Genomic DNA, 106,986 nt, shown 5'->3' on the forward strand with positions numbered 1-106,986 from the left:
ATAATTTCCTTTCCTCAACAGTGTTTTAAATCTATATTATTTATTATATTAATTACACTCTCAATAGAATTACCATATTCCTAGGAAAATAATTTACAATGTTCTATAAGAAAATTCTTATAGTGTTATAAGAAGAATTTGTTCTTATGACATGGCCCTACTCAATACTTGGCTTCAGTGAGGTGTCATTGAAGATAGGTGTGCTACAGCAAAGTGTGTTGAAGAAAGCAGATGGTGCTCGGCTATCAGGAGGAGTGACATCTGTGCTCTTAAAATCTTGTCTTAAACTAGTAGCCATCTACGTGACATATCAACTAAGTCCACATGGAAGAAACACACCAGCGTGTGTGATCAAATGATTTTGAATAATAAAATCCAGAGCTAAAGGAAGAAATCATATCAGAGCTTAAATTGTGAAAACGTGGGTTACAGGAGCTATGGATGATAGTGAACGTCCAAACCCCTTTGCAGAATCCCCTCATGGAGAAGACTTCCGGCGGATCCCCTCTAACTACAGTGGGGGGATGTGACTAGCCTTCCTATTCAAGAGCATTGTAAAGGTGATATGGCACCTGTAATTCATTTAACATGTAATAGCTTATCATTGACTCTCTCTTTGACCCATTTCAAAGTTGTTTGGGTTTGTAATGTGTTCTGCTTTATAGTTGATTGAGGTTTTTCTATTTTGTTTGGTCATTTGTATTGTTTTGCTTTCAGTTTTTGTGGGGGTTTTTTTTGCTTCCTGATTTTGTTTTGTATTATGTTTTGCATATTAAAAAGACAGTAGCTGTGTTACAAATTACTAGGGGGCAGGCGGGGGGGGTAACAGGTAGTGAGATGCTGACAACAATGAGCAAAGAAGAAAATGTTCTCACCTTGATTGTAGCGATGATTGCACAACTCTTCTGAATGATTGAATGACTAAACCATATGATATGGGAAGTATTTGCCAGTGAAACATTTTGAGGAAAAAAACTTGAGCAAAGGACATGAACAGACAGTTCACCAAAGCTGACATCTAATAACCAACAAACATATGAGCAATGCCCAAAATCATTAGCCATCTGGGAGATGCAGATAAAAACAATGATACTACCTTATGCTGATAATGATATCCAAATTAAAAAGAGAAAACAGCAAATGCTGGTGAGGTTGTGGAGAGATTGGAAGGCTTACACACTGCTGATGGGACAGTACACATTGTATAAAGTGATATGACACTACCTCAAATAAGTAGGGATAGAAATTCCATACAACTCAGCAACAAGAGCCATAACAGACACATCCAAACCTACATTCATCAAAGCACTGTGCACAACATTAAAAAAGAAATTATCTAAATGGCCATCATTTAAAGAATGGATAAAGGAACTGGTACATACCCATAATGGAATACAATATCTACCTAAAAACAATGATGAAATCATGAGGGGCCCTTATGTCATGGATGGTCCTAGAGCTTATTATGCTGAGTGGAATTAGTTAATAACACAAGACAAATATTGCATTGTTATAAGTGGGGAGGGGGTGGTGGTGGAACCAAGATACAGACTTTCAGTCCAAAGGGAACAGACTTCAGAGAAAGGAGAGAAGATAAAATGATAGACTAGAGGGTTGACAGATATGGTAGTTAGATAATCTGGTGTCAATTTGGGACTTGAGAAGATTAAAAGTGAAAGGGTGGATTCTAGTCTGTCAACCAGGTCATGGCCAATGAGGCTTCTGGGTGGGCATGGCCTCCTGAGGATTCTGGGAACTGTATTTTCCTCCTTGGAGGGGGGAGACACTCTCTACTCACTACCTGAGAGACTCTCTACTGACAAGACACATGAAGACAGGCTGATGGCAGACAGAGCCTTAAAACTGAAGGAACCATGTGGAGATCCTTGCCAGCACTGAGATGCCTCTACCGCCACTGGATCCACAAGACTTCCCAACCACTGGCCTATGATTTTCTTTCATTAGGCGTCATTGCATGTGTTTTGAGAGTCTGAAGAGGACTTTATAAATGGGTATTATACAAATGGGTTAATATAGGACTTATGGACTTGATTTGGACTGAGCTGAACTGTTCTCTTAATATACAATTGGCCTTGTATATAAAGCTCTTTCTTATATACATGTGTGTCCATGAATTTGTTTCTCCAGTCTACCCAGACTAACACAACAAGTAATAACTTGGATAAAGGGGCTTGTAACCCACAGGAGAAAGAAAAAAAGTCAAAGGATGGTGAGTAGGGTGAGTTACTTGGCTTGGGGGAAGGTTGACAAGTAACTTAAAATGTTGAATACAAAATTGATGGTCAGAAATGTAAAATCCCTACCTAATTAATTATTTTTAAATTATTTTTTAATTATTTTTTAATTCTAGTAAATGAATATTATTTTTTACTTATAAATTTACAGCAAAAAAATGAAACAAACTATTTTTCAGACAGCTGCTAGAGGTTGGAGTGAGAATACATCAATTTTATATGAGATTGGTCGTGTTCAAGGCAGTATGGTGGTAGATAATAAGTTGAAGTCAAAGGGGAAATGTGAGCTTGTCTCAGATTGATTCCCATCAAGTTCAGAGCCAAATGGCAACCCAAAATGTTTCTACAACTCTTACAGGAAAAGAAAAAAACATGACCCCAAAATAATATACTCATCCAAAATGTCATTCAAGAATAAAACCTTAGGCAGCTTCTTAAATACTCAGATGCACAAACTCAAGGAATACAGCTATTCTTGACAATATGATTTCCCTTTAAAATCCAGAGAGCCAAAGTGCCAGCCAATGATGAGAAGCAGAAAAAGCAAAATGTCTACCTCCTTCACCCATGGTAACAGTAGATCAAGTTTGGTTTCTTTTTTTTTTTTTAAGTACGTACTTTTCTTGATAAAATATTCCCATATCATACACTTCCTTAGTTACATCACTTTAAAAAAGCATTGTATATATATCATCACAATAAAAGTTTCTTTAATTTTATTTTATCATCTAATAAATCTAAGTGAATGTTTTATTTAAATATAGCATATATTATATTACATTGTGTCTGTAATTTTTTTCTTTATACCCAATCCATTCTTTATTATATGCATATATCAATTCTTGAAATGATATTCACCTAATATAAACAACAATAATGTATATGTAGTGAAATATGTGATTTTTCCCTTTTACTTTGTTAAATAGTTTAAATTCTTTAGCAATTAAAATTCTGCTTTCATTTAGCATTTGAAAACAGTAATTCTATGCCTGTTAACTACTGTCAATTGACTGCCAGTTGTGCTGACTTTATGTACAAAAGAACAACATGTTGCCACCCTCTATGATCCTCATCAGTTCTGCTTATCCTTGTGGCTGCTGTGCCAGCCCATCTCACCAACCATCCTCCTCATTGTCGCTGACCTTCCACTTTAACAAATAGGAGACTCTGCTAGCAGCTAATCCCCGCTTTTTTTAACATGATATTCAACTTTACTTATTGTTAATCTATCTTCCACATAGTCTTTTCCCTTTATTTCCTGCCTTCTTTCTTTTTTTAACAGTTTTATTGGCACTTTACATATCCCACAATTCAGTAGTTCAACCTTACCAAGAAGAGTTGTATAAGCTCTCCCATAATCAATGTTAGAATGTGTTCTGTTTCACTGTACTCATTAGGTTAATCCCTTCTGTACTCTGGGTTAATTCCTTTGGATGATGCATGGAAAGCAAGTTAGTAGGATAATGTTCTTCTAAAATTTAAAATGCTTTCATTGGCTAGCTTTCTGAAATATGCCACCAGGCTTTTATTCCTAATATGACCAACTGTGGAAGTTCTGCTGAAACCCGTCTGCCATGTGTGACTCTCCTGGTATTTGAAATACCAATAATCATAGCTTCTAGCATCAAAACAAACACCAGACATTTGTTATAATTAAGCCTTTGGTGTCAACATGCCAGGATCAGGATTATCGGTACTTTGGTAGTTGTAACCTAGTAACCTTGCATTGACCGAAAGCACTGTAACCACAGCCAATCAGTTGTAAGCCTCAATAATGGGTAAGATTAAGGTGAAGTACAATTCTTTATTCAGGACATAGTCCTGATGCAATTGATTACCTTGCGGGAATGGGATGCTCCCTCTATAACTTGTCACTGTGGAACATTTGCTTGCCTTTAACTGTGACTGGATCCTACATCTGGTTCACTGACCTCCAGTTAAGTCCAGTTCTTTGGATGTAAGCCAACTGCCTGCCATGTTGCTGTCAACCTAAGTGTGCCTTATTAACTTTAAACACTTTTCCCTCGTCAGCCACAGTCTGAACTACCAATCTTGGATTAATTTGGCACTGCAGCCCTAGAATGGTGACCCAACAGAATGCTCCAGCAGAATGTACATATATCAAGGGACAGGCCAAGGAAATGCTGCATGATTTAAAATCAGGAAAAGCATGCATCCGGTTGTATCCTCTCACGATACTTATTCAATCTCTATGCTGAGCAAGTAACCAGAGAAGCTGGCTTATGTGAAGAAGAATGCAGCGTCAGAATTGGAGGAAGGCTTGTTAACACCTTGTCATGTTGCAGATGACACAACCTTGCCAGTCGAAAGTGAGGAGGACTTGAAACACTTGCTGAAGACGATCAAGGATTGGAACCTCCAGTATGGATGACAACTCAATGGAAAGAAGACCAAAATCTTGACAACTGAATCAATGAGTACATTATGATAAATGGAGGAAAGGTTGAAGGTGTCAAGGATTTTGTCTTGCATGGATCCACAACCAACACTCATGGAAGCAGCAGCCAAACGATCAAAAGAAGTCTTGCATTAGGTAAATCTGCTGCATGAGATTTTTTTAAGAGCATTGAAAAACAAAGAGGTTACTTTGAGAGTATTTTCCATTGTCTCATCTATGTGTGAAAATTGAAAGTACCATGGACTAGTAAAGAAAAAGAAGTCTCTCCAGAGTGACCCTAAGAGGCAACGATGGCAGGCAAGCTTTGATCTTATATACTTTAGGCATCATTATCGTTGGTAAAGTAGAGGGACAGTGAAAAAGAGAAAGACCCCTCAAGATGATGGATTTACAGCGTGGCTGCAACAATGGGCTTAAGCAGAAACAATTGTGATGCAGGCCTGGCAGTGTTTCATTCTGTTGTGCATAAGGTTGCTGTGGGTCAGAACCAACTTGATGGGACCTAACAAAAACAAGCAACCACCAGTCTGTAGTCTTCCTCTATACTTTGGGTTAATCAACCTCTATATTCACGTAAGTCAGGAGAAGCCTCCAGCCTGATATCTGTTTTGGAACTTGCCTAAATTGGACTTACCACTTCTACCACTGTGTTATCTATTTTCTTTTGGTAAAACAGTTTTATTGGCATATAATTCACAAATCGTAAAATTCAATAGCTCAAGCATGCTAAAAACCATTTTCCAATCATCATCACAATTTTAGAAGCTATCTTTCATTCCTGTACTCATCGTTATTATCACCTTTCCCCACCAATGTTCCTCCCAAGACACCATTAATCCAGTTACTGTCTCTAGAGACTACCTCCTGGATTTCTTTTTAATAGATCATTTTATTGGGGACTCTTATAGCTCTTATCACAATTCTTCCATCCTTTGAATGTTGACTTATGATTCATGGTATGTTCTCATGTATTTCATTCATGCCATTTTAACAATGATGTAATGTGGTTGGAAGATACATATCACAGTCCAGAATCTGAAGGGGCCAAGATTAAGTAATGGTCCAAAAAGCTACTGACTCATCTCATCAGGATTCTAATCCAGTTCATTTAAGTTGGTGCCCTTGACTTCAGTTCGTAAAGTTAGTAATGAAACCCTAACGTACAACATAAATCATCTTACTATGAACATCTTTGTATGGGAAATGAATCAGCTTTAGAAATAGATGATTCAGCCAGAGGACATAAATAGGCATCCAAAACATGGTCTTTTATGCTGAATCAAGTGAATACACAAAATCAAATGTATTTATCACTGAATCCCAGTCTTGTCTTGTCATTATGGATCTTGTTTTGTAGAAGACTTTGAAAATGTTTCACTTGAAGTTATGTTTATTATCTTCAGATATTTATCAGTAGAGAATCAAAGAAGATAACTGGAATAAAAACCAAGCATTTCTTAATTATCTCAAGTTAGTACAACCACATTAGAGAAGATACCTATTGCTCAAATTAAATTTGGATAAGGATAGGAAATTGCATCTGATAAATCACAGATAAGATTGATTTCCCTTCACAAAGGCATATAACAATAGCTTTTGATCGTTTAGGTTATCATTTATATTATGTCTAATGAGCTCTAATCCTGGTATTTTTTATAACTGGCAAATGACACAATACTGGAGAAAATTTAAGTTCAGAAAACATTCACTGTTTTTATGTACTGAGAAAGGATTACATTTTCTTCAGTAGATAAACTTTATTTTGTTGCTATGTAACTGACACAGTATAGTCCATTAAACAGTAAATAAATGATAGCTTCCTACAATGAGGAGTATGATTGTCTTTTCTCCCTATTTGTGAACAAGCCACAACTTCCTTTCATCCTTTACTAATGCCGCACAGCCTTCTAAAGCTATTGCACAAACACTGATGTTTTGGAAAAAGATAAACAAGCGAGTGAATGACACAGTGATGACACAGATGCAGTCTGCAAACTGCATGCCAAGAAGCATCAATATTGTTGTCGATTGGATGATGGGCTCCCAAAATGTGTGTCAACCTGTTGAGGCCATGGTTCCCAGTATTGTGTTGTTGTTCTTCATTTTTGTGTTATCTGGAATAATTACTCTCCTTTTTATGCGCTATAAATCCTAACCTCTATAAATTAATGAATCAGGTGTAATGTGATGTATATAAAGAGCTTCAAAAATCATGGAAAATAAAATGGAAAGAAACTGGAATTTGCCATGAGCTTTTGGAAGCTCATTCTTTTTTTTTTTTTTAACAATTTATTGGGGCTGATACAATTCTTTTCACAGTTCATACATATATCAATTGTATAAAGCACATCTGTACAGTCTTTGCCCTAATCATTTTTTTCTCTTTTCCTCTTTTACATTTTATTAGGGACTCAAACAACTCTTACCACAGTCCATACATATACATACATCAATTGTATAAAGCACATCCATACATTCCCTGCCCCAATCATTCTCAAGGGATTTGCTCTCCACTTAAGCCCCTTGCATCAGGTCCTCTTTTTTTTCCCCCCCTCCCTCCACACCCCCCCTCCCTCATATGCCCTTGGTAATTTATACATCGTTATTTTGTCATATCTTGCCCTATCCGGAGTCTCCCTTCCCCCCTTCTCTGCTGTCCCTCTCCCAGGGAAGAGGTCACATGTGGATCCTTGTAAGCAGTTCCCCCTTTCCAACCCACTCACCCTCCACTCTCCCAGCATCGTCCCTCACACCCTTGGTCCTGAAGGTATCATCCACCCTGGATTCCCTGTACCTCCAACCCTCATATGTACCAGTGTACAGCCTCTGTCCTATCCAGGCCTGCAAGGTAGAATTTGGATCATGGTAGTTGGGGGGAGGAAGCATCCAGGATCTGGGGGAAAGCTGTGTTCTTCATCGATACTACCTCACACCCTAATTAACCCCTCTCCTCTCCTAAACCCCTCTATGAGGGGATCTCCATTGGCCGACACTTGGGCCTTGGGTCTCCACTCTGCACTTCCCCCTTCATTTAATATGATATATATATACATATATACACATACATATATATATACACATATATACACATACATACACACACTTATATCTTTTTTTTTGCATGATACCTTATACCTGGTCCCTTGGGCACCTCGTGATCGCACTGGCCAGTGTGCTTATTCCATGTGGGCTTATTTGCTTCTGAGCTAGATGGCCGCTTGTTCACCTTCAAGCCTTTAAGACCCCAGACACTATCTCTTTTGATAGCCGGGCACCATCAGCTTTCTTCACCACATTTGCTTAGGCACCCATTTGTCTTCAGCGATCCTATCATGGAGGTGTGCAGTCAATGATATGATTTTTTGTTCTTTGATGCCTGGTAACTGATCCCTTCGGGACCACTCGATCACACAGGCTGGTGTGTTCTTCCATGTGGACTTTGTTGCTTCTGAGCTAGATGGCCGCTTGTTTATCTTCAAGCCTTTAAGACCCCAGTCACTATCTCTTTTGATAGCCGGGCACCATCAGCTTTCTTCACCACTTTTACTTGTTCACCCACTTTGGCTTCAGCCGTTGTGTCGGGAGAGTGAGCATCATAGAGTTCCAATTTAATAAAAGAAGGTATTCATGCATTGAGGGAGTGTTTGAGTAGAGGCCCAAGGTCCTTCCGCCACCTTAATACTTGACCTATAAATATAGACACATAGATCTATTTCCCCATCCTCCTATATATATTTGCATGTACATGTCTTTGTCTAGACCTCCATGAATGCCCTTTGACTCCTAGCTCTTTCCTCCATCTCCCTTGACCTTCCTCCTGTCCTACTACCATGCTTCATCGCCACCTGGGCTAGAGTATACCTCTTCTCTAAGCAACCTTACCCTTGATCATTTCCCACCAGGCCTGCCACTCCCCCTTCTCTACCATTTGGGGTCCCATGTTTTTCCCTTGTCCCTGGGTTTGTTAACACCACTTCCTTCCCCCCCCCTACCCCCCCACCCCAAGTCCCCCCGGAACTGTCGGTCCCGTTGTTTTTCCTCCAGATAGTTCATCCAGCCTGTCCTATTCAGACAGACCTGTGGAGTCACTAACATGCACGAAAACTAGACAGAGGAAAACAAAGCAACAGTATACAACCAGACAACAAAACAACAAAAACAAACCACTGAAAAAGAACAGAACAAAACAGTTCACAAGAGAAAAGCTTGTAGTTAGTTCAGGGATCGTTTGCTGGCCCTTAGGAGCGTTTTCCAGTCCAGTCTGTTGGGGCACCACGCCCTGGCCCCAAAGTCCACTTTCAGCATTCCCTGGGGACCTTGCCACTCCATTCCCTTGCTGTTCCACTGCACTCCCCCAGTGATTTGCCTCGGTGTGGTGGGATCAGGTCAGGTGCAATTCCCACACTGTGTCTCCGGTGCTGTCCCCTGTATCGCCCTTAGTCACTGAGGGGCATCATGTCTCATAGTAGGGCCAGCCATGTTGTTCTCTCTGTGGACTGGCTGCTCTACTGAGGAACATCATCATCACGGCCTGGTGGGCCAGACTGTGCTCCACTCTCTCCTCCTGCCCCGGAAGCTCATTCTTATCTTGAATCATAGCCTTGCAAGAGGACATGACTCAAGGCACAGCCTCACGTGATATATTCCTTTATCTTACAAAAAAGTTAGAAAGAAAGAGGGGAGAGACTGACGTACTAGCACAAAAAAAGACCCAGGGGCTAGGAGCATGTCCTCCAGGCCAGGTCCTTAAACTGAGCATCTCTTGACGTAAGGGAATATGGATGCCAAGACACAGGGAATCTCCACAGAAAGGATATGAAGAGGAGCGACGGTCTTCCCCTAGAGCTGACACTCCGAATTTTAATTTCTAGCTTCCTTAATTATAAGAAAATTAATTTGCCAAAGTTCTCTACTTATAGCATATCTATTTTAGCAGCACCAGATGACTAAGACAAGCAACCTTCGATTCATTGCTGAGACCATGAGTTCCCAAAGAAGTATTGATATAAGAAAGTTTATTTCACACCCATATTCTTCCAGGTAGCAAAATATAAGCAAAAATATAAACAAACTTAAACAAAAGATATTCTGGCAAATTCTGTTGGTAAACACCCACCATTGCTAAATACCTCAGGTGTGCTTCTGGGTTGGGACATAAGAATCTTAGTGACAAGGGAAAAACCTGGGAAGGACAAGAAACTTAAAGGGTTGAAAAACGTGTGACCCATGAGCCAGCTATGAGCAAAAACCAGGTTGAATGTGATCATCTCAGTGTTAAAAACATAAAATACTTTCATGGATGAAATTGTGTCTCTCAGAAATATGTATTGACATTTCTAATGACTATATTGTTGTTGCTGCTGCCAATTCCAGGTCATGGAGACCTCATGTGAGGCAGGTAACACTGATCTTTTGGGTTCCACACCTTAACCTGTCAGGGGCAGATGGATCACTGGGTGTGATCCAACTGCCAACCTCGAAGCCACTACTGTTGTTTATGTAAACAACATGCAGAGTTTATACTTTCATGCCGACCACACCCTCCTCCTAGAAGATACTTTCTTAAGCCTCAGTGATGGCAATATTTCCTACATGTTCTTGTTTAAAAAAAAATAGTTGGATTGTGATAAGAGTTGTATGAGTCCCTAATAAAACGATGTAAAAAAAAGTATAGCACATTTGCAAGGAGAGGGAGCCATTGACAAGCAAATGTAGATGATGTGTGTTCTCTGCATAAATATAGAGCAACTGAATCTCACTCCTGTATCTGTGGTATCCCCCCTTTGGGATAAATTGGTTTCCTTTCTATGTTAATTAGACCATACTTGAGTAGGATGAATTATAAATCTAATGAAAGGGGGAACTGATCACAATGATCAATGCATACGCTCCACCCCAGGGGGACAAACAATAGAAACGTGGGTAGAGAGAGAAAGCATTCAGTTTTGTTATTGGCTTGTTGTTGTTTTGTTTTGTTACTTGGTTTTGCTATGTCTTGTTTTAGTGCATGTTATTATCTCCAAAGGTCTGTCTAAATTAGATAGGCTGGATGAACAATCTGGAGGAGAAAACAATGGGACCAACAGTTCTGGAGGAGAGCAGGAGGTGTGGGGAAAGGTAGTGGTGTTAACAAACCCAGGGACAAGGGAACAAAAAAGGATCCAAATTGGTGGTTAAGAGGGTGTAGGGGGCCTGGTAGGGCATGACGAAGGATAATGTCACAGAGTGGAATTACTGAAACCCTAATGAAGGCTGAACATGATAGCGGGACAAAAGGAAAGTAAAAGGAAATAGAGGAAAGAGCTAGGAGGTAAAGGGCATTTATAGAGGTCTAAATACAGGCATGTACATATGTAAATATATTTATATATGAGGACATGGAAATAGATTTATGAGTATATATGTATAGATTTAGTATTAAGGTAGCAGATGGACATTGGGCCTCCACTCAAGTACTCCCTCAATGCAAGGATACTTTGTTCTATTAAAATGGCATTCCATGATGTTCACCTTCCCAACACAATCACTGAAGATAAAATGGGTGCATAAGCAAATGTGCTGAAGAAAGCTGATGGGGCCTAGCTATCAAAAGATATAGCATCTGGGGTCTTAAAGGCTTGAACATAAACAAGTGGCCAGCTAGCTCAGAAGCAACAAAGCCAGCATGGAGGAAGCACACCAGCCTGTGCCATCACGAGGTGTCAAAGGGATGAGGTATCAGGCATCATCAGAACAAAAAAATCATATCATTTTGAATGAGGGGAAATGCAGAGTAGAGACCCAAAGCCCATCTGTAGGCAAGAGAACATCCCCTTACGGAAGGGTCACGAGGAGGAGACAAGCCAGTCAGGATGCAGTGTACCAACAATGAAACATATAACTTTCCTCTAGTTCCTAAATGCTTCCCCACCACCACCACCACCATCAGAATCCCAATTCTACCTTACAAATACGGCTAAACCAGAGGATGTACACTGGTACAGATAGGAACTGGAACCACAGGGTATCCAGGGTGGATGATCCCTTAAGGACCAGTGGTGAGAGTGGCGATATACCAGGAGGGTAGGGTGGAAAGGGGGACCAATTACAAGGATCTACATACAACCTCCTCCCTGGGGGATGGACTACAGAAAATTGGGTGAAAGGAGATGTTGAACATTGCAAGATATGACAAAATAATAATTTATAAATTATCAAGGGTTCATGAGGGAAAGTGGAGTGGGGAGGGATGGAAAAATATGAGGAGCTGATGCCAGGGGCTTAAGTAGAGAGCAAAGGTTAGAGAATGATGAGGACAATGAATGTGCAAATGTGTTTTACACAATTGATGTATATATGGATTGTGATGAGTTGTATGAGCCCCTAATAAAATAATTTTTAAATGTGAAAATAATAATTCATAATTTGTCAAGGTATCACGTAGGGTGGGAGGGGTAGGAAGGGAAAAAAGAGAAACTGATACTAAGTTCTCCAATAGAAAGTCAGTGTTTAGAAAATGATGACAACATATGTACAAATATGCTTGAAACAATTGATGTGTGGAAAGTTATGAGCTGTAAAAGCCCCTAATAGAATGTTTTAAAGTAAAATAAAGAGCAGGTTAGACCCAGAGACGCACATATCCAGAGGGAATGTACATAAGAGTTGATGAGTCTTAACAAACCAAGGAATCTCTAAAAGTTCCTCTGTGGAAGATGTGTCCCCAGCCCAAACCTTGATTTACACTTTTGCCTCCAGAATTGTGAGGGGAAAGTATTTTAAATCATCCTCTTGGGGGATTGTGTTAAAGCAGCACTTTGTTGTTGTTGTTGTTGTTGTTGTTGTTAGGGGCCATCAGTGTGGTTCTTACCCACAGCGACCCCGTGCACAACAGATGCAGCAGCTCCTGGTGCTGTGCGAGCTTCACATCGTAACTGGAAAGCAAACATCCAGAATCCTAAAATAAGATAAAAATATAGATTTTTAGCTTCTCTCAGAAAGGAAAAAAGTTACAGTGAACTTGCCTTTTCAAAAAAAACCAGTTGGTGGCACAGATAGGAACTGGAAACGCAGAGAATCCAGGACAGATGAACCCCTCAGGACCAGTGATGAGGGTGGCGATATGGGGAGGGTGGAGGGAAGGCGAGGGAGAAAGGGGGAACAGATGACAATGTCTACTTATAACCTCCTCCCTGGGTGACGGACTGCGGAGAAGTGGGTGCGGGAAATGTTGGATGGTGTAAGATATGATAAAAATAATAATTTATAAATTTTCAAGGGGGAGTGAGGGGAAAAATAAGGAGCTGATACCAAGGGCTCAAGTAGAAAGCAGGTGCTTTGAGAATGATGATGGCAACATATGTACGAATGTGCTTGACACAAATGATGTATGTATGGATTGTGAAAAGAATTGTATGAGCCCCTAATAAAATGATTTTTAAAATAAATTTAAAAGATCAGTTGGAACTGGGTCCCAGAAGAAAAGCAGAAAATCGCAAAACCATCTAATAAGAGAATGTATATATATAACATGTGGCATATTTCCATAACAAATACTAACTAAAATATAAGCACAACAAATTACTGATACGCTCAATAGTATGAATGAATTTCACATATTTTGAGCAAACAAACCCATGCATCAAAGCACATTCTGTGTGTTCCCATTAATATGAAGATAGAAATCAGATAAACAAATTGATGGTGAGAGTAGGTTTATTTCTCATAGAATACTTTTGGAAAAGATGGAAATGTTCTACACCTTGATTTGGACCATGGTCACATGGGCATATATGTAAAATCAATCTAACTAGACATTTAAGATATTAGCATCATATATATCTTTTTGTACAGTTGTCATGCTGTAACAAATAACAAATTCAACAACAGTCCATTGATGCTGCGATGGGTCAGGATTACGTGAACTAAACATTTTTGCCAGGGGAGGGGCGGAGCTCTGCCTATCAATTGCATCAAAGCCTGATGATGACCCCTCCTTGGCTGTCATATGCCTTTTGGTTTAAGAGAGTGCGTCTGAGCAAGGTCAAATTCCCTTTGACCCTTTGCCTTCTGCCAGAGCTGCATCTTGCTTGTGCTTCTTCAATCACGGGTTGAATCTCCTGCTGATCCCAGGAGTCATTATTGGACTACAGATGGTGGATGCATTAGGCTAACTTCTGACTCCTGCTCATGCCAGCCTGTGCCCCTTGCTGTCTGTGTTTATAAGCCTGCTTCCTGTTTCTCAGCTTCCATGAGTCAGAGGAAGCCTGACTAGCTAGAATATATATATATGGTTTATTCAAAAAGCTCATACCAAATTCAAGTAACAAAATATCCAGAGAGATTGTACAATACATACACCTCATCCCTGTTTTAACCATCAAATATTTGGGGTTTTAGTATTATTACAGTTGGACGAGAGAAACTCTTAAAATAAATGAAATAAATTACTCTGGTTGTTTCTGATTATGAAAACACTATACATAATAAATCCCTCAGATATATTTCAACTTGGAAGGCATAAATGGAAATCTACTCTCAAGGAAGTATCATAAGTCATTTTTGTTGTTAATTGCCCTCCAGTCACAGCGCAAACTCGCAGCAACAAGTGATCGTTTATATAACAGAGCAAAACATTGCCCGGTATTGAGCCATCTTCAGGGTCACTAGTAGGCTTGAGACTATTTTTTTGGCTCTTGTGCCAATACATTTAAACAGAATTATGCGTCGGGGATAGAAGATATAGAAATTCACCAATTAAGGCTAATCAACCTCTACCTTTGATGACACTTATATAGAGCATCGTAGTGGGTGTCCATTAGCTGGGAGGTTAACTAGCTCCAAGGCACCACATGCTGTTGGGAGGCTAAGCTGAGAAGTGTTTCAATGAGGGCCCCATTTCATACACCCATGGATTCACTCCTAATCACATGGACTGGGACATCTGTGGTCAGCAAGTGGTAGCAGATAAGTTCTCCCTGTAATGCATTGGTCTCAAGGTTGTTAGCATGCCTTCCAAAAAAATCAAAGCGTGATGAGGGACTTTCAAGGCAGAGAAGTTAGCCTGGAAAGTTTTTATGACTTTTTATGGGTTTTCAATCAGGTAACCTTAATAGATTTTTCTTCTCTCAAAGGATGGTCACAGGCACTTATTATGAAGAAATTTTCAGAAAAGTAAAAGCTACATTGGTGAGGAATCAGCCAGGAAGTTGCATGAAGAATTTCACACACACACACACACACACACACACACATCATAACAAATCACCTAATGGTTATTTTGAAAATAGAAAGGCCTGTCCTGAGAATTTTGCTAGGAAACCTCACCCCATCCACCCTACACCCCCATCATGGCCCCTTCAGGTTTATTTTTGTTTCCCAGACTGAAAGAACATGTCAAAGGAATGTTACTTGAGTTCCCTGAGGAGGCTGGCACTGCCCTGTTGGCATGGTGTAAACAGAAGGGCACAGGGTTCTTCAGAGGAGGGTTAGGGAGATGAAAACAGTCCCCCAAGATGGAGGGTGTGTGGAGAAACAATGGTTTCACATTGTGATGTTATTGTGTCCTAATGGTTGCTATGATTTTAGAGTAATGAATTTTACTTGCCCTCATTTACTATGTTAGAGCCACAGTGCCAATATCAGAGGCATTTCTGAATCTCTTGGGGATTATGGAAACAGTCATTATAATTAGTTAATATTGATTGAAAGGGAAAAAATTACCTGATATGACATCAGATTTTCTTATTGCATTACAAGAAAAATATATGGGATATCTATGCCTTTTTATCAGACTGATTCTTCTTTATCCGAGTTAGATATAATTTTAGAAAGAAAGATGTATGTCAGTAATATAGAATACCCTAGCATTTAAAAACTAGACAAGTAAAATACCATATCTCAAGAAAGTGCTTATCTGAATTGTTTTATTCAAGGGTAAAAAAAAACCCTGCAAAAATTAATTGGTCTACCAAGTTCATTTCCATCCTAGCCAAATGGCTAATTGGGACAGCTTCCTGACCATGGAACCAGTTCAGGCTCTTTGGGGTTCCATGTTCAGAATGGGGCCCTCTACTTAGACTTGCTTCACAGCATGGTCACTGTCTTGGCTTATTAATTTTATCTTTAAAATGTTTCCTAGGTTGAATGGGAAGAGAAATGGAAGACAGCGTGGAGCCTCAACTCACAGTATCTTTTTTCCAACACCTCCCTCCCTCCCCCAAATGGGCTCTCTGCTACTCACCCCCCCTCCCGCTCCCCCCACTGATGTCCAGAGACCTATACCAACTTCCATCTCCCTCTGAGAACTGGGCTTGGGTTCAAGGAAGGTTGGGACCAAGTGACAAATTCTCAGTTGCCTGTGAATGTTTTCTCTCCTCGTGTGAGCATTCTTTTGCCTAAGGGAGCATGACATGGAATTGAAAATTAAAAACACTGAAAGAAAGACAGATCGTATGAAAAGAAGAAAAGGAACGAGGTAGTTTGCATTTCCATATTGTACTAGACCCACAAATCATTCAGCAGGCCCTCTCTGCATGCGACTCTAAATGGTAAATAAGCAAAAAAGTAACCCAAGGGAGCCAAGAAGAATAAGAGAACTAGCTGGAGTTCACAATGGGGGCAGGGAGATAAGACAATGGAGGGATTTGAATGGTTGAATTTCATATTGCTGCACATGGACCAGAGAGTTTGTTATTTTTAATTATTTATTTCTCTATGATTAAAAAAGCAATATAGATCATCAAATCATCAGATATATGTAGGTACTGAAGATGGAAATCTGTGGATAGAGATACTTTGGATGGAAATCTACATCCAAACGAGTAGCAGAGTTTAAAAAGAGCCTAGAACATCACAAATTATGACCCTCCTTCGAAATCTATTGAGTAATATCGAATTATAACCACTCCTCCCAAATCACTTAAGGGATATCATCTCAATAATCTGAATTCCACTCACTAGGGATTTCTCTCCAGGATTTTCTAACAGTTTGATCCCAAGCTTGCCATGTAAAATTTGTTTCAGACCATCGGAAAACAATGCAGGTCAATAAACAGTGGGGCGATTATCTTGGCACCATGGAGTCAGCTCCCTTCGGTTGTGCCCAAGGATACTTTTTGATTTTTAGCACTTCAGCTTGCCAGCAGATGACGTTGTCTAAACACATTTTCAATGTTTTCTTTTTAACAGTTAATATATTTCCAGGATGCAGGTCCATTGCTTTCCTAAAGGTTCCTCGGACACCCATTGCAAAGTCGAAAGCAATGGACTAAAAAGGATTGCTATTTTGGTGGAGAAGAACGACGCCCCTTGTATGGAAGCGAGGACTTGCAGACTGTGGTCGCCCTCTGCACAGTGTCTCTTTGTCAAGTCCAACATGCCCCCCAAAATCCTAACAATGGTGCAGATGGGGAATATTGTGCACTGTCAGATCCTGGAAACAGCCATGGGATTTGTCCTCACCAATGTCCTGTCGATGGCTTTCACATTCTGGCACCCTGAAAGAAAAGAAAAAAAAAAGACTGCATACATTTAATACGAAATGAATGCAGTAATAATCAGGCAGGTAATCGCTTTCCCAAGGAATGTAAAGCTTGACAAATGTAAGGTTTATGATTCAAGGTAGGCTTGCCAAATCTTATGTGGCATGAGACCATTTTTATTACCCAAACAGTCCTTAACACAAGATGACTGGCACATAGTTTTATTAACACAAAGAGTATATTCTTTCTGCCACATTGAATAGCGATTCGGGGGCTGAAAGCCCTCTTTTAGGACATGTCTGCAGCAAATTAAAATGTGGAGTGAGGATTCAGAGAATGCTATTCTTCTCACTGGGGCCCTGCAAAAGGAAAGTACATTATTTATCTTGGGAATTCTACCTATGCGGACAATTTGGATCATATGGATCACCAAAAAAGGAACCCCTTATTACTCTCAACATGCAGTCGTTACTCATTCATGCAAAGCCATTCATTACATCCACTGGTCCATTCTGAGTCCGTTTTGAAACCATCCGTAGTGATAACCCCACTTTATGTATTCACTCCGACAGCAAATATTTATTAAGTGTTGTTCTGTCCCAGACACTGCTCTAGATACTGTGGAGACCCCAGGAAAGGTTTTTTTTTAATCCCTGACTCATCATTCTTTTTTTTTTTTTCACGACTGGCAGCCCCCTAGGCCCGCTCTCAGGCTGAAAAGCTTCTGACTCATCATTCTTATACACCAATTTTATATTAAATCACACAAGCAGTGATCTGTAGAAGGTGATAAGTGCTATATGAAAAATGAATAAGAACAGAGAAAGAAAACTGGAGGTGTGCGTGGGCAGGTGGAGGAGAGTTTGCAGTTTTAAGCAAGGCAGTCAGTAAGCTTCACAGAAGACTTGAAAGACATGTGGGAGTTAGCCATGTAGGTATCCTGAGAAAAAGCATTGGAGGCGGAGGGATTGGCCAGTGGAAAAAAAGAGGCATCAACTCTGACAGTCAAGGACCAGCAAAGAAGCAGGTATGACTGAGACAAAGTAGGAATTGAAGTCACAGAGCTAAGAGGAGTCAGACCCTATTACAGTCTCCTTGACCACTTTAAGGTCTTTGGCATTAACTTTGAAATAAAAGGGGGGGGGGATTGGAGGGTTCTTATCAAAGGAGTGACAAGATATGAATGATTGCTTCGAAGAACCATTCTGATCGCTTTGTTGAATAAAGATTGGGGGCAAGGGGATACACAGAGAGTTTCCTTAGGCACAAAAGCAGTATCCAAAATGAGAGCTGATGGTGCTTCAGCCAAGAGGGTGATGGTTGACAGAAATGTGAGATTCTGGTTATATTTGATGAGAGAGAGAGAGAGTCCCATTATGTGGGAGCATGAGAGAAAACAAGAGTCAAAGAAGACTCAAGATTTTTGGCTCATGCAACTGAAAAAATGGTATCACAAAGAATGACAATGAATGTGATTGGACTGCTGAGAGAGCGGGTTCGGCGGAGTTTAGTTCTGGACAAGGAGAGATGAAAGTGTCGCTTAGGTCCAAGTGGAAGTGCAGAGTTGCCCGTTAGAGGTATGTATCCAGAGTTCAGAGAGTTCTCTACTCCAGTAGCACAGACAGGTGTCAACTTCAAATCTGCTATGGCCTCAAATGACTCCTTCCTCTTCTTCAAATTCACTTCTCTCCAGAGCTGCCACGCTCAATGAAAAATACAGTCTTTCTCTCGGTTATCCAATCAGTCCGCTCTTAGTTCCTCTTCTCCCTTAGTTCCCTGGTCTCCAGCTACTCGCTCCAGCTCTTCTGGCCCCCACATCTTCCAGTACCCATCAATGTCTTTCCATTTCCATCTACACTGTGCTGCAGCTGCTGTCGTCAAGCTGGTTCCAACTCAAAGCAACTCTGCAGGACAGAGGAGAACTGCTCCGCAGTTTCTCCAAGAGTGGAAATCTCTATGGGAGCAGATAGTCTCTAATTTTTCTATGGAGCAGCTAGTGGGTTTGAACTAACAACTGTATGGTGATCGGCAACATGCTTAACCCCACTGCATCACCAGAGCTCCTTTTAACTCTCTCCACAGGTCAGTCACTATCTCTTACTGAAATGGGTCTTTCTAACTTCTATCCTGCATGTTTTTACTACCCAGCAATGTACTAAACCTCAAGTAGACTGATCTAGCTGCAAAGAAAATATTGTTTCTCTCATTTAACTAATATCTGTCTGTAAGGTAGTTATACATGCCCTTCATGTTTTTTAAAGTAGAATTAGAATTACCATATGGTAAATGCTTTCTCCCTATTACCTGAAACGTTGATTAAACATAACTTGCATACCTACGGCCCTTCCCTTATCTTGCAATAACATACAACATTTTCTGGACTTCAAATGAATTCTGTTCTCTTCTTAAATTATTTGAACTTCACACAGATTTAAACATACATCTCCAGGCTCAGTTTCTCCATGAGAGCCTGCTGTTTGTTTAAATTTGATTCAATTTTTCTAGATTTTTATTAACATATATTTCCTTTATTGTATCATTCAAGAGCTCAATCACATCATGAGTGGTTTGTACAAGTATCACCACAATTCATTTTAGAGTAGTTGTCCCATTCTAGCACTCTTTATTATTACCTCCTCATTTCCCCCCAACTCCCCCTACCATACCCACAAGGAAGCATTAATCTAATTATTGTCTCTATAGATTTACCTATCCTGGATTACACATACAGACAAACAAAACAACACAACTAACAAGGCAGTAAAACAGATTTTTAAAAACTCAATTGAAAATAAAATGAAATATAAAATACTAGAATGAATTTAAATGGATCCTAAGTGAGTTCAAATGACAGGGTGCTACGTTGTAACGTAGTTGCATCAGCAGCGACCCACTTCCCAATGATTTGGCAAGACAGCAAAGTGGTTCGCATCCCTGGTCCATAGTCAGAGGGATTCACAAGGGGCTTAATCTGTGTACCGTTCACGTTTTCTTTTGAAACTGAAACACTCTGAAATGTGTCAAATGGGAGATCAAACAATAAGATATTACGTTTTTATTTAACCGTGTTGCCGTAAGTAACTTTGTGAACTTCTCTGTCTGATGACAGCGCCAGTCACATTCCTCAACTGTGGCCAGAGGAAACTCCACAGAGACTTGATCCATGTGTGGACTCTGCAGACGGACTGGGGGGACTTTGCTTCAGTTTTATGACAGCCGCCTAGTCTCTGCGTTTGACCGCCTTATTGGGAATACACTGGTGAGTCTGAGCACCTTACAGAAGACACCAAGTCATGTTTTTCCCCATTTCACTTGCCCGGCAAAGAGTCTCATACTGAATAGAAGAACATGTGCTGAATAGTCATTGTAATCCTTATCTATGTGAGGGTTTAGTGGTTCAGCCACATTATAGTGTTTTTGAGGGAGAAGATCTATATCTATCATCTATCTATCTATCTACCTGTCTACCCTCTCTATAGTGCTATTTAAGTATATCAGTGACTTTCATTTAGTTTATTCTATTATTAATATTTTAATCATGGTTATTTGTGAAACAAAATCATACATATCGTCAAAATAATTAAAATACACAAAAACAAAATTGAACGGACTTCACACGGCTAAGACACCAAAGGCATATCTAGGCACAATATCCACCAGCCCTTTTCCCATATTCTCGGTGGCCGCAGGGAATGTGACAGAGGCTCAAAGGAGCACTATCAGCACAAGAGGCTAGGTGTCGAGCTCCAAACTGAAAGGTGGGTGGTTCAAACCCACTAGCCCCTCTCTGGGAGAGATGAGGCAGGCAGTTTCTGGAAAGACTTGCAGCTTCACAAGCCTATGGAGCAGCTCTGCCCGATCCCACAGGCTTGCTGCGCAGCAGAATCAACTGAATGGCTGTGGATTGGATTAGTTTTGACACATGCTCCAGGCTCTACCCAGTTGCCATCAGTCAACTTCCACACGTGGTGACACTGTGTATGTCAGAGGAGAACTGTGTTCCATAGAGTTTTCCATGACCAATTCCCCAGAAGTAGATCACCTGGTCTTTCCTTTGAGGCACCTCTGAATGGATTTTAACCTACAACCTTTTGGGTAGAACTGAACCCAGTAAGTGTTTGCACTATGCATGGAATCCCTAAACTTCTTGGAGTCGGCTTAAAGACAACTGGAAGAAAAGGAAATAGATGCGAATGGCGAGTCTCACCACACAAGGCCATTGCCAAACGGAATTCTTCTTTCAGTATCTCGAGGACATTTTGGACACCTTTCTCCCCCTAGGCAAATAAAAGATACAAACATAAATCTGGAATTCCGTGTATTGGTTTCCCTCTTAAATCATCCTTCCTTGTAGATTTGTTTATGGGTTCCATTACCTCGGAAGCCAAGCCCCATATGACCGGTCTTCCTACAAACACAGCCGCGGCCCCAAGAGCCAGGGCTTTGAGAACATCTGTGCCTTTCCGCACACCCCCGTCCAGGAAAACTTCCACCTTCCCTTCCACAGCTTCCACGATTTCTGGCAGGACATCGATCTGTGGAGGCAAGCAGGGAAATGATATGGCACTGCTGACTTGGAATTGTCACACCATTCAGTCTACAAAGGTCACTGGCCCATGTGACCGGGCCTGCGAATGAGAAAGCTACTTAGTCTCAGACTCAACAGTAAAATTACTTCTTTCTGAAAAAAGGCGAGAAGAAAAGACTAGCAACGACAAAGAAAATTAAATTAAATGAATATTTGAGTGGATTTTTCCCCTTCGAGGTCCATGAGATTTTGTTTTCTTCTTTTTTCCTGATTCTTGCTATTCCCAATATTCAAATTCAGAAAGCATAATCACAACAATATATAAATACAATTTTAAAGTAGCCCTTTTAATAGTATGCTTTATAAAGTGCATAAAAGTAAATAAAGTATCTTGTTCATATGAATTATTCTCTTTTATTGCTTACTCATCGAAAACCACTTGTACTAAGATGTTGTACAAGCAATGTAAAAATGCAAACAAGGCTGGCGGTGAAAAAATCAGTCTCTGCCATTCCCACCTAGCAGACTTTATTATTGTTATGCATTATATAGAACTACTGAAAATAGTTTTAATGCTTTCAAAAGAGTACAGTTAGATGCATCTCGATGAGTCTTCAACTGGCAGTTAAAGATGGCCAAAGGATAGCATAACAGAACACAGAATCTTATGAAGTCTATCTGGTGTATTACTTTATTGTTCTTGATCTTTCAATCTCCTCTAAACCCACGCTCCTTCCCAGGTAACTTTACAATTTCTCCCACTAAATGGTCCGGAGTGTATTTGCCAAGAACTTGACTTTGGCCTTGGCCTCCGTGACCTACTTTGACCAATAGCTTATGAGCAGGGGTGGCAAAGTGCCATCTCTGAATCTAGGTCTTATGCAGCCTCATGTATCTCTATTTGCTCTTTCCCACTTCTGTTTCCCCTTCAGCTTGGACCCAGGATAAATATTCATAAAGTCTCACTCTCCCAGCCAAGCCCAGCTGGACTTGATCCTTAGAGCACACTCATGGAACTGGTAGCAAGCCTAGATTGTAGACCCACAGTTGACTCAAAGTTTCCAGAGAGTAAATTACTCGTAATTTAAGTTGAGTTTGAGATCTTTCATTGTATAGCATCAAGAGGCAGTGACTAACTGATACAGTTGGTTTCTTTTATGTGAATCTTTGATTGGAGAATGGAAATAATTCCCAACATGATCTACAGATCAGACTCTCAGAACATGTTACCTATATTCATATACAAATTTAATATTAAACTTAATATTTAATATTAAGGCCAATTCACATTGAAAATGCACACTGAAAAAGGAACCACACACTCAAGTGTTCCCAAAAATGATTGTGCTGGATTTACTCAGTCTTTCCCACTTCTTCCCCAAAACTTTAGAGGCTCAACTTAAAGAGGGGTTTGTGTAAAGGCTGAAAACCAAATGCAGCTACAAATCTGGAGGAAGTGGAGGCAGGCGTTGGCACGCGGCCCCTAAATGGTTGGCAGGTAATGTGATTTTCCCCTTCCCTTTTGACTTTCCTGACTTGCCAAACATGCTTTGGATCCATTTACATATGTCCCTTTACCTGTACATAGTCCTCTTTTTACATTCAGCAAATTACATCAACATATAAATGCTACAATTTCCACGTAATGATGCAAGCTATAATTAAGTGTATTTCCCCATATGAAACCAGAACCAAAGAAAAATATTAGCTAGCTTAGGTTCAGTACACATTTTCAAAGTCATGCGAATCAAATCTCTCCAGGTTGTTTCCAAGGCCTGACCTGCCGTCTAACGGAGAACAAAGAATAAGACCTTAAATGTGAAGCCTGTACCGGTGCTGTGAGTGTCCCCTGGAAGCAAATGTTCTGCCTGATGCTTAGCGTGGCTAGACCGCCCCTTTTCGGGCTTGACACTGACGGTTTACCAGGCACATAATTCTAATCAGAGCAGATTAAATAGATAAATGGAGTAGTAGAAACTCACTATTCTATGGTCCTGTTATGCTTCCTTCATTCCAGCTTTGAACACATCTCAGAGACCACTCCTATCAGTTCTTCTTCCCCCAGCCCCTCTTTAGATATCAAATTACAAATTTAAGTCCAGTGGAGCTGGCCATCAGTAAACTATGGTGAGACCCCAATGGGGTCTTGCTCATGCATCCATCCACTCATTGCGTTATCGAACCATTTGCTGGTCAGGTTCAGTGTCCAGCAGACCCAAAGGAGACTCCTTGTTCTCATCTCTGCTCTACTTACACTCTTCCAGAAGGTTCCCTTCCCCCAAAACTTTGACTCACACAGAGATCTCACTCTCCTGTTTCCCTAGCATCTGCCGTTACACTCTTGACTTTGAATGCTTTATCCATGGAACTCTTGGCTCAAGCCAAGCCAGCTGAACCTAAAGAAACGCAGATGAACTACAACTCCTGTAGATAATGGCGAGAAAGCAGAATCCAGGCCACTGCCTATAATTCCTCCTCTGACTTCTCTGCCGCCTTCGGGCTGCACATTTCATCAAGCAGCCTTTAGGAGCCTCCATTTTAAGCACACTTAAAAATTCTAGGGCAAATACGTTTGGCTGCTTGAAGGAGAAACAAATGAAATGATTTCCCTCCCTCTCTCCATTTTTCACAATGTGACCTTTCAACTCTTCCTATCCCCCCAAGGATGAGGGACCTGAGGAATTCTAGCCTCCTGTACTTTGAATTGGAGTTGGTCTTGGGAGTTTATTTCATCAATACAGGGTGAGAAAGTGCCCAGGCGCCAGTTCTGACTCTAGATCTAAAAGACCATGCCTGCTTCTACTTATTCTCTAGAAAACCTGCCGTCTAATGACAAGCAAACACGTCTTACTTGCCCTCATTGTGAAATAATGTCAAGGAGTCATCCCTGCTGAGGTCTCCGAGTAGGCCGGTTCTTGACCACTGACACATATGAACGAGTCTCGTCAAGGTCAGAAAAAGTCCCAGTAGGTGCCAACCTACATTGGCAATCTACCTTGTGAAAAGGTCATTGTTTTGTGGTTCTTAAAAATATCCACAGGGAAACACCCTGTGCTCAACGATGTATCGTGTATAATATAGTGGCACTGGTTACATTCCCCAACATGCACGGTCCTTCTTTTCAATTGTTTCTCCCTAGTGACATAAACCTATCTGCCCCTAAGTTTCCTAGTCGTTTAAATTGCTGTAAACAATCTCATCATGTGGAGGAAAGAGCTAGGAGTCAAAGGGCATTTATGGATGTCTAGACAAAGACATGTACATGCAAATATATATAGGAGGATGGGGAAATAGATCTATGTGTCTATATTTATAGGTTAAGTATTAAGGTGGCGGAAGGACCTTGGGTCTCTACTCAAACACTCCCTCAATGCATGAATACTTTCTTTTATTAAATTGGAACTCTATGATGCTCACTCTCCCGACACAACGGCTGGAGCCAAAGTGGGTGAACAAGTAAATGTGGTGAAGAAAGCTGATGGTGCCCAGCTATCAAACGAGATAGTGACTGGGGTCTTAAAGGCTTGAAGATAAACAAGTGGCCATCTAGCTCAGAAGCAACAAAGTCCACATGGAAGAACACACCAGCCTGTGTGATCAAGTGGTCCCAAAGGGATCAGTTACCAGGCATCAAAGAACAAAACATCATATCATTGACTGCACACCTCCATGATAGGATAGCTGAAGACAAATGGGTGCATAAGCAAATGTGGTGAAGAAAGCTGATGGTGCCCAGCTATCGAAAGAGATAGTATCTGGGGTCTTAAAGGCTTGAAGGTGAACAAGCGGCCATCTAGCTCAGAAGCAATAAAGCCCACATGGAAGAAGCACACCAGCCGGTGCGATCACGAGGAGCCAAAGGGACCAGGTATAAGGCATCATGCAAAAAAAAAAAAAGATATATGTGTGTATATGTATATATGTGTGTGTATGTGTATATATATATATATGTATGTGTATATATATCTATACCATATTGAATGAAGGGGGAAGTGCAGAGTGGAGACCCAAGGCCCAAGTGTCGGCCAATGGAGATCCCCTCATAGAGGGGTTTAGGAGAGGAGATGGGTTAATTAGGGTGCGAGGTAGTACCGATGAGGAACACAGCTTTCCCCCAGATCCTGGATGCTTCCTCCCCCCAACTACCATGATCCGAATTCTACCTTGCAGGGCTCGATAGGGCAGAGATTGTACACTGGTCCATAAGAGGGCTGGAGGCACAGGGAATCCAGGGTGGATGATAACTTCAGGACCAGGGGTGTGAGGGGCGATGCTGGGAGAGTGGAGGGTGAGTGGGTTGGAAAGGGGGAACTGATTACAAGGATCCACATGTGACCTCCTCCCTGGGAGAGGGACAGCAGAGAAGGGGGGGAAGGGAGACTCCGGATAGGGCAAGATATGACAAAATAACGAGGTATAAATTACCAAGGGCACATGAGGGAGGGGGGAGCAGGAAGGGAGGGGGGGAAAAAGGACCTGATGCAAAGGGCTTAAGTGGAGAGCAAATGCTTTGAGAATGATTGGGGCAGGGAATGTAAGGATGTGCTTTATACAATTGATGTATGTATATGTATGGATTGTGATAAGAGTTGTATGAGTCCCTAATAAAATGTAAAAAAAGAAAAGAGGAGGAAAAAAATAAAATGATGAGGGCAAAGAATGTACAGATGTGCTTTATACAATTGATGTATGTATATGTATGGACCGTGATAAGAGTTGTATGAGCCCCTAATAAATTGTTTTTTAAAAAAAGAGAAAAAAAACAATCTCATGTAGAACAAGCTTCTTAAAAGAGTATAAACCTCACAAACGAACATTCTTCACTAGTTACACTAGACATTTTTTTTTAAGCTGAAGAAGCTTCGGGATAGTTGTGGTGTATGGTTTTCAGGTCGTAGATGACCACACGCTACAGTGTCAGGGGTTGCTGCAATGGCTACAGACCGGCATAGCCCCTCCTTTGATCAGGAGTGTGCTGTTGAAACACTGATAGAAATGCGCGGTCTCTTCCAGGGTGGTTAGCCCCTCCTTTGATCAGGAGTGTGCTGTTGAAACAGTGATAGAAATGTGCGGTGTCTTCCAGGGTGGTTAGCCCCTCCTTTGATCAGGAGTGTGCTGTTGAAACACTGATAGAACTGCGTGGTCTCGTCCAGGGTGGTTTTGTTACACAGACAGCGCGGATAGACACATCCAGTGTTGCCTCAAGTGTTTCTCAGAGCTGGTCGTGCACTTTTTTTTTTTTCAGTTCCCAAAGAAAGGAACCAAAGACCTTGTTTGAAAAACACTGACTTAACTACTCAAAGGCCTGTTCTATGAAAGTGATTTACAGTTGAAAATTTCCACCAAAAAAATAATTTCGCATGGATAAGCTTGAAGTATTTGGGGTCCAGTGAGCATCAAAAAGAAAATACAAAATTGAAATCTAAACGGCCTTTAACGTTCACAGACTCCAAAGGGTCTGTCCTCGGACCTCAATTTCAGAAGCTCCAACACTTCACTTTAGAAATCTATTAGCATCTTTCTTATAATGTCCTCCCAGTACTTCAGGGTCAATCACGGCCACATTATTACCTGTGGGTAGACGTTTGCAAACCTTACTTTGTTACTTCTTTAGATAAACAGGAGGATGGTGCTGTAATGGTTTGCACATTGGGTGCTAACTGCAAGGTCAATGGTTTGAAACTACCAGCCACTCCATTGGAGAAAGACCCATAATTTTTTTAACTCCCTGGGGCAGTTCTAGCCTATCCTACTATGGTTGCTTTGAGTTGGAATAGATCTGATGACAGTGAGGTTGGTTTTCTGGTGTTTGTTTGTTTGTTTAGGGTATAAACGAGGTCTGACTGCAGTGCTCAGGGTCCATGTGGGTAGGTCACATGGAGTTAGTTCCCACTCAAAGTTCCCCCTGAGACAGCAGAAGGAAGCACGGCCAGCTCCTGTACCATCTCCCAGGGGTTCTCATGGTTGAGCCCGTGTTGCAGTTCAAACAGTAGCAACATGCAAAATGACATAAGAAAAACCTTGAAAATATTATGCAGGGTGAAGAAAGTCAGGCACAAGAAGACAAATACCGTATGATTCCACTCACCTGAAATATCTAGAAAAGGCAAATGCACGGAGACCAAGCCTTATTCGTGGTTACCAGAAACTAGGACCACAATGAACTGGGGCGTTATTGCTTGCAAGGAATTGAGCTTCTTTGGAGTGACAGAAATCCTTCAGAAATTGATGGTGATGATGGTTGCACAAGATGATGAAAGTCATTTATGCCATTGGATTTTATTCTTAAAATGGCAATTGTTTTATATATTTATCACAATGTAAAAATTTGAAAGATGAAATGAAGCTGAACTTATGTGAATAGGTTGTATCGTGACAAGAGTCTTTCCATGCATATGTCCTGCGGGAAAAGATCTTTAATGATTTGTAGAAATGGAGACATCGTGTGGTCCATCATTTTCTCTCAGCCACCAGTTCACCTCCACAAGGAGGCTCCGACTAAAAAGTCTGAGGGATTTGCTCACACAGCTCTTACCACGTGTACAAGCTTGAGGTGTGGAGGGTTCCGTTAGCATCAACACGAAAAGACAAAATTGAAAAGTTCAAAGAAAGGCAAGACAAGGACTCGAACTCAAGACTGCAAACATCTGTGTCAGTGCTCTTCCCATGACATCATTCTGGTTTGGGACTCATAGTAGAACAGTATCTGTAGGACAGTATGTCCTTTCATGCCTCTACTGACATGTTTTACACCACAGCCTGCCCTAGCCCCTTTCCCTCACCTCAAAACCCACACACACACTGAAGGAAAACACCCTGCACCATAAACCTAATTATTCCTCACATTTCTCTCCTCATCATGAAACTTAAGTGTGCACCAGAGCATGAGGTAAAACTTGAGAAACCATCTACTACTCTCGTGCACGGGGCATGAAAGGGAGAGGCTTATTGTTTCTTAAAGCAGTCTCCGCGACCACAACTCAAAACGCCCATTTAGATAAGTTTCCATCTCCCCACAGCCGGAGGGAAATAAACCACAGCATTTACACTCTGTTTTCCCCCTTTTAAAATCCAGTTAGATTTGATTTCAGTAGATTTAAGTTTATTTTTAGAAAACAAACTTCATCTGACCCACACACTAAGTCTGTGTCTTCATACACAAGTGAGGCATAAATCTGAGCCATAACCAGCTACTCTCTGCCCAAGGAGGGCTTCGCTTTCTGGTTCTACTTTCCTGCAAGCAACATTTAACATCAACCTCAAAAAGAAGTCCCTAAAAGACAAGAGAAGCCAATTTGGACTGAGGTGAAATCTTCCAGCTATATGCTTTTGAATTCTTAAATGTATACTCCTACATAGTTCAATGGCTTGGTTCATTAGTATTATTCATGCTTTAGGAAAAGCTGAGAATACATATATTTATACCCAATGATCCTGTACCATTGTTTAGTCTAACAAACACCACAGAAACATAAAACAACTGTTTTATGTCATTAGCTTCCTCCTCACACAATGGATTGAAATTTTCCCAGTCCTGTTTCATTCCCAGAATGGGTTGTGGATCCGACCACTGTAATCCATACGGTTCTCACTAAAGGATTCTCTGAAGTAGACCCCCAGGCCTTCTCTCCTAGTCCAGTTTAGTCTGGAAGCGTACCTAGATTCTGTTTAGCATTATAGCAAAACAGCGCCTCTACTGGCAGATCAGTAGTAGTGGCTGCATATGAGGCTCGTTGCCTAGGAATTGAACCAGGGCCTCCTGCACGAATTGTGGACTTGACTAAATAAATCTGTTAGTTCAATGAAGCAGTAATCCACTATTAGTGCTTCCAGTTGTTTGAATGAATTCCACTGGCTATCCCGAGAAAGCTATTCATCTTATCGTTACGACTGAACAGTTCTGATCAGAAAAGTACATGTGATTATCTAATTCAGAATGTAGTTGTGGTGAGGAGAGTACACTCAAATCAATAAGTAAATGGATTCTTAAAGCAAGTTTTGATATGTGATGGCTTACTAGGGCAATGATAAACTATGAAAGATTAAAGGTTAACAGGCTTCTAAAACATCATCTAATTGATGCTTGAACTTTAAACGTTGAGGAAACTAAGATCTGGGGCAGAAAACCTCTGTGGAGTTGGGTTCTACTCTGGAACGTTTGGCTCAACATGAGTCTGCACCAACTCAACAGCAACAAAGACCTGTAAAAACAAACCTACTCCAGGCCCACAAATGCCACGTACCCGAACCAAACCACTGCCATCAAGTTAATTCTGACCCCTGGTGACCCTAGAAGGCAGAGTAAAATTCTGAAACTGTTATTTAGAGTCTCTGAAACTCTGAATCTTTACAGGAACGGACAGCCTCACCCATTGGAGAGGCTGGTTTTAACCACTAACCTTGTGCTTAGCAGTTTCACATGTATTCCCATGCACCACACTATTTAGCATAGAACTCCAAGGCCATATATAGGTACTGTAGATACACTTGTGTATAAGCCGAGTTTTTCAGAACATTTTTAATGCAGTTTTTGTGGTAAAATTGGGTACCTCAGCTGATATTCAGATCGGCTTATACTCGAGTATATGCAGTATATAATTCACAGATATTTTGCCTTGAATGGGTCACACAGAAAGTAGTAAATGTAGAGATAGTCCAAACTCCGATGGAAATAAAAGGTTCAAAGAGACATCCTAACATTTGCTGAAACTCACAGTGGCTGGTACCCCGTCGAGCTGTCGTGCCCCATGATTTGACACCAAGATTCCATCCACACCATATTTCACTGCTTCCCTGGCATCATCACCTGAAAGAGAAAGATAGGCCGTACAGACACTGCAAGTCAAATCACACTCAGGTTTGCAGGTCTCAGCATCCCACAACACATGCTTACCTATACTTTCCTGAGCGGCTTTCAGACAAAATGCACCCTCCGGGAGATGTACAAGATTAAAGGTAGTCTTCTTAGTTGAAAAATATGAGTGCTTTAAACGATTATGAAATAAAATGATCAATAAGTATATGTTGGTATGTAGCCACACCCATTGACCTTCATGAGGACTCTTGCTTTGGTTTTCTTTATATATACATAGGAGATCACTGAACCTTAACATTTAGCACAATCCCTCTATAATTTGGATAACATAAAAGAGCATTTAGGCAACAGGCATTTTTAGTTTACCAACCAATGAACAAGTCTATCTCAAAACTATTCTTTAATATTAAAACATCAGTTCAGTGATTTTTAAAGTTATATTGTTTTATAATTAAATGCATTGTAGGGTTTGGAATATGTAAAATGCAAGAGAGGCATAACGCAGAGATATATTGTAGTTTTCATCACAGGCCACCAAAATAATGTAAGTCCAGTGGTGGTTTCTAATCTCACAATGTATATAAAAGTTATATTGTAGCCTGTTAGGAGTCCTGGTGGCACTGTGGATGATGTGTTGGACTGCTAACTGTAAGGTCAGTTGTTCAAACCCACCCGCTGCTCTTTGTCCAAAAGGTGAGACTGTCTTTCCTTGTAAGCATTCCTAGTCTCAGAAACCCCGTGGAGGGGTTCTCCTCTGTCCTCCTGTGGGTTGCTGTGATTGGAAATTGACTGATGGCAGCGAGTTTGGTTTTTTGGTTGTTTGTTTAACAAGATAGGGTAGAAACCCCAGTCGTTGTTAAGCTGTAGATCATGACGGAAGCAGACCGGGCCTCTTTCTCCCACAGAGTCTCTGGTGGGTTTGAACTGCTGACCTATTGATTAGCAAGCCAGCACCTTTTTTTGTGTGCCACTTCTATGTTTAAAGGAGAACATTTATTAAGTCTTAAACAGGGCAAAGACAAGACCCAGACAAAGGTCATTAGCATGAGTCATAACGGCATCCAATGGTGTATAGAGAAGTGGTGGCTTAAGCAGGACATGGGAGATCAAAGGAAGCTGTCACAGCAACAGGACCATTGCAGGCGGGAGAACAGAAATGGCTCGGGGACTGTGGTTGGGACTCATACATTGTGTTAAACACAAGTGTTGGTCCAGGGTTTTCATAACTCTTCTTTGTATAGTATTCTGAAACTTCATTAAAAATGTAATTCATTGTCATTTATGTTTCAATCTGATAGTTCTTTTCCACTTTTAGGGATTTGACTTTAATAAATGTCCTCTCTGAAACAATTCAGCCAGAGGATAAATGGACAGTGTGCACCCCAGCCTCCACGACCCTGAGGCCAGAGGAACTGGAAAGTGCACAGTTACCATGGTTGAAGCTGATCACCCTGAAACAAATCACAATAGGTCTTGGATTGAGTGGGAGAGAAATATGATATAAAACTCAAAAATATGAAAAAAGAAAACCAAGATTACGTTCTGATAGATTGATGAAATCTCTGAAGCACGAGCCCTTAGCTGACCCTTCAGATACCCTCCAGGCCTGAAAGTGAGCTCATCCCCATGGTTCAGCGTTTGTCCACCTGAGAGACGGGCCAACCTGAAGAGCAGGAAGCACAGAGAAGTGCACACGCTTCAGAGCAAGCCACCATGCGAGAGCAGAGGGGCAGGACTGCAGCATCTGAGTGAAGCTCCGACGTCAGGAGGGAGGCAGAGGTAAAGAGGAACAGAAGAGTTGTAAATAAAAAAGTGAATTGGGAAGAGTATTGCTGCGTTCTGGGGGTTGCAAACAATGTCGCATAAGAATGTGTGAACTGTGGAATGGAAAAGAATTTGCTCTGTAAACTTTAGCTCAAATCATGAATAAAGAGTAAAAAAATAATAGTAATTTCCTTCCTCATTTTTCTTTCTGAAACTCTTATTTTTGAAAAGGTTAAAGTGATTTTCATGCGTGTCATTAATTTTTTTTCTATTTGTAATGTGGATTTACATTTGGGGAACGTCATTAACTCTATTTTTCAATCATTTAATAAATTCAGCATTACTTTTGAAATTGTGTTTTTAATCTTTGGTAAACCTACTTGGACTTTAATTTTCTTTCCATGGCATAATCTCACTTAAGTATAACATATTTTCAACTGTCCTGAGAATCTTTTGGAATGTTTTAAAGTTTTCCTTCTCAGTTTAGGTTGGCCAGCTGTTAGGTACATGTACCCTGATCATTTATGTTTTGATATTTCTGATATGCTTAGGAAGCTAAATGTTCCAACTGTGTGTAAGGACGAAAGGTTTAGGGAGCTGCTGTAGACTTCTTGGGAGTGTTCTGTGCATCATTTCATATTCAAGTGGAAATTCGGTCTTAGAGCATCAAGTGAGACAAGTGGTTATGGTGGTGTCAGGTGCCCTAAACACAGGGAAGCAGATGGCCGCCTCTCTCTCTGACAGCAGCTGTTGCTAGGTGACATCCAGTCAGTTCTGCTTTATAGGGACTCTTCCTGTACGCAACAGAGAGAAACATGGCCGTACCTTGCACCATCACTGCAACTGCGGCTATGTTTGGGTCCATTGTGGTTCAGTTGGGTCCATTGTCGCGACCCCTGCGGCAGTCCATCTCCTTGAGGGTCTTCTTCTTCTTCAGTGTCCTCCTACTTGACCAGGCATTGGGTCCTTTTCCAGGGCATGGACTCTCTTGGTAACACGCCCAAATGCACAGGACAAGTTCTCACCCTCGTCACTTCTGAGAAGCGTTCTGGCTGCACTGCTTCCAAGACAGGCTGCTTTGTTCTTCTGGACGCTCATCGTTCTTTCTGTTCTTCCCCAACACAGTGACTTAAAGGCATCAATTCTTGGTCTTCCTTATTCGTTGTTGATGTTTCACATCACTATAAGGCCATTGAAAAGATCATAGCTTGGGTCAGGTGCGCCTTAGTTTTCAAAGTGATACATCCTTGTTCTTTAACACTTGAAAGAGATCATGCGCAGCAGATTTTCCTAATGTAACATGTTATTTGATTTCTTGACTGTTGCTTCCGTGAACATTGATTGTGGATACAAGCAAAATTAAATCTCTGACAATGTCAAACTGTTCTCCGCTTATCATGATGTTCTCGCTCATGAGGATTTTTTCCCCAATGGTCTACAATCCAGTTTGAAGCCTGCAGTCCTTAATTTCATCAGCAAGTGCTTCAAGTCCTCCTGACTGACAGTAAGCAAGGCTGTGTTATCTGCATATCACAGATTGTTACTAAGTCTTCCTCCCATGTCTCTGATTACTTGCTCACCTTATAGATTGAATGAGTGTGGTGAAAAGACACAATCTTGATACACACCTTCCCTAATATTAGATCACTCAATATCCCCTTGCTCTGTGCAAACAAATGGCTCTTGTTCCATGTACAGGTTCCATATGAACACAGTGAAGTATTCTGTAATTCTCTTTCTTCTTGGTATTATTTATCATTTGCTATGATGCATACAAATGCCTCTGCATAATCAATAAAACACAAATAAACATATTTCTGTTATTCTCTGTTATCCCTCATGCACAGCTTCTTCTGAAGCTGATTTGAATTTCCATCAGCTCCCTGTTGATGAACTGCTGCAAGCATTATTGAACAGTCTTCAGCAAAATGTCACTTGCATGTGGTATTTATGATATTGTCTAATAATTTCAGCACTCTGTTGGGTCATCTTTCTTTGGAAAGGGCATAAATATGGATCTCTTCTGGTTGGTTGGCCAAGGAGCTGACTTCTAAATTCCTTTCCATAGACAAGCAGGTGCTTCATGAGCTTGTTGAAACATTTCTACTGCTTTCTGTTCATTTCTGAAGCCTTGTTGCTCACTGATACCTTCAGTGCAGTCTAGACTTCTTCCTTCGGTACCAGTTATTCTTGAGACAAGGTAGGGAATGTCGACTGAAAGGCTATTAGAATACGAACTCCCTCAACGCCAGAGTGAGGACAGCATTCTATCAGATTAGAAAGGCCAATTGGCACCCATAGGTTTACCAGCCATCCTTGTGTTTCTGTAAAGTGGGTCAGTCCTGAGGGAGAGGTAACTATGAGTTGGTACCCCAAAAAAACCCAGAGTGTTTTATTTCAAAGCTATTTATTATTTATTTACAAAACAACCTTACCACATTCAAAGTACACTCCATTAAACTTAATACATTTGTCAAATCTATGATTCCATTCTTAGAAGCATTCTTCAAACTCATCTGTTTGGATGGCTCACAGCACCTCCTCACCTCTTCTACTTCCTCAAATCACTGTTCTTTCATGTCCCTCTGCATTCACGGAAAGAAAAAGAAGTCACAGGGAGCCAGGTCAGGATAGTCAGGTGCATTAGGGTGAGTGCATGCTGTTTTTTGCCCAAAACTGGGACACTGCGATGGCTGTGTGAGCAGGTGCATTATTGTAGTGGCAAAACCAGGCCCCTGTCTGCCACAGATCAGGCTTTTTGTTTCTATTAGATCCACTAAATAGAAAGCTTGATTAGCAGTCTGACCTGGTGGAATGAACTCCAAATGCACAATGAGTCAATATTTTCATCCGTTTGAGAAGCTGACGGATGTCCAGAACAAGTTTGTCATTGATCAGCATTTCACCTCTTTTGAAATGAGAACACCATTCATACACTTGAGTTGTTCCCATAGCGCTGTCCTTTAAGCTGTGTTCAATATCACAACAGTTTCTGCGGCATTTTTCCCAAGCAGTAAATAATTTCACAGTCACATACTGTTCTCTTAAATTGACCATCACAAAAAAATGAGGTTCAAATGAGACTTCTTTTATGAAAAAATTCACTGTGACCAAAGAGAACCTTCCGAGGCAACTGCCACTGGGTGCACTAACTCAGAGCGAGTTGCTTCTTGTTTGCCTAGTGGGAAAACTGCAAACTACAAAAGCTCCACTCTGCCTAGGGAAATTCCAGCTTTAATTTTTTGGTGGGGGGTACCCCCTCATGTAAGCCTCTCTGTCCTTCTGTACAATTTGAGGGAGGAGAGCAGGACTGCTGGTCAATATAACAGCTTCAAGAGTAAATCTGCAATCAATTTCCTTGTTTTCAGTCTTCTCATTCCACTCCTTGTCATGCTTGCAGATAGTGATTAATTAGCTACTTGAACTCAGGAGTCAGCTGCCTAAATTTGAACCCCTTATGTGCCACCTGTTTGCTTCCTATGGAAGTGGCAAGTCTCTCCTCTGTGCTTGTGTCCTAGACTGTGAACTGGGTTCATTGTCCCCATAAGATTATTCTGTGAGTTAAATAAGTCTTTAGAAAGCAAGTCTTAACTAAAATTGTTATTTCCATCTGATGGTGTGGGCAATATAAACTAAACTGATGAATAAGTGAAAGAAGACCATGGGATTAATTTTCCGGATACTTTTATCAAATCTGCTTGAATTCTGCTTATAACAATAAACCTTCACTCGAGTCAAGATTATGATATCAAGGACCCAATATTTGAAGCAAGTCCTCCTTCAATAAAAATGTGTTATATTCCATACTCTCAAGCAGTTTTCTATGTACGTTCACAATGTCCTGGAAATGTAGAGAGAAATGACAGGTGGCTTCCACAGCGCATAGGCCTAGAATATCTATCCAACCAAAGACAAAAAGAACATTGTGATCACATCCAAGTCCATCCTATTGGTTATGACATCTTTTATACCATGTTCCATTTTACTTAATCTCAGGAGAAAATTGATTTTGTCTTAATGAGATGTTCTGACCCAGCAAAATGTTCATGAATTATAAGATATTTTTATGAATCTTTAATCTTGACAGGTAGTGGTGTTCTAGTTGATTCCACCTACTGGCGGCCTTAACATATAGCAACAGTATGTCACATTACCTGATCCTGTGCTATCCTGACAGTGTGATTTCTGTGGTAGTCAATACATTCTATTTTCAGCCAACATATTGGCAGATTCACAAATTCAATAGTATGTAGGTGATCCATTCTTTGCTATATTGTTAAGACATTATTTCCATATTCAATTGTAAAATATCAAAATGAAATGTGAGTGTTCATGATGTACTCTTAAACCTTTGGTGCTTTTGACCCAAGATTCTGTGCTCAGTTAATAACTAAATGACAGATCTCAAAACCTCACTCCCATCGAGTCTGTGCTGACTCATTGTGATGCCCTTTGGGCTTCTGAGACGGTAACTATTCATGGACGTAGAAAATCTACTCTTTCTCCTGTGGAGCTGCCAGTGGTTTTGAACCTCCAACCATACGAATTGCAGGACAGCTCATCATCACTGTTGTTCAAGGATCCATAATGGCAGTCAGTTGGAGCACAATCCACGGCGCTTGAGTAAAGCTTCTCAAACTGTCTTGAATAAACTTATCTAGAGAAAGGGCCAATTAGAAGACACTGCTTCACAACTAGAACCACCTAGAAATTAGGTCGTGTAGTTCAAGGGGAGAATCCATTTAAAAGTATCATGCCTTTGCTCATAAGGCTGTCTATTTGTTAGCATAAATTCTCATGAAGACCAAATCCTATTTCAGGTTTGTTTTGTAGTGAGAGAGTTGAACTACCACATTACAAGTTGCACTAATAAAAAGACAATTCTTGAAAAAGATTGGGATATTCCATTTAGATTTTTCCAATTACCCATGATGTCACCTTTCTGCACATTTCTGGTAAGAGGGAAGAAGAAAGAGCATCTGGGACTGTCAGTCACTCCAGTGACTTTGGATGACGATCTACAAAGTGTTGAGCACTGAATTTGCCAGGACATTCCCCGCAGACCAGGCCCATGTCCACACTGAGCATTGTGTTATTCGTTATTCCATTGTCATAGAGATGAAACTTCATTAAATAAGTGAAATCAGTTACAGAAAAAGCTAGGCCATATAAACTATGCACAAAGAAGTTATTTCCTTTCCAGCAGCAAATGCCCACTTCACTTTCTCTTGCTATTGAGGCCTGTATCATTTGATCTTTGACTCTGTACATGAAATCCAGGATAACTCAATCTATAGAAACTGTAACTAGTTTAATAGCTACCTTGGGGCCTGGCAGGGGAGGTCGAGAGGAAATGAAGAGCAGGCATAAGCATAAAAAATAATTTTTAAAGTTCTGAAATTGATTGTAGTGATGATTATACAACTCTTCTTAATATTTTTGAACTATTAAATTGTATGGTATGTAAATAATAAAATGAAAATCTCATTTTTAAAGAATTTCAGTTATCAACTCTGTGCAGATATATAAAGACAAGTCAGAGGGGTTACTTGAATGAGAAAAATGAGATAGCGGTAAGCCTCCATAAGATGATGACAGCATTTCATTCTAGAGGCCAGAGTATTTTTCAGTATAAGCCAAACCCAAGCTCACTACCATTGAGCACATTCCGACTCAAAACATCTCTAGAGGACAGAGTAGAAATCCTCACAAGGGTTTAAGAGACGATAAATCACTCCAGGAGCAGACAGCCTCCTTTTTCTCCTATGGGGTGGTTCCTGGGTTTGATTTGCTGACTTTGCAGTTTGCAATGCAAGGCTTCCCCACTGAGCCACAAGGACTCATAAAATGTGACAGTAGAGTCTTACTCAATGGACCTTTATCATATTTTGTAGGACAAAGCTTATATAAAATGATATATATATTAGAAATCAGAAAACAAATAAAGAAATGATATCATGGTTTTATGTATGCCCCTTTTAAAATTTTTTATTTGTGAACCTATAGGATAGGGTAGAACTGCCTCCTGTGGGTTTCTGAGACTAACTTGTTATGAGAGTAAATGTGTTGGACAGGGTTCTCTGGAGAGACAAACCAGATTGCTAGTAATTATATATAAATATAGTTATAAAGATAGATATATAATATAAGAAATGAACCGTTAAATTATATACAGATAGATAATACAAGAAATTAACAGTTAAATTATAAAGCAGTGAGACACTAGCAGTCCTTTAAGGCTTGATAGCTGCCAGTTGCCAGTCCCCTTCTGTAGAGAGAGCTGGGCTATATATATCCAGGCAGCAAACAGCAGGGCAAGTCCCCAACTGTCATCAACTGTCAATCCCCAGCTCCAGAGATGAACATTCCAATCGTGTGGGATTAAAGTGACCTCAATTTACAGCGACAGTCCACAGGCTAGGCATCCCACAGGTAGTGTACCCCTTTAAACTGAGGCACAGAACAACCAAGATGAGGCTCACTGAGCCATTTATCCCTCCACCCTTCAGTTAATCCTACTTGTGTTTATAGACCAGGCTGGCACAATAAACTATCACAGTAGACTTTAGGCTGAATTGTTATTCGTCATTAGTATTTGCAAGTCAGATAGCTTGGGTCACATCTGTGTTCAGTGTGAATTAGATACTAGAAACTGCAGCCATTTTCTAATAATTCTATTACTCCTCATTATCATTACTCTAGGTCAGCTCTAAATAATTTCTTGCTGACTCACAGTAGCAGTATATGAAATATCTGCTCCAACCACCATTGTGCCACCTTCACCTGCTGAATCCATTTTAGAAAGCTTTTATTTTTCCCCAAATGCTAATGTAGTCTTTTTTTTCAATCATTTTATTGGGGGCTCTTACAACTCTTATAACTCAATTGCATGTATCCAGTTTATCAAGCATGTATGTACTTATGGTGCCATCATCATTTTATAGCATTTTCTACTTGAGCCTTTGGTATCAGCTCTTTTTTCCCTTCCCAACACCCTCCTTGCCTCATGAATCCTAGATCAATTATATATTGTTGTTGTTGTTATTATTATTTCATATCTTACAATGTCCGTTGTCTTCCTTCACTCACATTTCTGTTACTCGTGGGGGCTATATATCCCATCTTCCCCATCCCCCAGCCCCCACCCTCATGATATCACTACTCCCACTACTATTCCTGAGGAGTTTATCTGTGTTGAATTCCTTGTGTCGAGAGCTCTTCTCTGTACTGTGTGTTCTCTGGTCTAGCCCGATTTGTAAGGTAGAACTGGGTCCTGGTAGTGGGGAGGTGGGGGAAGAAGGGGGACAGGAAGTATTCAGGAATTAGAGGAATGATTCCATAGTGCTATACTACACCTTGTTTAAGTGCTAATCTTTTGAGGTTGCTTCCCTGATTAACATCCTTGCAGATGTTCAACCACCTTTTGTTAAAGTCTAGATTCTTCAAAAGAACTTATGCATTTCATAAATTGTTACCCTTGGATGTTTTCTTTTGTTGGCATTTCAGTCTGAAATGGGTTCTCTTGGCCTAACATCAAGACAAAACTCAAGCATTATCAGTCATTCTGAAGGGAAATTTTTCCCAACTCCCTAATAGAAACAATCCACTCTATTTGAGCCCCTACCATACTCCTGTCTCAGCTGCCTTAACATTTATTGAACCCCAAACACTTGTGGATATGTAGTGGGGGGTCTACTATAAGACTCTCCTCAGTCAGAGATCAAATTTATGTATTCATTCCTCTTCATTTAGCACACAGGGAGTATTATATATGTTTATAGAATGAATGGGGTGAATAAGTGAGCGAATGAATGAAAGAGTAGATGAATAAATGAGGCATTACCTCAGGTTAATATGAGTATGACTATAGGAAGTAACATTAACACTTATTGATAACAACATGGATGCAAATTGAGTGAGTGAAACTACTATTTAAAGGTGCCTTCAGTACCAGGTTAATGTTACTGAAGCACAGAACAATGCACAGAAAGTTTGAATGACAATAATAATCAACAGACAACAGCATAATGATACGTCTTCAACACACGCCCACAGCTTGAAAAACACTTGTCACCCATATCATTCCGTCCATTAGTTAGCTTTCATGAGTTTCATTTCTGTATCCATGAAGATTATATTGTTAAAGTTAGTGGCATGCAGTATTTTATAAAGAGCATTTATAGCATTCAGATTCCAATACATACTAGGAACATATTGATTCTCAATCCTAGCCCAGAGATAAATTAGTAGACGCTCTCATTGCAGCACCACCCACTCCAACATTTCAGTTAAAATAAATAAATGTGTGTGTGAGAGAGAGAGAGAGAGAGCTCATATACTCACACGTATGTGTGTTGTTTGGCAGTTATATAGCTGCACTTAAAAAATTTTTTAAAGGCAAGAAAACATTTTGGTGGATCAACACATTTACACTCCAAAATTATTAAGTCAATGGTTCCTCCCTGTGGGACTTAACTATGTATATACACAGATGCTGGAGAAGCTGTGAAGGTGCTTGATAACCAAGGCTTGATATCTGGCAATGATTCTGTCCTAACCAACTATTCTCTACAGAGAAGTCACGGGACATTCACAACACTTAATGTTTGTCCTAGCCATGTTTTCAAAGAAAGAGCAATCTGGTGGAGTTAAGTAAAAAAGCCAGAGAGCACTTCAGACATGCTTGGATGTTATACCATCATACTCATATCTAGGACGTTGCTTTAGTCTGAGAGCAAAGTTTTTGGCCACAGCAATGAATCCACAATATTTTATCAAGTTCCCTAATTAAATGAAACTTTGACATCAGACAATGGCATTCTTTATAAAAGCGGCTTTGACAAAATTAACTTCCTATTTCATGGCATCGAGCTTAAGCACTAAAACAGAACCCATTGCCAATGAGTCTATTTCAAACTGTCTCATTACTTTAGACATAAAAATTCACTGCCATCGAGTTGATGCTGACTGATGGCGACCCTGTAGGACAGAGTCGATCTGCCCCTATGTGTTTCCAAGACTCTAACTCTTTATAGTAGTAGACAGCCCTGGCTTTCTCCCTGAGAGAAGCTGGTGGTTTCGAGCTACCATCCTTGAGAGTCACAGCCCAACAAGTAACCATGACAGCACCAAGGAAGGGGAAATACATACTCACTAAAACCACAAGAAAGAACTGAGAGACTACTCTCTCTCTCTCTCTCTCTCTCTCTCTCTCTCTCTCTCTCTCTCTCTCTCTCTCTCTCTCTCTCTCTCTCTCAAGCCTCCATTCATTTAGAAGACAACAGAAGCTTGGGACAATACAGCCTAATTGTGTCATTGGACACCTGAGGAAGTTGAAGACCAAAGAGCTGAAGGATGTCCCAAGAGTACACATTCCACACGCTAAAGAATGAGTGCGTTACTTGCAATATGCCAAAAGATTTGAATATTTCTCTTACCTTCCATGTTAATTTTATTCTGATTAATTAATATCCCTTAAATATAACATAACCACATAGGATGATAAAATCAACACAGATACGAGGAAAGAAAAAAATAAATAAACAAACCTCTCAGAATGCCTTTTGCAACAATTGGTAGCGATGTCAGTCCTCTCAACCATTTCACATCCTCCCAACTGATAGACGGGTCTATTGCTTTAGCCACGTAGGCAGCAAGTCCACTGTTGTCTCCGAAGTTTTCCTTGGGACTAAACGCTAAATCGTTGCTCTCAAAATTTTTCATCCTGCAATAAATACATAGATCAAAAAATACTTTAGGGGAAAGTTAGATTTCTCTTAACATGTCTTTTCAATGTAAAAATTAGAAAGAAAAGTTGTCCCTTTCAAATCAATTGGCTATTTATTCCTCAGTCACCTATAAGTTGGTTGCCTGTATATTTCCCATGCATTGGTGTGGAAATCCAGGTTAAACGTGACAATCTATTTGTCTGTATTGGTCACCTAATGTTTATGGAACATCTTATTATTGTCGTCGCTCGGCGCCATCTAGTCAGTTCTGTTGCATCTTAGGCTCTGATTATGTGAACAAATAAGCTTAAATGAAATATATATGGCTAAGCTCACACAGCATTTCCATTTTAAGCCAGTTTATAGAAGTAGACAGTTGAATTGATGCTATTGTAAGGCAGCTTTGCAGATTAATCATAAGGGTCAAAGTTTGTGTGGTGATGTATGATATACAAAGGGGTTTGTATACCAAAAGGAGGCTGCACAATGGTCGTTCAAACCCATCAACTGCTTCAGAGTGAAAAACTATGTGGCACTTTGCTTCTGTCCATAAAGATGTAAGATGTGCAGCCAAAGAAGCTTGGCGGGACAGCTCCACTCTGTCCTGTAAGGTCATTAGCGGTCACAAGCAATGCTCCAGTAATGGGCCCTGGGTCGTTTACCAATATTATCACACTGGATTTTTTTTTACTTTGGGGAAGTAAGATAGCTACATCATAATTCCAATTTTCCATTGGACATTTTACTTTAAGACGCACAGCAAACAGAAGCAGAAGGAGACAGTCCCAGCAACAGAAAAGGCATACGGTGACACGCAGGCACTAGCCAAGGTCCTGAGTCCTCAGCTCATGGGTGTAGCTTAGAGCCCAATTGCATTCTGGAGATTGAAGCTGAGTTCAGGAAGACTTAAATGTCTCTGTGGAAATTGTGAGAGGCGCTAAGAACCGCAGTGACGTGTGCTCACAGCTTCGGTCTGGTGCCTTCAAGATGATGTTGCCTGGCCCACTGCTGTGGTGCTGATGGTCTTGGTGGGCATGTGGGAAAGCAGAAAGGTCTTTCTAGGAGAGTTGATCTCTTGTTTTTCCCGCCTCCACTTAGTTGTTACTGCTGAGGCCTCCAATGGCTGCTTCAAGCTTCGGGACAGTCCTAATCAGTGCATGTGTTTTCCAACTGCCAACGCCTTCATTTATCTGCTGTGGCTTTTTCATACTCTTGGAGCTTAATTCATTAACCACAGACCTGACTGGAAGGATTAGGGATGTTAGTGTGTAAATACTCCAGCTTCCTGACCTCCTGGGTAGATGTGGCATGAGCTCCCAGAATTTCCCAGAAGGATTAAGCTCCAATGGTGCTTAGTTTTAGCTGTCGCCATAGTATAGCCTTTGTTTGCTGTCTTCTACTTCCAAATCTCCCACACGTATTCTCCGCCTTACCCCAAATGAATTGTTTACACTTAAATCACTGCTTCAAGAGGAACTCAAATGAAGACACACCCCACTGAGTTGCTGACCTGCTCAATATAGAATTGTGTTAACCCATCGGTGGTAGATGTATAATCTTTTGTCAGTTTGAGACGATTAAGAAGAAAGGGGTAGAGTCTAGCCTCTCAATCAGGTCTTAGCCAGTGAGACCTCTGTGTGGGCACAGTCTTTGCCTGAGGATTTTGAGAACTCAGGCATTCCTCCTTGGAGACAAGAGACACATTCTCTCTCCTCACTCCCTGGGAGACAATGCAACTGACAAGGCACATGGAATTACACTAATGCCCTGAGCCGGAGGAGTCACGTGGAGACCCTGCCAGTGCTGAGATGCTTCCACTGCCACTGGATCCACAAGGTTTCCCACCCACTGGCCTGTGATCCTCCCACATTTGGTGTCATTGCATGTATTTTGGGAGTCTGAAGAGGACTTTATAGATTTGTGTCGGACATATGGGCTAATATCAAACTTATGGACTTGATCTGGACTGGGCTGGGATGTTTTCTTAATGTTTAATTACTCTTTATATAAAGCATTTTCTTACGCCCATATGTGTCTCTTGGGATTTGTTTCCCTAGTCAACCCAGGCTAACACACCATCTTAGACCTGAAGTCGCTCATCTTGTGCATGACATTTTTCTCTTGCTATTATATCTTGATATCCTGATTAATTCTTGGTTGTTCTCCAAAATAGGACCTACATTTATTCTGCCTATACATCTGACCTTGGTACTTAGTGGAAGTTGCTCTGGATACACACCAGCACACCAGTACTACCAATGTGCTAGAATCGCCGCTCACAGCCCCCGGGCCTGTTATACCCTCCTTTCTCTAAAGGATTGCATTTCAATCATGACTATGCCCTAGAGTCACCTCATCCTTCTAAATATTATAAATTACTTTCCTAGTCACTCTGCTCCTCATGCAACTGATGTATCACTGATGTATCACTGATGTATCACTGATGTATCACTGATGTATCACTGATGTATCACTGATGTATCACGACTGATGTATCACTGGTCTTTGTCTTAGTTGTAATGCCCCCACATCCACCAGCTGTCACTAAACATGGAAAAGACGCGACTTTGACTAACACATTTTCATATCAACCTAAGTGTATTGGCGCATCATGATGAGATGGCTTTTAAAATAAAACAATGTTTGGTTTTCTTGTTTACATTGTAGGGACTTTAAGTCAAACTCACTGTGTATATCGTGTTTTTGTTTTATTTTAAATTTTAATCATTTTATTGGGAGCTTTTACAGATATCATAATATTCCATACTGTCACAATTACATATGTATTCCTAGTCGACGTAACTGTACTCAAGCCGTTGGCAACGTTTTCTCAATAGGCATTGAACAAGTTCATGGACTCGGATGGCCATTAAAGATGGTGGAATCATCAGGTTCGGGTAGTGATGTGAGCTGAAATGCTTGGACATGTCTTTTTCTCACACCATTCACGGCTATACCCTTTATCGCAGCCCTTGCTCTTCTGTGCTCACCCTTACTTGAATTGAATTCGGCTAACATCCGAGTCAATAAACCCAGCTCTATTTCAGAGCCTTCATCTCTTACTTCAAAATGATACTAAGTGACCAGTACATTCCAAACGTTTAAATAATATTGTTAGTAAGAAAATAGGCCCAGTCTGTCTGATCCATGCCAAAACCAGGGGGGAAGAAAAATCTCTGTATGTGGATATACTCTGCACAGCACCTCCTCCCCCGTCCCCAACAAGCTACAGTGTTTCAGCAGGGGCAGGGTGAAAGGGTGAAATGGATAGGAAAAAACAGAAACATGGATAAAATTATATAAATAACTGTTGTTATTCTTGGATGGTGAAAAGCAGATCAACACTTGAATGAATGTTGCCTTACAGAAATTTCAGGGCACAATGAAGCCTTGTTGTTACTCTAAAACTTTGTTCAAAGCCAGAAGCCAAGAAAAAGTCTTCAGAAATCTTGACAGAGACCCACGATGAAGTGTTCTACAGTGACTCCGAAAGAAACCCTCGTGAATGCCATTTTTATTCAGTTATGACACATGCATAAAAAACGCACACACTAAAACCCGCTTCTGATAACCGGAGTATTCCCGGCCGTAAAGAAGGAGAGGGGACACCAAAATAGTAACACAATTACATGGGACCTGATTCTCAGAACCTGATTTCCTCAATAACCTAAAGGCAGAGGAAGAATTCCGTCTTTGTAAAGTATTCATAGTACAGTGAATGGCTGTTAAATGTACTTTTAATCTAATATACAAATTGTTTCTCTACTAAGTTCTAAAAACTAAACCAAACCCACTGCCCTAAGATTAGAAATCTGTATAGGAGCAGCCAGTCGTCACATTCTCCCAACATGATGGGTGTGGGTTTGAGCAGCTGATCTCAGCCGTTAGCAAACCAACACCTAGCCCACAGTGTCACCGAGGCTCCTTAGTAGCTTCAAGCCAAACTCGCTGCCACCAAGTCAATACTGACTCACAGTGACCCTAGAGGATGAGATAAAACTGCCTCTGTGGGTTCCCCAAACTAACTCTTTACTGGTTTAGAAAGCCTCGTCTTTCTCTCTCGGGGCTGCTGGTGGTTTCAAACTATTGACCTTGCAGTACTGCTGAGCCCCATGATGGTTCCTTATTTGGTAATCAACTTTCTTTGGTAGTTGCCACAGTTTTATGATGCTAGATTATCTTAGTAACTACCAAGAAAGTTACACATCATAAAATGTCTTAGAGTAATATTAGGAAGAAAGAGCCCTTAATGTTACTTTTAAAAGGGGAGGAAGGGGGAGAGGAAGAAAGAAAAAGTGCATACATGGAGGGTTTAGTAGTATATTGTTATTGACTTCCTTTCTTTAGATGAGCTGTGTAATTACATATAGTATGTTTCCTTAAACAAAACAAAAATATCTCTCCAGATTTCATATCCCTCATGCCTAACTAGTGTTTTTAGTGGCTTAAAAAATAAAGAAAGTAAAATTGAAATGGACTTGCAGTCTTTAGTGACAAAGAAGCTCATCTCAAACAAACAAACCAAGAATGGGGATCCCTGGCGACACAGAGGGTGGATTGGACTGGCTCATCGCAAGGTTGATGGTAGTTCAAAGCCAGCAGGCACCAGGTTGAGAGAAAGGTGAGCCGATCTGCATCTGTACAGATTTACAGCCTTGGAAGTGCTCTGAAGCCCTTCTATCTCTTTAATAGAGTCACTATGAGTCAGAATTGACTCAAAGACATCGGTTGGTTTCTTTTAGTTTAACATTACTAATGACGTGTACTATTGGGAATGTATTATTGATTATAAGTAGAGATAATATGACTTCAAAGATAAAATACTTTGAGCATGATGAGGGCAATGAAGGTACAAATGTGCTTTACACAATGGATGGATGTATGGATTGTGATAAGACTTGTATGAGCCACCAATAAAATGATTTTAAAAATGATTTTAAAAAGAAGAAATACATCTCTATATGCTGCAAAAAAATTGTAGATCTCAGAATCTCGTGGCAGGAAGAGCTTGAGAGAAGAGGGGAGATATTCATGCACTCTCTTGCAATCAGCATGTGAGCTAACCAGTTACCATCAAGTCAATTCTGACTTAGGATACGCCCAGCGTTTCAGAATGTTTTCGATGACTACCTTCTTGAAGGTCAAAACCCTTTTCTTCCAACAGAATGCTGAACCCTTCTGCTGAATCCAGGGACTCTGCAACATGAACGACCAGCTTTGTGTGAAAGAATTAGCTGTGGGGGGAGCTAGCTCAGGCTCTGTTTCCATGCTTAGATATGGCCATCAGCATGCGCCTCATTGAGAAGCTACGGTGAGGAAATTACCAGATCAGTGCCATCATGTCTCCTACTGCTGTTAGAAAATAAAATGTCCACAAATCTAGTAGCTTAAAACACCACAAACATATTCTCGGATAGGCTCTGGAGACCAGACTTCTTAACGTGGGTCTCTCTGGATAAAATTCAAGATTTGGGCATCTAACCACAAGGTCAGCAGTTCAAAGTCCCCATCTATTCCACAGGTAAAAGATGATGCTTTCTACTCCTGTAAAGAGTGACAATCTCAGAAACTCACAGTCCTGTAGGATCACTGTGAGTTGGCATCGACTCGGTGCCAGTGAGTTTGGTTTGAAAGATTCCTCTAGGGGCCAATCTGCTCCTTGCCTTTTCCAGCTTCTAAAGGTCACCTGTAGTCCTTCACTGATGACACCTCATCACATAGGGACGCTATGACTATAGTAAATCCACCCAGAGAATCCAGGATAATCCCCCAATTTCAAGACCTCTAATTTAAATAAGCCTGCACAGTTATTTCTCTTGTGTAAGGCAACATACTCACAAATTACAGGAATTTGAACTTGAACATCTTTGAGAGGACATTATTCTGTCTGGCATGGTTTTCCTAACCAAAATAACAACAACAAAAATGCAGAGGCTAGTAGGTCCTATTCAGATTCCTCCTTCACAAACCTCTCTCTCTCCCTCTTTCTCCCTGCTCCTTCTCCCATTCTTTCACTCTCTCTATCTCCCTTCCCTTTCTACTTTCCTTTACTCTCCTACTGTGTACGTATCTTTAATTATAGTTTGGTTTTCTGATATAGAGACATGTAGCTTCATCGCTAATGTCAAGACTTGGAGCAAGACTTTATAGGTAGAAGGAATAACCACTGGGAAGGCCCCAAGACTTTCTAAGACTTGAGCATTCCTGGTACCTGGGAGGAGCATCTGAGAGACCGGTGTGACTGGGGAAGGGTGAGGGAGAGGGTTCTGGGCGAAATGCTGCAGGAAGTCCTGGTCCTGTTCAGGAAGCCTGGATAGTCACTTCCATCGTGAGGCTGTCTGGGAAGCTAGTGGCAGCCTGGAGTGGAAAACAATCTTGATTTGACTGCATAATCTCATCTATTCCGTCTGCTGGGGTTAACAAATCAGTTCAGGGTTTAAGAAATGCCATTGGGAAAACTGCAGAGAGAGTAGGTGTCATGATTTATAGTCAATGATAAAAAGTGACATTTCTTCCCCGCCACTGTGCTCATGAGCCCAAACTCAATCCAGCGTAAATGAGTCACCCCCATGGGACACAGGGGAAGACAAACCACAGGAACCAGTCTGTTGGCCGGTGATAGTAAAGAGAAATTCCCTTTACTGTCCCTCGTGTCTCAGGAATCTCCAGGCCAGTTCCAATGCACACAGGTACATGTAGCTTGTGTACAGGTCAGCACGGAAGAGCCAACCCTGGACTCTGGCTGTCCTTAGATGCCAAGAATGGAGACCCTTCCCCCACCCAGGCAGGGAGGCAGCAAGGACTGGAAGGAGCCGCTGCTTTACAGACTCATTCTCCTCTGGATTTCCTGCCTCTTGCGCCTGCCAAACCTCGCTTTTGAAAAGCCAGGCTGCACCTTCTCGGCGTCAGGTCAGTTGCAGAAAGAGACCTGATCTCATATCGGACAGTAAAGATTCATTTGGGAGGTGGATGTTACCTCGAGCGGAAGCCTGGGCCTCCCATTAGGGTGTGCTGCCTGCCTTCCAGAGCTGGATGTGGGCTACTGAGGAGTGACCAGAAGGTGCTGGCCCGCCCTGAAGTCCAGCAGGACAAACAAGGCAGTGTACGCTCTGGGTAGCCGGGGGTGACCCAGGCTATGGGGCATTTCCTGTGTTCCCCATCACCTGGATGTGTTGCTCATTATTTGATCATGGGAGAGGTGACAAGCCCGGGAGCCACAGCTCCTTCTGTGTGCCACGGGTGGCTGAAAGGGGTCTTTGTCCATGCTCCTTCACGTCAGCCGGGCAAAAGCCCAAGAGCCAAGTAAAAGAGGAAAAGCAAATCAACCTTCCGGCTCCTCCTGGAGTAGCCCCACCACCGAAGGAGCAAGAGTCCCCAGCCGGAGCTAGCGACTATGTCATTCCGATCATCGAGGTAGATAAACCTACGCAACATGCTTGGTTAATCGGAACAAGAAAAAAAGTTTAAACTTCAAAAAAAAGTGTATTATTTAGGAGCAGGAGGGAAAGGAGAAGGAAAAGTAATAGGAAATTCCTTTTCAAAGGTCCAAGGGGGGCTAGAGAGCAGGAAATTCGTTATTTGGGAGGGGGAAATCATAATCAAAATAAGGACTGAGGTAACTACAGATTTCATATTGGGGTCTTTTGAAGTCATCTGCTCCCTAAGGAATTTGGCAAAATGTAGAAATATGTCAGGGGTTTTTGTTTTTCTTTTGTTTTCTCATAGAAAGACAGGGTGCTAGCGAACCCAGTGCATGCAAGAATCTGTCGAGTAGGTTTGTTGATGGGTCTGGCAGGGAGAACCCAGTTGTTTTCTGTCATTGGGCTTACGAGTACCATAGAGGTGACTCAACCCAGCTAATTTACGTCTGATTCAACAGCAAGAGTTCATTCAAAAGAATTCTATGCTTGTGTGGACATAGACAGTAGAGCTACGTGTCAGATATGTGAGGTTTACACAAGGTTGTATATGGACATATGTGTCGGTTGAGAGACGCCTTACTCATTTATATGAAATGTATAACATCTGAAAATCTTCCTGTCCTTACATGGAGCACAAATTTGGTCTAAAGTGATTTATATTTTGACTATTTTTACAGGGTGGGTCCTTTGGAGAGGATAAGCATTGGTCTATATGAAATGAAGTCTAGGGTCCAAGTAAGCCACCCTTCATGTTCTCATGTCCTCTGACAGAGTCTTCGGAATCTCAGCATTAAAATGTCATCCATGTCAACTAATCATTTTTTATCCCTGCTCACTATCTGAAGGCCATGAGGCACCTATTAGTCACATATTGGTAAGAACAATTTTGGTGGCACCTGAAAAAGGGGGAAAATAACAGTGAAAAAATGAGTTTTGTAGCTAAGAACATTGGGGACTATTCCACTGAGTGTTTGACTTTTCCTATAGATGATTCTAAGGCAAAATGCTACAGGAAAACTGAGAATAATTCTGACCCAATAAATGGACTAGGTGCTTTGACAGCCGCTGTAACAAGTTTGGATGATTTGATACATTATTTTCAATAGGATGAGAGAATAGATAAATGGATAGATTAATCTTGATCTGTGAATTAACCACAATAAAAGAACAATGTTGATGGGAAAATAAGTAGGACATGAAATAGGGATCAAAACTGTTGTTTCCTTTATCTCCATTTTTTTAATCCTACCCTGCTCCAATTATACCAAACACAATGAAAAATTCAATTAAAAGATGACTCTTGGGCCTTGCAGCGGCGCAGCGTGAGAGGAGGACTTACAGCGGCCACCCCAGCGTCATGGCAGGACAGGCATTTCGAAAGTTTCTTCCCCTCTTTGACCGAGTATTGGTGGAAAGGAGTGCCGCTGAAACTGTAACCAAAGGAGGCATTATGCTTCCAGAAAAATCGCAAGGAAAAGTCCTGCAAGCAACAGTCGTAGTTGTTGGATCCGGCTCGAAAGGAAAGAGTGGAGAGATTGAACCAGTGAGTGTGAAAGTTGGAGATAAAGTTCTTCTGCCTGAATATGGAGGCACCAAAGTAGTTCTAGATGATAAGGATTATTTCTTATTTCGAGATGGTGACATTCTTGAGAAGTATGTGGATTAGAGGAAGCCACTGTTGAAATGGCATCATGTGAAGCTGCCCATTCCACTGAAGTTCTGAAATCTGTCATCATGTAAATAATCTCCATGTCTCTCTTTTATAATAAACTCATGATATGCGGTGTCGCTAAAATTTTGTTTCTTTGTTTTAAAACATTTCCAAATAAAAATATGCAGACCAGTGGAAAGAAAAAAAAAAGATGACTCTTGGTTTCAACAGACAAATAAATAGTATACAAGATCACAACCAAAAAAAACAAAAAACCTACTAAAATTGAGTATCTTCAATTTGTATTGCAATCCATACTTTCTTGGATTTTGAAAGTTTATAGGTAATTTCTGTCCATGTTTCACAACTGAGGCAACTAATATCCATAAAGAGGTAATTGGATACCAAGTGATTTTTTATCCTATCATTCCTAGACAATAGTTCATCCAGCCATTCTCTGCCACCAACACTTTTATGAAAATCTAATTCCCCAGGCCTCTCCAATGGAAACTAGAGAATGCATTTGGAGTTGGCACATGAAAAGATCAAAAAGAAAGAAAGCCACTCAGAGATCCCAGGGACCAAAAATGTACAGCTACCTGAGTTGTGGAGGCAGCTTGAATCGGTTACGCACATCATCAAAGCGGTTGCCTAGGTAAGGTGTATCCACCGTCACAAATATGGCTTTATAGCCCATCCGCTCAGCCCGCTGCACTAGTTGTTTGGTGACGTCACGGTCCTTGTAGATGTAGAGTTGCAACCATCGAAGAGCATTGGGACCAGCCTCTGCCACTTCTTCAATTGAGGAGGTGGCCCAGGAGCTCAGCATCATGCCAGTTCCAAGTGATTGGCAGGCTGAGGGAGAAAACAAGATCATGCTAGGCCTGGTGTCTTTTCTCTCCAGACCTTCAAATTGCAGTTCAAGGGACAGAGACATCAACAGGAGGCAGCTGGCGATATAAAGTTGAATCTTTAAAGAGTTAGAAATATTCATTACTTTCCGAAATTTTAAGTAAGTCAAATACTGTGCTATATGTAGGAATGAGAAAGTTTGGAAATCTGAATATCAAGAATAAAGGAATTGGTTAAATAGCAGCTCACAAATAAAATAAAAGCTATATACACAATACAGAGAATATAATACAATTATATATTTATACAGAGAGATGTTCAGTTATAGGAAGTAAAGAAGAAGTCTACGAAAAGATTTATGTAGCACAATTTCCCATTTGGAAAAATGTAATTGTATACAAAATAAACTATAAATGCTAATAAGGGGCAGGGGAGTTGTGGGTAGCTTTACTTTTTCTTGTGCTTTAGTTGTTCTTAATTTTATTTTAAAGCCTTAGTAATGATACAAATTGCACTATTTACGGTGTCTTCTAAAATTTTGCAAATGTATATTCCAGAGGTCCCAAGTCTATCGTAGCGACTTGAAGTCCTTTTGGGCACAGTAATAAGAAACAAAGACATGAAGGAAGGACTGATTCATCTACCAATTTTCCTAGAAGACTTGAAAGAACATGGCTTATAGGATTTCCACCAAAAACAGTAACATTGGAGTCACACTCACTGCTATCCGGTTGATTCAGACTCATAGTGGCCCTAGATAGGGCTTTGTAGGCTGTGAATCTTTATGGGACGCAGACAGTCTTACCTGTCTATGCTGGAGCAATTAGCAGCCCAACTCTTATTCCCTAGCACCACCATGCATTTGTACCAACAGATGAATGCAACATATGAAACTGACAGCTCCATATCATTCAACTTCTCTGAATGTCCACATGGATGGTTCAAAGTCATTGTCCTAGTGGTACCCAGAGGGGTATGATGAACAGCAAGTGTTTAAGGCATCAAAGTTTAAGGCATCAAAGGTTAAAAGTGTTTGAGGCATCAAAGGCTCCCATGCTTCCAAAACCTCCAGAAAGGGCAGAATCCCAGAGGGCTTCTTAACAGCACAGATGGTGGAACCTCATCTCTAGAGTCCTGGAAAAGTCAAAGAATTTGCATTTCTAACCAGCTCCTAGATAATGTGAATGCAGCCATTCCTGAGAACCCACGTTGATGTTTAAATACTTAGACCCAACCGCATCACAACTGGCTTCCTTTCTATTTTCATTTGATAGGAAAATGCTCAATTTAAATTGTATTAAGATGAGTCATGTTTCTGACAAGTGATACTCTTCCTAGCCTGGAATTTGTCTTCATCAGGAGCTCTGGTGGCATGTCTGGGTAAGGGTTGGGCTCCAACTATAAGCTTGGCGATTCAAATTCACAGCAGGAAGATGAGGTTGTCTGTTACCAGAAGGACTGACAGCCTTGGAAACCCTACTTTCAGTTAAAAGGACCCAATGGCAGGAGGTGTGGTCTTTTCTAAACTGTTTTTAATTCATGTATCCAAGGTCAGAGGTCAGATAAAGATTTTCTTGGAGGTCATCTTGTCCACAAGCCACTAATCTGTTCCCTCCAAGGGTTCCTGAGAGGTTCTTTCCTAGAGATTGCTTTATGAAGCATTGTCATTAACTATCCTGGATTAAGAAGTAACACATATTAGAGCATCTGCCCTAGGCAGTTCTCCTAGGAGAGAGGAGAAGGTTAGCATCTTTGTTGACATTTTATCAGTTGAAGAAAGAGATATTACTCCCAGATGAAAAGTCTAAGAGAAAAACTAAGAAAGCTTCATGCTTCCTGGAACATATATTTTCATCACTGTGATTATTTATTATAAAGGAAAATATTGATGAATTATAATAATGGTTCTCAGCATGGTTTCATGTTATAATAAGCTAAAGGAGCCAGAGGTTATAAAAGGAAGGAACAGAGATATTGTAACAGCTCCCTCCTGTTCCTCCTAGCACAGACTTGAGATCCTAGTGGTATGTACCAGTTATAAACATTTTCCTTAGAGCATCAAAATATTTTCATTCAAATTGAAATAGTACCACTGCTCTGAAATATACAGCACTAGAGCCCCTTTGATGCCGTGATGTACCTCAAAGAATACCACCTCTGTCCTTTTTCAGGAATTTTTGGGTCTACCCACAATGAGGGATGGAAAGATTAGACACCGGCAGTGCAGGCAGCATCCAGAATCCTCTTACAGCACTGGAGTTCAGTATCACTTGGTAATGGTTCACGGCCTATAATATACTGAATAGTTTAAATAATATCACCATTCTGTATGATAGGTGATGGATAGATAGGTAGGTCGGTAGGAAAGTAGGTAGGTAGGTAGATAGGTAGGTAGGTAGGTAGGTAAACAGATTGATAACCCTGATGGATTTGTCAGGTAAACACTGCAAACTATATGCCTAGTGGTTCAAACCTCAAGCCAATTTGAGGGAGAAAGAGAAGATATCTGTTCCTATAATGATTTACAACCTTGGAAACCCTACGTAGAGCCACTATGAGTTGAAATTGCAAACTACCTGGCCTGTGGTTGGGCTTTACACACACATATATACATACCTCTCCATCTCCCATTCTCCCATTACTCCTTTAGGGGCAAAAGTAATTTTTTTACTTTAAAAATTATGCAGTGATATTGATTGATGTATGCCAGTGAATACATGTTATAGACCTCAAACTTCATGCCTATGGTCATAAAACGTACCAGTCAGTTTGTCAGACTGTAGTAGGTTGCGTGTTGCCATGATATTGGAAACTATGTCACCAAAGGATTTCCAATACAATCAGGACCACCCCTGGTGAAAATGTTCCAGCAGAGTTTCCAAATTAAGCATAGACAATAAGAAGGAATAGGCTTTTCACTTCTAGGAGTCAGCCCGTGAGCCCCTTTGGAATAGCAGTGGATCACTGTCAGATACAGGGCAAAGACTGTCCACTTTTGAGGGAAGGCACTGGACATGTAAATGAGGCAGAGCTGCTTTCTCAAAGTAGATTTGACCAAGATGACGTGGATGAAGAGAAGTTTTTAACACCTACATTGGCAGATGGAGTGCAATTCAAAAGGAGAAAAAAATAACAGCTGTAAATGACCATTGATAATAGGAACATGGAAAGTATGAAAAATGAGTCTAGGAAATAAGGCAGTTCAATTCATTATTCAAATTTATGCACTAAACACTAAAGCTAGTGTTGCAGACACTGAAGAATTCTACTAACTTCTTCAGTCTGAAATTGATCAAACCATGCCATCAAAATGCATTGATAATTATTGGTGATTGAAATGCAAAAGTTGGAACAAAGAGAAAGGATAAGTAGTTGGAAAATATGGTTGTGATGATAGAAATGAAGCTTGATATCACAGGATAGAATTTTGCAAGACAAATAACCTCTTTAGTTTCAATATCTTTATTCAACAATGAAAACAGCAGCTATACACATGGATCTCACCAGGTGGAATACAAAGGAATCAAATTGAGTACATCTGCGGGAAGAGACAATAAGGAAGCTGAATATCATCAGCCAAAGAAGGCCAGCGGTTGACTGTGGAACAGACCATCTATTGCTCACCTGTAAGTTCAAGTTGACATTGAAAAAAATCAAGACAACTCCTACCTTATGTGGATCCTACCTAAATTTAAAGCACATCTCAAGACCAGTCTTGATGCATTCCATGCTAATGAGAGAAGACGTGAAAAAGCTGTAGATGATGTCAAGAACATGAAGAAAGCAAAAAGTCTTCAACAAAAGAAAGAAAAGATCAAAGTGATGCCAGAAGAGACTCCGGAAACTGCAAAAAATAATGAAGTAAAAGAACAGAACAAAAAACATTCAAAGGCTTCTTGAGAAACAAAGTAAAATATTAAAATGAAATGTGCAATGACCTTGAATTAGAAAAAATACAAAAAGGGAGAACTGGCTCAGCACATACCAGACTGAAAAAAAGTGAAGAGAAACATTCAAGCCTTGCGTTGCAATACTGAAGAATTCTGTGAGTAAAATATAGAATGATGCAGGAAGCATGAGAATAAGATGGAAGAATTACACAGTGTCACTGTATCAGAAGCACTAGTCAGACTTCAACCATTTCAAGAGGTAGTATTTGATCAAGAACCAATGGTACTGAAGGAAAAATTTCATGCTGATTGAAAGCACTAGTCTAAAACAAGGTCCAAGATGGATGGAATACTACCTGAAATGTTTCAGTGAACTGATGAAGCACTAGAAACACTCATTTGTCTATGCCAAGACATTTGAAAGACTATCTGTGCCCATTCCAAAGAAATGTGGCCTAATATAATGTGGAAATTAATAAATAATATTATTAATAAGATTGTTTTGAGCTGATATCATATGGCTCTTGAATAAAATCAGAGGGTTCCAGGGCTGTTTTCTTTTGGTTTATTGATCATGCAAAGGTATTTGACTGTGGGGATGATAACAAATTATAGATAACATTGGAAGAATAGAAATTCCAGAACAGTTCACTGTGATTATTGAGAACCTGTACATGAATATTTCAGGAGGCAGTTGATTGAACAAAACAAGATAGTACTGAGTTGCTTAAAATCAGGAAAGACATGCACCAGAGTTTTACCCATTCACATGTATACACAATCTGTATGCTCAGCAAGTCATCCCAGAAGCTGGACTATATGAAGAACTTGATGTCAGCATTGGAGGAAGGCTTATTAGCAACCTTCAATATGCAAATGTGATACAATTTTGCTTGCTGAAAGTCAGATGTCCTTGAAACCTTTGTCGATGAAGATAAAAACTGCCACTCTCTGTATGAATTATAACGCAATGTAAAGAAAACCAATACTTCACAATTAGACCGATAGACAGCCTTATGATACATGGAGAGGAGATTAAAGTTGTCAAGGACTTTATCTTATTTGTATCCACAATCAATGCTCATGGAAGCAAGTCAAGGAATCAAACAATGGACTGTAATGGGTCTATCTGTACACAAGACCTCTTTAAAGTGTTGAAGAGCAAAGTGTTGAGGATTAAGTTACCCCTGACCCAAGCCAAAGTATTTTCAGATTCCTCATGTGAAACTTGATTTCATGTAAGTTGGGCCTGTTGTCAGAAGAGACTAGGCCTTGGAAAAAGGATATCATGCTTGCTCTGCTCGAAGGTCAGAGGAAACGAGGAAGACTCTCATCATGGATTTGCACAGTGGCCACATAATGGGCTCAAATATAAGAACAATTGTTAATAATGGTGCAAGATTGGGCAGTTTTGTTCTGATGAACATTGAATCTTTATGAGCCCAAACGACTAGACAGCACCTAATCCCATTTGGGAATTGATTCTCTTAATCTAATGAGGTAGTATTAGTTTAGTATTATATTATACTACTAAATATTTTATTTTAAGCAAATCTCTTTTGAATTATAAAAAGAAATTAAAGAAGAGATGTGAGGGAAGAGAAATTCCAAGCCATATGAATGTTACATAAACACAGAAGCTCAGAAGAAACAAGAACTGTCCTCCAGAGCCAACACAGAGAGAACGTCTTCCCTTAATGCTCACACCAAAACACCCCACTCATTACCACACTCAGCATATCTGAAAGAACTAAGGAAGAAAGTCAAGCCTCAAGTTGTAATATGGAAAGATTCTATGGGCAAAATATTGAATGATACACAAAACATCAAGAGAAGATGGAAAGAACACACAGAGTCACTGTACCAAAAAGAACTTGTCTGCATGCTACCATTTCAGGAGGTATTTGATAAACTTGTCTGCATGCTACCATTTCAGGAGGTATTTGATAAACTTGTCTGCATGCTACCATTTCAGGAGGTATTTGATAAACTTGTCTGCATGCTACCATTTCAGGAGGTAGCTTATGAACAAGAACCAATGGCACTTCTGGAAGAACATCAAGCTGCACTGAAAGCATTGGCCAAGAACAAGTTTCCAGAAATGTGTAGAATCCCCATTGAACTGTTTCAACAAGCTGATGAAACACTGGAAACACTCGCTCATCTATGCTAGGAAATGTCAAAGGCAGTTTCTTGGTCCCCTGACTGGAAGAGGTCCAGATTTGTGCCCAAAGAAAGGTGACCCAACAGAATGCCCTAACGATAGAATGATATCGTTAATATTGCATACAGGTAAAAATTTGCTGAAGATCATCCAACAATGGTTGCAGAGATACATTAATAAGGAACTGGCAGAGGTTCAGGCCAGATTCAGAAGGGGACGTGGTGTGAGGAATAATATCATTGCGGATGTCAGATGGATCTAGGTTGAAAACAGATACTATCAGGAGGTTATTTACTTGTGTTTTATTGACGATGACAACCTATTTGATTGTGCGGATCATAATAAGTTATGGATAACCTTGAGAAGAATGGGAATTCCAGAGCACTAGATTGTGCTCATGAGGAATTGGCACATGGATCAAGAGGCAGTGGTGAGAATGGAACTAGGAACTACTGCCTGGTTTAAAATCAGGAAAGGTGTGTGTCAGGGTTATATCTTCTCGCTATACTTATTCAACCTGTATGCTGAACAAATCATCAGAGATTCTGGCACACATGAAGAAGAATGTGGCATGAGGATTCGTGGAAAGCTTATTAACAACCTGTGATATGCAGGTGACACACCTTGCTTGCTGATAGTGAGAACTGGAAATACTTGCTGATGAAGATCAAAGACTGCAGCCTTGAGCATGAATTGTGACTCAATGTAAGAAAGACCAAAATCCTCACATCTGAACTAAGAGATACTGTCACGATAAATGGAGAAAAGGTTGAAGTTGTCAAGGATTTTGTCTTGCTTAGATCCACAATCAATGCTCACGGAAGCAGCAGTCAAGAGACAAAAGACATGTTGCATTATCTAAATCTGCCACACCAGACTTTTAGAAGCAAGGATGGCATTTAAAAGCAAGGATGTTACTGTGAGGATTAAATTGAGCCTGACCCAAGCCATGGTATTGTTGCCTTATCAGCATGCAAACATTGGGCACTGAATAAAGAAGACAGAAGAATTGATAGATTTGAATTGTGGTGCTGGAGAAGAATATTGAAAATACCCGAGATTGCTGAAAGGCCCAATCATTCTGTTTTGGGAAAAAATACAACCAGAGTGCTCTTTAGAGGGAAGAATGGCAAGACTTCATCTTATATACTTTGACATAATGTCCAACGAGACCAGTCCCTGGGGACGGGTACATGCTCCTTCAAGTGAGGGGACAGTGAACAAGAGGAAGGCCGTCAATGAGATGCACTGGCACCAAGGCTGCAACAATGGGCTCGGGCATGGGAACAATTGTGAGGGTGGCACAGGAGTAGTGAGGTTGTGCATAGAGTCACTATGAGTCAGGCCAGACTCAAGGACACCCAACATCATCACTTACCCACTTCCTCCCGCATTTCCTGTTTCCATTCCTCCTCCTTCTCTGACCCTTAGGAATTTTCTCCTTGGGGAAATGTTGCCCTTTTGATCTCGAATAGTTGATTTTCATAAGATGCTCATATCTTATTAGTATGATGGTCCCTCTTATAAGTCTGCAAAACATTGGCTGAATGTATGTTTTCTTTTTTATTTGTCTGCCTTACCGTTTTCGACCTGAGTGCAAATACAATAAGATGGAAGTAAATGATTTTAATATTATTGTTTACTTTCCCTCTTACATTCAAAAAAGAGTTAAGGGCTAATGGAAAATATTAGTACATGTACAGAATAAGCGTTATCATCGAGTCTACCTACAAAGAATCTTTTTAGTACAGCGGAATCACATGCCCTAGAGCAGAGAAACATTACACAAGCCCTCCATAATCTAGCACAAATCAGTGTGATTCTGTCTCCCCAAACTGTCATTAAATATAACGTTTATTCAATTTCCACCCTATAGAAATTATAGTCGACTAAGGTTTAAACCAAGTCATCTGAGGTGTACATGCAGACACCTCTGGAATTGATACAAATCCCAGACTCCAATGTAGTCCAGTGATTTGAATGGACTAGAACAGGTAAATAGCTTTTCAAAGCAGAGTGAACTGGCAGACTCTTCCCTATGACTAGGAAGTACAATTGGGCTCCAAGAATTTGGCAGGATTTCTCTTTACATGGAACCTTAATGAAACATTTATTTCTGATCCAGGCCATTGAGATTTGGAGGAGGGGAAAGCAAACTCCTATTGTGGGGTTAAGTTGAAGGGATACTAAGCCTGAGTTTTCCCTGAGCTCTCTGATTGAACGATGTTTGGTACAATATCTTTCATTTGTCTATAGCCCACTCTTTGTATGTATAGCGTGCTCTCTCTAAAAGCAAAATCAAACTCCCTGCCATCAAGTGAAGGTTGACTCAAAATGACCCGGTGGGTCTCTGAGACTGTCACTGTTTTTTTATTTGTTTGTTTGGTTGGTTGGTTTGGTTTGGTTTTTAATCATTTTATTAGGGATTCATACAACTTTTATCACAATCCATATATACATCAATTGTGTAAAGCACATCTATACATTCATTGCCCTCCTCATTTTCAAAACATTTGCTCTCCACTTAAGCCCCTGGGAGAAGAAAGCCCAGTCTTTCTCCCATGTCCTCCTTAAATCAGTGGACCCTCGTAAGAGAGTAGAGGGTCTTACGAAGGGAAGGAGATTGTGATTCATCGAACACTGTGTTTACTTTTTGTGCGGCTGAAACTAGAGAATTTAAATTTTACCATTGGCTAAGACCCACCAGGAGTACTCCTACCAGGGTCTGTATGATATTTCTGAAACTTTGAGGTATGCATGTTTATGTAGGGGTTTTGATAAAATTCAAATCCCAACACCATCTGGGTTGGGATGTAAGATTCGGAAATTCTAACAAATCCCTCAGTGCAGTGATGCTGATGCTTTTCCCATTAGGTAGCACTTTGAGTACATGGAGATAGACATTTTCTTTCACAAACAACCAAGTTCATTAGCTAGGTCTCATGGACCAAGCAATAGAAATGAGTGGGTGAAGCTGTTTGTGATTGCGTGGATAGTGTCTGGCACATAGTTTGACTGTGAATCGCCAACAAAGGCTGCTGATGAATTTACTTCTATTCTCTATGAGTGACCCACTGGAGAGGGTCACAGGTACGTTTGGCATAATTTGCTCATATATTCATCTCTTTCAGGTTTTAGGGCAAGGAATTGAACTCCATTAAAGTCATGCCTTTTCCATCCCCCTCCAGATATGTTTTATAAACTTGCTTATCTAGGATCTTCTAATTTAATTAGCATCAAAAAAAAAGAGTAGTAAGAAATAAGTTTCTTGAATCTAGGAAGATATGATTTACCAACCATGGAATAACTTCCAAACATTTAATGTCAGGTCAGTGTTATACACATAACGTGCTGAATGATCAAGTAACGTGCTGAATGATCAAGCAAATGTGAAGTTAATGATGTGAACTGACTAAGAAAGGAATTATAATATGTGAGAATTATATTCAACCAAAGCCACAGCAACAACAAAGGAAAACATAAAATGCTAGTTATCAATGTGAATATCGGTTGTTAAGTCGATTCGGACTCGCTGCAAATAGTAATTCTAGTTATCAATGGGGATACCAGTTGTTGAGTTCATTTAAACTCATTGCAACCCATGTGTATCAGAGTAGAACTGGCATCTAAAAGGTATTCAGTAAAGAAAGGCATTCAAGACTCTCTTGTGCAAAACCCAAGTCACCAAAACAGCTAGGCCCTACGTATTGTTGTTGAGAAAATGCATTTTATCATCTGCACAGCAAGTCATGGAGAAAAGGAGGAATAACAAAGTTCCAAAGAGGTGTGTGGTTCTAAACTCAGGTCTAAGCATACCTGCTGATTTGCTTCATGTCCCTTGAGCAGCTCAATTATTTTATTCAGAGTGGACCAAAGCATTCATGGTGCTGAAATGTTCACTGGCTATTATTATTCTAGAATTTGACTGAAGATCAAATGTAGACCACGCAACCATGAGCTGCATTGTAGGCCCATCAAGTTTGCACGTAACACCTTCACTCAGCTTCCCACAGGTGAACAACCTTTATTTACATAACAACCGCACCACCCTGTGGTACTTTGTCCTTACTCATTTTCTCCATTACTTTCTGTGCAGATGATAAAATTGCATTTTCTCAAGAGAAAAGACTTAGGGTCGAGCTGTTTGGGTGACTGCCCAGATCCACTTCAGTGTCATTCAATGCCGTGATAAGGCAGACCCAGCGGCTGGGTGCTCTGAAGAAAGCTACTCGACGGCTTATTTTGAAGCATGGTGCTGGAAGTCACACTATTTGATGTTGGTCTCTAACATAAGTAAACTCTAAACGTTAATCACTAGTCTCTATTAATGATTGAGGTCTTCTAATAAAGTAATTTCAACTTTCACCACTGAATCCACAATTTTTATGTAACTACTTAATCAAGAAAGGATTAAATGGCTTCAAAAACTTCACAGAAAAATACAAGAGTAGTACTACTTTGTTTGTGATCTTTGAAATTTAAGTTATCTTTGAATTCCATTTTCCATGAAACTTGTTGAAACCTACTCGTGTGTGAATATGTGTATATCTGCATATATAGAACATGTGTATAAATACATATTTATGTATGTACTACATAGTTATGTATTATAAAACCCACTGTCATGGATTCCACTCCTGCTCATAACAACCCTATAGGAAAAAGTAGATTTTTTTCCTTAGAGTTTCTGAAACTATAAACCTTTAAAGGGACAGGCAGCCTCATCTTTCTCCCAAAATAGTTGGTGGCTTCGAACAGCTGATCTTGTAGTCACAAGTCCAATGCTTAACTCACTATACCAGCAGGGATCCAGGTATTTGATATACATCTGTATGCGTATATGCTGAGTATGTGTGTGTGTTCGTACACAGAGAGGACGCCACGGCCTTCTGATTATTGGAAATAAAGATACAAAACATAAAATTGATTTGAAATCGTTTGAAAATAAGGATCCGACAAAATGTGAGAGCTTATTTTCATTTTGTTTATTTGTATTACAACATCACCAAGACCCACTGCCTTTCCAATGCTGACCCATTATGGGTTTGACAAAAACACAATGGATTTCCTCTCTCCTTTGTTTCCCCCACTCGTTTTTCTATCTGTTTACTTCACCAGTCACCCACGGGCCAAAGATAAGGCTGGCTGCTCCTGTTAGCATCTACAGGGATGCTAACTGACAGACGCAATTCTACTCTGCCCTATAGTCTGTGGGTTGTCCTTTTGTGTGGAGCGGGGAGGGAGGGGATGTTGGCGGGGGAGGGGGGTTGTTCTTTGTAAAAACTGACAAAAGCAAATAAGGGAGTCCAAGTGCAGACTTACGTGAAACAGAACTAGCTTCAAACGCAGTTTCCACCACTGCTTCGTACTTGAGCCAAGACATCGACCTCCTGTTGTCCACTGAGGACAGCAGTCCCTCTGCGAGCCTGTGGTGCAGCTGACATGTCAAGGCTAAAAAATCGGAGCGTCACACCTGGTGCCTAAAAGGCACGCCCCTCAGAAAGTGCAAAACGGCCCCTTAAAGCAAAGCAGTGTTTTGCCTGGATTATATTTTCCTAGCAGGTATGCTGAAATGTGAACGTACTCGTGAACACATAAACCAACAGAGCTTTCAAACATTCTGTTTCAGGTTTGGAGCAAGAGAAATGGCGATTTTCTTTCCATTGAAGAGTTTTTTACTCAGTATTAAGTTTGATCACTTAATCCAAAAAATCCAATAGCTAAAACCCTCAGCGTCATCCTAGTTCCATTATTTAGGGGTTGCTTGGCTCACTGCAATCTGCCCCACCTGCACCTTAATAGGTGGTCAAGTCTATAGCCGAGTTGCAGGACTTCACTTGGAAATGTTCTGGTCTTTTACGTTTAAAAAGAAAGTGTTTAGATTTAATGGTTTTATGGCTCATCAAATCCTGTGTGGTAGCCTCTAATTGCAACCAGGGACAGGAATGTCTTAAAAAACTTTTTTTTGACAGGTTAATAAGAATTTGCTAATATGCTGAGCATTCCTGGACCGCATTAGGTGGGTTGGGCACGTTCTCTGTTTGAGAGGTTAGCACTCCCTCGTGTGGCGCTTGTCCGCATAACAAGCCAGGAGCAAATGAAGGTTTAATCTCATTTTTCCTCTTTCTCTTTGATTTCCCATGTTTAAGTGGAGAAAAGGGGATTTCTTGTAACTCCATGGAAGATGATATGAAATGTTAAAGCCGCTGTGCATATTTCCATGAAAATATCCTGAAAATTGCAGGGGACACAGTAAAGCTTCTGACATTTGATTGATTCCTCCTTTGAGAAGTCAAAGGTTCTCTATGTTGCAAACAAGAATTTAACAGGATGAGACCAGCTATGGAATATTCTTCTAGCCATCATGTTTATGTTGTATGTTGTGGCGATGTGCCAGTTTGTGGGTTCTGATTCACAGGAACCCGATGCACGACAGACTGAACACTTGCTGGTCTTGCACCAGCCTCGTTAATGTTCTTATTTGAGCCCTTTCTTTCTGTTTTCATTGTTTCATACTTTTATTGGGGGCTCTTATATATCTTATCACAATCCATACATTCCTCCAATGTATCAAGCACATTTGGACATATGCTGCCATCATCACTTTCAAAGCATTCTCTTCCCACTTGAGCCCCTGATATCAGATCCCCATTTCTTCCCCCGCCCCCACCACCACCACCCTCACGAACCCTTGATAAGTTATAGATTATTTTTCCATATCTTACATCACCCTCCATCACCCCTCACCTACTTTCTGTTATTCATCCCCCTGGGAGGGGGTACAAGTGTGATCCTTGTGATCAATCCCCCCTGTCTCCCCCCACCCTCCCCTAATCCTCCTGGTATCTCTACTCCCATTGTTGGGCCTGAGGGTTTTATCTACCCTGGATTCTCTGTGTTGCAGGCTCTTATCTGTGGCAGTGTGCGTGCTCTGTCTAATGCAATTTGTAAGGTAGAGTTGAGGCCATGATAGTGGAGTGAAGGAAGCGCCAAAGAGCAAGAAGAAAGTTGTGTGTTTCATCAGTGCTATGCTGCGCCCTGACTGGCTCGCTCATCTCTTCCCTAAGACCCCTCTATGAGGGGATGTCCAATTTTCTACAGATAATGGGTCTCCACTGCAGGCCTCCCACCCCCATTCACCTTCGGTATGGTTTTATTCTGGGTCTTGGATGCCTGTTACCTGATCCCATTGACACCTCATGATCACACAGGCTGGTGTGCTTCTTCCATGTGGGATTTCTTGCTTCTGTGCTAGATGGCTGCCTTGTTTATCTTCAAGTCTTTAAGACCCAGCTGCTATATCTTTTGATGGCCGGGCACCATCAGCTTTCTTCACCACATTTGCTTATGCACCCATTTGTCTTCAGCAATGGTGTTGGGAAGGTGAGCATCACAAAGTGTCAGATTGTTAAAACAAAGTGTTCATGTGTTAAGGAAGTACTTGAGTTGAGGCCCAATGTCCATCTACAACCTGAATACTTAACATATAGATATCAGTACATAGTTCTATTTCTCTCTATATATATATATATACATACAGACATATATGTATGTATATATATATATATGTATCATATGTACATGCCTGTATTTTGGTCTCTATAAATGTCCTTTGCCTCCTGGCTCTTCCCTCTATTTCCTTTTTACTTCCCTCTTGTCCCACCACCATCTTTGGCCTTCATTCGGGTTTATAATTCTTCTTCACTGCTACACTGCCCTTGACTGAGCCCCACTAGGTATCCTACGACTTCCCTTCCATTGATTTTAATTCAATTGTTGTTCCCTTGTCTCTGGGTTGGTCCCCTCCACCCCCTTACTTTCTCCTACCTCCCATTCTCCCATATCCCCCTGGAACCATTGGTCCCATTCTTTTCATCTCTGAATTATTTATCACAGCTATCTTATCCAGATAGACATGCAGATACATTAATAAGTGCAAAAAACAGGCAAAGCCAGATAAAACAACAAAAGAAGGCAAAAATCAACTAGACAATAATAACAACAGCACAAAGCAAGAACAAAATAACAATAACAAAAAGTAAGCCACTGACAAAAATGGAAAAGCCTATAAATAGTTCAAGGTCTGTTTGTTGGCATTTTATGAGTGTTCTTCCAGCTGAGTCAGGTGGGGTGCCACACTCTGTATCCCAAGACTATTTTTGGAATTCCCCCCGGGGGTTTCATCACTCTACTCCCCCTGCTGGTTGAGCCCTTCTTAAAGCCACTTTGTGGATTCATCTTGTTGGGTGTGTGTGTGGGGGGGGTGTCTTTGTCGTTTCTACTGCCCCTCTACTTTACCAATCTTGATATCCTTCTCCAGGGACTGGTCTTCTCACGATAACATGTCCAAAGCTTGTGAGATGAAGTCTCACCATTCTTGCTTCCATTCCTGAATCCCGGTGATGATACTTCTCCAAGACAGATGTGTTTGTTCTTTTGGCAGTCCATGGCACTTGGCATGTTTTTCACAACCACCACCATTCAAATGCATCCATTCCTCCATGGTCTTCATTATTCAACGTCCAACTTTCGTATGCACAGGAGGCAGTGGGAAATACTATGTTTTGGGTCCGGCGCACCTGAATCCTCAGAGTAACATCTTTGCTTTTCAATATTCTAAAGAAGTCTTGTGCAGCACATTTACCCGAGATAACACATTGCTTGGTCTCTTGACTGCTGCTTCCATGAGATTCATTGGGGAGCCAAGCAAGATGGAAGCCATAACAAGGCCAATTATTTTTATTTATCGTGATGTTCCCTACAGGTCCAGTTGTGCGAATTTTGGTTTTCTGTACACTGAGCTGTAGTCCACACTGAAGTTGAAACCCTCGGTCTTCATCAGCAAGTGCTTTTTGTCCTCCTCCACTGTCAGCAAGCAAGGTTCAGCATGTCCCAGGTTGTTAATAAACCTTCCCCAAATCCTGAGACTGAGTTCTTTTTCACATAGGCCAGCTTCTCTGTTGATTTTCTCAGCATATAGACTGAATAAGTATTGTGAGAGGATACAACCATGTTGCACACCTTTCTTGATTTTAAACCATGAAGAATTACTTTGTTCTGTTTCCACGACTGCTTCTTCATTCATGTACAGGCTCTTCATGAGCACAATGAAGTATTCTGGAATTCCCATTCTTCTCAATATAATCCATAGTTTATTATGATCCACACAATTAAATGTCTTTGCATAGTCAATAAACACAAGTAAGCATCTTTTTGGTATTTTCTGCTTTCTTCCAAGAGCCATCTGACATCAGTAATGATATCCCTTGTTCCACATCCATTTCTGAATCCAGCTGAAATTTCTGGTAACTCTCTGTCAATGTACTATTGCAACCATTATTAGATGATCTTCAACAAAATTTTACTTGCATGTGATATGAAAATTGTTCTAGAATTTAGAATTCTGTTGGGTCATTTTCCTTAGGATGAGCACAAATAAGGATCTCTTCCAATCAGTTGGCCTAATAGCTGTCTACCTGTGTTCTTGGCGTAGATATATGAATGCTTCCAGTGCTTCGTTGAGTAGTTGTAATACTTCAATTGGTATTCCGTGAATTCCTGTAGCCTTGTTTTATGCTAATGCCATTATTGAAGCCCAGGCTTCTTTTTTGAATATCATTGGCTCTTGCTCATATGATACCTCTTGAGATGGATGAATATTGATTATTCCTTTTGATACCGTGGCTCTGAATTCTTTTCATATTCCTTTGATGTTCCCTGCAGTATTCAAAATTTTGCCCATAGAATCATTCGATATTGCAACTCAGAGCTGGGGTTTTTTTCTTCAGTTCTTTCAGTTTAAGATATGCTGTTTTTTCCAACTATAAGTTACTACAAGTAGAGCTATTTATGAAGCTGTCTATACATATAATGTTGCCAAATGTCAATAAATATTACATCAGCTAATGCAGTAAATTTTTGTTGCTAACACAATGTATATGCTTATTAAGAACCTGTGGTATTCCGATGACATAATCATGTTTGCTGAAAGTGAGGAGGACTTGAAGCACTTGCTGATAAAGATGAAGGCCTGTGTCCCTGACCAAACCCCCACAACTGGACCACTAGATGGCATGATGATACACAGAAAAAAAGACTGAAGTTGTTGACATTTTCATCTTGTATGGATCCAGAATCTATGCTTGTGGAAGCAGTGGTCAAGAAATCAAACATCATGTTGCATTGGGTAAATCTGCTGCACAAGACCTTTAGAAGTATTGGAAGGTACAAATATATCTATCTTTGAGAGCAAAGGTGTACTTTATCCAAATGATGCTATTTTCAGTCACCTCACGTGCATGTGAAGGTTGCACACTGAATAAGGGAGACTGAAGGGAAATCAATCCATTTGGATTATGGCGCCTATGAAGCATATTGAAAGCATGAGGATCTGCCAAAAAATAAACAAATCTGTCTTGGGAGAAGTACGATTGGGAAGCTCTTTGAGGCAAGGAGGGTGAAATTGTCCCCCATACTCTGGGCATGATACAAAGAGACACCAGGCCCTGAAAAAGGACGTCATCATCCTTTGTAAAGCAGAGTGACAGTGCAAAAGAGGAAGACAAGTTGGATTGACACAGAGGCTGTGAAAGGTAGAAAGAGTGGGGAGAAAGGGGTTGTCTCCACCAAATGCCTCTGCTAAACAAAACTCAGCTGGCCATGCCACAATAAAGGGGTTGCAAAGAAACCAGGCATGCGTTAGACGCCTCTAGGGATGATCCAAAGTTGGGCATGCTCACACCAAAATCACAAGTCACCTAGGTCCAGGTGAAGGGCAGCATACTAGGCGCCTGCAACATCACGTCCCAGGTGCGCCTGAACTCAGCCACTAAGATTGGCCAATACCCTCAACCACGCCCTGCCCCCAAGTGAGCATAGGAGGGGAATCCATGGCAGACTGAGAGCAGACTGAGGGCAGGCCCCGGCCTTTCTTTCAGGTGCTCTTGCAGGTCCCAGTGCAGCATCTGTCCTGTGTGGAGGGCTTGAACGTTTCCTACCCCGAGCTCTTCTTCCTTTTCCAGTTCAGGCACTCTTTGGGATCTGAGGACTCCTCTTAAAGGCCATTTTTTCCAGGGAGTGTTTCTTGCCCCTAAAGTGGCCATCTTTCAGTTGCACCCTCAAAGCAAGAGATCCAAACCAATGACTACCAATGCCTACCAATGCCTACCAATGCCTACCAATGCCCTAACCTTGGGATTTCAGTCTTAAGTCCAAAGAAGTAAGTCAGTTCCTTAAATCGTCTACAGGTGAGTTTGAGCTAAAGCCCAGTTCACCTAGTGAGGTTTCCATGTCGAATTCTTCTGGTGTGGCCTATGAAGGTTCTTGTGCATCTCAAAAGGACAGAGTCTAAAGTCTCAGCTGTCTATAGCACATAGCCTGGGTCACCAAGGGCTGGATAGAAACTAGGTCAAAAGTGTCCAATTAGGAACATTTTCCCTTGGGTTTTATATAAGTATTATTAGGCTTTTCTTCTTTTTTCCCCTGATGGAAGATTGCTCTGCCTGGTTTAGCCATCAGTATATGTGTGGGAATCTTCTCTGAGACATTCACGACCCTCTCCTACTTTCTTGACTTGAATTTCCAGTAAGGATCACCTAGCACTCTGGGAAGAGTATATGTTGATTTGTGGTGACCTTAGTGCACAATGTTGGGTGGCAGTGATTGAATGGTCTTCTCCATCTTTGCACATCTTGAGGATCTGACCCCTGATGAGGTAAAGTCTCCTCCGCCAAAGGGGTTTTTAAGATGTACATATAAAAGGAGCGATATATGGCTCATGGGCAATTGACTGACTCTCTCATTGCTTAGGAGACTGAATTAGAAGATGATAATAGTTCCTGTAACTTGATAATAACTTTACAAGTGTTTGGTAAATGAGTCCAAAGGAATAAGACTCCAGTAGGCATTTAATTAGAAATAAAGATGGCCAAGACTTCATCTCCTGTACTTTGGACATGTTACTAGAAGAGACCATTCCCTGGAGAAGAGCATCATGCTTGGTAGAGAGTCAATGAAAACAAGGAAGATCCTCAATGAGATGGAGTGACTCGATGACTGGAACAGAAGGCTCAAAAATAGCAATAATTATGCATATGGTACAAGACTGAGCAGTGGTTTATTCTATTGTAATAGGATCACTATGAATTGGAAACAATTTCATGCGCCTAGTAAGGCATTTCCTGGTTCATTTTGACCCTTAGGTGGAGAAATTATTCTGGGTAAAGTACTTCTTTGTGGACACAAAGTATAGTTTTGACAGAGCTCTTCTTGCTTTCCTTCAAAATGCACCTGTGTCACTGAGAGAATAAGTTTGGAACTACTAGGGGTGGATGAGGGCAGCGGTTCTTAACCTGTGGGTCACGACCCCTTTGGGGGGTGGAAAGACCCTTTCACAGGGGTCGCTGGATTCAAAACAGTAGCAAAATTATAGTTATGGAGTAGCAATGAAAATAATCTCATGGTTTGGGGTGACCACAACATGAGGAACTGTATTAAAGGGTCGCAGCATTAAGAAGGTTGAGAACCACTGGGTTAGGGAGTAAATCACATTATTTACTTACTGTGAAAACCTGCTGTAGTAGTTAGATAACTACTTCAAGTTATGTCAACTTGAAGATGTATAAAAGTGGACTCCATCCTCCCTCTTATAACCTGGGGAAACTTGAAACCTCCCTCTCTCTGCTGCTTCACCCTCCTGCTTACTGGGCCTCTGCCACTGACCCTGAGAGCTGTCAGTGCCCTGCCAGGTGTCCACCAACCTTGCATCCACTCTACTTTGCACTCACCAAAGGGTGATCTTCCTGCATTCTGTGGCATTGCCTGTGGCTACATGAGGCTACATGAGGCTACATGAGGCTCATGGCATTGCCTGTGGCTACATGTGGCTACATGAGGCTACATGAGGCTGAAGAGGGACTTGTAGACTACTATTGGACTTAGGGGCTTGGGTTGGTTTGGGCTGGGACGCCTTCTTGATATAAAGCCGTGTCCCATACGTAGATGTGCGACACTGGATTTGTTTCTCTAGTCAACCCAGACTAACACACGTGCTTTCCCTGAACTCTCACTCATTGCCCGTAAATGAGTGAGATATAGGTGAACAATCATTTGTAGACACCAGAGTGCCTTACTAAGGGAGATTTGTTTATTGCATCTAACACTCCCTTTACTTCCCTTGTTTTCTCTCATTGTCCCTTTTTCACTTTTCTCTGTACCCTGAAATCTCATTCTGATTTCCTTCTTCTTCCAAAATAACTCATTAAAATGCTACAAATATGGACCAAATATAAAATAAAGTAATCTCATCAATCATAAGAAACATTCTTAAAATATAGTATGCCTTTTGGTCTTTCAAGATATATTTATAATTTTATAATTGTTCATAATTATCTTTTTTTAAATGAGTAAATCATAAAATATTTCCATAGAATAATTTTGTCTGTGATATAATTAGTCCATTTTTGATAGCCTATAGTTTGGGCAACTAATTTCCTATTATGGGACATACAGAATTTTTTCCAACTTTTCTCCTACTAAAAATAATAGAGATATGAGTGAATATCATTGAAGATATGGCTTTCTTCAAATTGGTAATTGTTTCCTTGGAATTATTAGAAGAAAATTTACAGTATCACATGGCATTCTCATTGTAAAAGGATTGACAAAAAGAATCACATTATTTTCTAGAAATACTGTAACATGTACACTTCAGTACAGCAGAAATATATTTCCTCATTTAACCCCAACATACTGTACCATGTTAAAATAGTAATAACTTGATATTTGAGGGAAATATTACTGTAATTTACAGTTATTTGATTGTTAGTGAAGTTAAATGTCTTTCACATATTGGTTGACCATTTATTTATATTAGTAAATTTCTCTTTGTGTCTTGTCTAATTATATCTTTTGTGCATTTTGAGTTTGTTACTTTCTTATTCAAATATAAAGGCTATTTACATAGAAAGGTTGTTAATTCTTGATTGTCTCATTTATTTTTTCCATTTTCCATTTACTTTTTATAGCAACTCAAAAACACAAAAGTTAGGGTTATTTTTTGTTTTAATGGTTGACTCCAATGACATCGTGGCTGTTTGGGCTTCAGAAGCTGTAAATCTTCATGGGAGCAAAATGCCTCACCTTTCTCCTACAGAGTGACTTGGAGAATCAAACCACTAAACTCATGCTTCGCAGCCCAATGCACAACCCACTACATCACCATGATGCCTCCAAGGACCTTTGTTGTCCAATTAAGGGAGACAGAAACCCATTTAGTATCCCCTTATTTTTGCCCTTTGTCTTTGCCTCAATTTCAAAAGAGCAGATGTCTGGGATCACAAGGCCCCTTCTCTGTGTGTGGAACCCTGGTGGTGCTGTATTAAGTCTTGAACTGCCAACAGAAAAGTCAACAAGTCGTTCAAACCACCAGCCACTCCACAGAAGAAAAAGAAGGCAGTCTCCCATAAAGATTGAGTCTCAGACATCAGAAGGAGAAGTTCGTCTCTATCAGATTGGCTCATGGCAAATCAGAATTGCTTCCATGTTTGGTTGTTTTGTAGTCATCGTCATTGTCATTGTCCTAATAGCAGCAGTAGCAGCAGCAGCAGCAGCAGCAGCCGTTGTTGTCATTTAAATGTGTGGGTAGTTTGAGAATAAAGAAACAGCTAGTCTCTGACCAGTCTTCACAGACGCTCCACTGGCTCAGTATATATCTCTGGCAGTATTCTCTGGCAGATATTTTAAGAAAGGAGGTGAATCAAGATCCATCATTCTTAGAATTAAAGTGCTATCAATAATATTTCCTTCGTGCTTTTTTTGCCCTACTGGTAGAGTGGTTATGTATTGGGCTGTGACCCTTGTGGTCTCTAGTTCGAAACCACCACAAGCTCCCAAGAGAAAAGATGGGACTTTCTACTCCAGTAAAGAGTAAGATTCTCGGAAACCCACCGGGGGTGGCTATAAGCCAGCATTGACTCCGTGGCAGAGAGTTGGTTTTTATTTGGGCCTAGCAAGCTGCAATCCACAAGGTCAGCAGTTCAAAGCCTCCCGCTGCTCACAGGAGAAAGACGGGGCTTCTACTGCAGTAAAGAGTTGCCGTCTCAGAGACCTGCAGAGGTAGTTCCATCCTGCCCTACAAGGTTGTTAGAGGTTGGCGTCGACCCAATGGCAGTGAGTTTGAGTTGTGTTTTTTACTGGGCATTGAAGGACGCCAAATAGAATCACCAAGTTTTATAAAAATGTATGAAGCAGAATTTGTGGATATTGAATACTATTGCCTTCAAGTGTTCATAGTCTTTCAGGGACTTAGAAGTGAAACAGTTAGCCTGGAAAATGAATTCAGCAGTAGCATTCTCTCGTTCCGTGCTTGCCAGACACTTAGGTTTTATTCCCAGCCAATGTACCTCACCTCACAGGCAGCTACCACCTGCGGTCAGAAGAGGGTTGCTGGTCGCTCTGATGCCTGACAGGTTTCAGCAGAGCTTCCACACTACAATGGACAGGGAAGGAAGGCCTGGGCAGGCTACTTCCCCAAATCAGCCAACGTAAGCCCTGTGTGTAGGTCACAATGATCTGGTCCCACTGGGCTTGGGTTCCCACTGTGAGCATCACCTTAGTTTGAGGAAAGTGGGGAGTACTTTGAAAGGTACAAGTTGAACTTCTACCTCGACCACTATGTAACTGTGTGACCATGTGCAAGTCACTTAATTACTGTGTTTCTGAGACCTTGATGTCACTATGATAATAGCTAATTTTATAGCATGTAAAATATAATGTATTTATGTAATTATGGCTAAATATATACATAAAATACAATATATGAGGGGGTACCTAAAAATGGAATTTTTTCCAAAGCTATGCATTTTTTTATATAAAAACAACCTATCACCTTCAAAGTACTCTCTATTACATTTAATACATTTGTCAAATCTGCAATTCCAAACTTGGGAACATTTTTTAAGATCATCTGTTTGGACAGCTGAGAGCACCTCCCTCATTTTTTACTTCACCTCTTCTACTTCCTCAAATCACTGTCCTTTCATGTCCCTCTTCATTCATGGAAACAAAAAGAAGTCCTGCTGAGTGGGGTCAGGTGAGTAAGGTGTGTAGGGCAAGAGAAGCATGCTGTTTTTTTACCAAAAACCAGCACACTGAGATGGCTGTGTGAGCAGGTGCATTGTCGTGGTGGCAAAACCAGTCCCCTGTCTGCCACAAATCAGGCCATTTTTGTCTCACACTGTTAGGCTATCTTTTCAGAACCTCTAAATACAAAGCTGATTAACAGTCTGACCTGGTGCAATGAACTCCAAATGCTCTATGAGTCGACATGTTTGTCTGTTCCAGAGGTTGACAGATGTCCAGAATGAGTTTTGCCATCAATCAACATTTCACCTTTTTTTAAATGAGAAAACCACCCATGCATTTGAGTTGTTCACATTGGGCTGTTCTTTAAAAGTGTGTTCAGCATCACAACTCTTTCTGCAGCATTTTTCCTGAGTAGGAAACAAAATCTCACTGCTGTACACCGTTGTCTTAAATTGGCCATCACGAAAAACGAGGTTTGAGTGAAACTGCTTTCACAAAAAAATTCAACTGTGACCAGAGAGAACCTTCCCAGGCACCAATCACTGGGTGCACTAACTCAGAGAAAGTTGCTGGATGCTGGCCTAGTTGAAAAAATGAACACTTTGAAAGTTCTGCTCCACCCAGTGCAATGCCGGTTTTTTGGGGGTACCCCCATCATAATATATAAATAATTATAATACATAATAATATAATTATAACAATAAAACCATATAATCATAACAAATACTTATTAAGCCATTATTCTACACCAGGCACTGTTTTAAATATTTTTGGATGTATGAACAAATTTAATCTGTACAACAACCCACAAAGCTACCTACTATGTTTATCCCCATTCTATGGCTCAGGAGATTGAACCACAGAGAGAAAATCCTACTGAGAGCCGCACAGCTAGAAAGGGTTGGGGGGACAGGGGAGCAGGATGGTCTAGAACAGGCATCTTGATGACAGAGATACTCACTTCCCTTATTCTGAGTGTAAAACCTTCGAGAAGTGTCTGCCTGGTGCGCAGAAATAGGAAGTGATTAAAGGTTAGTTCCCTTCCGTTCCTGTGGGTAAGCACCGCCTCCTACCTCGCACGGTTGCCAGTTCCCCGTCCACGTGAGCCATGCACTGCATGGCGGTGGCCGCAACACATATTGGCATGCTGACCCTCTGTCCCAAAACAGACACTGACAGGTCGATTTCAGAAACGTTCCGGAGCATCCGTGGATATAGCTTCCACCTAGGATTTAGAAAATAAATAAGTAGAGGCTTCATCAGAATTTAAAAGCAAAGCAGAATTGTGGACATGCTGTAGTCATTTAAAAGAAAAAAAATACTTTTTCTATTCCCATCTAACAAACTACTATGCTAAAACAAGCCAATTTTAGTATCTCTTAGGGTAGAAATTTGGCAGTGAGAGACGGATATATTCCCCAAGATATTTTTCCATTGAGGTTTAATTTAAATGTAGTAGACTTCACACAGTTCCTTAGGTGTTTTTAATTTTTACATGTAGTCCTGTAACCATCACAATTAAGATCTAGTTCTATCATCTGAAACATATCCCCATTTCCCTTTGCAGAGAAACTCTACCCCTACCTTAGTCCCCTGAGAGGACTGCTTTCATTCACTCCACGGGTTTGCTCTTGGAAACTATTTATGAATGGGGTGATTCAATGTGTGACTATGTCAGCTTACTCTTCTTTCATTGAGCATACTTAGAAAGTCATCCATCCATTGTTGCATCCACCAAGAGTCCATCCTTGTGGTTGAGGAGGTGTATGCCACTGTGTGGAGGGAGCACGGTGTGTTTGTGATGCTTCTCGTTTGAAGCCATTACCCTAAAAATCACTCTACAGCACTTCCCACAAGCCATTTTGAAGATAGGACATAGTACAAAGACAGAGAGGTTAGATTTAAATTTAAGAAGGTAGGAGTAAGATTAGTTTAAGATACCGTATGTCTATTTTGCTTGGGTTTTTTTATAAGGTTTAAACAGTAGACACTAGTTTTAGGCAATCATTTTTAAAGTGATACTTTGCGCACTGTCTCCTCTTTGGCTCTTCTCTTGTTCAAGAGTGCTCTTGCAGGTAAGAGGGTGGGGGGCACACACATCCTGCCTGGGTCCGGAGAAGGGACTCCCTCTCAGGTCTCTCTCTGTCAGGTGCTCTCTTGGGATTTCCTGCTCTTGGGCCCTGGGATTTCCTGCAAATACCTGAAACGTCCCCTTTCCCTCATAAAAGTCACTTGGATTACCAAAAATAGAAGATACTTTGGTTTCTTCAAGATCTTTTTACTGCATGCTTAATCGTTGGTGAATGATTACTTTTTAAAACTATATAAATGTATCTGCATATGTATACCTGTTTATAAATGCATATATATGTGTGTGTGTATATATATATATATGACTGAATGTTCTCCTCAAGAATGTTATTTGACAGAAACTGGAATTTGTTTTAAAATCTTTTCACTCTTGAACGTTATTTTAAGTGTCTTTGTTATCTGTTTTGGCATAATAATTACCAATAAACCAACTAAAAATACACTAGTAAAACTGATGAAAGTAATTATCCACCCCCTCCCCAGGGAAATTTATATCTCCTGTATTTGCTTGCGTTTGCTTCTCTCCTTATTCAAAATAAAAACAAAAAACAAATTCACTGCCATTGAGTGAATTCTGGCTCATAGCAACCTATAGGACAGGGTAGTACTGAGCCTATAAGTTTGCTTGTTTTTTAAAATATTTTATTAGGGACTCATACAACTCTGATCACAATCCATATACATATCAATCGTGTAAAACACATCCGTACATTCTTTGCCCTCATCAATCCGAAAGCATTTGCTCTCCACTTAAGCCCTCTGCATCAGGTCCTCATTTTTCCCCTCCCTCCCCGCTCCCCCCTTCCCCCTCCCTCATGAATCCCTGATAATTTACAAATTATTATTTTGTCATATCTTTCCCTGTCCCACGTCTGCCCTCATCCCCCTCTCTGTCGTCCGTCTCCCAGGGAGGAGGTCACATGTAGATCCTTGCAATCGGTTCCCTCTTTCCAACCTACTCACTCTCTACCCTCCCAGTATCGCCCCTCACACCCCTGGTCCTGGAGGTATCATCCGTCCTGGATTCCCTGTGCCTCCAGCTCCTATCTGCACCAGTGTACAGCCTCTGCTCTATCCAGACTTGCAATGTAGAATTCGGATCATGGTAGTTAGGGGTGGGGGGGTGGGGGGGGGGAGGAAGCATCTAAGAACTGGAGGAAAGCTGTATTCTTCATCGGTGCTACTGAGCCTATAAGTTTTTTATAGGGGTAGAAAGTCGCATCTTTCTCGTGGTTTCAAACTGCTGACCTTACGGTAAGCAGCCCAATGTGTAACCACTACACCACCGGGGCTCCTTTTGTTCTCATTAGTAGCTGATGCAATGGAAGAGCGCAGACCGTACTGAGTGTGGATCAAAACCGGTGTGTCTATGCACAGGTGCAGACTAACCCGCAGTCCCTCCCACAGCCTGGAGCTCATCCTTCTTGCAGAAGGAAGGAATCGGTGTGAACGCGGGAAATGTGAGTTATTAGTGGAGAAACCGAGCCAAAGGGACCTTCCAAAGGCAGTACTGGAGGCCTCTTTCCTGTCGCCTGGGGACAGGCAGCTCGGTGGCAGCGCTAAGGTTGTGTACTCCCCTCTGCCTCTGCCCAGCCCCTGGGATGCATCATCAAGAAGTGTTACTGGAGGATCTATGTGCAATTCCTTTGAATGTCGTAATTGTCATTATCTGTGTCACACCACAGGCTCTGTTACTGGAAGGCGCCGTGTCTCCGTGGCCCTTCCCAGCGAGATTCTTCATGTTTCTGCCCAAGGGAAGGCTTCAAACACGCAGCTCCTGCTCCCCGCGCCCCGCAAGGCACCGCAGGGCTTCCCCTCAGCGCTGTGGGTCTGAGTGGCCCCAAACATCTCCCCCAGGCCAGGACGGGTGGGCTCGAACTGCTGATGCAGCCCCACGAAGAGTCCACGACCCCACCAGGGCTCCGAGACCATCATCTGTCCTTGTATTTTAGAATGAGATACCCCGATCCTGCATGCCCGCATTAATATTTATTTAGAGCTGAGCAAACAATGAAAACATTTAGGAGAACACGTAAGTGCAGAGCGTGCGTGCGTGTGTATGCGTGTGTTTGCGCGCGCGCACGAATTGGTATTTTAACATTTTTAACCTCCTTGACAGGACAAGGCTCAAGCCTCCAAGCAGCAGTTTCACGATGTTCCACTTGGTGGCGCCGTCACTTTATCAATGTGTTCTTGCTTCCCCATAAAACTTTCTGTTTCAAGCAAGACAGTGGAGAGTCGTGCACCAATCCGCAAAATACAATTCTGAGGCAACGTTAGATAAAATCAATGGAGTGGGAAATGTGTGTTCTCTAAATAGTCCTCAGCGTGTTGATTGTCTCGAAAGGACGAATACAGCTCACCTTGTCAGAGAGCTTCACAAACTTGCCAAATCCCCTGAGAGCCTTCAAAAACACGAGCGACTTTTTCACAACCAGCCCTGACACGGTCGCTTACTCTGACCTTGCCTTACCCTCCATTTCAGAGAAAGGACATGGAAATACTTGACCCAAGTGGTGAACAAACCTCTTTCAAAGGATGGGGCGGGGATGCATGAGTAAAAGACACGAGAGAGGAGGGACCCCGACACGTGGCTTTGGCCCACACTTCGCCTCCCACACGCCCTCTGAGATCCCCTGGGCTCTGACGCACAGACATACGGGAGGACAGAGTAGAACATGTAAACATTTATGGGCGCAGACAACCTCATCTTTCTCCTGCGGAGCACCAGATGGATTTGAACCCCTGGCCCTGCGTAGCAGCCCAATGCCTGACCAACTGTGCCGCCAGGGACCCCTTCATGCCCAACGAGGACCTCAGATTGAATTTACTAACAAAGCAGACCACAGCAAGCTGTTCCCAGAGCGGGGCCCCTCGGTGGAGGGAAGACACCGTCTCAACACAGGCGTTTACCTGGAGCATGCCCACCGAGCAGGTGGGACGCAGGTGCACCGCTCTCCGCTTCCTCCGCAGGAGCCTTTAACTGGAACCACTTAGAGCACATCAAGCACCACCGGTGTTTGCAATCTTTTCGCCGCTCCTTCTATGCTCCCAGAGCTTTTTGGAGCTGTCTCTTTTACACAAGAGAACAGACAAGGAAGTGACGGGGTCAGCACTAAGCCCATTTTTAAATGCCCGTTGTAAGAAAAGAGAAGCCATCGGGTATGTGGACAGGGCCCTGTGAATGCCCTGAACCTGCGTGGGCGTGGAAGTGGGAGTGGGAGTGGGAGAGAGAGTGGGAGAGAGAGACATCTTGGGGGGTGGGGGCAAGGAGGGGAGGAACTCAAATATTATATAAATAAAATGGCAGAGCAAGAGCGGAAGGGGAGAAGGAAAATCATAATCCCTGCCGTAGGGCCAGTGTATAAAATCTTACATCTTCAAAGCTATTTTTTCAGTGGCGAAGCAGAGAGCCGTGCGCCCACCCTTGCTGACAAGCAGCAGCGTGCTTCTGCTGCACTGCATGTTAACCTGTGAGAGGGGAGTCCACACGCCCTCGCCCCCACCCACCTCCTCGAGTTCCAATTGCTTTCCAAATGTTAACGTGAAAGAGCGATATCACTTCTATCGATCGGCTGTGGAAAAGCGCCCTTGAGTGAAGCAGCCGGGAAATAAAAGAGCTTCCTTTTCTAAAACCATAAGGACGTCTAAATGTGCCATGTGTGTCCCTGCGGTGAGAATTCCTGAGAAAGCCTCCCAATCCGCTCAAGCCCCTGTTGGGAAGGACGGACCCCTCAAGGTCACGTGTGCGAGAACATCAGATTCATTCCCATCAGGCAGATGTCCTGGGAGAACCCAACCGTTTCCTCTGGACCATTAACATCCAGACTGGGGGCTCAACACCACCCCCCCACACACACACGCACACACACCAAAGGCGAAAAGCAAGCAAGCCGCTTTCTTAAAGATTCTGCTCTGTATTTCCCGAGCTCACCCATCATCCGCAGCATCAGGCAGCTTAGTTCTGGCTAGAGCTGACTTTCTGAACTTACACAGCTGTTTTGTTTTGATTTTGGGGGGAGCACAAGTCTTCGTCTCCCAAGCAATGGCTCGGGGGGTCACATGAATGGTCCCTGTCCCCAGAACTCCAAAAAGGGGGAGGGCTGGCAGCACTGAGTGCAGAGACGTGCTACTATCATTGCTGGTGATGAAAGGACCCTTTGCTGTCCTTGAGGACCAAGGGCAACCCAGGGTGGGGGTGGGGTGTGTGTGCCACAAATGTCCTAGAAATGGCGTGACTGCCGGTGACCTGACATGTTTTTGCAGTCTTCATTGGAATGAGCATGAGAGCTTTCAGGTGGATTTCCTTTATCTCATCAACCCAAAGCCAGCACAACCCTCACAGAAAACCTAATTTTCATCCCACGTGATGAGCTAGGAGAGAGGCGGGGGAATCAAGGGTCACCTGGCAGTTATACCGCAGGAGGCTTTGAGGTGTCAGATGCCCCGGGAATGGCCCCTAAGGCTTGCTGCAATAACAACTTCCCAAGCAGCTGAGAGGCAACCAGCATCCGCTGTCCTCCAGAGAACGTCACCGGATTGAGTGAGAGAACGTCACCGGATTGAGTGAGCCTTCTCCCCACCGCCAGGTCCTCCACCCTCACAACCTCAGAGCCCAGCAACAGACACTGGAAACATTTCATGGGGCAAGTGTCAGACCAATGGCTCCTTCTTGTCTCTGTCCTGGCCTTAACTTCCGCAGCACAAACAGGAAGAAAACTTGCTGTGGAGTTGAGCCCTGGCGAGTCGATACTCAGTTGCTGCCCTGAAGGATGAACTTGGAAGTCCCCTGAGGTGGAGACTCAGACAATGAACCTCATGGTGGTGATTCCCTTATGGCACCCATGGGGGTAACCAGTTCCTACACACTGAAAATCCGACCCAAACCCACAGCTCTCTGGGCTATTGGTGCCTGGTGGCATTTATGAGCTTGTTTGGGTCTCAGGGGAAATCTGGGACAGAGTCAAGCCTTGAAGGGAGTTTAGGATCTCCTGGATGAAGCAGTTCTTCTTGCTAAGACACACTTCCTTTGGTCTAGTTGGATTTCATCTAACTTACCTATAAAGAGTCCTGGATGGCATAGTGTTCAACTACCAACTGAAGGGCTGGTAGTTCAAACCCAACCAGGCCTGCCAGTCTGCTTCTGAATGGTCACAGCCCGGAAACCCCAGGGGAGCAGTGCTACACTACACAGAAGATGCAAGGGCGCTGGGAGTTGGAATTGACTCCGATGGCAGCGAGTTTTGTCTGCACACAGGGGTCACCATGAGCCACCATGGGCAGGATGACAAAGAACCACAGCGATTTTCATACCGAAAAGTGACTTTGCTCTAGGCGGAAGGAGGAAGCCAGAATGAACGCAGCATGCTTTCCTTTTGAACTTTCCTGCCTTTGATCTTTAATTTATCACCACCCATGAGAACATGTGAAATTCATGGGCGATGTTAATGGCTCTCGAGGAGGATGGATGACGGGCGAGGAGTTCAGGGTAGGGAAGGCCCTGTTCCCTCCCTGCCGAGAGCAAAACGTTTGTGCAGCTGCTGAGAGGGAAACGCACTCCTTTACTATTACTTGACTTCTTGTTGTTGTGACAAACGGAGCCAATAAACCACGAGGCCCACTATCGTGTGCCTTGAAATATGAATGGCAAGGGAAGAGCTAATTTAGGAAGAGAGATGAAGCTTTTGAGAGGAGAGATGAAACAGCCAAGTTCAAAGATGAATGCTACATAGACAAATTGAAATGTAAGGTGAAAGTTTAGACAACAGCAATCAAAGTGAATGATAGGGAAAGCGGCTGGGATGGGAGCTTGTGCGGCAGCAATCGAATCTGGTTCCGCCGGATAAGATGGCTATCTTGTGGGCGCTGACTGTGACAGGGAGGGAAAAAGAAAGGTCTCAGAGCGAAGGAAATGAATTCTCCACAGACTTCCAGGTGAAGAACACGGGAGTTGACTTTTTCCGTCAACTGTTCAAAATTCACAGACTTGTACTATTTTTAAAACCATCTTGAAGTCTAAGATCTTTCACAAGCTCAAAAATTTTCACCACCCAAGGAAGCACCTATCTAGACAAAGAATGATATGCCACTAAAATGAAGGCGGAAATTCTTATTTGGCTGCAACGGGTGTCTGTCGATGACGATAAAATAACAAATTTTCTTACCTGGAAAATGCTGCGATGTTATCAGCCAATGTTTCCTGATCATTTGCCCCAGACTTATAATAGTCATATATAGACTTTTGCAGAACTAATTTAGCCTGTTGTTCATAATCACTGATACAAACAAGCCGGGGAAACATTGTTGCAGGTGAGTACAGATGCAGGTTAGGGGGGTGTTGGGTTTTTTTCTTCATGCATTGCCTTCTACCCTCTGACAATCCCGTTATTTGTCAATCATTAATAGACATTTTTTTCAAAGTTCAGATTTAGTTCTTGATTGCTTACATCGAAGAGAGTAAACATATGCTTAGACTTTGAAATTTCATTTTCAGGCCAAAGAGCAGCTACATCTCAGTCCCAAGAAGCTGAGGTTGGGGACGTAGATGAATAAAACCAGTCACTCTCTTGTCACCTCTGATTTCTAAGGACCTTGTGTGTGTCTGAGGAGAATAGTGTTCTTTAGGGTTTCCAAGTAGCTGATTTTTCAGAAGTACATCTCAAAATGTGTCTTCCAGGGAACCTATGAGTAACTCAAATTTCTAATGTTTCCTTTTTTTGGCTGAGAGCATTAATCGTTCAAGGAATCCAGAAGGGAATTAGGTTTCTGAAAAACGAAGAGAGAGAGAGAGAGAGAGAGAGAGAGAGAGAGAGAGAGAGAGAGAGAGAGAGAGAGAGAGAGAGAGAAGAGGGGTGAATTAAAAGGTACAAAAAGATGAAGCCACAGGACACTTCATGGCATGGATCAGTCTGTAAAAGACTACCGGGGTGAAATGAGCCAGTGACCAACAGGCAAATACTGTATGAGTGTACCATCATAAAGAAGTAGGAGAAAACAAGACAGAGCCTTTCATACCAGAGGAAACAGATTTTAGAGATTATCAAGTGGGAGAGGATAAGGGAGGGAAATGGAGTGATAGGCTAGAGCAGCAGCTCTCAACTTGTGGGTTATGACCAATTTGGGGGACAAACGACCCTTTCACAGGGGTCACCCAGTTCATAGCAGTAGCAAAATTACAGTTATGAAGTATCAACGAAAATTATTTTATGGTTGGGGTGTCACCACATCATGAGGAACTGTATTAAAGGGTCACAGCATTGGGGAGATGGAGAGCTAGTGGGCTAGAGGATTGACAAGCACTAACTTGGATGAAGGGGGCGATAACATTCCATATAAGATGAAGAAATCGATGAAGGGTGTAAATTGTCAAGGATCCACAATCAAGGTTCATGGAAGCAGCAGTCACGAGATCACGGAATACATGTGTTACATTTATGTGGGTAAATCTACTGCTTAAGATCTCGTGAGAGTATTGAAAAGTCAAGAAGGCACTTTGAGGACTGAGGTGCCCCTGATCCTGGCGGGAGCCAGGCATTCCAAGCCCTGGCATTTTCAAGCACATACGCATGCATATGGTATTTTCATATGCATGCGAAAGGAGGACGTTGAATAAGGAAGACAGAAGAACTGATGAATTTGAATTATGGCGCTAGAAAAGAATATTGAAAATACCATGGACTGCTAAAAGGACAAACCAATCTGTCACAGAAGCAGCACAGCCAGAGTGCTCCTTAGAGGCAAGGATGGCGAGACTTCATCTTATATACGTTGGACATGTTGTCAGGAGAGATCAGTCCCAGGGGGGTGGGGGGGAAGCACCATGCTTGGTAGAGGGGCAAAGCAGAAGAGGTGGGCTCTCAAAAGGATGGATGGACACAGTGGCTGCAGCATGGGCTCTAGCACAGGGACCGTTGGGAGGAGAGCTCCGAACTGGGCCGTGTTTCATTCTGGTGTGCATAGGGTTGCTATGGTCACACACAACAAACATAACAACAAGGGTACACAATAAGAGGGTTTGATAATTGGTTTGAACTGTTGGGCACCAAATTGATGTGAAACATAAACCCCCATTTAAGTCACAATTTTTTAATGTTTTTGATGTAATGACTTAGACAAGATCTTTTACGAAATTGCTGTTGACTTAGCTCTGCCTAAGATTGGTTCTATCATACGCGTCCGTGTCTTTGCTCTTGGCTTGACCTCCAGGCGGGATACCCCTTCACATTTCTTCCATGTTTGAGTCGTACGCATGAAATCCAGCTGCCTGTGAAATCTTTGACTTGGACAAGAAACCATAAGGCCAACTTTAAGAACCACTTGGTTCTTAAAAGTCCTCATTTATCCAAAGGAAATGCCTATGTGCACACACACCAAAATGTTCAATTTCACTAGTCAATAGGAAGCGCACCTCCAAACCACAAGGAGACACCTTCTCATACCCACTAGGAGGGCTATCATCAGAGAAACTGAAAATAATAGCAAAGTGCTGGTAGAAAGGTAGAGGGATTGGAACGCTCACCCATTGTTGGTGGGAATATGAAACATTGCATCATCTGTGAAAAACAGTTGGTGCTTCCTTAAGAAGTTTAACACATAAAATTACCATTGAGTTAATTAGTTTATTGTGCCAACCTGGCCAATAAACACATGTGGGGTTAATTGAAGGGCGGAGGGATAAATGGCTCAGTGAGCCTCGCCTTTCTAGTTCTCCGTCTCTTGCTTTGTGATGGTCGGACCAGGGTGCAGCTGTCATAACCAGTTCCCTGCTTCAACTGACAAGGCTCACTGCCTGCAAGACATCCCCAAAGAGAAGTCACATGGACCTACCCCGATGCAGCCCTGGGTGCTGGAGCAGCCTGGTGGAGACCCCTGGCAGCGCTGAGATGCTTACATGATCACTGATTCAGCTTTCCTCCAGGAGTCACATCATTGTGTCTGTTTTGTGAGATGGAGGAGGATGTTGTGGATTGGTGTTGGACATTTGGGTTGGACTTGTGGGCTTGGGCAGCACTGGGTTGGGATGTTTTCATGATGCGTACTTACCCTTTATATAAAACTCTCTCTTAGACATGAGTTTCTGTGGATTTGTTTCTCCAAAGTAGCCAGACTAACACAACCATGAAGCAAAGCATACTTCTAGGTATGTCCTCAATGTGCTTAAAAGCAAGGACTCAAACAGATACACATATGGATATATCTGCTCTTTGCAGCACTATTTCTATAGTCAGAACACTGAGAAAAAAACAATAGACAAATGGATAAACAATATGAGGTATAATCTACACCAGTGCCAGTTGTTCTAAATCAATTCTGACTAATGTAAACCCTTTACATATACAATTAGGTATTACTCAACCACCAAGAGAAATGAAAAATGAAGGTCTGATGCAGGCTAAAACGTGGATGAATCTTAAAAAAACATTATGCTGAGTGGAATAGGTGAGTTGCAAAAGGACATAAGAGTCTACTTATATGGAATATCTAGACTTAGCAAATATGTAGAAAGGAAAATTCATTAGTGGCTATTAGGGATAGTGATAAGGGGTAAGTAGGGAATTATTGCTCAAGGGGTACAAGTTCCTCTTTGGGCTCATAAATTTGTTTTGGAATCAATGGTGAGGTTTCACAATATGCCATTAATGTTACTTCAGTACACATTTAAAATAGAAAAAATGAAATAACAAATTATATTTTTGACACAACATAAAGTCTATTTGTCTCTGAAGATATTGAAAGGTACTTTCCCAAAGGACCTGTGGCCTTTATTTCAGAAATTGTATTCAGTTGTCAAATACTTATGGAAGATTTGTGTTTTCTTTCTTTTTTTTTAATTGGGGTCTTTTACAGCTCTTATCACAATCCATACATACATCCATTTTGTCAAACACATCTGTACATATGTTGTCATTGTTTTTTTCAAATCATTTTCTTTCTACTTGAGGCCCTGGAATCAGCTCCTCATTTTCCCCGTCCCTTCCAACCCTACCTCCCCCATGCGCCCTTGATAATTTATAATTTTTTCTTTTTTCTTTGTTTTTGTTCATGTCTTACACTAACTTACATCTCATTTCAAGAGACACCTGAATTTCAATCTAGATGCCTGCACATGAAGCTGCTCACCAGATTCCAGGATGACTTCTTATTTAAATATGTATTCACTTTCAAAGTTAACAATTAACAAAACTATTAGCTAGCTCCTTGCAAAGCATGGGTTTAAAGGGAGACGCAGTGTAATGCTCCGTGATGCATCTGAAGCTGACCGACTCCTAGTGGAAGTAAAAAAGAACCGAAAGGCCTGGTTTTGTGAATGAGACTCTTGGGCCAGCAGCAGCTCCATGCCATCTGGGAGCTCTTCAGAAATGCAGACTCTCAGGCCCTAAACAGACCCACAGAATCGGAATTATTCCAGAAGACCGATGTCCACTATTGTTTACCAGCCACTGCTTTGGAGAGAGAAGAAGCAAAGGACAATTCTTTTAAAAAGAGACCTGAATATTTTTTTAAAGCAAACAAAAGATTCTTACTTTGAACTATGGCAACTCAGATTGGGCATTCAGCTGATTTGGAGTGTGACCCTAATGAATTTCTGGAATTGTGGCCTCCTCCCTGCCTAGTTCTTTTTCTTGGGGGGCAGAAGGAAGAGGATGGTTGGACATGGCATGATTTCTGTCATTGTGGAACTCCACCATGGAAATACCTCTCATAGTCTTTCAGGAATACATATATAATTTTATATCTAAATATATAATATAAATATATTGTGCAACATATAATATAAATATATACTTGTCATATAAAATATAATATTTTATATATATATGTATATTCTCCCAAACTCTTCTTAGGGTTCTCTGTGATGAGATGACAGTGGTGTTGCAGGAGAGAATGAGTCCAAGCCTTGTTCACACAGTCAAGGGCTCCGTCTGAGTGTCCTGTAGGTGCGGCCCGGAGGGGAAATGCCCCAATGGAGAATCCTCTGGGTCTACGGCAGCCAAAGGAGCAGGGTTGGTTTTCTTTTGGTTAACTCAAGACTTTATAAAATCATTAGGTACGCCCAACCCTCTCTGATATCACAATGCAACATTCTGCAGAATAACACCACCTTCTCCGTGACCCTTAGTTATAGTACAAACCACACAGCCATCTTAAGTAAGTTTTTCCTTTTTTTTCTGATCTCAAGAGAAATTCCAGTATGGGCTAGTAGGAAATCACTGAGGACACCACATTCTTACCTTGCTCTTGAATTCGGCAACTTTAGGGCATATGGCACGCTCCAGAAGCTGCATCAGAGAGACCCCAGACAGGAGCCCCACTGGGTGAACTGGATGCTCCCTCGACACACTTGTCACCCGAGTACTTAAGCTGGAAGCACGTGTTGTCGGAGGAAGCAGAAGACAGCTGCACCAAGAGCAATGTACTGTTGGTCGGTGGCCAACACGATCTTGCTACATCAACGCACTGAATGCCGTATTAGGAGACAATTTAACCTTGCAATCCTGTGATGGCCATTCTGTGATGTTGGCTTATGCTGGTGTAGATTGAGGTGTATCTCAGAGGTGCGACATCGCTCGGGGTCACCCTCTTGAAGCTGTGTTATTTGTTTCTTGTTTGTCGGTAAATGAAACCCAAGGACCTCGAGACTATAGAAAAAGAAAACATAACAAGAGTTTAGTGGGAGGGTGGATATAGAGGGGTGAGAGAGGTAAGAAGGGGGTGATGTCAAGAAGCCTAGGAAGGAAATGTTTGGAGACTGATTACAGAAGCAATTGTACAATTACATCTGACATGATTGGGCTATGGAATGATGAGACATATGTATTAATTTTCACATCACAGCAAACTGATATATACATATGAATGAGTTCTGGGCTCTCACTAAATCCTAGCTCCAACTTAAGAGCAATTAGTTTTTAAATCATGGCCCTGCTCGATACTCACCTTTGTGAAATGATCACCGAAGATAAGGGCACTACAAGGTCAAGTGTGGTGAAGAAAGTAGATGCCCAGCTATCAATCAGAATAGTGTCTGGGGTCTGGTAAAGAGAAACGTATCAGGGCTTAAATTATGAACATCCAATGTGTGGAAAGCTGTGGAGAACGGTGGGCGCCTGAAACCCATCTGCAGAGTATCTAGTCAGACAGAGCTGCTGGCAGATCCATTCTAGCCAAAGCAAGAGTCCCCAACAGCCTTACTGACAGGCAGAGACCATTGTGATCTTGACCAGGCTGGATCGAATACAGTACCTAGCCAGTTGACCAACCTGAAGACACAACCTGAATCTGGTGTGGGGGCAAGTATCTTAGTTGTTTCATGACAGAAAAAATTCCCCCTGGCTTTTTGCTTGTTGATGGGGGTCTTCTCCTTCACCTGCATTGTTCCTATTTTTGTCTTTATTCTATTATGATCTTAACCTTACCACCTTTATGCAATTTGTTTTTCTTTTTTATGGTTGTTGTTGGGTTTCCCAGAGGTGAAGCACACAAGGAGTGGATGTATAATGATGATAACTGATACAAGGGGTTATAGGGAATACAGGGGTAGGGGATGGGCAATAGGGAGGGAAAGAGGATTTGGGGAGTGGATAATGAGGGGGGAGGGGAGAGGGAGCACGAGAACTGATGATTACACAACTCATGGTCAAGGCAGTTTATCGGGGGGTGGGGGGCACTCTAAGATAAATGTGATGGCGATTGTACATTTCCCCTTGATATGATTAAAGGATTGAACTACTCAAGTATATGCAAAACATGTTCTGTTTTCACCCTATTAAGAAGCTTTTGATTTTAAATAAGGTTATAGGGTTGCAGGATTTGTGATTTTAGTCACCTTGACCATTCTAGGCACTAATAGGGGCTAAGTTGTACCCTACCACAGGCCCCTATGACTTGGAAGAAGTACAGTATGTGTGCTAGTTAGTGGCCAGGAGGGTGAGACTTTGTCTCACAGAGTTTGGTCATCTTGTCAGGAGAAACCCTTTTCGGGAAAAGGAGGTCCTGCTGATAAAGTAGAGGTGTAGCGAAGGAAGAGGAAGTCCTTCAACAAGATGGATGGACACAGTGCCTGCCACAATGGACTCGACCAGAACAACTGTGAGGACGGCGCACGACTGGGCCATGCTTGCTTCAGCTGTGCACAGGGTCGCTGCAAAGCGGAACCAACTCCACAGCCCTTAACAACAGTGACTGGACAAGGTCTAGGGTACCAGGCACGGCGGGACAGAGTGCCATTCGCCAGTGTAAAACACACAGACATGTTCTCCTGAAGGTTTTGCTTTGCATTTCCCTAATGAAGGTTTTGTTCACCTTTTTATATGTTTGTTGTCCTCTTCTTTTTCTGCTCTGTGTAATGCAGGCTCGAGTCTTTTGCCATATTTTCCATGACATGTTTTTCTCTACATGATTGGCAGGCACCTTCTCATATCCTTGGGCACAAATCCTTTGTTAATCATGTAGACAAGCGTGCATATTTTACTAAGGTCTTGGCTTCCCCAACCCCCGACTACAATGCCAAGTTCATTCCGAATCCTGCATAATTGTGAGCAGATGCTCAGAAATTCTCCTTGCAGCTTCTATTCTTATTTCTCTTTTGTTCTTTCTTTCCCTTTGTTTTCATCTTCAACCTTTAGTTCCTTCTACGTTTCTGTTGTTCAAATATATGTAACATAGCATTTGCCAATTCCATATGTTTCAGTTATAGAATTTAGCAATATCGATTCCATTCGTCATATTTTGCCCATAATCTTTACCAAATTCTCCCTGGCCATAACCAAATGCTTGCTGCTTCCTAAGCAACGACTCCTCTTCCTCCCTCCTCTTCTGCCCTTGTTAGCCACTGATGAACTTTGGTCTCGATTCATTGACCCCTCTTGTTATGTCACATAAGGGAGATCAGACAATATTTGTCCTATTAGTGATTGACTTTTTTCACTGAGCATGACATGTTTCTTAAGATTCCTGCCTGCTGTAGCATGGATCAGAACTTCATTTCTCTGTATGGAATCATTGTACGTAGGTCCCACATTGTGTTTATTCATTCATCTGTTGTGTGGCTGAGCACTTTGTTCTGCCGACACTGTAGCTAACGTAGCTGCAGTGAACATACTGTCGTTTTTCATCCTCTTTTTCCTCTTCCTCCTTTCTCTCCTTTGGATTCCTTTCTGTTGTTGTTACCTAGTTTCTTTCTTTGTTTGTTTCTCCGCCAGGGGCCTAAAGAGACGAGCTTTCTTTAGCTAGGTAGATTTTTTTTTCTTCCTGGTTTACCCACCGAGTGTGTTGCTTTTTGTGGCCCTGCATTTTAGTAGGGATGCCAGGTTGTACAAGTGATTTGACCTTCCAGGAAAGGTTACCTCCTTCATGCTCTGGGACCTACACCATCACTGAAGGGTTGGCCAAAAGTACAAAGGCTTGACTATGATTCCTCACTGCCCAGGCTTAGCTTTATTTTAAATATCCAGCTTCCTGACGCGGCAGGCTCTTTCCCCCTTGGTGGTACCTGGATAGGTCTTCTGTCCTCGGGGTTCATTTAAAACAATGGAAACAGGCCAAGCCCAGCCTCCAGGTGTGGGTGCCCTGGACCTGCCAGCCTTTACATGTGACCCAACGGCAGCAGAGGTAGCGGAGCTGGTGAACCGTACAGGACACAGGGAGGGAGTCTGCACTGCTTGGCTGCTCTGCCTGTGGGATACCAGGGCAAAGAGCATTGTACTCACCAGGCACACGGTGTCAAAAATGGCCTCAGTCATCATGCATCACACATCAGACTATGCCGGAGTGCACCTGTGAATTCCCCCGCTTCGAGTACAGGGCCAGCCTGGAAGCATACACACTCGCTAGAATAAAGAAAAAGAGGCCTGGATTATCATGGGTGTTTATGGTGTTCTCCAAAATTGTGATTGCCCCAAACTCCAAACCAAATTCCCTGATGTCTCATCGTGAGCCCCTGTGGCTTTCCCAGAATGGAATTGTTGACTGGCGTCAAAAGCCCAGTCTTTCTCCCTCTGAGTTGTTACCTTCCTAATGCTGCAGCCCCGCAATACAGTTCCTCATGTGGTGGGGACCCTCAACCATAAAATTATTTCATTGCTACTTCAGAACTGTAATTTTGCTACTGTTATGATTCATAATGTAGACATCCGATATGCAGGATGCATTTTCATTGTTACAAATTGAACATAAATAAAGTATAGTAATTAATCACAAAACAATATGGAATTATATATTGTGACATATTTATTTTTAATTACAATTAAATGGAATTTTGTCTTGAAGCATGGTATAACATGGGTGACAATCTTAATATAACAACAGTAAACTACATTACTATGTTTTGCAACAGTGTGCATAAAAAGCCAAGGTTGAGATAGAAGAGCCGTGTATTGGTTCCTAAGACGATCTGGAATAAGTGTTGTCGGATGGTCTTAGGTGAACCCTGTGAAAGGGTCATTCAACCCCCAAAGGGGTTGTGACCGACAGGCTGAGAACCGCTGTGCTAGAGGTTTTGAACTGCAGACCATGTGGATCGCAGCCCAACGAGTCACCACTACACCACCAGGGATCCATCCATCAATCGGCTCAGTCAGTGCCTATCAATTTTTACTCCAGGGGTTGCAGAATACCATAAGAATTCAAACACCTGGCAAGGATAAGGAATGCCCTGCTACTGCCTTAAACCAAGTCCTGTTGCCACTGCCTGAGGATCGTGCACTTGAGGCGACTAGGGACATGGCAAGCAAGCCCTTGGTGGTTCAGTATGTCTGCCCCAAGAGGGGAAAAAACTAGTGTTAGTGTAACCCAAATATTTTGTTTAATGTCGTTTTAAAAAATCCCCCTTACAAAATGCAGTTCTCCTCACAGCTTTCTCCCAGATCCTGGATGCTTCCTCCCCCCAACTACCATCATCCGAATTCTACCTTGCAGGGCTGGAAAGGGCAGAGGTTGTACACTGGTACATATGAGGGCTGGAGGCACAGGGAATCTAGGGTGGATGATACCTTCAGGACCAAGGGTGTGAGGGGCGATGCTGGGAGAGTGGAGGGCGAGTGGGTTGGAAAGGGGGAACTGATTACCAGGACGCACATGTGACCTCCTTCCTGGGAGAGGGACGGCAGGGAAGGGGGGGAAGGGAGACTCCGGATAGGGCAAGATATGACAAAATAACGATGTATAAATTACCAAGGGCACATGAGGGAGGGTGGAGCGGGGAGGGAGGGAAAAAAAAAAGAGGACCTGATGCAAAGGGCTTAAGTGGAGAGCAAATGCCTTGAGAATGATTGGGGCAGGGAATGTATGGATGTGCTTTATACAATTGATGTATGTATATGTATGGATTGTGATAAGAGTTGTATGAGTCCCTAATAAAATGTAAAAAAAAAATGCAGTTCTCCAAAAGGCACTTTACTGAATTCCGTCTCCGTGGAATTTTAATAATTCACTCCATTGCTCAAAAGCAGACAAGTTATTTGTGAATATCACCTAAAAATGACAGATATGCTGGCAAACCTCTCTTATTTACCTGTGAGCGATTAAAAACTAGGTCCTGCTAGCTAGTCGAGAGATATCCTGAGACGTCCTACGACTTGATTGTTGTTTGCTTGTCATCAGATGGGTCCCATGGCTATTCAGAAAGCTGAGTGAATGTCAAGTGTCTCTCTGTGACTCCTTCAAGTGTACCTACAAGCCAAAGGCTTATCTTCTAATTTTAAACAGGACACTGCAAAAACATCTGGTTTCTGTACTGTTGGGTCTCCTTCATAGTAAACCTTCTAACTACCCATTTCTCTTTCTTCCTCTGACTTTGAGGGGGCAAATCGTCTTCTTTGCTTCAGCCTGAGATACTGGCATTTCAAAGGACATCAGGTTGGCACGTGTCATCATGATTTACAGTCAGCACCCCTTCCTGCGTGCAGCTGAGGAATCCCTGTATTGAGGCAATACCTACGGGAGCATGGTTTTAAGCCTGTGAAGCATTACAGTTCCAGAATTGGATTACACTGGCCTCCCTTTCCAAGAGGGCCTTTGGGGACAATCCATATGGTGTTGCAAGGCGGGGAGGTGGGATGAATGCAGTCTGGGCTCATTTTGAGTGCATCTCTCGCCACTGCAAAGATTTTGCTTGATATCATGATTTACGCCTATTAGCTAGTGCCTCTCCCTTCCCAGCTGTGTCAATCCAAATGTTTGCAGGAATGTTTTCACCAGCTGGGCAGCCAGAGTTGCTGACGTGAGACATCAATCGGCCTGTGTTGGACCTGCGGAGAAATTCCCACATCCTTCGGTTTTGGCAGATGCGGAAGACCACCTCCACCCCCACCAGTGCCCAGGCCTGTCTGCTAGATGGTGGGGTCTGCACGGACCAGGCTCACCACCCCCTGGCACAAGTTTGAACCACTTGATCTGTGCATCTCCCTGCGTGAGCGGGGAAGTCAGAATGGTGAGGGGAGCAGTTGAACGCCACCCATCCCCGGGGGGTATGCAACTTGGGACTGGTCTCTTCCCAGGAAGTGGAGGGTTCACATTGAAATTGCCTTGATGCATCCAATCCCAGCTACCACACCGTTGGGCTATGCGGGAAAGTGTGCCAATACATTCATGCAGCCATGCGGCTTGGTTAAGAGGCCATATAAAGGGGCAGTCGTTGGGGCTTGTCCATTGGGGCTGGCACGGCTGTGGCACTAGCAGCTAGCTGTATTAACTGGCTAATTGGACAGGCAGGTATGCATGGGGGCAACCCTATCTGTGCAGAATACTTTACACGAACCCATAAAGCCTACAGCTGGGGGCATGTTCTATATTAGATACCACCAGGACAAACTGGTCTCGGAGTGTGTGCCCTCGATCCCCTTGTGAACCCAGTGCTGCTGCATCTATTAATACGCAATGGCTGGTAGGGCATGGGCCAAACCTACGCTACTGCGTTGAATCAGACTCAGCACACCCGGACCTTGTTATCCGAAGAGCTGCAGACTTTATGTTGACTGCCGCCCAAGGGGTCACTGGTGCGGTCATCCGTCAGCTGCTGTGTGTGTTCATCCCAGACTGCACGCACAGTTCTCAAGCCCTCCAGTGAAGGCAGGGCCATGATTCTGACATTCAGCCATTATCCATTGACCTGTTTTCTACCTGGCTTCCTGCTCTGCTCCCCACAAGGCATACTGTGTTCTTGCCCTTCTTGGGAACTCTTTGCCTTGGGATGGTCTTTTGCCATCAGCTGGTTTTGCTATTTGGGTCACTGGCAGAAAAGTCAAGGTCCAAGGAAGATTGGTCTCTGAATACAAAGTGCCAAGGCCAGGCCAGGGGGTAAAGCAGGGGATTATTTCCGGTGCAGTTCTGAGAGCCATTCGGGGCACTGGAACGGTGGAGCTAACCCTTGGCAAGGGCAACACTTCAGCTGAGCAGGCTTTCCCCATGTGGCGTGGGCCGACTTGAAGGACACCTACCCCCCAGGCTACCCAGTGGAACTGGGTTTCTCCTCCCTCCCACTCCCACCCCCACCCCTTATCAGAAAGATAAAGTCCAAAGCACCCAATAGTATTGGTGCACACAACTGCATCGACATAAGAATGAGTTCAGTTACACTAGGGTCAGGGGGCTAACAGTTTCAGTAGCCTGCCTCAACTCAAAGTTGTAACAAATTTTAAAAGAGCCCCCCCCTCCCAAAGACCCCCATAGGAGATCCTTACCTGTCCAGCCAGCTACCACTGGAAGCAGTACTTCCCCGCCATGCAAATTAACTGATGGCCCCAGACGGGTTCCTAGTCAGTGAATCTGTCTCCCAGCATCTACATATAGGACATTTCTCCCTCGTTGGAGATGGAGCTGACACACTTGCCCTAAGTTATTAGTCTAATTTTGATTTTTCCAGCATGTAGATTTTTCCAGCATGTAGAGCCAGGTAATGTTTCCTTTGGGTCTCCTCCTGTAAGGAAGCACCCCACCCCCACCCGCCCCAGCCCCGAGTATCCTTTCCCTGCGGCGTGGTCCTTCAAGTCCTCTCTCAGTTGCAGGACATGTCTGCGGTGGCAAGCAAACATAGGTGCTTGTCCACAAAAGATGGCACAGAAATAAACATAAGTTTGACTTCTCACATTTTCTGCGAAGCACAGATTTGGTCGGAATAGCATCACTTTTATCCACATTGAATCTAGCCAGGGTGAGTGGTTCCGCATGAGATTGGTTAGTTCTGGGAGGATTGATTTTCAATTAAAAACAAAACAACTCTGTGTGTAAACCATGCATTTAGCCTACAGCTACAATAAGAGCATCTTTTTTAAGGTAGTCTCTTTTTTTTGCTTTTGATTATAACTTCATTCCATCAATAAAATATTATGCATAATATAGTATCATTATAATATATGTAGTGATAACACAGCAGTAAATTCATAGATCAAAAGTTATAAAGATCTTAGAGAAAAACAATATTAGAAAACATTATCACTTATGGAAAACAATCTCTGTGGCGGTCTCTTTATGGACACCATATCTAAGTTGGATGAATGGGGATAGAAATAATAAAGGATCTTTATTTCCATGGCAAAAAAAATCAAACTGGTAGAGAGGGTAAAGAGTGAACCCTCTGTTAGTCCGTGCCGGAAGTATCACATGGTTCAGAATTTGGTCTGTTGAAACTTAGCTTATTAAAAGGATGTTACAGGCCCCTCCCCTGTTGTAAAAATTCCTTTGTAAAACCTGTTCACTATTCCCTTCCTCTAGCTCGGGAAAGGGCAAGCAGGACCATTTGGATACGCATCGGAGACTAAAAGCTTAGATGCTGTCTGTCTGAAACGCCCTGGACTAGTGACAAGATTGGTTGATGGTCTGGTGACCCCTGAGGAAATGTAGACTATTTCCTGCTGAACCTCGCTCGCTTTGACCCACTGTTGAAAGGTCCTCTGATCAGTAAAATCTTGTTATTTTTCTCCTGAACCTGCTGCAAAACCAGTTAATGATTTCCTCTCCAACCTACCACAAAGTTTGGAGTATACAACTTATTTGATTTTCACTGAATCTTGAAAATGATTTGCAGGCAGAAACCCCATTGTTTCCTCTGTCAGGTCTTGCAAGAATAAACAGAATTTCTCAAATCAACCTGGTCTCTGTACTTGGCTGAAACAGTGCCAGGCGCTCTCGGCCCCTTTGATAGCAGGCAACAAAACTACCACCGTGCTCGAAATAGAGGGCTTGCTTTAGCAATATCCTCCGATATTTATACTAATTTTTTACCAACTGATAAATGCTTAAGGAGTTTAAACAAAAAAGACTACCCTCCAACTCCCCCTGTCCCCTCGGTCCTTCTCCCTGTTGAGATTCACCCCTACCCACCACCCACCGACACAGACACACTATATACATATATGTACACAGATAGGTGAAATTGCAGTTTACTTTATTTGTAAAGTAAGCTGCGCTTTCTAGTTCGATTAACTTAATATAGTGATCTAGATATTTGAAAAGTCCTTGAAATTAGTCTCACTGAAGACAGTCCCTGGAAAAGAATTCTTTAACATGTTGATTCTTGTTGTTTTCTGTCTTTCTATAATTGTATTGAGGAGCAGAGAGCCTGGCAGTCCTGTTGGTTTGCCACTGGACTGCTAACCGTAAAGCCAGCAGTTCAAATCCAGCAACAACTCCACGGGAGAAAGATGAGGCTGTCAGCTGCTGTCCAGGTTTACAGGCTGGGAAATCCCGCGTGGGGTCATAATGACTAGGACTTGACTCTATGGTAGTGGGCGAGTAGACTGAGATGAACAGTTGGCATACACTGGCTTTAAAACTCAACTTAGATGAAAAATCTTGGTTTGGGGTTTCCATTTTGACTTATCAAATGGAATTTTCTAATAGAAACAAATCTACCTACAGGGTAGAACAGAAACTATAAACGCAAGTCAGGGAACCCTGCTATGGCTTTGAGTCTCTGGTTGGTTTTGTGTGTGCCTGTCCCTCATCTACAGCGACTCTGTATGACAGAATGCAACGACCTCACTGGGTTTCCGGGATGGACACAAATACTGCAGCATGTGCTCACTAATGGGATGGTTGGTGGTTTGAATCCACCCAGGGCCCCACAGGAGAAAGACTTGGTGAACAGTGCCCCGAAGGCCGCAGGCTTCAAAGCCCAATAGAGGCAGTTTTATGCTTAAGTCAGCTCACTGGCAGTTGGTTGTAGCTCCTGGCCAAGAGTAGAATGATTGGTTCCTCTCGAGCTGCCGAATATACCTTACTTTTAAAGTTATATGTGTAAAAACTGGAGGACTCGATGTTGTTTAGATTGGGAACAAATAAAATATCTAATCAACAACTAGGACAGATAGTATTTTGAAATCTCAATGGAAGAACTTCTTTTTGCAATATCAATGCAAGAATGTTTCTCCTCTGGACTGGAGAGAGAGAGAGAGAGAGAGAGAGAGAGAGAGAGAGAGAGAGAGAGAGAGAGAGAGAGAGAAATACAAGACATACATCCTAATCCAGACCCCAGTACCCCACATGAATATTAACCCTCACAGCCCAGGGAGGGTCATACTAAGGCAATTTTGTTGAGTAAGGAGTCATTTCCCTAATGAACTCATGCAATAGCTGTCAAGCTCGGAGAAATGCTTTCAATCTACCAAATGAAACACTCCCCTACACCAGCACTCACTCAGTAATAAACACAGGATGTTCCCAAGATTCTGTAGGGTATGATACATTGGCCTGGTGTCAAGAGTCCCATTATAATAAAAAAAAAAAAAGGTTATGTTCAACTTTGGTGGGATATCTTCAGACTCATCACAGTTTAATACAGAAATCAAGAACAGCACATTGTTTTAGGTGCTCAATTTTCTTTTTATCTCTGTGAGGCCCCAACAATGGGCAACCCCTTGAATTCAAGGGCAAGTCTAGGGTTTCTGTTTTTGTTTTCATGACTGGCCTTCTTTCTATGCAGGAAGCACTCAGTGCTATAATGTAACTTTGCAGTACTTTGATTTTCTAAACCACGCTGTACCACCCTGGAACATCTCCAGAAAGTGAAACCAATGCTACTGTCTTCTTGGCTCCAAAGAGAAAGATCTCACACACACACACACACACACACACACACACACACACACAGCCATCTTAAAATCCTCCAAGTTTAATGCCTTTCAAGTTAAACAGGTCAAGGCATTTTTTCTCTGTGACCTCTGAATGCCTGTGTCACTTCTGATACAATAATAACAAATTAGCCTCTAATAGCCTCTGACTTCTGTTTTATCAGAACTCTACCTTCTTCTCTCTGTATATCTACATCCATCTCTTCAGTTCCTTTAGACAACACTAGGAACCAGGCCCACTCTGCCATCCATAGTCCTTTTATCGTAATAGGAATTTCCAGAAGTCATTTGGATATGGACCATACACATTATTCTGGACCTTCAGCTTTCGGTAACAGGAAGATGGCTGCTCACGTGAGTTTTCTTGTCTGAGGTCAATTTTTCCTCCAGAAAGGAAAAGGCATCATTTTCAGTGTAAAGGAAACAATTTCTCAATGCACAGTCAGGTTCAAAGGAGATGGGAAACATGAAATGAGAGACTTTAAAACTCGGATCATACTATGGACATGTAAGTTTTGGCTAACAGTGTGAAGAATGGGAGTGGTAGAGCACTTAGCGGTACTCCCGTGGAACCTGTACCAACACCACGGGCAGTGCTGCCATCGGAACGCAGAATCCTGAAGACAAAGCCATTGTCATTAAGTGGACGCTAGCTCACGGCAAGGCTCTAGAGCAGTGGTTCTCCACCTTCCTGATGCCACCATCCTGTAACACGGTCCTCACGCTGTGGTCACCTCCCACCATAAAATTATTTTCATTGCTATTTCATAACTGTAATTTTGCTACTGCTATGAATCAGGTGACCCCTGTGAAAGGGTCGTGCAACCCCAAAAGGGGTCGCTACCCACAGGTTGAGAACGACTACTCTATCGGGTTTCAAAGGTCATTTCCTGTGTTTTCTTCAAAGTGGCAGATGGGTTTGAAATGTCTACTCCATGGTTTAAAATCAGCAGAGGTGTGAATCAGGGTTGCATCTTTTGACCATACTTGGACAATCTGCATGCTGAGCAAACGATCCAAGAAGCTGGGCCACATGAAGAATGTGCCATCAGAATTGTAGGCAGACACACTACCAGCATGGGATGTGCGACGACACAGCTTGGCCGGCTGAAAATGAGAAGGACCCGCAGCACTTAGTGATGAGGGTCAAAGCCAACAGCCTTCAGTGTGGATTAGACTTCACAACTAGACCCACCCTCAACATCATGACAAATGGAGGAAATGTTTCATTTGACTTGGGTCTACAATCTACACCCATGGAAGAAACTGTCAAAAAATCGAATACTGCTCCACATTGGGTAAAACTACTGCAAAAGCCCTCTGGGAAGTGTTACCAGAGCAAGGCTGTCACTGTGAGAACGAAGGTGTACGCACGCTGCAGGATTCTCAATGGTCTCTTGTGCATGGGAAAGCCAGACAATGAAAAAGGAAAACCAAAGAATTTGGCGCATTTGAAATATGCTATTGGTGAAACATATTGAATACACCGAAGACTCCCTGAAGAACAAGTGAGCCTATCTTGGAAGACTCCGAGAAAGAGTGCTCTTAAGGAGGGAGATGACAAGACTTGTGCTCACAGACTTTGGACCTGTTATCAGGTGGGACCGGTGCCTAGAGAAAGAAATCATGCTTGGTAGAGAGTCAGCCCAGAAGAACGACAATGAATGACATGAGATGGAATGATACAGTCGCTGGGACAAAGGGCTCAAAGTTCACAGCCAGGTGAGGATGGAGAAGGGCCAGGCAGTGTTTCTTTCTGAGTCATTATGAGTCCAGACCAACTCGACAGCATCTAGCAATAACAGACAAGCTGTTTCTTTTGGCCCAGTGTATCTATGCATAAATAAAATGCATTGTTATATTGGGAGTGTTTTTAAGTCTGGATTCTTACTGTTAAAAAAAAAAGCAGCATTTTTTTTTTCAGGTTAAAACTGTTTGTGTCCTTAAAGGACCAAACCTAAAAACTCAATGCTCAGTCCCCATATTGATTCTGACTTGCAGCTGCCCTGTAGGGCCAAGTAGAACTCTCCTCCGGGTTTCTGAGGCTAGAAATCTTTACGAAGCAGAAAGCCTCACCTTTATAAAATATCAAAATATTTATATACATACAAAATCACCAGTACCTGGAACTCAAGCTCAATATTGGAGATTCATAATGGGTTTGGTTTCTGCCTTTCTTATTTCCCTTGAAATGAAGGGAAAAATAGTTGTTTTGTAAACTTAGTTTCATGGATCATAACTTGGGGGGAGGTGCTTTACTAGAAAACTGTGTGTGTTTAAATAAAACTCCCGAGTGTCATAAATCTATATAGATAACTGATACCCAAAAGAGAATTCAATGCCATCGAGTTGATTCTGACTCATAGTGACCTGTAGGCAGGACAGGACAGAGTAGAACTGCCCCATTGGTTTTAAGAGACTTTAAATCCTTTTGGGAAGAGACAGCCTTAATTTTTCCCACTGAGCGACTGATGGGTTTGATCCTCTGAACCTGTAGTTAGCAGTGCAATGGGTAGGTCACTATTCCAACTGATACCAAAATAGTTATCTATAGCCATGCAATTTTTTTATGTCAGGTAGAGGTTAAATGGTGATTTTGTTGGGGGAGGGAGTTTTGCCTTCATGTGTCCATGAATCATACCTATTATATATAAGAGTTTGGGCGGTAAAAACCGTCCCCGGCTGCAAACCTAAGGACTGGGGATTGGAGCCTACCTGGAGGCTCCACAGAAAAAGGTCCAGCAAACGGTTTCTTGAGCCCTGCCCACTGTCACACACAGACACATGGGGGTGGGGGGGGAGGCGGGGGGCAGCAGCTGCATCCACTTGGCAACAGAGGGTTTGGGAATCTCTAAACGTGTTTGGTTTTCTTTTCTTACTTTGTAAATCATTTCATTGGGGGCTTATACAACTCCTATCACAATCCATAATTCCATCCATTGTGACAGCACATTTGTACATTTGTTGCATCATCATTCTCAAAACATTTTCTTTCTACTTGAGCCCTTGGTATCAGCTCATTTTTTTCATCTTCTCTTTAAAAATGCTAGCGAGCCTTGGTGGCGTAGTGGATAGGCCTTGGACTGCGATACACAAGGGCAGCCGTTCAAAACCATCAGCTTAGAAACCCAGGGGGGGTAGGTCTACTCTGTCCTACAGAGTCACTGTGAGTCTACATCAATTCAATGACAGGGAGTTTCCAAAACTGCTTATAACATTTACCTTGCTCCTTCATTGGAGTCAAATAAAACCGTTAACATGTTTTATATCTCTATGTGTCATGATGATTTTATCACTCTTTGTCAATTATATTTAAGGTGTACCAGAAAAGAAATAATCATACACATTCAGACAAGGCTGGTGAGGAGTCCAGAGTACTGTGCTGAGGATCAGAGACCTTAATTCGACTCCACATTGCAGGGACAGCTGTCTGTTAACTTTTCATTATAGGAAATGTTAAACATGCCTCTCTCCATTTCACCATCACCAATTTTACATCAACTCATGCCCATCCCATTTCGTTTATCCCCTTTCTCCAGCGTCTGGGATTATTTATAAACAAATCCCCCAAATCATACCATTTTGTGCACCTCTAAAAGATAAAGGATCCTCAAAAAAATGCCTAGCCAAGCAGAATTCCTCAGGCCCTGTTCATCTTTGATTACTATTTCATAATGCGTCTCAGGGAGAGCTTGCTTTTTATCCAGTGGCTGTGCTCCTGCGATACTGGATTTCTTTTGAAATTTTACACGTCAAGTCCTGGTCTAAATGCACCAGGAGGAACTGCTACTTAAAGAAAACCAGCAATGAATCCAATTAATGTATTTGCATGTCTAGATTTCAGGTATCACTTTTCCTAAAAGTATCCTTCACTATTGATCGGCTTCTAGAAGGCTCATAAAATGGCCCTATCAGAAGCAAAATCAATTACTGAAATAGGGTTTTGGCCAGAAGAGGTATTTACTCCATAACTTTAGATTTGCCTTTTAAATTGAAGCCAAAATCTAACACCTTGTTATTTTATCTCCCTTTTGACCCACTTTAAAGTTGTTCTAGTTTTTTATATTTTCTGTTTTCTTTCCAACTAGGATTTTCCCTTACTTGATTTTGTTATTGTGGTCAGCTTTTTATTTATTTTTTTAAATCATTATTATTCACTGTAATTTAATACATATATCACGCCATAGTTCAATCATGTCAAGTCGAATTATACAATTGCTACCGGTTTCCAGACATTCTTTCTACATGGACTCCTTGATTCTCTCCCTTTTACTCCCCCCACACACTGTACCCCCATCCTCCAAACCCTTATTCTACTTGCTGTCCCTATAGGTTCATCAATCCTGCATTTCATATACCAAAAAAATGGGGGAAATACATCTAACACAACTTTAAAAAGGTGACCTCCAATGACACCTCTGCGATATACCTTCATATGAACAAACAAATGAAGACAAACCAAAATTACAGAAAATTTTGGAAACCAGATCAGGTCCAGTCTGCATCATAGGGGGAATCTACTGACAAAGTTCTAACTGTTCAAGTCAGACTTATGCTTTGGACCTTCTATACTCCCCTCTCACAAGCACTCTGTTTAATGACCATTTTCCTCCCACCCCCCAATTTTCGATAGGGGGACTTCTCTGGAGGCTTATTTCCCGAGAAGGTCTGCCAATGCATCTTGGGCTCTCAGCCTCATCCATCACGTTCTTCACACCAAGTTCTCACAATTTAGGCTCTGCTACTAATCTCTCCTTCGACTTCATAGTCTATGGATTGTAATACTTTGTTACCTGATGGTGGTGTGTTTCTGCCATGTGGACTTAGTTGACATCTCACTTAGATGGCTACTTGTTTGGAGAAAAGCCTTTAAAATCACAGATGCTATTTTATCTGATAGTCAGGCACATCTAAATTCTCTGCCACAATTTTCTATAACACCCATAACTTCTGTCTTCTCTTCCTGAGGGTGAGTATTGAGCAGGGTCATGAAGTAAGAACTATTAAGTTGCAGCTAGGTTTTAGGGCCATCCCAAAATCCATTCCTGGATCTATGCTGTTTCCTTCTTTCTTTTAATTTGTTGTTACTTGGGAGCTAATGTCAAGGGGGCTTGTCCCTCCTTTGCCTGCACAGGCCCCCTAGAGGAGGTTGGAAGGAGCGCAGGTGACCATTAGACATCTATGAAGACCCTAATTAAGCATGCTCAAATTAAAGCCCCCCCACCAGGGGGAGGTACACCTGGGTGGCCCAAAGTAGGCCCAGGCTCATGACATCACCCAGGTGAGTTCAACACAGCCAATGGGGTCAACCAATACCTTCAATCACGACTCCCCCAGCCACAGGTGAGCCAGGATAACGGGCGGGAAGCATTCTCTGGGACTTCCTCTCTTACTTGCTCTTGGCCAGAGGCAGGCCAAGTCGGTCCTACATGCGCCCTGTGTGCTCTCTCATGGCCCGCAATCTCTCTAGCCCCCAGTCCTCTTGCCCTTTCTCCCTCAACCCCTCGGTCCCTGGGCTCCCTCCCCGAGTCCCGCACCGGTGGGTGTGCTCTTCCAAGAGGCTGCTCATGCCCAGTTGTGAGCCCCAGAATGGATGGCTTCTGCGTGGCTGGGCACACTTCCCTGAAATACAGCCTTTCCAGACTGCAAAACTTGAAACTTCTCCGGTTCTTCATAAAAAGCCACTTGGATGACAAAACGGGCATGAGTTCTTTCTCTTTCAAAGCCAAGAACTGAGATACATCAATGTTTACAATGTAAGGTATCAATGTATTACAATGTTTCTCAAGTGGCTTATATTAATGTAAGGCTTACATTAATACATAGGTCCTATCATTTCATCGTTCATTCACATCAAACAGAATTGTATGATTGCTTCCATAATCAGTTTCCAAACATCAGTCTCCAAATATTTTTGATGCTTTTTTTGTATATTTTAATGTTCTCCAGTGTGTGGAATCCAGGATGGGTGAATATAGAGACGGTTGTGGATTCATAGTTCCTCGGGGGTGTGGCAGGGGCGATCGGGGGAAATGGAGAGCTAATAACAAGGAGTACAAGGGAAAAAAAGAAAAATGTTCTGAAATTGATTGTGGTTAAGATTGTACATCATTTCTCAATATGAATGAGCCATTGAATTGTAATGATATTTGGATTATGTCCCAATAAACAACTAAAAAAAAAAAAAGAGCCCTGGATGGTAAGCTGCTAGATTGTAGGCAGCAGTTGGAACCCCCAGCAGGCAGTCCCATTAGGAGAAAGATGTCTCTGTTTGCTCCCACGGGGAGGATTAGAACCTCGGCCATCCTCTTGGCTGGTTCCGAATCTACTCGACGACAGTCACTAGTTTAGGTTTTGATAAGCTTCTACTGAGTCAGCTTGAAATATCCCATGTTCTAACATTTAATAAGATGACGTCTCATGCCACGGGCAAGAAATCTGTCTTTTGTAAATTACAGATCATAACTGTATTTTACACAACCGAACTAGCATTACTCCTCTGCTTGAAAGTCTCCAGCATGCTTCCCTCACACTAGGAGTTCCTACTTTTCCTGGGTTGAGACAGGCAGGTCTGGTCTGGACCACCGCCCCGGCACTGTCTTGCCTTCCACCTAATCACAAAACCCAGAGCAGAGAAGAAATGGTTACGCAGCGATGCTTTTGACACAGATGGATTGTGTTAGTCTGGGCACTTTAGAGAAACAAATGCACAGAAACTCATGTAGAAGCGAGAGTTTTATATAAAGGGCAAGTGTGCATCAAGAAAACATCCCAACCCAGTGCTGCCCATAACCCATATGTTCAACACCAATCCACAGAGTCCTCCTCCATCTCACAAAATTCACACTACAATACTGACTGCAGGAGGAAAGCTGAATCCGTGAACATGTAATCATCTCAGTGCTGGCAGGTCTCCACATGGCTGCTCCAGCAGCCAGGGCTGTCTCAGGGTAGGTCCACCTAGCTTCTCCTCGGGGATATCCTGCAGGAAGTGAGCCTTGCCAGCTGAAGCAGGGAACTGGCTAAGACAACTGCACCCTGGTCTGACCATCACACACTAAGAGACCCGAGAAATTTAAGGGTGGGGCTCACCAAGCCATTTCTCTCTCCGCCCTTCAATTAACCCCACATGTGTTTATCGGCCAGGTTGGCACAATAAACTAACTCATGGATGTTTTATTAATGGGTTTAGATTAAAAATCTAAAGAGTCAAATTCAAAGAGAAGAAAAAGAAATGAGAATGATGTGGTAAACAAAATTAAAGCTCACAGAATGCATACATTATCAATTAAATGACAAATATACTTTAATGATTTCTTTATAATGTAATAGAGACATCAACTTAACAGTATTTGACATCCCACCCGTTCAGCAAGGACCCAAATAGCTTTGTTCTGTCTCTTGTTTTCCCCCACCCCACTGCCCAGAAGACCTTCCTATAGAAATTGAGTTTCCAAGATCAGACGACATCAGTCACGTTCAGGGTGCTATGGCTGTAGACCCTATAGAAATTCAGTGACCCAGTGTCATGGAGAGACCAAAAAAAGAATAAACAATGAGAAGAAATTTAGCAAGAAAGAAATAGGACTTTAAAAACAAATTTAATCTTGATACAGAATTTGACTCTTCTTAATATTCTCCCAGAGAAAAACCAAATGATTTATGCGTCAGATTCCTGGGCTAATGAGAAAACAGGCCCCGAGTCACCCACTGGATTTGTAAGGGTTACGTTCTGGGGGGGAATCCCGGGTCTTAGGGTTTGTGGTGTGATACTCAATTAATGGCACCTTGCACTAAAGAGTGACATGAGCCAATAATGCCTTTTGTCGTGAAGGTTAGGTCTGGGACGAATGGAGGGAAAAACAGTGGCCGCTGAAGAGGGCCCTCCGGAGGTAACTTCAGACAGCTGAGGCAGTGCAGTGGGGTTGAGGCCCTGCGAACATGAAAATGGACCAGAAATGACTGCTTTCATTTTGGAAGAAAATTATGGAGGGAATATAATGTAGTAAAATTGAGATTGTCTGCAAAAGAAACAATAAGCCTCCATTGAAATTGGGCATGGAACACTAGTTTTAAGATCGCTTCACTGGTCACCCAATTTTGTATGAAATTGTATTCTCTCAACAGAGAACGCAGGCATTAGTCAATCCTGCCCAGAGCAGTCAGAAGCTGCTCCAAGCCCGCAGGTGCCTAACCCGTTCATTCCCAGCAAACTGCCTGCTGGGGCGCCACCCCAATGCAAGCTGACTTTGAACGGCTGGCATGGGCAACAGGCACCAGAAACCTGAGAAATGTGTGAAGCGCCTCGCCAATGAAGGGTAAATAATAATTCTCAAACGTGGCTTGCACATTCCACAACAGTGAAACACAGAAATAACGAGATATTAGCATCGAATATCGCACACCGGGGTCACTCGTGAAATCCAAACGGGAAAAGCTTCCATTAATGTGGACAGCTTTGAAGACGTGCTCCTAAGTGGCCAATAGCTGGGAGAATTCCTACAGCGGGCTGCCTGCCAGGGCTGGTGGAGTGAAAACTGGCAAATGTGGTCGGAGGAGCTTGGGGAGGAGCCACACATTTCTCTATTGAGGCTTCAAAGGGCAGAGCATAGGTTAAATCCACATCCAGATCACTGTGACCACACTGGTCAAACCGGGAGGACTGCATGGGGCTAGTGTTTACTTGTGAAGCAGCCCAGCTAGGGGTAGTCTCCCTCCAGCGAGTATTTACCAAGAACGGAATGACCTTTGGATGGTAGGCAGCGGGTGAGAAGTGAGGGAAAAGGTAGGAATACTAAAT

General features: G+C 42.0%; 1 protein-coding gene and 1 pseudogene across 1 annotated transcript; one reads left to right on the forward strand and one right to left on the reverse strand.

Annotated features, from left to right (window-relative positions):
* Window positions 1–17,079: 17,079 nt before the first annotated feature.
* HAO1 (hydroxyacid oxidase 1) lies at window positions 17,080–82,423 on the reverse strand. Its single transcript, XM_075528284.1, has 8 exons — window positions 82,287–82,423; window positions 75,105–75,256; window positions 51,642–51,897; window positions 41,791–41,966; window positions 30,378–30,469; window positions 21,512–21,670; window positions 21,343–21,412; window positions 17,080–17,150 (listed from the first exon to the last, which is right to left on the reverse strand). Exons 1-8 carry the CDS (start codon window positions 82,421–82,423, stop codon window positions 17,080–17,082), a joined length of 1,113 nt encoding a protein of 370 aa, XP_075384399.1.
* On the forward strand, window positions 50,716–51,232 carry LOC142422446 (10 kDa heat shock protein, mitochondrial pseudogene; annotated as a pseudogene).
* Window positions 82,424–106,986: the final 24,563 nt, after the last annotated feature.

This window comes from Tenrec ecaudatus, chromosome 12 (genome assembly GCF_050624435.1).
Source record: "Tenrec ecaudatus isolate mTenEca1 chromosome 12, mTenEca1.hap1, whole genome shotgun sequence".
NCBI classification, from domain to species: domain Eukaryota; kingdom Metazoa; phylum Chordata; class Mammalia; order Afrosoricida; family Tenrecidae; genus Tenrec; species Tenrec ecaudatus.

Coding starts and splice junctions, on each gene's coding strand:
- HAO1 (XM_075528284.1), bottom strand. CDS start 82,423: ATGTTTCCCCGGCTTGTTTGTATCAGTGATTATGAACAACAGGCTAAA. Junction 30,470..41,790: donor TGCAAAAGGCATTCTGAGAG/GTTTGTTTATTT, acceptor TTTCTCTTTCAG/GTGATGATGCCAGGGAAGCA. Junction 21,413..21,511: donor TATGGGGCTTGGCTTCCGAG/GTAATGGAACCC, acceptor TTATTTGCCTAG/GGGGAGAAAGGTGTCCAAAA.